The 116358-nt window shown below is 38.7% G+C and overlaps 1 protein-coding gene across 1 annotated transcript; it reads left to right on the top strand.

Annotated features, from left to right (window-relative positions):
* The first annotated feature begins 12624 nt into the window (after positions 1 to 12624).
* Positions 12625 to 116112, top strand: GABRB1 (gamma-aminobutyric acid type A receptor subunit beta1). The gene is made up of 9 exons (XM_050974110.1): positions 12625 to 12704; positions 12791 to 12882; positions 12961 to 13028; positions 70877 to 71097; positions 91544 to 91626; positions 107500 to 107637; positions 107745 to 107897; positions 109180 to 109430; positions 115703 to 116112. The coding sequence occupies exons 1-9, from the start codon at positions 12625 to 12627 to the stop codon at positions 116033 to 116035; spliced, it is 1419 nt and encodes a 472-aa protein (XP_050830067.1). The 3' UTR covers positions 116036 to 116112.
* Positions 116113 to 116358: the final 246 nt, after the last annotated feature.

Below are 116358 nucleotides of genomic sequence, written 5' to 3'. Positions count from 1 at the left end.
TTATAGTGATTGACACATGGATGTTGAAGGAGGTAAACTGTGAGCTTCATATTTAACGGGACCTCTCAGTGTTTGTGGAAGCATTCACTGCAGGAACTGCAATTTGGGGCAAAAAGTGTTGTCACCAAGAAAGCACTAGAGGATTCCTGTGCTTTCATTTCTACTTTCTCATCTGACCCCAATACTTTCCTGTCACACACACTCATATAATTTGGCACATCACTGACCCATGTCACATGTACAGCCCTTTGTCCTCATGGGCAAAGTGGGGAATCAAGGAGATCTCCTGATTTCTGTCTCTAAAATGGGCATCCCCAGAAAAACAAGATAAGAGAACCCTCTTCATGCAGGGGGAAATGCAGATGGTCCTATAAGCAATGCAAATCTGTCTCTCTTTCATTGAGGTGAAGGTCATGGCAGCCAAGGTTGTGGGGAGGGGTTTGGTAAGACACTGCCCTGTATCTTGGAGGAGCCTTTCCCTATCAGGGCTCCCACATTTAATACAAAAGGTGTCAAAAAATTTTGGTTGCCATGAGCAACAGTTGCACACTTCCTGCAGCGCTCAGAAGCAACAGGCAGGGCAGAGAGGGGCAGGGGGATGTGGCAGGGGAAGTTTGTGGGGGCTGCCATAGCTCAGATGGAGAGGAAGGCTGGATGCTCCCACTTGCAGTATCCTTTAGATTCCTGCTTTCAGGCAGAGCCTGCTGCTCTGCCTACTGGTTTTAAGACAGCTGCATCCTGCTGGTTTTAAGACAGCTGGCAACTGCTCCCAGAAGGAACAAGAGAGAAGATGTACCAACAAACTGCCTTCCTGGAAGGCTTCATTGTTCCCAGTCATTACATGTCAACTAATCCCAGAAGTATATGAGTCGTGGGCAGATACCTGGGGAATGATTTAAATATTCCATGGAAGCCACAGTGAAGCCATTGGCAACAGCTCTCGTGATTTTCTCCCAGCCTTCCTGGTTCCTGGCTTGCACCAAAGGAGGAGGAGCCTCATTTTTCTTTAAAAGGAGGGAAGGAAAGAGTTGCAAATCTCTGGATTGTATAATGCCAGGAAAAACCTGAAAACTTGACCTAGATGAAAGTTTGACTACTTGTCTACACAAGTACTGCATAAAGGACCCAAAATCCTGCAGGCAGGTAAGTAAAACTGAGACTTCTGAATCTCATGAGCCCTGTGGGGCTGACATCTGGTTCTCAAAAGTCTAGCATACTTAAGAGGCCCTGTTTATGCTGCTCTTCCCTCATGTTGCCATGATGGGGGGTTGGCGAGCTGTGCTCAACACCACCTCTTCACTGACAATAATGTTCAACTAAGAACTTTGCTTTAGTTTGATTCACTTCTCAACACTGCTCCCTTTGCTGACATCAAACACTCACAGTAACAGACTTTTCTTTCTACCTTGAAAGAGATACATCCTTCATAACATTTGGAGAAATATAGTAGCAGCAGAAGAAACAAGGAATGCAGTCATTTAAAGGTGTTCTGCATCCACCTTCTCACAAGAGATAGTTCATATAGTGATACACCAAATACAGCCAAACCTTCCTTATAATGAGAACGTTTTTGTACTAAATAATAATATCAGTGTTAGGTAGAGAATATTCCCTTTCACATATTTTAGTATAAAAGCAAACAGAATGATTGGGGGCATAATGCAAATAGAGCTGCCAAGCAGACTGGCCCAGAGATAAACAGCTGAACAAATTGGTGTAAGACCTGTAAGGTCTGCTAGTAAAAGCAAAATTTGCCACTGTGGCAATACACTAAAGCTACAAAAGACACATAACTAGTCTGCTCTTCATTACCATCTGGTGGTTGCTGCATGGAGTGGCATTACTCACATCTCAAAGTTACTGAGGAAAAATTTCATATCCTCAAAGAGGAAAGGAAAGTAGCAGCAGTGGGCTGCACAAGGGGGGTGGTCTTGTTTTATAGGCATCAATACAAAGTCACCAGGCAAAGAAAACACTGTAAAGATAAGCAGGTAGAAAAGAGAAAAAAATTAGGAAGTACTTCTCTTAAGTATTTTGAGGTGTACCTGAGTATCATTTGCAAGGAGCTGAGAGCTGCTTGGGAGGCACAGTGTGCTGCTCTGTCCTGCTGACAGCAGTGGCTGCTAAGATAATTTGACAAGATAAGATATTTGTCAGCTGCTTTCCATAACTAGTTCCCAGATCCTCACTACTCTCCCAGAGAGGTATTTTACAGTGCTAGCCTAGCAGAGGGCCCTGTCCTCAGTGGTAAGCAAGAGGAAGTTAATCCCATTCTACAGCAACATGGGGAGCTAGCTCACCTCTTGCACAGTGAATAGCCTCTGTATCTATCCACTGTATAGTCTCTACCCATCCAACACAATGATTCCCACACAAAGGGATATTGCAGTGCAATTCAGCTTGGAAGTGACTTTTAAAAGTCATTGGTACAAACTTCTCAAAGCACAACCAGCCTTGAAGTAGACCAGGTAGGTCCAGGGCCTCTGAGGAGTGCCTCACCCTTTTAAATCTTCCTGGAGTATTTCTTATCCTTGCAGGATTTCTTATGAAGGGAGGGTAGTCTGCTCCTAACAGAGTGAAAGAATTACACTAATTTACGAAGTGCAATGCCCTTTTGCTTTTACCCAAGTGCATGAATCAATAGGTAATTGAGGTGCAGTGACAAGTCCACTCTAAGTGTTTTATGATGGTACCAATACAATCTCCTGGATGCAGTCACAGAGTGTGCTACTTTGTGTACACCATGGGGTTAATCCAGTGCTGTTGCAGCATTTCATGTCTTATGTACTAGATTGAATATTTCAAGAACAGCATGAAAAAGATCATTATTGTAATTATAAAATTCAGAGGGCATAATGCACTTAAAAACAGAAATAGTATTATACCTCAGTTACTTTTTACCTTTAAAGATGCACTCTTCAGATCCTTTCTCAGCTCTGCCATTGAATTCTGTGACCTTGGATAAGACATTTAGGCCAAATCTTCTAACAAGTGTAGCTCAGTCTACATGCATCAATTTATACATAAGACTAACACAGACCTTGTGGAGGTGAATAACCAAATCTGCATTTAAAATTTTCATTCTCACACCTCCATGTCTGAATTTCCTGTTCTTCAAATTTTAGAAAAGCCTTCCATATTTGAAGCGATATTTGAAAGCATTAATTAGTTCAAATGCACGCAGAGAATTAAAAACATATAGAAATACTAAATATTATTACCAAACAGGTAATAATTTAACCAATACCCATGTCCTTAGTAGTTTAGACATTGTGTCAACTTTGTGTCTTATTTCAGATGTTTAATACATAATCAGCTTTCTAAATATTTCTCTGCTGGACACAGATATGAGAGTACATGAGATTAACACTCTCTGAGCAATACCCTGTCTTTGTGAGCAGGCCTCCACCATCATCTCCCTCACCTCTTAGCACACTCAGACATGACAAATTAAGACTTCCACTGCTGATGGTGAAAATGAGTGGGTGGAAAATCCAAGGGACAAAAAGGAAGCTGAATATTTAAGAGACAAATATACAATTCCAGGAGGCAGACTTCACAAGATTAATGGTTTTAGGAGGATGGATAAGGTGCTGTTGCTGCCTTATTAACCCAATATCTTGGGTTAATAAGATATTTTCTCACCCAAGAAGGTCTTTTCTTACCCTTATCTTTCATCGTGATCTCTTCCTTACCCAAGAAGTAAAAATCTTCCTTGACTCATGTATGGTTTAGATATTAGTGTTATTTAGGTCCTGCTCCAAAACTCACTGAAGTAAACAAAAACCCTGCCACATATGCAGATGATTCTAGATCAGAACAAGATAGCATTTTTCATTCTGAGTTCTTTATTTACTATAGTGTTGAGTTTTTCTCTACATTTAAAATACTTTGTTTTCTTATAGCCTCATTATTGCAGTTTAATCCTCTAATACAAATTTTCTAATTCCTCAGCTCCCTTTCTGACTACAGACAGGCAACACTTTGCTTTCTCAAAGGGGGGTGAAAGCAATTTGACTTGTCTGCCACTCACATGGCCTAGCACCTCTCACTGAAACACATTTTGCAGATTTTCTGAAATTAAAACCTTGATAATTTCCTGAGCTGAAGTAAAAAATAAGCCTTAATATACCAGGTGAAGGGAGAGAAACACTTTGAATCAAAGAACAAGCCACTTAAAGAGGCACTTAGCAGGACAAAGAAGACACAAAAATGAGGTTGAGAATATGAGAAGTCAACTTATGTGAAGGATTGCAAAATCAACATTTACAGTAGGAAAAGATGAGAGAGAAAGGTTTCCAAATCATTAATACATTGCTATTTGTTCTTTTGGCCTCTTCTGCACACAAAACTTAATCTTCTTTCAACCTCTATTCACTTCTGTCCCAAAATGGTACTAAAAACTGTCTGAAGCTCATACTGACATCACACAAATGCTTGATGCTGCTCAAGAGAAGCTCAAAGGAACAAGGGGATGCTCCTGCATCCCTTATCTCACCTTTTACTGCTTCCTGAGCTTAAATATGCTGCTCATTGCTCTAAAAGAGAAGTCACAATGGTTTCACCCTCTGAGCTGGGTTTGAGGGCAGCCATAAAAAGTTCAGTCTTTTCCAAAATGTATGAACAGTGAATAAAGCAACACCCCATGCTGTTGAACCATCCCCCCTGAACACCTCTTCCCAGAGCAATTATCCATGGGAGCATCCTTGTGCTCCCGTGCCTGCCATTGCAGTGGGAAGAGATATCAATAGTGGTTAAAAAACCACTAAAGCATCCCACTTCTGTGATCTGGCTGAGGAACATCTTTGCCAGTTCTCTGTCTTTGTGTTCAATTTCCTTTTTTCTTCAAATTCTTAACTTTGCACTTATTTTAGCCTTTATTTTTAAGGTTCTTTTTCAACTAGCAAATAGCAGCTAAAATGACAGGGCACAATCCATTTCTCAGTATATGGAGCACTTCCAGTGACTGCTGCCAGCCCACATGACACATATAAATCTTGGATTTTAGACCTGCACCCCCACATCACTTAAAGAGAGAAGTAAAATTACTTGTTGTCTTACACTTCCCTGATGACAAAGTGACTCTCAGCAGAAGAGATTCACACGTGCTCTTTATTTCAGCAAGCCAGAAGCATCTGTCTCACTCTTCAAATGTGTTCCTGAGGCAAGAAAGGAGTGTGCAAGCAGCTGGTGTGTAGGACTATTGCATTTGTTAAAGTCATGCCCACTTTGTTTTCCCCTAGCGTAGGTATGACTATGCATGGTGGCACCTAATGCTGTCATTTTCACGGCTGTAAGTTGACAACAGAATTCCAGGGGAATTTACCATCATCGAAGAAAACAGCTTGCAAGTTTTCAGTCTGGCAAGTTTTATTGTTATATTATGCTCTTTCCATGAAACTCACTCTTAAATGTGAGAGGTGACATATTTGTAAACATATTCTTGAAATACAATGCAAATTTGTCTTATTGTCACCTCATCTTTGGAAGCAGCAAACGATTTTGATAATGAGTGGAAATATTAAATGCCTACCTTTCATGAGGCAGGTGCAATAGCAAGATAAAAAACTGTTTCTGTTTGTCATGCCCATTCTTGACTCTGTTCAAGCTTTTCCATTGTAGGGTTTTAACATATATAGGCACAACCTACATTTTGTTTAAAAACAAGTACTATAAAATCTCAACCAAAATGTCTGTTTCCCTTCTTACTGATCTTGGCTGTTTGAGGAGTTTGTGATTTGGAGTCTGGGTCTTCAGTGCACTAAGAATACTTTTGGGTAGATTTAATTTTAAAACTGGAAATGGTGGCCAATAGAAAAGGCCTGTATTCAGCACCAGTTTTCATCATAAATCAGATTTAAGTCAAAAGCCCAAAACTCTTACTGTAAAACTAGCTTTGAGGAACAACAAGCCAGGATCTTCAACCTTCTCAGCAATATAGTACACCAAATAAGCAGAGGCTGCTGGAGATTAAAAAGGAACTGGAACTACCATTTCTATGGAAGAATTATAAACCAGAAGAAGAAGCAAAAAGCTATGTTATCACCCTTTAGATCCCCAAAATACTTGAAATTAGTAGGGGAAGCTGAGTAGCCTACCTCCTGCTCAACTGCAGAGCCAAGCGCACTTTCTTCTCTGAGATGCATTAACCTCAAAGATAGACCAGGTTGCTCAGGACTATTTTTTAATTCAAAAATTCTTGAGAGTACATAATGCAAAAAATGTATATTTCTCAAATAAAATTTCATTTTGATCCAGTTTTTACTTAGTTCTTCCTGAGAAAGGAATTCTCTGAGCTATACAATTATGGAAGATATCTCCAGAGAAATTTCATATGTGATTAAATTCAGCCATTCTATCTCCTTATTGCTAGAAGAAAACAAGCTGGGCTCTTGTTTACATGACTCACATTCACAAGTGTTTGTAGTAAGTGCATCACATCACTGAAATGGGAGAAAGAGACACATTGCATTCTAGTGGCTCTGTGTGGTAAAATACTTATGTATGAGTGTGAGAATACTAATGCTTAAGCATGAGAATAATACTCATAACCTGATAATTTTAATAGGGATTTGCAGTGAGCTGCTTCTGAAAACAATGTCAAGGGAAAGCTGGGTTAAATTAATCCATTTATCAAAAAAATAATTTTTGAGCCGTTCAACTAAAAGTGTTTAGTTTCTTATGCTAAAAAAAAAAACAACCAAAAAACAAAAAACAACAACAACAACAAACAACCAAAAACTGCACAAATCAAGACAGGACCTACAAATGTAAAAGCACCTTGCCACACTATGTATCAGACTCTTAAAGCCAAGGGAGCTGCTTGTAATCAAAAGGTATACATGTGCTCAATTTCTCCAGGATAAAACATCAGGTGTTAACTCTTGCTATTCTGCTTCTGACATATTGCCACTACTAAAAAAAATCAACTTTTAGGAGTTGTTAAAAATGAAGCATCTGAAGTACCTTTAAAGAGAAATCAAAACAATATCATCCTTCATATGTCTCTGTTCTCTAAATACCTCCTTAAAACCAGCTTCTGCAGTGCTGCCATCAACTGCCTTCCTTTTTCCAACAACACTTAAGATGACAGGCTCCTTGTAGTTAATATGTCTATAAAAACTATACAAATGCACACAGACTAACTGCTGCCTTCACATTCTTTGTGTCTGTCTGAACACTTGTGGCTTCTCTATCCTTATTTGCCCAGAATGGTTTGTTCTCTGAAACTAAAATTGTCTTTTTTTAAAATAATCTCTATAGCAACTGGGACAAACACCTTAATCTTTAGCCCCTACTACTTCTCTTGAGACAGAATCAGAGGATGAAGAAGCTTCTGATTCTTTCACAGATGGGATGAAGGACTTTGAAGCAACATTGCTTCCCAGAGATGGTGAGGAGAGAGGACAAAGAAAATGTGCTGCTCTAGGGTTTTCTGTCATTAGGGATACAGTACTGGGCATGCACATCTTGAGAAGAAGCAAATTCTGTAATGTTAAGAAAGCATGTTGAATGGTGGTCTAGACAAAAAAAGCTGGGAAATCTAAAAAGTGATTTCAAATGAGTAGTACATATGTTCAGCTGACATGATTAAAGACTCACTAAATTATCCTGGCTATAGTTATTACAGGACAAAATCCTAGAGCTCATATCGTCTCATTTTGACTATTAAAAGTGAGTAACTGATTCACAGTTTTGATATTAATTCCTTAAAAGAACTGTCCTAAGCATTTTACAGTCCTTTAAAACAACATAGAACATGCACTAGAAAGACCTTAATTGATCTTTACCGGGTGTAAAGAGAGGGATGAAAATGGAGCACAAAGAGGAAACTTTTTTTTCCTGAGATAAAAGTGAGGGCTTGCTGAGAGGCCCAAAGGAAAGGGAAATAGAGTGAGAGTGAGGTGATCTCCTCAGTGTGTAGCAGATCCCAGGATAAAACACTGTCTACAGATCTCAGGATAAAGTACAAGTTCAGCATGGCAGTCCTCAGCTCTTGACGATCGCTTGCACAGCTTTGCTGCTGCACTGAAATCTCCAAGGCACACTAAAAGTACTTCCAGCTTGCAGTTTTCTGTCATTTGAGAAGATGCTCAAAAGCTCTATTTGACTCGAGGGATTGCTGAAGGTACAAAACAACAATAGTGCTATCACTAAGCAGATGAAATAAGTGACCTCTTTCGTTACCTGCCTCTTTATGTATAAATGTGAACAAGATTTGTTTTCTACCTGCCCAGGTAGTCATTTCACAATTCCAAGGTTTCACTTCATAGTTTTCAAACCCAACCATTCATAGTTTTCAAACCCAACCATTCATCTTAATTGTTAAAAAAAAGATCTAAAATTTTGAATTTAAATTATTGATGTAATTACTGCAAAATGTCGCCTGCTTAGTGCCAAGTAAAAAAAAAAATGTGTACCCATCCTAATTCTCATTTTTCTTTCAGCTGTGTATGTAGTATGAAAAATCCACACAGCAGTTCCAATTGGACACAGATTAGGAGTATCCTGGGCCTGCAAGTCCCTATTTGCAGTTTCTCAAAACCTGTCAGTATCACAATTAGCATTTTCAGTCATCACCTCCATATACAACGTCTACAGTATGAGGGACACAGCTCCCCATTTGTTTTGAGTAGAAGCACACTGACACCTACTTTCATTCTACTTTTAAGGCACAAAATATCACTAGAGAGAGATTGCATAGTCATCATTTTTGCTTTTTTTCTCCTTTATTTCTTAAAAACTTGTGGTCTTCCTGCCCATAGAGCTTATCTAGAAGGACACAGAAAGAATCTCCAAATTTCCCTCTTTTCCAGTGATCTTGCTTTTTTTTTTTTTTTTTTAATTAGCCAACATTATCTGAGCAAGACATTATCTTTGTATGATGTGCACTTTCTGGTGCCAAATTAAAATGAGCAGTGCAAAAAAGGTATTTAGTAAAGTGGAAACATTAATTTGTGTAAGAAAAAAGATGCCATCCTGAAAATTTAAACAAAATGAAGATAAAAAAAGAACATGCATTTGGCCCAGGATAGTTTCTGCATCATGGTTTATGATTATATTATTTATCTTGCTTCTAGTAAGCATTTGACATGCCTTAGAATATGAAAAAAAAAGGTTAATATGTTAGAACTAGTGCATTTCAATTATTTTAGTTTATTAGTGCTTACATACATCTAACAAATATGAAATTATTCTTCACCCAAAAGGTCTTCCTTCTGTAACACAGACCAGAAAGACAAAATAAGATTTTTTAAATCCTATTTACAAGCTATATGTCTATCTCATAGACTCTATACATACTAAACCCAGAGTAGAAATTATTGGGAAAGAAACTTGGCACTATCATTAGCAAGGGTTTCAAGAAAACTTATTGAACAACAGTATGTGGAAATAATCATAAGAAAAATCATAAGAGCAGAAATTGAAGGCACCACAAGTGTTAGAAAACCAAACTGGGTTTGGTACAATGGGGTTACAGCTCCTATAGGCTGTGAACTGACTGCATCCCCTGCCACTGGTGTCACTAAACAGCACACATGGGTCAGGGTGGTAGCTCTGCCATGGGAGCTCATTCCACTGATGGAGTGGACAGGAAAGGCAATAGCAATAGAAATATTTAATTATTTCTGTGAAGGTAGACACTTCCATGCAGAGGACATGCACATTTTTTGGTATAGCAGCTGGTTATCTCCAGTCTTATTAAAAAACCACAGATTGATAATTGCATATCTCAGAGGTGAGAGAGAGTACTAAAAATATTGAAAACTAGTGCCAAAACTCTCCAGGTTAAGCTCCTAGAACTTTGGACACTAAGCAGCCTGATTTCCAAACCTGCAAATTAGCCATCTACTTAGTTGCCTGTATTCTGGGATGCTCAGCAAATTCCAAGATGCCCAAAAGCCATGCTGAGTACCCCCCAGGTTTCACTCAGCCTGGGCATTTGAGCAAATCCTGTTGGAGTGGATGGAAAGACACACTGCTGTGTTTTGAAATCAATTTATTGACTGCAGAAGCAGCTGTCATTCGAAGCACATGTCAAAAACAGATTACCAGATGTCTCGTCACCTGTAGAAGCTTTAGAAAACACTTCTAAACAGTAGTCATAATATTTGAGCATCAGCCCCTTCCCCATAGTCATTCATTTTGGATGTCTTAATTCTTTGCACAAGGGGTTGTTGAAGAGATCCTGAAGCAAGAACTATGTCACATGGAGTGTTTTATCAAAATTATGTTAAAATTCTTCCACACTGGTGTCCTGGAACAGCATACTATATTCTCCTAGAAACAGATGATCTGCAAAGAGAGCAGATCTTCCAAATTCTTAATTCATTGACTACTTCAACTAGCAACACGTGTGAGAGGGGAAGTCCTGCTGTAATAATTTACCTTTTTCAATCCTGAAAACAATGGAAAACACGTCTCAGATATGTTTCCATCATCCTTCCCATAGGGAAACAGAAATCCTTCTCACCCTTTCTGCTCTGGCAGTGTAATGCCATGCAGCTCCTCCTTTGTATGGTTATTAAAAAGACCATATAAATCTCTTTGTTCTCAAGCCCCCACTGCTGAGGGATCTGTTCAGTATTGTCTCTACACTGCAGAATATTTACAGTTGTTTCAAAACCCAAGTTTAGAGCCTGGATGTTCCCAGTAATCGAACTGTACAAACTGGAGTTGAATTTCAATAGTTTGGGTCTTATTTTTGGGATGTTCAGTGGAGGAAGCTCGAGGCTGGTCTCCAGAAGCCAGGACAGTTTGGTTGGGAGAGCTCTCAGAGGAACCAGCTTGCCAATAAGAACATCTTCATCCCTCCTGGAAGTATATTTGCTGGGCTGAGGCATCCCTGATTGCAGGAGACCTGCAGCACAGGCTTTGCTCGTGCCTTCTCAGACCAGATTGTAAGATCAGAAATTCACCTCCAGGGGCCAGACTACAGCTCATCTGAATTAAAACTGCCCTGAATGTGCAGCAGATTAAGTATTCTAATAGAATAAGCCCCTGCACTTATGCCTCAAGACAGATTTTGGCAAGCCTTGGAGAGCAGTGGTCTCCCTTAAATACAGGCATAACTGACTTTCACATGGCTTATGGCAAAGCTAATGTAATGCTGCATACCATCAAGAAGTAAAATATATAGCTCTATGGTAAATCCTAATTCAGTGCTTCAAAAGACCCAGGTAACTTTGTGATGGCTGTGTGGGATACAACTCTAATTAAAGATACTATTTGGCAGACAGCTATAGGTAGGATTGGTAGGATTTCTTTTTTTTTTTTTTAAAGCACTCTACTCAAGCCACACCAATTAATTATAATTGAGCAAAACTCTTTCCGAACAGCAATCCTAAAGTACTCTCAGGTTGAGCTGGGAGGTCACATTTTTCAGCAGCTAATTACTGAACTAGGAGGAAAAGAAAAAAAATATAAAACGCCTCAAAGAAAATAAAAAATATTTCTTATATACTGTTACAAAGAACTGATAAAATAATTATTTTCATAAATTTGTACAAGTGTGGTTGGAGAAAGCAGGTGTGAGATGAAGAACTCGATAGTAATCTCTCAGGAAGCATGTTGGGCTCCTTCTTCAAAAGAGATAAATTTTCAGGAAGAATGCATTGTTCAAAAATTTGTTCCAAAAGCTGCTCAAAACTATCACTGGAAGGTGTGTCACAAACTATACCAATATTCCAGGATTTTTCAAGTATCGTGGCAAATTTCAGCTACAAAAATCACCAAGTCTGCCATTTCTCAGAAACAAGTCTGCATGACGCTGTAGCAGACTCAAAAGCAGACTCGATACGTATCCCAAGGGCACCGCGCGCAGGACTGTGTAGGGCGCAGAGGAGATGGGCTGAACTTGAAAGGGATAAATGTTATTTCTGCTGCGCTACGGTGCTCTGAAAGCGAGCGGCACCGGCAAAGTCATGAACTATTCACAGGGCTCCGATCAGTCACTGTGTAATGATGCACACGACAGGTCAGGTTACATTAGAGCATCGATTCCGAGAGTCTTAAAAAAGAAGAAGTTCTAAAGGCAAGATCAATGACATTGGTTAAAACATTGGTACTAAAGATCAGTTACCCGGGGAACCGTGGGTACAGCAGCGGGAGCACCGAGCGCTCCGCGGGGCGGGCGCGTCCTGCCAAGCCTTCGCCGTTCGGCAAAAGGCTACCTGCAGCAAAACGTGCCTTTCTGTCCGAATAGCCATGCTCCTTTCACTTCATGGCTAACATAACATCGAGGGGAATTTTCACGCCGAAGCGCCCTCAACAATCATTCACTGTCTCTTGACGGGAAGCCGGCGCTCCAGCGAGGTGGGCCGCGCCCGGCGGTGGCAGCCCCTTCCCTGCGGCAGCTCAGGGGTCCCGGTCCCGCTGTGCCCCGCCAGCCGCGGGGCGCCGCCGCCCTCAGCGCTGCCGCGGTACCTGTTGCGGCCCCGCTCCCTCAGCAGCCCGCGGCGGGCGCGGCCCGGACGGGCCCGGGCGGCCGGGGTGGGCTGAGGGGCGCCCCGGGGCCGCGGCCCTCAGCTCCGCGCATGCGTCCCGCTCTCGGGAATTGGTTCTCCTCGCCGGTCCGCGCCAAGTTCCAGTCCGCGGCTGGTCCCCCGTGAAGCGGCGGCCGGGATGGGGGCGGCTGCGAGGCGGGCCGGCCCGCGGGCACTGCTGCTGCCGCTGGCGCTGGCCGTGGCGTGCGCGGCGCGCAGGTGAGCGCCGCCGGGCTGCGGACGGAGGGAGGGAGACAGGCGGGCGCGGGGCCGCCTCCCTAACCCGCTTGTGCTTCTTCTCGCAGCGCCGACGGGCCCAGCAACATGTCCTACGTGAAGGAGACTGTGGACGGGCTGCTCCAAGGCTACGATATCCGCCTCCGCCCGGACTTCGGAGGTGAGGCGCCCGCGGCCCCCCGACCCGCTCCCCGGCCCCCCCCAGGTGCGCTAACGCCGCCTCCCGCTCCCCCCGCAGGTCCGCCCGTGGATGTGGGCATGCGGATAGAGATCGCCAGCATCGACGTGGTCTCGGAAGTCAACATGGTGAGTGACCCTCGAGCCGGACCCCACGCCGCCCCGCCCGTACGGGCGCTGCCGCAGCCGCGGGACCCGCGATGCAACCGGCCGGGAACCCGGCTGCGCGGGGATGCGCGTACCGAGCCACAGCGATTGCCACAAAATAACCGAGCACGTCTCAGTTGCTAGGAAAAGTTATTTGCGTTTTTGGGGTGATGTTAACGTGCCTGCGGTGGCACTTGAGAAGAGCTTCCTGCCCTGGTCAGAATACCTACGGCAGGTTTGAGGTTCTGGGTCGCTCTTGCCCTGGTTTGCCCTTCGCGTAGTCAGCAGCTGCCGTCGGAAATGCTGGAGTTTCTTGAACTGTAGCAGCAGATGGCCAGATGTGCGTGTTTTCACGTTAAATTATTAAAAGAGTTAGACAGTTCACTTTGCATGCTAGTAGCCTTGAGTGAAAGGTGCAAAGAGAAAATAAGAAGGACTTGTAGAAAATGCTCTCTTTCTTGTAGAAGGGGAAAAAATAACGACACTGCAGAATAAGTAAATAAGGATGCTTCCAGCTATCAGTATAAGAAGTCTCATAGCTACAGGTGTGAAACATACTGCATTTGATTTCAGTTCTCCTGCAGAAAGGAATGCTAATAGACAAGCAGGTTTAAAGAGCAAAAATATGACTTTAGTGCCTGCCTCATTTGACAGCCTTTTCCCAGAAGAAGACAATGAATCAGTTGCAAGTTTGAACGTTGTACAAAATCATTTTGAATTAGTCAACATCATGGGCATTTTGCTCTCACTCTCTTTTCTTATGTTTGATCTCACTTGAAAATCTCAGTTGCTTTCTGTACATAAGGGAACACCTACTTAGTTAAAAGAAGCTTAGAAACCTTACATTTCCATTCTGATCAGCTGTTTATTTCACTGGGTGATATTTGCCCGTTTGAAGTAATTTACCCAATGGTGGGGATTTCTTCCTTGGTATATTAGTTTATAGCTGTCATTAAAACAATCTCTTCATTGATTTTTTTTGTTTTGTTTTCATTCTTGGTTTTGTTTCTATTGTTTTTTTATATGTATCATGGGTTCTGTTTGTGTGCTACTGTTTTATATGCTTATGTATATGCATGGTAGAGTGGGCAGGAAACAGAATTTGTCTTGTTGTGTATAGCATATCAAGGTCTGCAGACTGCTAATGCCACACAAAGAAAACACTTTGCAAGTTTCAGCTCCTTGTCTTCCTGTTCCTGTATTGTACTTTCAGGGAGGAACATGGTGCAGACCACACAGATAAGGCAGAGGAAACAGAACACAGACCTTATCAAAATAGTCAAAGAACAAATCTGCTCCAATGTCGGGGTCTCTAGCTGGTCAGAGTGACCCCGAGAAAAGTTCGAAAGTCTCTTTTCCCAGCCTGGTGCTTGAAGAAGGAGTCAGGGCTCTTCATTTCTCAGTCTCAAGGTTGTTTATTGTATCTTACCTATAAAATTCTTTCTCCTGTCCAGCCGAGGTCTGCTCAGCAGGACAGTCAGAGGCACTCTGCCTACCCCCAGGGCGGTGTTATCTTTATATACTAAAAACTACAGCTACAATATTTACAATTACTTTCCAATACCTATCATCTATGCTAGACAGTGAGCTTCTACTCTAACCCAATCTAAAAGTGCCAACATCACCAGTGAAGATGAAGGTAGAGAAGAACAAGAAGAAAGGCTAGACACCCCCAAAGCCCTCCATCTTGTCCCCAAAACCCCTATACCAAAAATCCTAAAACCTACATTTGCACCCTGTGATTACTTTATTCTTACACTGTTTAAACTGCTGTGGCTTTTATCTTTTCATGTAAAGGTGGCAATTTGCTCCATGGTTCGTAATCGAACCCACTGGTGTTCTGGGCTGTGTGCCAGGGTCTCTGAGCCCCCTGGCAAGGGTCCCGGCAACTCTGGACTCCCAAAGGGATGTTCTGAGTTCTGACACTCCAGCTCCAAGCAATTTCTATGACACTGTAGTGTGATTGCTGCTTTCACATCTGGAAAAAGCCAAACAGGGCAAAACACAAAAACACCTGTTCTGAAAAGTCCAAAACTTATCTCATAAAGTCTCAACACCTGAAGTATTGTTAATCTGTAGGACGGTGGATGTGGCAGTTTCCGATGGCAGTCTCACAGGGCATTAATTGTGCTCACAGCATTTCTTAGTTGCATCCTGTACCAGTCAAAGCTTTCTTCTCCATTCTAACACTTGCACAGCCTCTCGGAAAGAGAGGATATATGCTAAATGGATTCTTTGTATAATCTCTGTGTGTAGGGGGCAGCTTGACTAAAACTGGTCAAAAAGTAAGAAAAGGTTTTTATTTCATAAAATGCCACATCTCACAGTGGAAGGAAGCAACTGGTCCAAGGTGTAGCTGTAGCCATTCCTGAATGCAATATATGGAGTCTCCATTCTGAATCAGTTTAAAAGGGCTTTGATATCACAAGTACTACCTCTACATACCTGTATCTAGTGTTCTGTGTTGCAAGGTCTTTATTGTGTTGCTAGAGATTGTCTGCCTGCTTTTGGACAGTGATCAGTAATTTCATACATCATTGCAAAAACAAGGTCGTGTATATCTTGGCATAAGAAGAAAAGAAAGCATTATTTTACCTAGTAAAATAATGCTTTCTTCTAGTACTTTTTTTTATTTCTGAGAAGTCACGGCCTTGAGATTCCTAATGTTGCAGTCACATGTAAGTCATTCATTGTCTTTTCCTTTAAACTGTGTCTTATATATTTTTTAAAATTTATTTAGTAACAACTACTGTTCAGTTGCTTCAGAGACAGAAATGTTTTTCAGAAGATCTAAGTTTATAGTGTCCTCTGGCTATAGGGCAGTTTTGTTGCTGAAGGAATAGGAGTAAGGAGAGCAATACCCTCATCATGTGAGGTCCTCCTGACGAGAGACTCTGGTTGGATCCACCAGAGTTCAATCAGTCTCACCCTATTGGAGGGAATTGTCTTATTCCTTGGCTTTCCTCATGATCATGAAAACTTATCTCTAGAGTAATAGAGGCACACATTTCCAGTCATGGTGCCCACAGAGTTAAATTTTGTGTTCCAGTCTCAATGCATAAATAAAAGTAAAGATTATAAATAGAGGGAGAGGGAGGCTATGAAGGAGGTGCTCTCCTTTGGTGTGTTGGGTGAGACATGGTCATGGCTGTAGACTGTCTGCCGTGTCAGCAGGGTGATTTGTATGTCCAAGTACATCCAGTCCTGGGGTAAAAAGTTGAGATAAAGGCAACAGAATTATTTGGAATTCTGCGAGCACCAATAGTAATAACTGTCTGTTCAAGCAGCTTGGCTGGTTGAAGTGGCTTGTTCTAATCTGTGAGACTATAAAATACTTTACTCAGTTAAGGAAGCAAGACTTGCACAATCTTGAAGTCAACTGTTTTAGTTGACTTCAGATGTGTTGTCTTATGTTGATTTTTGCGGGTAATAATCTGAAGAGCTTGTCATACAATAAACAAGCAGGAGAAGTAGAATGTAAACATCCTAGTGACCATTGCCTGGTTCTAACCATGCTTCCTCCCTTACCATGAGATAAGTTTTAGTTAAGTTTTCCATCTGATTTTCACAGCCTTGCTATGGTAAGTGCAAGCATTTAACTTCCAAAGGCACGAGGTGACCTTTCTCCTTGTCTCAGTTAATAACTGTTGAGCTAATTTTCATTCATGACAGAGCTCCATAAGTATAATAGACATTTACATGAATGTAGAGTTCATTAAGAACCATGCTATGACTAGATCTATTAAGCTGCTGTGATGTCTGGTTTACTTTGATGCCTTTATGTGGTTGGCAGAAGGTGCTGCTTGTACATCAAGAATAAACATGGGCAGAATGGTGGGCAGTAATTAGTGTCATGCTTCAGGGCATAACTAATAATGTATTTCTCTATCTACTAAGAAACAGTCAAGAGAAGTAACTGGACTCGAAAAAAATTCACATGCACTACATGTTGTCATTTTCTCTAAAATGTGTTCCTTACTGAAGTAAAGGTGGTCAAACCTTTTTAATGGGCAAAAGATGTCATGTCCTAAAGTTTAAAAAAAATGCATATGATAAAGAACCTTTTATAGAATAGTGAAAAAGACACCTAAGACGAAAGAAAAAAAAAGGAAAAAATCCCTTTATTTTATGTTGGGAACACTGTTCCTGACCTACCATACTGATTATGCACTGATGATGATGTAATTTCTGTGATCACAGACTGAAGGTTTCATGTTCCAGCAAAAAGAGGTAAATAAAATCATGGAAAGAATGTATAATTCTTTAGCTTCTCTAAAATTGTACTCAAGGCTCTTACATTTATCTAATCTCCCAAATGAGCTACAAATCTTGCAGAGATTAGTTTATTTAACATCCCAACCTGTTGGTTGCCCCAGAAGGAATTTATATAGCTTAAACTGCTGACTTTTTGTATACTTTTTGTAAAGTTGATAATTAAATAAGCCAACTGCATAAACATATATGTATGTATGTATGTATGTATGTATGTATGTATGTATGTATGTATGTATGTATGTATGTATGTATGTATGTATGTTACTAGCTCCAGAAATGGTAGAAGGACTTCCTGTGCATGGATGGAGATTAAGACACTTTTTGCAGATTGAGAAAGACTTAAGCTGTGTTTACTGGAGTAGCCAGAATTTCACACATCTTATTCCTCCTTTCTGTCTTAATTAGGTATCTGAGAGTTTAGCATGGTGGCTGTTGTGAATCTCAACATAGGGAATAAATCCTAGGGAACCAAACTGGCATTATGAGCCCCATCTCATGCCTCTTTGCAACACAGCAGCCAAGTGTCATTTTTTGTAATCGTAAGCCTGGTTTGTATAGAACTAAAATGTCAAAAATTCCTTTAGCTCCAGCCGGTGTGGAAACACAAATGATAATAAATGGTCCTTGGTCTAAATATATTTATCAGAAGATGTTAAAATAAAATTAATTAGATTAAACTATTTTTTTTCCTGAAAAGTCATAAAGCCTAATAATTATTAATGAAAATTTACTTAGCTGTAGTGCAGAAGAAGAAAGGAGAAATACTTTTTTGTTATATAGCAAATGTCCTAAAGAGCATGAAGGAGATGCAGAAACACTTTAATATTAATAAGAATGTTCAGTAACTGGTTTTCTTTCAGCAAATATGGAAAAACTAATCAACTAATAATACATAAAGGCCAGCTCATTTCATCACTGTCTATTCCAAACAGGAGTAATTATATTAGAGAGTGAAATGTGGAATGAATGTAGAAATGGGCAGCTTGAGCTTAAATGACTGGGTCACTGTTAGTGGATGTTTTGTTGGATCATTTTTGATTTGACAAGAATAAGCATTTATTCAACAAAATTGATAAACAGGCAAAACTTATAAAGCAATAATGTGATTGTTGTCTCATATGATCCAGAAATCTGATATATCCTAATTTTTCAAATGTTGAACAAAATTGAGACCAGCTTCAGGGTTGATATAAGCTGTAGTCCACATTTTCTTTTCAGGCTGAGAGGCACAATTCTTTTCTGATTTCAAGGCTCAGACAAACTACCTGTGAATGCCCTTTAGAAAATATGTATTTCTTTTGTCTAATATTAAACTCACAGTTACCCATAAATGCAACTCTCCTGGCTCCCACAATCAAGAGTTAATCATATCATAATTGTGCCTATGAAATTAAAGGGATGACACCCTCCCCTTTAGTAGTGGAAGCTTTAGCACCCAGTTTGGGGTGTGTAGGATTTCATGAAATAAGGGGCGTGCCTCTAAAGAGATAGGCTTTTTAGTTTTGTGGAAGGGAAAATGAAAGGATTTCCCCAGCACTGCCTGTTTAGTGTACATGCATCAGACAACACGGTTGTGCTGTGACTGCTGGAAACATCCAGCTGGTGATCTGTTAATGTGCACAAGTCCTGCAGTGCAGTGGTACAAACTTTTGGAAACATTCAGTGCCAAGTCATTGTGTAATAATGGAACACAAATTATTAACTCAAAAAGACCCATTCTCCTAAATGAACTTATTTCTAAAAAAAGAAAAATCCATAACATTAAATTTCATGTTTCTTTTCTTGTGTGCAGGACAGGACAAATGCTTATTTAAAAGCTTTCACATCTTCCACAATTGCATTTCCCTTTTACTTCTGATTTTGGATTTTACATCTGACTTCTGAAACAGAGTATCGAAACCTTCCAAACTAAGAATTCTTCATAAGGAAATTCAAGGCATGCATTCCAAAAGCCTCCAAAACATAGTCCTTTTTTTTTTTTTTTTAATCAGCTTTACTTTGTACTCTATTGCTTGAAAAGTTCCATACCTCCTCTAGGCCATAATATCATAATTATCTACCAACTGCAGCTCAGTACAGACCTGAAGCTGAAGCTGTGCAACCAAGAGAGGGAACACTCACATCACTAGTTCACTCTGAGGTGAAAAAAGAGGGAGGAACCTCAGTGGAGGAACAGTGACAACCTGAAAAGCTGTTACCAGAAAGACCTGTTCCTGTTCACAGGATGCCAGGTATTCTGTGACAGCAGCTCAAACTGTTAAAACAAACCCAGAGATTGCCTTCATTCAGAGGTATCCCCAACTGGTGTGTTTTGTTGATCACTGTATTCCAAACAGCAGCTGCTTGGGAGAATTCTCAGTAGTTTTTTATCTCCCATCCATCTTGAGTGTGCTGGACTTTAAAGCATCAGTAAAGGCCAAAAAATAACTATAAGGTCTTCTGGCAGGTGTTGAAAAGTAGCCAAGATGGCTACTCGAAAGATTTTATACTTTAATGCTATATGAGAGTCCTTATTTTCTTCTAGAAAGAGAACCCAGAATCTCAAGGTATGCACTTTCATGCTTGTACAACTCTCTTGCATAAAAAATGCCTGTAACTCTGGCAGTGCTCCAAAAAACATATTAAAATGAAATTATTTCCACCCCAAAGGCTAAGCTGCTGCAAATATGCTCACAAGGAAATTGGTCGTAGGAGTCACTGAATAATCTAGCAGAATAACACCAGATAATGCAGTTGATTCTTTCTTTAAGCAGTAACTGTGTTAAGGTTTATGTGGGATGGAAAATGTAGATCAGATTCCTTGCCTATCAACTTTTACAATAACCTTGCAAGATTAAATGGTTGCTTTTGGCCAAAGCAGTATCACACTGAGGTTGGCTTCATCCCCTGTTGGAGCAAATCCTTAATGGTTTATGTCATGAGCTAAGGAAAGGTAATTTAAAGGAATGAAAGGCAGCTTCTAGAAAGCTGCATTATCACTCAGACATCCACCTTATAACAAGATTGACTTGTATGGTTTTAAATGCTCACGTTACAGTACATAGTTTCAAAGCATAGATTAATGATTTCAGACTGCCAAACTTAATTAAAGGTTGGAATAAATGTGCTCCATTAAAACTCATCAATCCATTTGACTGAGATGGAAGAATTTCAGTCATGTCTTTTTTAATTGCCTGTAGAAAGAACTGAAGAGTTAGCAAAGTTAAAACTGTTGAAACACATAAGCGGTGTCTAAATATTATGCAGGATCTTAATCATATTAAAAGAGGAATGAAGTTAATTTTGTAGCATAATTTTAACTTGAAGAGCCTCCTAAGTGACTGAAGTAATATAAGCAGAAGTCAATGGCATAAAGATGTGTTTGTGCTTGTGTATCTCAGAAGCTTCTGTAAGCACTAATTATTGCAGTGCATTGAGGAGTGCTGTCCCATCCAAGTGGACTAGATGCTGATAGTCCCATGTTGTCAATGAATATGCTCACTGATAAAATTTCTTACACCACTAAAATGAAGTACATAATATCTCCACCAGCTCAACATTTTACTCAGCAGCTTGCAGGAGCAGTTCAGCTCTCCAGTTTACATAATTTTTAAACCTGTGTTTCTTTATAATTTACTGTGTTGTTGCTCTTCAACAGCATGAGAGAATAACCAAGTCTGGAGTGATACCATCCCCTCCTGTGTTCTTTGTTATGATTTATCCTTTCCTTAATCAGTGGGGTTTTTTTGTAAACCGTTAACTGATCAAAATAATACCCTGGTTAAGGAGGGAAATGGATGAGGTTCAGAGGCTTCATTCACATTTCACAGGCAGTGCAGCTTTGTCGCTGGTTTCCTAGGAAGGGAAAAAAAACATGGGATTGCAGCCACCTGTAAATTCTGAAGTTAAATATTAATCTGCAGATGATTCTGACATACTACTCGGGCAAGCTTATTACCTGGGTTTATTGTGGAACCTCATGGTTTCAATGACTTTTGCACAGTTTCTGTTTGGAAATCCAGACACCAGTGGTGTTCCAGATCATAGAGAACAAGTGAGTGGAAGTGGCGTTGCTGAGGACAACCTGTTGTGCCAGGGAATAGCATCAGGGCCTGGCTCGGCAGGAGAGGACTGCTGGCTCAGCAGGGACCCTGCTGATCTCACTGCTGCTCTGCAGGGCCATCAGGTCAAGCTGCTGTCATGACAGATGGCTAATTCTTTTCAACAGATTTGAAACAGCAATACTGTGGTAGATTATTTTTTATAGTTTTAAAATTTTTCTATTTAGAACATTTTACAATGAAGGCAACATTTTTTATGAATTGCATAGTTGGGGTTTTTTTCTAAGGGTGTTTGTGGGTCTAGAAGGAACTTGAAATAAAGCAATTGTTGTGCTGTTTTTTTATCATCTAAGTGATTACAGTAATGAAGAATTCAGCACAGTGTTATGGAAAGGAATTTAAAAAGATGGAGTTTTGTACTTAAAACATTATGAATCTGTAAACTCATTAGTATGAATAATTTTGCAATTTTTAGTCCAAAAAAAAGGAAAGTCAGTATTTCATGTAGCTTGCAGAAAAAAGAAGTGATCAGTACAGCAAGTTGCAATATCCAATAACTCTGGAGGAAGAAGCTGGACAAACTTTATGCAACAGCAAGCCAAATGCAATTTTGAACCAATACACTTCAGTTTAAATATTTTATTAGCTAAGATTTATATTTATCCCTGTGCTCTTGAGTCAAGAAAAATATATTTGACATCTTGGTAGGTGAAAAGATTGCTCTCATTTATTAGCTCTTCTTCTACTTTGGAATATCAGCTCCAAATGGCTTCTCTGGAGTACATGAAGCATTGACATGCTCGGCTCACCTTGTTCATTGGTTAGTTCCTCTGAAAATCAGTGAACTTGTATCAGTAATGAGTCAAACCAACGTTATTCAAGATGATTATACTTTCCTGCAATAATGCATTTTCTTGGAAAAAATTTTGCCAGTAATGTGTAAACTCAAGACAAACTGTTCTGAACGCACACAGACATCAAGAAAAATTTTTTAAAATGCTTAATTATTATGATGATGCCTCTAAGAAGCAAAATGCAAAAAAGAATGAAAATGAGCAATTGAGAAAAAAACAAGAAGTCTGTTACCCTCATGGGAATATATTCTCTGTCATTGTGGAGTCTTGACTTGCAGACAGCTTGGTTTTCCTTGAAGCATCTTTACTATTTTCCTGCTGCTGTATTCATGCGTCCTAGCCTAGTGTTTAAATTAAGGTTTGGAGCAATCCTCAGTATCAACACAGGCTGGGGGATGAACAGATCAAGAGCAACCCTGTTGAGAAGGATTTGGGGGTGCTGTTGGGTGACAAGCTGGACATGACCCAGCCATGTGCACTCACAGCCCAAAAAGCCAAACGTGTCCTGGGCTGCATCCAGAACACCATGGGCAGGGGGACAGGCGGGGGATTCTGCCCCTCTGCTCTGCTCTGGTGCGACCCTGTCTGGGGTGCTGTGTCCAGCTCTGGGGTCCCCAGCACAGGAAGGACATGGACTTGTTGAAGCAAGTCCAGAGGAGGCCACCAAGATAGTTAGAGGAATGGAGCAGCTGTCATATGAAGAATTGGGATTGTTCAGCCTGGAGAAGACACCAGGGGTAACCTAATTGCAGCCTTCCAGTCCCTAAAGCAGCCTGCAAGAAAGATGGAGGGGGACTTATTATAAGGGCATGTAGTGACAGGACAATGCTTAATGGCTTCAAACAAAAAGAGAATAGGTTTAGATTAGATATTAGGAAGACATTCTTTACTGTGAGGGTGGTAAGGCACTGGAATAGGTTGCCCAGAGAAGTTGTGGACGCCCTATCCCTGGAAGTGTCCAAGGCCAGGTTGTATGGGGCTCTGAGCAACCTGGTCTAGTGAAGGCTGTCCCTGTCCATGGCAGGGAGGTTGGAGCTAGGTGATCTTGTCCCTTCCAGCCATAACAATTCTATGATGGTATAATTTAAATGTTGGTATAAGAAGCTATCAGGTCTTTCAAAGAGTAATCTGAGACCTCAGTCTTCTTAGTCTGTGCTGAGCCAGATCCAGTGAATACAGCATGAACATGAAAAACTACCTGTGTATCTTCTTTTATTATTCACACCCACAACCACATCATCAGAATGGCATACAAGTTTTAAAAGTCACAAGTGGAAATCTCTTCTGTTCTTTGTAGGTACCTTTGATTTTATTTTTGTATTTGACTTTAAAATAAAGAAATCAAAATAGATCCATAATAGGAGCTTTGAATTTTGTACTGAAACTGGGTAAATGTGTGGGTGTTAATGCCTTTTCCTCCTGGTAATCACAACAGTCATTGTAGCAGCAGAACATAGCTGTGAGTGGAGGTCCTTATTCCAAAGGAAAAGGCAGTGATTCAGGTGGCTTGGGTCATGCTCAGAAAATATTTTGTAGGCCAGTGTCTTAGATTTCACTCTTGTGTTCAGCAGGAGATCAGTGCCTACAGGAGTTATATGTTGTTTGCTTTATGGATGGAAAGAGTCTCAGGGGAGAGATATCAAGTGGAACCAAAGTGTAAATTTCTGTCCTTGCATGGATTTTTTTGATTGCTTTGTTAGTTTTAATTTCTCTGCCCTCAGTTGCTTCTCTGTTACAATTCCTACCTTGCAGGGATGCTATGGGATTTAAATGCATTGTTATGAACATTCATTTGGACAATGAGCAAGTTTCTGCACACTCAGGTGGAAAGTAAAAGCATGCAGCCTGCAGCTAAAGTATAAAATATCCCCTGTGACCAGTTATTTCAACACAGCATCATGGCTTATGACCCTGCTGGTCTGTTCCTACATCTCTACAACAATACTCCTGCAGCCCTGACAGGAATTTATTTCTTACTTACCTAGTGAGAAATCCCAAGAAAGCACAAGATGTTGCATAGTAATTACATTTTCCTCAGTGGTATTGCTGAATGACATATTGTGATATATCAAGAGGCAACTGTGAATTTAACTTTACTCATCACTGTACTTTGCCCAGTACAGTAGGTTTCCAGATGAACATAGTGAATGTCAGAATAAAGAGAAGTTTCTGAATACCACACAACGTCATGCATACTTTGTCAGCATTAGCTTTCAAAGCACATATGATTCTGCACTGGCTTGGGAAATCTTCATGCATTCATTATTTATTTAGCCTACATATTCACTCTAATATTTAAGAATATATTGTTTGTAGATGGTAGTCATTTGTCAGAAGAATCAGACATCAAAATATGAAGCTTTTTCTTTCTGTTTAGTGTTTGATGCCACTAAATGCCTATTTCTTGTCATTAACAGAACAGGTAAGCTACTTGCATGATTATTCTATTAGGAAGTCTATTTAATCTTACCTTATTTCAGAACATTATCTTCCCAGTTTTTGGAACATGATAACAACATTCAAATGTAGAAGGTTTTGCTAATCATTAGGGAAGTGGCAGTTTTTCAAATTTATCACTCAGTCCTCATATTGTCTTTTCCAAGATATTGCAAGGCTGGCACGTGGGGAGGAAAAAACAATAAAGACTGTCACAAATTCTGCTTTTTGTCTCACACACTTACCAGGACAGTTAGCATGAGCAGAAATTCCCCTCTGTGGAAAGGACATTTTTCTTTAGGTATTTGTGAAAGAGTTTTAGTGCACCCTAACAAACAATAACCTTCATGCAAAGTGTGTGGCTGACAACTGAAAATACTCTTCCCAGACCTGCCATTCTTATTTCTAGAGTGGACACTTACTTCACTGGGTGCTCTGTCAGTGCCAGGCCCAATGAGCTCTTAGACAACTCTGCATTGCAGTTTCAGCCCTTTGGCCTCTTGGTAAGTTGTGTCTTATGCTGGGAGTAGTGCTTTAAAGTCAGCTATCCCTGGGGTAGAAGAGTGTGGATACCTAGTTTTAGTTCCTGGGTAGAGGAGGAAGTCAAGTACTTCAGTTCTGAAACACTGCTACAGATGTGCTGGGATGAGAACTGAGTGCAGTGTGCCAAATATCTTCAGTTGTTATCAGTCTACTCACCAGAGAGGTAATGCAGGTTCCTTAAACTGACAAAGAGGAAAGTTTTCCTCCCTGCTCTAAATAATTTGTTTGAAGTATCCTTATCTCTTTCTTTATTAATCCTATTGTACAAAGTCTATGCTGTTATTTCTTTAAGGTTAGGAGGCTAAAATTAGGCAGTATGAGACCTTGACAAAGATTTTTTTTCCCTCCTTTGTAATATGTTACTCCTTAAATTCAAAGCAAGGAGCACTGTCTCACTTAGCAATTCTTAGTCTCATGATTCAAGCATTATCACATTACCAGACCAGTTGCACAAGTAATGTAAAGGCATCTGAAAACTGTATAGATATTAGTGTGGTTTGGTGCATAAAATTGTTTCTTGGACTCATTCTTTTGGCCATGTCTCTAGGAAAAAGACCAGTCAAAGGCAACACAAGGTAATATGGCTGGTGTGTGCCAACTGGAAATTTTCATGCACTTGACAAGAAGTCCCTATAACTGAGTGAACTGGTGTTATAGCTGCTTAAAGATACTGAATAAATGACAGGACCTAAGAATGACAAGATGTTTAGATCCATGTCAAAACCTGATACATTTGTTAAGAGTAAAGTGTGAAATGAGAGAAGTTATCTAACCTAGTCCATCCACTAAGTGAGGAGAATCCTACCCTTCATAGTGTATTTACTGTTCTTACTCCAAGCCAGTCTGAAAGATTCCAGGAACTAAAATCAGAACATTGTTGAGCAGTCCTTCCCTATCTCAGTCAGGGTATTCTCCTTGACTCCAAGATATCACTTCTCATCTATTCATTTTATCACTTTTGTATCACATATAAGCATCTGCCTCTTTCACAAAAGGAAAGCAGTCATTTTTTCTCCTTTGTTTTACATTCATTAGTGCTTTATTTCCCCTCAATTTTTTTCTCTGATATGGTATCTTTAAAATCAAATACTTACTTTCAAATTGATAAAACAGCACATCATATGCCACTGCAGGTACCAGCCTATGTAAGGATCTGTCTTAGGCAGTCTGGAATGCCATGCTACGTTCCCGCTTCCTAGGTGTATTTTCAGATGTTGCTGAGAAAACTTAGCAACTGATGTGTAAAGCCATTGCACATCATAGGAGTTGTCCTTTTGGGGGTGTACTTTTCATTACACATTGACATTAGATCAGAACTCTTGTTCACCGGTACTATTATAAGTTGGCAGTAACTAGTCTGTATTGAATGAGTCATATTTAGATGAAAGAAGGAGGACAAGCAGACAAAGTGTAGTTTCAAAAGCCAACTTCTGCATATGTATGAATTCCAGAACAAAGTGTCTTTCAGATGTTGGATGGAAAGTAATTACAATTCAGTGTATCATTCCCAAATCTCCTCATTTTCCTGTAATTTTGTTCCTTACAGCACAGCCCTGCTGGTTTTTTTATACTATAAATAATATTTTATTAATTCTGTTTTCATACCTGTTCTTACATCTAAGCAGTCTTACCTAAATGTACCTGCAACCTGTTTATTTTAAACATGACTTCCTGCATTCACTCAACTTTCAGGTTGTCATCCTGGAAAACGATATATATTAAATTTGTTTGTGAAAAGAACTAGGAGTAAACAGGTTCAAGATACTTTGCTGGCATAAATTATTTCTCAACAAGTTCTTAGGTACTCTGACTAAAGTAAGTTTGGAATCAACATCTTCGAGATAAGTATATAGATATAAAGCTTTGACCGCTCAGCCTGGGCATTACTGCAGACCTAAAACAATCAATCTCTCTTCCTGGAGAGAGTGTATTTTCCACAGTATGAATTCTAGAAGATAGGCAACTTCTATATTGCTTTCCACATCAGTGCCAAGAAGGAATTTTCATGCAAGGCTGAGTGAAAATGTGTTACAATAAGATAAGTAAACACATTTTTTAGTGTCAGCAATCCAGCTTATTTTCTCAGTGTTCAGTTTTCCATTGAATATGCAGCAGTAGGCTATCAGCAAATCTTTTTTTTCCCATATTCAATATCTTCTGACACATGAGATATGCACAAAGGGGCAGCAAAGCTGAAAGCTCACAGGGTGTCTGATTCATTGTCATAGATGTGAATAACAGAACACCTGCATGGCAGATGTGAAGGGGGACTTCTGGTATCTTTTAGGAAGATACCCAGCTAGAGTTTACTTATGGAGCTGCTGAAGTTAGCCTGCACTTTGAGAGTCATTTAGATGGCATTCCATGGTTTTTGTCTGGTTCCAGGAAGAACACTGACATTTTGAAATAGCAGTGGAAGCAAGAAAAGCAAATAGTGTATGAGCCTTCAGTGCAAACAGTGAGGCATACCTAAGACCCAGGTCAAGAACACCACTTAGAAAGAAACCAAAACAAAATAGTCATCTTCTCTCCAGCATGTTTCTGAGTTTGGTGAGGGTGGGCAGTATGTTTCCCTGAAGTGGATTCTAAGCATCAAGCTGGAATATGTTTCTCACCGTAGCAGGTAGTGGTATAATATCTTGATAGCAGACATGGGCAATTTCTCAGTTTCTTTGTAGTTGTGGTATGCCCAGACAGTCTTACTGACAATTTGAGTTCAGAGTCAAGTGATAAAAGTGTATCAGAGGATCATTGAAATGTATTTCAGAAAGGATCAGCAGGAAAAAAAATGTAAATAATATGATAATGATGTAACTAGAGCCAGACTGAAATAGAAATACTAGATGGTGTATTGTATATAATCTGTCATAGTACGATCAAATTTTTAAAAATAACGACATTTTTCATTAAAGATGGTGTCTGAGCAACAAAACCTCTCAGAAGAGATTAAACATTAAAAATCAAATACAAAACAATTGGTTTTTTGTCTGTCTGCTAACAGATTAAATCTCTTCTATCTAGATACCTGTAAACATAATTATAATTTAAAGATAAATACAAAATGTAATTTAACTTTAATTTTTAAAATTTAATTTTATTTTATACCATGTTTTATTGTCTGTATTTAGCTGGATGGGAAAGGATGGCCAAGAAAATTTTCTTTTGAAAGAGAACTCTCTACATTCTGCTGTCCCATGGCTCCTATCTCTTGTCCTCATCCCTTGCTGTATCTCAAATAATAAAAAGCCAGAACTGGTGTTTCAATAATAAGTTCTAGAGTTATTTGCTCAGGTAGCTGTATAACTAGGGATTTGATTGGAGGATTTTGGCAGAAGTGGGATGGGGGAAACACTGTCTTGAAAAATGCTTCCTAAATTCCTGTATTTATTTAGTGATTATCATTTACATAAAGGTCCTCAAAAGGCTAGGGACTTGGTATTAACACTGGAAAATGGAATGGAATAATCTAAATCATCACTTTACTCTTCATTGCTAAACAGACAGAGCAAGAGAAAAATTCATAGAAAACTTCACAAAGATGAGAAGTAATCCTGTAGTGCTCTACCATGACTGTGAACAGATATTATCATCTTTGGAATAGAAACAAATTCCCAACTTACTCTATAGCCTCCTTCCTCCAGAAAATGTTTTGTAAACCAGACAGTACCAACAACTGAGTGTGATATTAAACAGTGTTGTGAAATTTACTCTTAGCTTTCTTGCTACTTCTACAAAAAGATACAAATTTTTAAAAATATTATCAAAATACTGTGATTCAGTTTTTATAGAATCAAAATACTATGACTCAGTTTCTGTCTCTCTTTATGGTGTTCCATGGAAAATATCAATGGATTCCCTTGGTGAACTAAATGGTAAATGAAAACAGTGCAGAAGTCCAACTTCTATCCTGAAGATTTTATAAACCATTCTTCCTGTACCTCTGGCAGCCATTGTTTCTTTATGTTTCCCATGTTTTCAAATGGATATTACTGCTTTTCTTTTCTTGTCAGATCCTTTGGAGTCTTCATCAGTTGAGATTTGCTGCTAACAAAATTTCAGTGTACAAAAATCTGTGGCAAAAAATACTTCAAAACCCATTAATCTATCCCTTGCTTTCCACTTCCAGTATTTGCATCTGTTGGAATGCAATAGTTAACCAGCAGCAGAAGAACTGTGTGTATATTGCACTCTCCAAGTAAAAAAAACTTTAAAATAAGATACTTTAAAAAAAAAAGTAACTTCCAAAAGAGGTATGAATGCCTGGCCACAGTTATTTAAACATTTACTTAGTCAAAAGTATGAATCAGGCAAAGAAATATTATCTGGTAACAAAAAACTGCTCAGGACAATGATCAAGGACATCATATATGAAGTTGTTAGGGGTCATGTAAAAGGCAGTGGTGTTCTTTCCTGAACCAGGACTAGAAAGGAAAGCTGTTCTTAGGCTATGATTCTAGATAGCCTGATTCAGTTCCTGTAGAGTTGCAGCTGCATTTTATGTAGCAATATTATTTTCTTTTGCTGAACGTCTGAGCTTTTCAACATGACCAGTTATAGCAACATTCATCAGATTTATTACTAAAGGACTGGGTGATATTTTATGGTACTTCTGATTTCATTTTAAAAGAAGAATTACCTAAATTAATTTCACAGCATAAGAACTAGAGTCACAAAGAAGGATTTATTTCCCTGTATGATATACTTCTGCATCTGTATTTTCGTGTTTTATTAGGTGACTATGATTTGCTTCCAGCATTTTCAGATCATGGAGGAGTTTCTTTGAATGATTATAATTCAAGTTCCTAATCACTTGAGAATTAATTTTTGCTCATACAGTTGGGGAAAAAAGTGGTTAAGAGGATTATTTTATGAAAGAAGATACTTAGAAATATGCATTTTTCTTTAAAATTCTCTTATAACCTGTTGATCATAAGCCTGAGACTTAAACTAACAGTATCTACTGGACTTGCACATGTTAGCAAAAAAAAAAAACCAAACGTGGTTTTATGGAGTCTCCAAGTCTTTGACCATTTTATCTTTTCTGTAAGCTTCCGTAATCTGTAAACTGATTATAGAGCGGCAAGATAAAAAACAATTTTGTTTTCACTGAGTCTAACATGTTTGTCAAAGCAGTGATACAATTTGTTTCTGTGCTGGGCTGCAGAAAGACAACTGTTTTTTTACTGTCTTTTCCATAATTCATCTGTTCTGGAATGAAAGCAACTGGAAGCAATATCAAGCAAAAATCCTTCCTGAATTAAACCAAGGGAGTGCTGGCCAACATGGACAGATAAGGGCATATCTGTTGGTAGAGCACTTGGTCACGGTGTTCTCTTGCAGGTACTTTTAGTTCCTTTGGGTGGTTCTCCCAGTGGAGACTACTATTTGGTTCAGAATATCTGAAAATACAGAAGACATATAATATAATGATGAAGACTGGAGGGAAGGGCATGAAAGAGATTCAGAATTGCTTATCATTTTTGTAAATTTGGACATTTCAGAAATAGGGCTTCCCTATCTCTACACTGCTGTAATTTTTTTTGTTCTTTCTCCATTATGTTGTTCTTGGTCAAACCGTAGGTTCATCCACTCCTTTTGCTCAGCTTGCATAAAACTCTGCTTCCCCATTACAGTGGTAATGGAAGGTTAGTTGTGAATAAGAAACAAAAGGAACATTTAACACTTCAGTTTTTCAGGGGCATTCCTTTAGTGACTGCCAGCAAGGTGAAGTATCATACAAATAAACAGAAATAGCTCATAAAGGAAAATTAAATAAATAAATAAAATCCCATGACTGGCAGTTCCCCTTTGCTGTGCAGGATATTGCCTATCAGTAATCATTCAGAGTGCAGCCATTAAGTTCAACATTTCCTCTGTGTTCAAATCAGAGGGATTTTCTAGCTGTCTGTAAATCTACCATTGGGTAAAAAGTACCAATGGTATTATTCAATATCTGTACAGGTCTTCTCATAACCTGTGACATAGATCAAGTCTTCTAGCAAGCTTTTCTACATTAGAACCACCAACATCTTTCAATACCATTGATAACCAAAGATGTGATCATTAAAAGGTACCTTTTAAAGGTGTTGAAATAATTTATTAAAGGTGTCAGAGAACATTTGAAGTAATTTCTTAACAGATGTCAGAGAGTATTTGCATCAGAGAGTAGGTGTCTAACCAACATCTCTTTGGAACAAGTAGGAGTTGCTCTCTCCTCTCTTTTCAGTATGATTGTTCAAAAATAATTCAAAATTTAGGACAAATAGTTGAAGAATCAAAGCACTCTGTTTTCTCAACTAGTTTGAAGTCTCTAAATCTCTTCAGATTTAGCTGTCACTAATGTAGTGTTTGAACTGCAGTCCAGAGAGAGAGTAGGAATAGTGAAGACCAGTTCACAAACAGAAGGAGCTGTAATCAAGTTTCCATTCCCATTCCCAAGCCCATTCTAGTGCTAACAGCCTCAGCAAGACATAGTTCTCCAATATAAGTCAACAATAACTCCATTTATTCCAGGGGTTTATACCAACAGAGAAATCAGTATCAGGTTTAAGAACTACAGTGACAAAATACTGGGTTCTGTATATAATTTCAGAGCATTTCAAATGCTGATGCTCTTTGATGATGCTGTTTTTATCAATACAGCTATGAAACACTAAGGAGAGAAAAAGAATACACACTTGGTATGCTTCAGCTACTCTTTTCGTGGAAAGGTTTCTAAAGAAAATGAGACAAGGTCAGTACTTTAATATTCATATCCCAGTTATGATGTATGACAATATATCAATATATTTGGGTAATGAAATGTATAATCTGTCAACTGAAAAAAAAAGGTAATTTCAGGTAAATAAGGTAAATATCTTAAAGCTTGAAAATGACATCTCTTGAAAAGAGAAGGATTTTGTTAAAGAGGATTATTTAAAAGAAAATCACATTAACCAATCAACTACAAACAAAACTTCAAACAAAAACTTTATGACTCTCTGACTGAAAAAAAAATCATATTGCCTTGACAAAAAGAAAAGAGACAAAAAAGGAAGTGATTACTGGCTGAGAATTTGCATTCCAAGTTTTAGTTGGATGGTTGTATTGTAAATTCCTCAGATTCATTATGTTCACATGGCCAAGAATTACTCTAATGTAGTAGATGAGAATTGCTCTAATATATTACTGTTGGCTGGAAGTAATTATTTCAATTCAAAGAACTAATGACATTTACTAGTATTGCCATGCTGCTTTATTGCAGCTTTGAAAATAGATGGGCATACTGAATGGTGTGGCATTCTAAACAGACTAAATTTAGAGCCCTGTTCTCTGCTCTTTCCACTCCATTTCATGAGACCAAATCTGAAGAGCAGCACTGCGTGTCAGGCCTGCAGTGGTGTGATAGAGTAGGTGCAATGGCACTTTGAATTAGACCAGACTCTACAGCATGCCTGGAGAATGTGAGGTATCCAAGACAATGATTGGTCATCCTGTGATGGAATGTAAGATAATCATCAAGCTAATTCCTTTCCAGGGATTCCATGTTGTGTAGGATAACATGAAGATCCTAGTTTTAGTCTGGAAGCAGGGAAGCCAGATCTTGCAGCACTGTGCCCAAAATAAGTAGTCCAGATTCAGCAGGGATGATGAATTTTGCTTTGGCATGCAGAAATTCAGCTGTATCATTTCTCTCTCGGTACAGACAGGTGAGAAGCCATTTAGGTTGCCCGTACCAAGACTTGCAGCAAAAGAGTCACATGCATGAAATTAAAGCATGGGGTCAGCTCACTCAACCTAACCTAGCCACACAGAAGCTGTCTTCCTAACTGATTGCTCACGGTGTGGCCTTGCAAACCAGATGTTCGCCACAAAGGAGAAAAGTACAGTATTGTTGTCTTTTCACTTGGCTGCCTTTGGGCTTGAGCAGTTGTGCAAAATCACAATTTCCGTGTTCTAGAGTAACTGATTCCATGTCTCCTGTAGTGGGTTTAGTACTGGCCAAACACCAGTGCACCCGTTAGAATTATTTACTCATTTTGTGCTGTGAGATAAGGATTAGGAGCAGAGCAAAGCAGGCTCAAGATTTTAAAGAGTATAAGAAAACATTATTAACAGAATTAAAAGAAAATTAGTAATAAATCAGAATAGGCTTTCAGAATACTTCTCCTCGTCCTAACTTTTCTTTTTTTTCTCCACTGACAAAGTAAAGAGACAAATTTGGTATTTTCAGTCAGTCTTCCACTCTTAAAATAATCTTTCTTCAGTCCACTTAGGGAGAGGAGTCTCTCTTACCATGCCATGGAGACTTTTCCACAAGAAACAGATCTCTTATGATTTTAATTTTCACGAATAGAAGCCGCCCAGAAATCTGCAATTGTGAGGTCCCTCCCACAGTTTTGGTAGTTTTCCCACAACTACCACCATGGGTCATTTCAGCTTATTGGGATACAATTTTAAGGATGAGCTGTTCTGGTATAGAAACAAAAATTCTCTTCTATTATCTCTGGAAACAGAGGTCTTCTTCCATTCCTGGGGCAAGATTTTTCATTTCTCATTTCTCTCTGTTCAGGCTTCTCAATGGATCACAGCTACTTCAACATCTGCTTGCCAGTGCCTCTGTTCATGGGTTTAGTCAGAAAGCTACATCCCCCCAGTGCATTCCATAGGTTACAGGGGGAAAAAAAAGTCTCATGTATCAATTATATCTTCTCCGTAGCCTTACAAGAGAATTTCAGCCCAAGACTAAGGCATCTCCTCATTCTCCTCCCATCTGGGATTTGACTCCTTCTTCACTGACCTTGGTGTCTCCATGTTGTTTTCTTTACGTGTCTTCACCCTTTCCTTTTTTTCTCACTCGAGAGAGGATTGATGTCTGCAAGTTTAATCTGCGCACTGAAAGAGTTAGTATCTTGCCCTGGCCTACAGAAGGTTATGTGATCTCTGTGGGCAGTGGCCACTCTGGCTGCATGGCTGTTTCCTGGCCCCTGCCACGTTCAGTTCCAGTCGCAGGACTGCTTTCTGCACGGGGCTGCAGGGCCGCCTCTGTTCTTAGCCGCATGATTTCCCACGGCCCCGGCAGGATGACTCAGCGGCTCATGGCCAGATCAGGGCCCGGCTTGGTTCCGCCCAAAGCCGAGTGGCTTAGCAAACCAAACGTGGTTGGAAGTCAGTGTCAGCAGATCTCTGCCGAGCTGTGCCGCGGGCTGAGCCGGCCTGGCCGTGCAGCAGAGCGAGCCCGGCGCGGGCAGCGCTGCAGTGGAGAGGGCCCGGCCCTGCCAGGCCACGCCGCAGAGCGGGGCCCGGCCTGCTGGCCTGGGCTTGCCAGTGTCCACTCACCTGTCCGAAGGCCAGAAGCAAGAGAGCTTTTCCCGGGGTTTGTTCATTTCCAAATGTGATTTCACAGAGCCGTGTTCAGCTTTCTTAAGTGGTTTAGCAGAGCGTCAGCATTCAAAACTAGCCAGTTGATTGTCTCTGTCAGGTCTGAAGGAAGCTGCTGAGGTCCTTACAGAGAATGGCTGCCATAGCTCGTGGACTCCATTCCCAGCGAAAAACCAAACTACGTTAAACCACGACATCTCCTTAAGGAACGGTTTGAATAAAGTTATGCTAAGCTGCTCCTGTAGAAGTAATTGCATGGTTTTGAGTAATAAAACATGAGGTGTAACATATCTGAGGTCCTGCCCTACTTCCATAAATGCCTAATATTAAAACCACACTAATACCAAATTATAATGTTTGCATATGCAGTTCTGGTGGGAATTCTCTTCTCCCAGGAGTTGAGCAGAAATCCAGCAAACTTACAAAGTAGGAATGTATGAAAACTCACAGTTAAAATCTTCTTCCATTGCCTTGGCAAGGAGTAAGGACTGGATATATTCCCCTATAAGGAGGGCTTCTTTGCCTGTCTAGAAATCTGTGTAGGTCTGTGCAAGAACCTATATTACAAATTCTTAGTACACAACATTTACGTGACCACATTTTCAGCAGAGGTAAGAATAACAAAAAAGCTAAATCATAAAGATAATTTTTATTAAGAGAAACAATATATTTCTCTGGATTTTCTACAGTGAAGTTGTAAAACCTCCCTAGAAAGATAAAAGAAGCCTTCTTAGAAGATTTTTGGATGGTTGAAGTCCCTCTGTGCCTACAGGCTTTATTTTTCAGCTGACAAATTTCTTAATATGAAGTCCCTTCTTAAAGGTGCTAAAATCTAGCAGCAGTACAGCAGTAGCATAAGGATTATAAACAGGAATCTGTCAAGTCATAAATAATTTATTAGCTTTCTCTAATCTTGTAGCAAATTCATCATCAGAATACATGGTGTGTGTAATTCTAACTGAAATACACACCCGACAGCTCTGCTTAAGTGTTTGTACTGGGAATTACAAACTGGAGCACATGCAGCATCCTGCTCCTTTGTGACTGCATGTGCTAAAAAAGGGGGTGAGGCAGGAGGTCAGTACCTCCCACTGCATAACCACATGATTCCCAACTGCTGGTGCAATGTATGGGAGCATAACTGTTATTCCTTATTGGCTTGTCTTTCCCAGACAGGTTAAAACAGAGCTCTGAAAGCTGTGATTGGTGATGGCAAAGGCTCAAGCAAAATAAGCAGTTACCTAAACTAAGCAAGTGTGGGACATAGAAAATTTGTAGGGGTAAACATAGGAGGGAAATCCTGTACTTCTCCCAGCAGTGACCCCAACTCTACTTCAGGTTCAAGCCTCTCCCCATAACAACTCATTCAAGTGCCCTCTACCCATGCATCCCTGAAGGCAATTTCCTCTTGCAATGCACCCCTGGTTCTGCTGTGCTTGCTGGCGCTGACACTGCAAGGCTGTGTGGTTAAAGCTGCTTTGGTGGGAGGGAGAGGCAGCTGGCAACCTTCTCCTTACATTCCTCCAGACAGCAGGGCATGGTGTGAGCTCGGTAGTGGCAGGGAAAGCAGCTGCTTTAGATGTAACTGAATACACAAACAGACACAAGTGTCAGGAAATGGAGCTCATTCAGCCTTTGCTTCCAACAGGTAGCTCGTGCCTGACAGAGCCACATTTTTGTGGCTGTGAAACTGAATTTTTGTCAAAATTAGTATTTTGTCTTATCCTCAAGACAGTAAATGTATTTGCACTGATACGAAACCTGCAGCCCACTGAGTATATGGGTGGATACGAACCAGCTCATGCTGCATCTTCCATGTACTTTTTACAACAGAAGGGTACAGATCCTGACACAGCATGCTTTGCCACAAGGTGGGTCTGTTTGCTATCATTGCACGTGTCCTGCACAGTTTGCAAGATGGGATTTCACTGTGCTGAATCCTTAAGGACAAAGGAGCACTTACATATGAAATAGGCTTAAGTTTTCTACGCTTGTATTTCCATACTGCCTACCCTCTAACTCCAGAGGTCTTCTCATACTGTTTTTGGCTAGTGTAAGGGTTAACTCTGAAGAAACAAGAATACTCTCAAATTCATCCTAGAAGAGTTACTTCTGTTTCCAAAAGAGAAATTTGCAAAAGAACCTAGAGCCTGAACTGATGCTTCTATCTGCAGTCTCAGGAAAGCAACATCTGTCTAGGTGGTTAGCCTTGGATTCATATAGAGAATTCGCTGCAGCTATTAATGATGAAAAATAGTTTTCTTTTTTGCATTAGCTCTCTCATTTTTTCTTCTATATGACAAAACCTTTTCAGATTATTGAAGGGCAATTATGAAGGCCTAAAATGTATAAACCAAACTCCTCACCTACTGTGAGCCTTGTTTGTGTTCTACCAAGGTAGAAATTTTCAGGTCAAAGCACAGCCCCATAGGTGTTAGGCTTCTGGTCCAAATAATAATCTAAGCTCATTTTTACTGTTGTAGAGGAAGAAATGTCTGCCCAGCAAGTTATCAGTCAATTTATTACCATTTTAAGATTCATTAAATGTCTGTAGAAGGTATGATAAGAAATTCTTCTACTCTTAAGTGAAATAACACTTCATATAAAGAGAAAAAAATATTTATTAAATGAGGGGCACAATTTACGTGAGATAGTGAGCAAGGTAAAAAATCAAGAATCAGCAATAAAACACGTCAATAAGCCAGGGTAATTGAATCAGTCACAAATGTTGTTAGATTTTTTTTCTCCACTCCCAATCTGAAGCAGAGTGAGTGGCTGTAGCAAAGCTCTGTTTGGAGATACTCTCCAGTTCCATATTTGCCATCTGGAAATGGCGTGACAGAAACACACTGATGTGCATTTAAACACACACCCACATTCTCAGAGGCCCCAGTTACATAAGAGTGTGAAGCAATTAAAGCCTCCTCGTTTAGAAACAGTGCTATTTATTGCAGCTGATTTCATGCCTCCTTCTTACATGCAGTGCTTCTTAAAATCACAGCCTTGGTGTGCCCCATCCCTGTGCTGGGAGGAGGCATTTCATGCCGTGGCTTCAAGTCCCTTTGGTCCCAATGCTGCAGCTAGGGAATGAACCAGAGCACAGTAATGCTTCTCCTGCCTATGCAATTGATTTCTCAAGCACAGAAATGGAGTCAGGAAGATAGAAAAAATTTCAGAAGTTGTCAGGCCTAATTTGAAGACTTAATTTGTATAATTAAGTCATAGAAGCACTAGGTCTTAGGGGCATCTGATGCCATCAGACTTGCACTGCTGAGTTAAAAAAAAAAGATACCGGTTTTCTATGTGCATTTAAAATTAAAATTACTTCCAGCCGAAGAAAACTTCATCATTCAAGGCTTATGGGGCTGAAATTTGAAAGCATCGTGGTTAAGAAACTCACAGTAACAAATTATAAAAAGGCAGAAACTATGTAGCTTTTTTAAAAAATAAAGATATGTCAAATAAACATAAAAATATAAAAAGGACTATACTAATCAAGTTACATTTGTTAGGAAAAAATGCTGCACCTTGCTGCCATCTGTACCAATTTGTGTTAATGTTGCAATCAGCAGCACTTAGGTTTTTTTGTTGATAAACTTTCAAAACAGGGAGATGTGTTCATTTTTGTTTGAAAAAGTCAGGTTCCCTCACTTCAGTTCCTAGCTGGACCAAATAGACTGCGTGCAGATGTGTTACCACAAGAAGTTTCTTAGAAATAGTTTGATAATGAATTAATCATTTGCTAGAAAAGAACAATAAGAGAAATGTTAGAAACATACAATTTTTTTTCTAAATTTGCCTTCTTTTATGTTTCCAAGTACTTCATAGTGGATTTTCCTAGGAGTAAGAGTATCCCAAAAATCTTAAGTCCATACTTTTGACAGATTTTGTTCCTTTTCCTGTTGAGGTCCTCTGGTTGCTCAATGACTCGTGTCTCTGAAAGACTTCTAAAAATTTTTACCATCTTCCAGTATAGTTCACAGGGCCAAAAGTAGCATTTCCAATTAATTAATCTGTGAATGAGACCTGCTTCTCTGAGGTGGTCTTATTTGTGCTCTAACCCTTAGCTTGTGCTCAGTTCACTTTGCTCAGCAATTAACTGGTTGTAACATTTTTATCTTTTACTGCATTATATATCAGCTCAACATCAAAACAGAGGCTACAGCCTCTGTTTTGATGTTGAGCTGATATATAATGCAGTAAAAAAAAAAAATACGATGGTAAATGATGAGTATGAGTAATCAACTTGAAACAAGTAGGGTAAATACCTATGCTTCACCTGATAAGCAGTGTCTGCAGCCCCCTCCCCCAGGTCCTAAAGCACTTCCTTTCTCTTCCATCATTGCTACTACCCTTCTACCTTTTTTTTTCTGTAATGCCCTCTTTTTTTCTTCCTGAGATGCCCAGTCCTCACACAGGGCTTGGCAGCTTTCTTGATTTGCACTCTGTCTCGCTGGCCAATATGCTGACCAGCACAGTGGGCATCTTCACAGCTGTCCACTTTCATATGCCACATATTGTGCACAGCATATCATAATAGATAAGATTTATTAAGTGTTTAACTGGAAATCAGGCACTAATCAAATAATCAAGCTCTGCTGTTTAGAGCCATTTCCAGAATTAGTGCTCTACTCACCTGTCCTGCCAAGGATTTGACCTGAAATCGTTCCAGTTATTAAGCTGATCCACTGCCTTAGGCACTCTGAGCCAGTGAAGGGCAAGAGAGCAAGTAGCAAAGAGAGACACAGACATCTTTACATAGAGGGAAAACCCATGTGCAAGTTGTTAATCAAACAGTAGGTGGTAGCTCTGACTCAAAAGACTTCATCATCTGAGTTGCAAGTCTTAATACTTTGATAAAGGAAACAACTGAGCCAAAACAAAAGCATGTAGGAATCCAGCAGGTGTAAAACCAATTTTTTTTTCTTCTCCAGTGTCCATTGTCCTGAGTTCATGAGTTAGAAAGGGTGGTCCTGATTACAATTTGCCACCTGTCACCATCAGATTGAAAGACTATGTGTCATGGTAAAGGGAAAGGGGCTTGAAAAAGTTGTCCACTACAGCTAGGAGAGGTAATAGAAGAGAATAAAGGTTTTGGGGATGTAGGGAACCTCAAAAGCAAGACTTCAGCTGAGGATGACCTGCAGCTCTGGTAACAGGATAATTTGTATCATAGAGATCACTCTCTGTGTATTTAGGACACTTTCTTTAGATGCTATTAACATTTGCTACTGGAACATGAGGAATTGGCATGAATAGGTATTTGTGTAATTGTAAAATAAATTGATGTACCTCAAAACTCTGTTACCTTTTGTCCTGACTCTTACCACATACCAATAATGAAATATTGCACTTAGACATATTGGCAATTCCAGAGCAGCCTGAGAAAGTCCCACAGTCCATTTCTTTGAATGTTGCAAGGTTTAGTGGTGCTATAGTACCTGCACAACACCTGTGGATAATAGGGACTTAGAAACTGACGGTGACTGATCCCTTGTAACAACGTGAAGTAACTGATGTAAAACTCATGTAAAATGTATCCTCGGAATTAGAAAGTTTTCTCTTTGCCAACTGTGATCTACTTTGTTGCATTCTAAGCCCATCCTGTCTTGACTTCGCAGGTCAAAAAGTCAGCAGCAAGTCGAGTCAGCAGTAGTCTTTCAGGTATTTGAAGACTGATATATCTTATCTCCTCTATGTCTTCTCTGTACAGTGTTAAATACAAGCTGTTGCATATTCTCCTTCTCTTTACACATCCCACTAAAGCATATGCCACTTTTCCTTCTGCAACAGCTTGGCAGTAGTCCACATTCATTTTGTAAGCTACATTTTGCTCAGAGCTGCTTCTTATTCTCTTCCTGTATATATACACATTCAGTGTATATATATATATATATATATATTATGTGTGTGTGTATATATATATATATATATATAAAAGGATAGGGATACTGTACACAGTGTTACTGTTGAGTATAGAACTTGAATATGTTATTAACTGGATCACATCACATTTTTTTCAGGCTGTTTTCTGAATTTATCAAGATCTTGACACAAATACGAGATATGTAAAGGAAAAGACATAGCAGAATCTTTTCTGTCATTAAAATCATTGCTTTTTCTATTACAGGCAGAAATTTAAACAAATCCTGTACCAAACTACACCCCCCCCAAAAAAAAATCAAAAAAATCAAAAAGCATACAAGCAAAAATGAAACAAAACAACAATTCTGTCACTAAATGTGTTTAAGGTTGAATTCACCACTACTGTGACAGGCTTCTATCTTAAAATTTCTTTACAACATTCTTATAGATGGTGACAATTTCTAGTGACATTTTCTCACTTAGCAGGAATGCTGAAAACCCACAAAATAAAGCCAGAATGGGAACTCAGTCCTCTCAGGATCTCTGATAGTGTACAAGTTAATATCAAGTCACTTAAAGTAACAATGAGGAAGTCACAGACCACAATATTTTACTACTGCATTTGGTCAGTTCAAAACATGGCATTGTTTTTTAATATCATCTTTTTTTTTCTTTCTTTTTTTTTTTATTATTTGAGATGTGATGCTTGTCAGCTTCTAGGAGCTGTAGAGAAAACTCAGCTTGTTGAACTTCTTGTACTGTAATATAATCCAAGAAAAATAGTCCAGTTCATAACACATCAAATTAGAGATAACTATTGAAGCAAGGGATGCTGCACTCCCTCTGCTTATAACAAAGGATGGAAAGTAATTTAAAAGGGTAATGCAGGAATCAGCATGGTATTTTTTCTGTGTAATATTTAGGATAATGTGTCCAACTCCCTATTTACGGTATTACAGTGTACACATCAAAATAGTGCAAGGAGTAAAACATTAAACAAAGAGGAATTTCTAAACTCCAACTCCAAATACCATTGGAAACAGTGGTGTACTTGCATTATCTCAAAATAAATGTGATTGGCAGGCAAAGATTAGAAAGAAAAGTTAAGGCCTTAAATCAGTCTTGCTGAATATCTGTAGTCCTGTGACATCCAAAATCAAATAACCTGTCTGAGAAATCTATAGAGGTATAGTAAAGCAGCACTTGTCAAAATTGAGACTATCTCCACTTATTCATTTTGTATTTTAATACTGAGTCAGAGTAAGGGTTCTTCACCTCAGAAAGAAAAAATAACAGATCATAGTCACCTTCTACTGGAAAAGATGGAGAGCAGCTTACAGGCATGGAAATCACCTCAAATAATTCTCCATTCTTTCTCAATCTATACAAGAAATAAGAAATGTTGAGAAACAACAGCTCCCACAAATGCTGCTCCATCTCTGAACTTAAGCAGCTTATGGTAACTTATGCAAAAAAACAAATCCACAGCCCTCACCTTGCTGTGGGAACAGGTAGGGCAAGAAAAACTAGACTGCCATGATTTAATACCTGCCAAGAATGCTACTGCTCAGAAGATATATTTTATAGTACTAAGTAGTGCAAAATCTGTGAAGACCAACTGTGGTGTATACATGACATCCATGACAGGATGGATTTATAAAAGACAGCTCTGAGAAGTTGCTAGGTAACAGTGTCTTGTCCTCACAACTGCTGGGTGCTGATCATCTGTTCTCATGATGCTCTGCTGCATCCTCTTGTCCTTGCTCAAAACTAGTGTAGATACAGATTTTTAAATAAAAGTAGATCTGAGATGATCTCTCTAATTTACAAATGTTTCCTTTGCCAGCCTTTTGAAAGTCTGCCTAATTCATCACACTTACACCAAACACAGCTCTTCATATTTCTGGGAAATTAGTGCCTGGTCCTCAATGTTCACTCTTTCTGACAGAACAATAAGGAAATTTTACAGCAGAAAGCTCACCACTCTGCCTGATTTTATTAAGAGAATACATGACCTACACTATTGGATTCAGTATGGTGTCAACTCAAAAAAAAAAAAGCACTCCAACAACACATACAGGAAAGTAACTTTAAAGATATCTGAGAAAAAACTAGCTCTGCACCAGGACTCTCAGAGGACCTGAAATGGCCTAGGGGAACAAAGATGGTAGCACCAAAACAAATCCAACTATAAGGCAAGTTCCCCACAACCCATCGTAAATAATAAAACACATCTGCTGCAGACATAACATCACTGGGATTTGTATGATTGAATGTGACAGCCAAGGAACTCTGACACTAACAGTGGCTTTGCTTGAGCTCTTTTTTTTTCCAAGCATGTTAACACAGCTTAGCCATTCCCTTGCTTCATTTCACTGTGGCATTTTGTCCTTCCTGTTGTTTTTAAAAGCAGAGTGAGCAATACATTATAGATCATTGTCCTCCAGAGTTAGCCATTCAAAGCGAAGAAGTCACTCTCTGAGGAGCAGAGCAGCTCCCTGGGGCTTCAGGTCTGAGGTGAGTACAAGACCTCTAAAGGAACAGCTTAGCTGCCCCATCCATTCACTGTGATGCTTTACTCCCCAGCAGTGCAGGCAAAAGCCATGAAAGACTGGCTGCAAGAACCCAGGGAAAAGAAACAAATTCACTTTATTATGCAGAAAGCTCTCAAAGGCCATGTATCTTTGGTCAGATCAGTTATAACAGGAGCTGTAACTTCAACTGATACTTCAAGTGATCCCCAACTGCCCAACAGTGGTGTCCTGCTTCTGGCAGTTTTGATCAGTTCCAGTCAGGAGAAGAGTTATTAGCTTAATAAATTCTGTTCAGCCAGAAGCCAAATATTCTCAAAAACAGATTTTTGAAGTAATCATCATTTTCTTCTGCTGGGCTTCTTATTTTTCAGTGTATTGCCCTAAGCATTCTTTGTACTATCTAGAATTAATGGCTTCATGTTAGAGACTCTCTAAAGGCAAACAAGAGTTTTTAAGGTTGCCTCACACCCTTTCCAACAAGTGCCACAATTCAAGTGCCTTTGAAACCCCTCTCACTCATGTTATAGACACTGTTCCCAAGTAGGCCAGAGGCTTGCTTTTTGCACACTCATTTGGTGCCATGACTTCAAGCTAGGCTGTATAGTATGCCCCTGACAGAAGCCCTCCTCCACCCAGGACACACAGTGTGCCTCTGAAGGCAGAGCTTCACCACTCTGCCAGGATTATCCTGCTTGAATAATTCATCACATCCTACTGCCAATGGTGTTTGCTGTTTGGGGACCTAGTTCATTAAAACTTCTTCATAACAAAGGCACTCAGCATATAAAATAAAAGGCAATGGCACATCTGACCACTACTAAACCATAAAATTTTCCATGAAACTTTTGTTAAGTTCAACTTTTTTTAGGCACAAAATGGACTTTGGTGCTTACTTCAGCCCCTTACCCCCTCCAAATTCCCTTTTCAACTAATTTCAGCATCTTTACCAGCACATAATACTTTCAGAAATAGTCTCTTTTCACTGGTATCTTTCCAGTTCTTCAGAGTACACCTAAGTTTACAACTTACTAAATGTTGCTTCCTTGTTACTTTTATAGTCAGTCACAGTCTTTCAGGACATACTAGGGTATGCCTTCACCACATTATTGTGCCTCTACAACACATTCCCCCATTCCAGTGTGCAACACCTTGGTCAACTGCCTTCAGGCACAGCAACCACATATTTTTCTCTTCAAGGAAACACAGTATTTTCTAGAAGCTGTTCTACAATTTAGAAATCTCCTGCACCCTGTATATGTTTGAATCTGTTCCTTCTTCCTCTTACAAAAGCTTCTGTTGCAACTCAAAAAATATTAGACAGATTTCTTTTTTTTTTAATCTGAAGCTTTGGTAGTAATGATACTGGACACAAAAGGAAGAGTTCAAAGAAAACTGAGATTTTTCATACATGTGTCACAGCTTAGATTTCCTCTGATTCTCTCTGCTGCCATAGTGCTCTTTTTTCATTGTTGTATTATGTGGGCTGCCATCAGCTGCCAGTCTTGGGTTAGGTTCAGCTGTGACCTGTTTGGAACACTAGTCTTGAAATAATTTTTAACCAGAGATTTCACTTATCACAGCTGCAGGCTGTATTATTCAACTCCCCATTTCTCTTTTGTAAATAATTTTGCAGACATTTTAAATCCCAAATCTCTAATTTGCTACTGGTGGCTAAATGTTATGCATTAAAGTCTTCTTCAGTGACTCTTGGCTTCTCAAACCTTCCCTCTTCATAACACAACAAATGACTAAGAACATTTTGATATTTGTTGTCTAATTAGCACTAGATTTATTCTTCCTTGTAGTCATCTCAATGCCAAACTAGTCCGTACAGTTCTTCATTGCCACAGATCTTTACCCACTAACCTTGCTTGAAAACACACTTCACAATATAAACCAGGTGCTGTGTGTATGAATGTGTTCCATATGAAAACAAAAATACAGTCATTTCATTATTTTTAACTGGTTTGAAATAAATATGATGTCTACAATTTTACAGTAAATATGATAATATAATTAAGCTCCTTTTCAGAATGAGGGGTGAGTTTAGTTCATATCACACTTCTGTTGGAGCTGCTTGTCTCTATATCAGATCCACTTCAGAATGGATCATCCAAAGCCTTCCTAGACAAGTACATGTATGCTTGTTTTTAGTGCCTGTGTTGTATAGCACAACAACATCATTTTCAACAGACATCAACATCAGAAACAAAATGACAGTGCAGATTACCATCATTCTACATGAGCCACAGAAATTATATATCGAGGTCAAAGCTAAACATCTGGGACTCAAGGAAGTGTTTTAGCTAGTTAAGCTTACCACATGCCCATTGTGCCCCTTTGGTAAACGTCTCTGCCATGGAACTTTTGAACAAAAGTGTTCATAAAGTACAGTAGTGGGAAGTGGGAGACAAGTCAGGTACCCAGAAATTTCACTGAGAAGTTAAACAAACAAAACACAAGAAAAAGTTTGTAAGATTTTCCTTTGTTTTCTAATGAATGGATGCCTGAAAATTTCCCTTGCTTATAATAGATACCTGTTAATACCATATGTCAGCTCAAAGTCCCCAGAGTGCATCACATACTTGTTCATTTGCCTGCATTTCTCACTTCCTAGCTTGCTGTGACTATAAGGGAAAAGGTATATTACTGTTCATGAGATGTTTCTACTTTATCCTCTCTCTTTAAAACTGGTTGTTAGTTCGCCCATTAACACTAACTGCAGGAGCAGAGCTATCAGATGTGGAAAGCCAATTCTCTCACTAAACATTTAGAACTTTATAGAGTAATAAGGCAGAAAGCAGCTAATGCAGCATGCAATGTGCTAGCAAAATGCGTGAAGCACTACAGCTTAAATAAACCCATTTGAGTCTAATTCACCTTTTGCATGATCTCAGTAAGCATTTCAATCTTCTGAATAAACGTGTATTGGTGAAGGGTGATTGCCTAAGTCAGAAACCAAATTCTCCTCAGTTGACATTGCAGCTGCATAAACATCCAGGATTTAAACCACCTAAAGCCTGCAAACTTTTAAAATAAACTCTACATTGGTAAAAATCTGAATTGTTGAGGTTGGGAGGCACCCCTAGAGGTAATTTGGTCTAATCCCTCTGCTCCAGCAGGGCCACTGTAAGTGTGTTGTACAGCTCCATTCCCAGACAGCTTTTGAATACCTCCAAGAATTGAGACTCCATGACCTCTCTTGGTAACAAGTACCAGTGCTCAGTCACCCCTCACAGTGAAAAGCATGTTTGTGAAATTCAGAAGAAACTTCCTGTGTTTCAGTTTGTGCCTGCTCACTATTGTCCTGTCACTGGGCACCACTGGATATAGCCAGGCTCTGTGCTCTTTCCACAATCTCCAGGCATTTACAGACATGAATGAGATTGCCCCTCAGCTTTCTCTTCTCCAGGCTAAACAGCCTAGGCTGTCACAGCCTTTCCTCATAGGAGAGGTGCTCCTGTCCCTTAAACACCTTTTTGGCCCTTTAACTAAACTCTCTCCAGTAGTTCCATGTGTGTTTTGTTCTGAGGAGCCCAGAACTAGACACAATATGCAGCTTTGGTCCTGCCAGGGCTGGGTAGAGAAATGCCAACCTGCTGGCAACATGTTGCTTGACAAAGACAGCCCAAGGTACCATTAACCTTTTCTGCAACAAGGGCACATTTCTGGCTCATTTCAGGCTACTTTCCAGGTGAGTATCCATCAGTATATACCAGTGAAGGGTGGTGTTCCTACCCAGAGGCAGGAATTTACATTTCCTCAAATATGTGTATATATATGTGTGCATGAATGTATAGATATATATATTTTTCTCTGTGATTTGCATCAAGGAATTGCAAGTTTCTTAACCAAGTGTTAATTTTCTCCTGTGGTGTAGCTGCAGGGAGTGTTTTAAGCAATAAATACTAATTGAATTGAGAGTAGCTGCTATATCCAAACTACTTGAAAGGATGAAAGGCAATTTCCCTCCTAAGGAATCCAAAAATCACTTGGGATTGCAAGTCTACAAAATTTCAAGTAGAAATGTACTAAAGCCTTCAGAGGAGCCACATGCTTGCAGTTCCCCAGGCAATGACAAATACACTTTGCCTTGGTTCTGAATCAAAGAAAAAGGTCTCAAAAAATATATTCAGTACAAAGACACTATTTCTAGTGCCAGAGCTATAGCTTTCCAAAGGATTCAGCTGCTATTTTTTGTAGTAGGTAGTAGGTTAAATGGATGCCTTGGGTAGTTGAATTCCAGACCCTCTTTCTAGGCTGAAGACACTATGCTGTCTTTTGTTTTGTCTCAAAGTCTACACATTCTCAACCTGAACAAGTCTTGGAAAATTAGCAGCAAAGGAAACATTATACTGATTTATTTTTCATTTCTCTACCTTTCTGATTTTCAAATAAAAATTTTTAAGAGCCTTCAAGAAACATATCTCTTCCCATGTGTATCTATTTTGACATTTCTTACCAATTAAAGTATGACATTTTCTATAATACAATATAATAACTACAATCCTTTAATGAGTGTAATTAATTAAGTCTCAGAACATCCTATGAAATAGCCAAGATTTATTATTTTAGAGGTGAGTAAGCTGAGGCACAGAGAAGTTAGGACCAAGAAAAAACAAGAAAAATGCTCAGTGCAAACTGATCACAATAATTCTTACACAAATGCTGATAAGTTTACAGTTCTTGATACTAAAAGATTATTACTTTGCAAGACATTCAGAATTGTTTCTTAATTTTGAATTGGAACTGGTTTTGAATAGTCTGTTAGGCTCTCCCCCTACTCCCTAACCTTATTTTGCTCCTTCCTTCAGAGTTCAGCATATAGCTTGAAAGTCTATATTTCAGCATCTGAAGATGCCACACATAGATGACTTATGAAGGTCATTAAAGAAATTAAAATAATAAATTTCTGAAACTGGTTATGGTAGAGGTCCATAGTGGATAAATCAGCCTTACCTGTCCAGAACCAGGACCAGAACCTCTAGGTAGTGCTCATTTGCTGAATCTCATAGAGATGCAGTAGTATTATTCTCAAACAGACATAGCAGAGCTTCTTTTTACTTATTTGTCTGTTTACATGGATGCTTCATCTCAGGTGGCTACATACCGCTCTTCTAATTCACGCCTTCTTCCTCCACCGACACAGGATTTTAATCAGACTATTTGTGGTCTACTTACAGTGGACAAACAAGTGAACAAAAATTCACCCACCCAATTTCCATGTTGGGTTGCCAAAGATACAGGAGACAGGAAAACATAAAAACACAGAACTCTCCTGCCATGAAGTTGGAGATACAATTTGTCCTACTGGCATCAGAGGCTGATGATAATTAAATGCAGACTAGAACAGAAAAGCAAGCTGGTAGGTACTGAACACAAAAGAACAGTTCACCATGGCAAGTGTAATTATACTCTTAGGCTTTAACATAAAAAAAATTGTAAATAACAGCTACTTCTGTACTGATTAGTGTCAACACAAGATGGTTTTAATGTTCTGAACTTCTAGGAGTAGGGTATATTCCTGTCCCTGAGTTTCAGAAAGCATTTTTAACCCAGCACCACCCTAGCATTTGTTAGGATCAAAGTGAAGGAGAAATTCCCATATGGTTTCTGTGACTCAAATAGCTGACCAAGAAATCCCTGAAGAATCACACCAAGAAATAGCTTGATATAAATTCAGAAAGGTGGGAAAAAAAATATGATGTAGAAATAGATGTCTTGGGCATATTTTTATTAATTGAATCCAGCTGGAAATGACAGAAGAGGAAGAATAAATGTGGGAAATGCCAAAGCAGGAAAAACAGAAGAGAAAACAAAAGGCCAACATTTGCTACTTTATTTTAAACATTACTATTTAAGACAAAGTTCAGTCATAAGTCAGAAGAAAATGTTATTCACCAAGTAATTTGTGTGTTGCCGAAGAAAAGTTAGAACCCTTACAAAAGCTGTGAAATATTTTAAAACAAAGATGTCATTGGGACTCCTCAAATGCCATATGAGGACCTAAAAATGTGAAAACAGTGATTCACTTCCTCTAGGAAAACCACAAAACTGTTCAGCTCAATGTGCTTCCATTATTTATGGTATTCATCAAATATAAATATGTTTTCCTATCTTCTGCCGATCAAATCATGAAAATATTCAAGTCTACTCACAAAAATGAACTCCAAGCCCGAATCTGCTACCCCCACCATGAGGTGAGGTGATCTAGAAGGCTACAAAAACAGGCTGGGACCATGCCCCGTAGCAAGGACTTATCACAAAGTAACTCTACAGCAGCCTTCCAGCAGATCACAGGTGTCCTGGTGTATCTGCTGTCAACTGCAGAGCTTCACAGACCTGCCTGAGGGTCATGCCCACCCTGTTGCTCACCCTGCTTTCCCCACCACAGGTGGACTTCACCACCAGCTCATGCTGCAAAGAGGTCATCTTTAATCCATTATTTCCACAGTTCACCTTGTCTTCCTCCCAAAGAAAACTTTTGGATTTGGGTAAATTAAAGCCACTGGCTGTTTGAATAGGTCTTCTGGCTGGGATGTCTGATATACCAGGTCTAAAGAGGGTACAGCAGAGAATATCTGCTCAACACAGCTTGAGCCAGTGACAATAGGACACAAGAAGGCAAAACTTCAGGCTCCTGCCCATTAGAGCTGTGGAGATTAGTACTTGCTCATTCAGTGTCGCCTGGAACTCAACTGTGGGCCAGGTTGTGGACTCCATTATATGTAGACATAGTAATGTTTCCCATTAAGATGATGCTGGAATTAGGAAGACATAAGAATCAGGAAGGAGCATCTGAGCATGCATCACAAAAACTTGACTTATGGCAAAATTAACAGAAATTTTTTCTACTTTCATATTCAGGAGAAATTACGTGAAATATCCACTAAATAAATTAAATATCTCCTACAGCTAACAATTACTGCTGAAATATGTTGAATACAGTTAAGAAAAGTGTGTTAGGAACACATTACAGGAATTTCATTCTCTTGAATTCCATGTCCTGGTGTAGATTCTTGCACAAGTGGAAAACAACTGCAACAAGGTACCCTTTTCATGCAGCATCTTCCATCTCCTGTGAAAAGTACAAGACTCATATAAGAAAGCTGTGCTTTTAAACATCTAACAGATTGTAGGCTGTGGAGTTGCCTTAGAGAGGAAAAAAAAGAAACAAAGCAGATATGCTAGCTAGAATGAGCTGAAAAGTATATCATAATGTTAGAAAACTAGTAAAAAACATGGTGAAGTAACTCTCATGCTTTAAAGGTCCAGCCTTGTGTCACTGATGAGGAGAAAAAAATCCCGTGGTGAGTTGATCTGTAAATTTTCCTGATCAGTGATGCTTTCAACAGGAAAGGGTTAACTGAGTAGCAAACAACTTGCCTTTCTTCTCTATGGAAAGAGATCATGTTTCTAATGGATTCATTTCAAAATTAGTTAAGCTTGACCCATCATTACTCTCTTAGGGTTGCTTCTTCCTTCATTTTCTAAAACACCTTATATCAAGTCTGTTATAAAACAAATTGAATATATAAATGAACTTGACACAGACTTTCATACTAGTCATTTCTGTCGTCAGTAGACAGTTATTCCTATGATAAATTAATATATTTATATACACATCGTAAAAGGCTAAAATGGAAAATAGACTATCCTATAAGAGAGGAATTTGAAAGCAAGAGTGAAAGAAAAGGATTTCAGACAAAATGAAATTCTTGGGTTTTGAAAAATTTTTGAAAAATCTTTATCCTGATATTTTGTTATTCTGATAGTCATCATTGCATTGAGCATCTCTGCCAAGTGTGTCTCTAAAGGACTAAGAAGATGTTAAGAATTTTTTTTTTTCTTCATGTGTGATGTACTCATAAAAAGGCATATTTTTGCTATTTGGGGCATGTTTTAGATTAAAATCCTAAACCATGGTAGAACTGATATGATTGGCTGTTGCAGGGGGTGAAACATCATTTTACTCCAAAACAAAGCCTCTCCAAATACTGTCTTTGTAAACACATTCCCATGATTGAAAGTAATGTGAAACTTTCCTCTGTGAGATAATGGGCATATTCCTCCAGTGTGCTCAAAACTAGTCAGCTCACAAGTGAACTTGGTTACATAAAAGGCATCAGTTTTACAAAGAAAGGAAAACCAATTATGTGGTACACAATAAGCAAATAACAAAAAGGGAAACAATTGCAGAAATTCAAGCCAATTGCTTCAAAATGCAGGTTGTCAGAATAGTCAAAGTGGTATGCACAGACTTTTTAATTTACCTGAAATACAGCAAAACAGACATCAAAAGCATATCTCCTAATTTAATATGATTCTCCTATTTCCTTTAAAGGTCCTTGTCAGACATGAGTCTGTGCTCGTTAACATGTAAGTTCTTGTGAACAAAACATTCTGAAAATTCTGCTGCTTTCACTTTGTAATATTATAAATTTTCTTGATGGGATCATTATTCAGTAATACTTGATGGCTAGTGAACCTCACACTAATGAGGGTATTTGAACCTTAGGGTTGGCTAATTAACCCTGCTTCAGTTGGTAAGTAGAAGGTTGAAAGTTTCAGAACAGAAATAGCAATTAAATGCTAACTTTACTCAACTTGCTAGAGAAATAGAAGCACATGAAGAAAACCCAGAAGAATGGTCAATTGGCTAGCATGTATAATCACAGAATTTAGTACTGAATTTTCTCTTAATGTCCCCAAAATAGTCTACCTATTTTGTATCTCTTAACAAGCATTTCCAAAATTACCTCATCACTGTAGGGAAAAAAAAAAAATTATATGTGGCCAGTCAAAGTGGAAGGCAGCAGCTAAGGGAAGGATTTCAGATTTCTTTCATGAAAGCATTGATCCAGACTAGCATCAAAAGCAGTTTTAGATTTCACCATCTGTGAAATGTAGGACTTGTCTTTATGAGATCAGGGAGATTGCCTACAGCTGATACTACAAGCCATTACAAATTAATGCATTTGTCAGAAAAGAGCATTGATTTCCAAAGGCAGTCAACACCTGCCTGTACCAGTTTTTCTGTGGAAAGGTGGTATGCTGCTTTTCATTGCTTTAGGAGCTCTCTGAGTCCCATGTTACTTTCTTAGAATTTCCTGGGTTTGCTGCTGGCTATACTACTTATGACTTTCCACTTTAGAATATTGGTAATAAACCTTCATAGGGTGTGTTAGAGCTCTAGTCCCATTGTGCTAGGCATGGCTAAGATCTTTATGATATTACTTTTATGCATCCCACTGTATCTAAATTCAATTAAGGAAACAAAGGAATGGCATGTTCAGTAATAACATAGGATTGAATGGCAGCAGACAAAAGTTTTGTTCTAAATCAAGCTGAATATTTTTCCTGAGAGGACACTGCAATCAAAAAGTTACAGAAAGTATCTGAGCAAGCTAGTTCAAGTCAAAGTTTAGATGATCAAATTGTGTGTTCATACATATCTGAAGTATATAAAAGAGCTTGTGAAGTTCTAACAGAGAAATTCAGTATTTTAAACTAATCAAGTATAAAAATCAAGAGGCTCAGAAACAATTCTTTTATGACACTAACACCTTGACAAATTTACAATAAAGCTTCTGAATTTCTCCTGTAATTTCTTCTTCCAGGCTTTCCCAGGACTGAAATAAGATCTTTCTTTTTTTACTGCATACTGTCTTCCTCTTTCCCAGCATCTCCACTGGTAATTTTACTTTCTCTTTGCCCTCATACAAATGTTGTATTGCCTTAGCCACCACGCCCTCCTGTAGCCTTTCTTTGCAGTCTGATTGAAGAAGCTCTGTAAGCCTGGGGGAAAGCCAGGCTGCCTGTTGATCTAACCAAAGCAATGTGTTTGCATAAAAATTCAAGAGGTAGGATGCACTGTGTTCAGAATTTGTACAGGGTCCAGTTTTATTTTGATTCCTCAGTGGCTTTATAGCATATGCTTGGGAGATAAAGAGAGGTAGGAGCACCATGGCTTGAATAGGAAGTATCTTATTTGTCATAGCCATGCAAAACAGCCACATCAAAGTAAAAATTGGTATTAAAAATATTTGCAAACAGATGAGAAATTATTGCAAACACTGTCTGTGTCCCTATAGCTTCTATTATGCTCTTTTGTCATAATATCAGTGTCTTCTGTTAGGGAAATCTTTCTTTTTTTATTAAAGAAATGCGATATACCTTAGAGAAAAGAAAGGGAAATGAACTGGTATTCTAAAATCAAATGTCAGATCTTCCTCTGTCTAAGCTTTCAGATGATTACAAAAGGCTTAGCTGGAAGCCAGTTCTCATGCCAAGATGCCAAGATACACACTGAAGCATTCCAATAGACTTACTATTTGAGCTGCACTATTATTCCTTTATACACTGTACATTGGCCAGAAAAAAATATTATTTGCAAACACCAGCTAAAGGAAATGCTCGATATAATTGTAAATCACCTGTGTATCTCTATAAGTATGTAAATACAATATTTGATTCCCAACATTTCTTTGGTAGAAGTATATAACAAAGGTTGCTTTTCTTTCCTTTCCTCCTCATCCCTTAGTTTTCTTCACACTTGGGAATTCGACAAGAATCTAAAACAAAGTAAAACATATCGGACTTTTAATAGCTGTTACTCAAAGTGACTCAAAGCTCTCACTAATATTTTCTTCTTTATTAATAAGAATTCAATCAAAGTAAAATGTTATAGATTAATTTTTCATGAGCTCCATTTCTGTCATTTTTCTGCTGAGACATGACAGCATTTCATGGCTAAAAAAAATTATTTCTCAGTATTTTTCCCAAACACCTTAAGTTAAAAAGAAAAACAGCTTAGACACACACAGGTGCTATTACTAGAATATTACAGGGTAAAATAATGCAGGCGATTACCTCAGAAAATATCATATGTGAATGAAAGTCATTTCCTACTCTGGAATGGGACACAGATTTTCCCCACCAGGTCAAGGTTTAAAATCACCAACTCAACACATGCCTGTGGTAACTTTTCCTTCGTCTGTAAGTGAAGATTTAGCAAATTAGAGAAGCCCTTTGATCTACTTGATTTTCTTCTGTTGATGTTTAAAGCTAAGCATTTCAGCTAAAAATTTCAAATATAAACTCAATGGGAAAAAAAATCATTTTACAGATAATGACAGGACAGTTAAAACTTTTAAACACCTGTTATGTTGTCAGACATAATTCTACTTTAACATGCTTTTAAACAATGAGACATTTCCTGTTCAAAAATAAATGTTAAAACATCATGCAGGAATATATAAGAAGAATTTGCAAGTCAGTATCGTCATGTAATATCATTCATAATCATAATCATCTCTAATGAAATTTTTAGCTCAGTACATGAGGTTTTTTTTTATTTATCTTACACACATAGGCATTGGATAAGAGACAAGGGGCAAAAGTTGGGATGTGAGAAATTCTGACTGAGCATAAGAAGGAAGATTTCCCCTGTTAGAACTATGACACACCAGAACAGGTTGTCCAGGGAGGTTGTGGATTTTCCATCCTTGGAGATATTCAAAACGCAGATGCATGAGGCCCCAAGAAGACTGATCTCACTGGATATGCTGTGAGCTGGAAGAGGTTTTCTGGAGCTTCCCTCCAACTTGTATGGTTCTGTAATTCATATAAAAACTGGTGGGTGTACCTTACAAAGAGGCTGAACACCCACACACCTTGAATCATATAAGTGGAACTTTGGGGAGGGCTTTCACAACAGAAATAATTTTTAAAAATAAATATTCATTAATTCTTCTCACAATTTATGAATTTTGACCTCCCCAGTGTTAAAAAAATGCTGTGTCAACAGCCTGATATATTAATTTATAAGATTGTATTTTTATAGTATATTCAACTCTACTTAATTATTTAACAAAGTAGTTTAAAAAAAGCAAAACAAAACAAATATGAGGTGTCATTTGATTAAAATTATTTTCAAGGAACTTTCATTAAGTATTTACTTTTGGGTGATCCAAAATTCTTTTCATTTTCCATTTGTCTGCTGACTTAAAGGAAAAAAAAAAAAGCCAAACCTCCCTCCCCCAAACAACAAACCCCAAATACCTCATGCTTCCTTCTGATACTGCTATTTCTTGATGCTCAAGTGACATATCAGATAGATAAGTATTCAGCTCTTTCATCTTTTTTGTTCATCCCATTCCCTAGCAAGGTCTCATCTTATAAAATATTTCCTTACAATTCGTCTCCTAGTCTATGGCTTCTCAGTATTGAATATGATCCCACTTTTACTACCCCAGCACTCAAGATGATCATTGTGATATTCTGATACTCTCTGATGGTAACAGTGGCTCCTTACTTTAATATCAGCTGCAAATTTTATTGTTACATTTTGATTTTTCTAGTGGCAGAAAAAATAGAAGAGAAAATAAAAATTAGTCCCAGATCTCATTTTTTGAGTATTTCTGCCTGTAATCTTACTTTGGTGTGTGACTTTCTGTGTTCTCCATACAGTACTGGCACAACCCCTCTAAACCAGGATCTTAACCATTCTACTGTTTTTTCTGAGTTTGGCTGGAGTGCTGTTAATTCTCTTCACAGCTGCCCAGTGTGGGGCTGTGGTTTGGGTTTGTGCAGTGCTGATCATGACAGGGATGTTCTGGTTATTGCTGAGCAGTGCTTCCAGAGAGGCAAGGCCACCAGTGAGGAGGCTGGGGATCTACAATGCGTTGGGAGGGGGCCCAGCCAAGACAGCTGACCCCAGCTGACCCAGGAGATATTCCATTCCATATGTGCCATACTCAGCACTGAACCAGGGCAGAAGTGGCCAGGGTGCCACGGCTGAGGCCCTGGCTGAGCAATGGTCAACTAGTGCTGAGCAATTGCTTTCATTTTCATCACTTGTCTTCCTTGGGTTTTATCTCTCCCTCTCTCTTTGTGATTTAGATTTTCACTCCAATTTATTACTAATGTTGTTTTATTTCTGCTATTATACTGTTCTTATCTCCACCCATGAGTTTTCTCACTTTTGTCCTTTCATCTCTCTTGCACCCATCCTGCTGGGAGAGGTAGGGGGAATAACCAAGTGGCTGTATGATGTGTAGTTGCCAGCTGGGCTTGAACGATGGTACTTCTTTTGTTTTAATTCCATTTTCATCCATTTACATCATGTAATCAAAGATGTTTCACTGAACATTAGATAGCTGAGTTCCACCACATTTCTTTTATCTAGGGAATCAGTCACAGAATAAACAAGAAGTTACATTGATCAACAATTACTAAGCATATGTTGCATTTTATTTCATCACCGGCTGTTTCTAATTTTGTCACTTATGGTATTAAAACAGCAACCAAACAAAAAAAAAAAAACCTAACAAACAAACAAACAAAAAAGACTCACCACACGATTTATATAATTCTTGAGATTCTTCTAAGCAAAACAAAACCAATTCCTGGGTTAAAGGAGTTATCAATTAATCTCAGATCTCATATACAATGAAACTTAATCTGAAACAATGCATCCTTTTAAACACCCTCAATCTAAAAATCAAGTGAGAGCAGCAGCAGCTGCCACATCCTAATTTATTTACCAAAACAAACAGACAAACAAATCCCATGGTAAATATGTACTAGCTGGTTGTGATACAGTTGACTTAGATGTAAAGTTCAAAGACTTGCCAGAGAATATTCTATATCGAATATTATATTTAATATATTCAGGACAAAAATAAACCACAATTACAAGTCACTAAATAGAAAAGTTACTTGCAGTTAAACATTATATAAGATTTCAATTTCCTCAAAGACCGGTATCATAAAGTTGAAAAAGTCATATATCAAATGAAAAAATACAGTGTGCTATATCCAACTGAATGGGCTTTGCTTAAAGATTTGATTAAAAATTCTGATTAGTTTTGCACTTCATTATGAAAAAGTATCTAGAGAATAATTCATAAGACCATAGAATGGCTTGGGTTGGAAGGGACCTCAAAGACCATTCTATTTCTCATCCTGAATTGGGTGAGAGCACCTCTCACTAGGGGAGGCTCCTAAAAGCCCCATCCACCCCTACCTTCAACACTGCCAGGGATGAGGCATCCACAGCTTCTCTGGGCAACCTTTTCCAGTACCTCACCAGCCTCACAGTAAAGAATTTTTTTACTTACTTCCAGTTTGAACCCATTCTCCTTTGCTCTGTCACTCCATGTTTTTGTAAAAAGCCTCTCGCTGTTTTCCTTGTAGGCTCCCTCCAGATACTGAAGGCTGAAATTGCATCATCCCAAAGTCTTCTTTTCTCCAGAATGAACAAATATACTGTAAGATGTTATGAAAATTGGTAGGACAATGAGGCCTTTGAGATTAGCAATTAGTGCCATTCTGAGAATTCAATAACAAAACACACATTGTCATGATTTGTGAGGTAGAATCTCTTGCCCTATACTAGTTAGCAGTCAGGTTAGAAATTCAGTTCTCTCATAACTCTACACCTTTTTTCCCCATCGATTAAGCATAATGCACAATCCTGTACCCTATCCTGAACTACAGAATGGTCCAGATTAGACATTCTCTATCTAAATTCATTCTAATGCCTGAGCCATAGTCAGAAGAGACATTTGCCAGCTTAAAAGCATTATTTATCCATATTTTTCCCATTAGACTTGTCTCTGAAAAGAGCCACTAGTCCTGCACTAGCAGTGCTCAGGCACTGATATCATCTCAAGAAATCTCCCTGGGCGATTCTGGTCTTGGGTTGTTAATTTGGTTTATGGATGGATACCTATCTATTAGAGAGAACTGTGGTAGATCAGAGATTTTCTGCCATCTGTGAACAAATGGATTGAAATTAGTTACTAATTGGGGTGAGGGACCTCAACACATGAAATATCAGCCACCTGGGCCATAAAGTCACCTGCTCTCGTAATGCCTAAAAATGGCACAGGGATGTCTTTGTAATATTTGCAGCTGGGAAGGATCCAAGTTTCAATCTTTCTTTTGGCTGACAGTGTTGACACAGGCTTCAAACCAGGCAGTGATTAAATCTTAGATTTCTGAGTTTGAAAACCCAATATTTCTTTGAGCTGCATTCTAAACTAGAATTTTAAACTATTCTTTCTTATGTAAGCAATCCACTTATAATAGCAGACCACTGTCTTGCAAGCAAAGCATTGCAATGGAATTATCTCAAACTGTCAATGTCTGTTTTAACACTTGCAAGCATGATCCCAAATGTCTGGGGTGTCTCAAATATATATGTATTGCTACAAGCTTTAAGACTTAAATCTTGGATTTGTTGCTAGAACTGGATGCCGTAACCATAGTGATTACCTTTCAGTTGCTAGACTTTGACTCTCCATGAAATGAAGAAGGAAAAGGCTTGGGGAGAGATTTAAACAGTTCACCCAATATTGAACTGACACTTACTGCTGAATCTACATTGATATTGTAGAAAACAGGTATCTTTATGACAAGCAATCTTTGCAGACAGAATTTGAAGACAGAATACGGTTAAAAACTGACTTAAATCAGGATTAAAGAACAGGAATTTTTCCTGTAAATACAAAAAGGGAGAAATAGAAACACTGTTCTTACACAGAACACTAATCTTTAACATAACAGATATCCCCATCACAGAACAGCTTTCCCCAAACATCAGGTTGGTGATATAGGAGAGGATATATGATAAAAACCAAGTGCTGGGCAGGGACTAAGAGCTAGTTGCTCCCCTGGAGCTGAGACATTATCCATGTCATAAAACTGTGGCAGCTACCATTGCAGCAGATCACAAATGATACCTATTAAGCCTACTGAACCTCATTTTGCTGTAGCTAAAACCAAGCTACTCTCCCATCCTGTCCTCTACACATTCTGTGTAGGATTACATTACCTATATATACATTTCTTGCAGAAGCCACAAAGGTCTTACTCATCTGCAGCTATTTTACTGCTCAATATGCCAACATTTTTTTGTCTGTTTTATCTCATCTGTAATCTAACCCAAGAGTTAACATTTGTCTGGCTGTCTTAGAACAAGAGTGCTGTCATGCTAAGGCTTGGTGTCCATTTAAAGTCTTGTCTCCACTGTAGCCAGCATCCAATACTATAGAAAGAGTTACAAGAATCCTCTGACATAGAGAAGTGGAACAATCTCCCCACCCCCGACATTATTTTCATTCTGACCCACAAAAGGGAAGTTATTTTGCCCTGAACCATGCTAATTTATATTCCTCCCAAGATTTATTTACAACACACTTTCATAAGCCTGTTTTAACAAGTGCAAATTAGGTGTCACTTCTATCACTAAAAATAGCAAACTGAAAGCATATCAGAAGAGTAATTTATATCACTCAAATTATGAGAAATTATAGGAGATCTCCCTGCAACAACACTGGTGAATGCTGGAGATCTATTTCTGGTATTGTGTTCTAGGGTTCAGAGTGGTTGGAAAAGGAGGCTGGACTATCTGCTTCTGATGATCTGCTAACACCAATTGTTAGAGCAAGGTGTTGATGTCCCAGAGCCACTATCTGATTTTCTATCCTTTTCCAAAGAAAATGGACTACTGCATCTGGAAAGTTTGCTGTAGGGTATGTTAGGAAGAAATGTACTAAAGGAAAGGAATGTACTAAAGTGAGGGCAAAGAAAGGCAGATCTGTCCCTTGTAATTTCCTAAACTCCATTCTCCACTCCACTCATTAGCTCTATAATTATTGTCTGAAATGGGTCAATCTTCAGGGAACAGATGCTCATACTATCTTGAGATACCTTAAGATGTTCTAATTAGCTGAAAGCAAGCAGGAGGATAAATTATTTTTGTAGTTCAGTTAATTTGTTACTATTCCCTAACAGATCTAAAAGCCATTCCTGCTATAAATAAGTGGAAAAACTACAAAACCATTCAGATAAAACATATCCATCTGGAGAGTTCTATGACTAGCCAGCACATTTATCTCTTAGCATTCAGTGTCTACTGATGCAAACCCACTGGTTCTGTAACAATTTAATCAAGGTTTGTGCAATTAAGTAAGGCAAATAACAGGAAAAATATGGAAATCATTTATTTTACTAAACCCATGCTTGACTTCACCTACACCATATCATCAGGAACCTTAACTGAAGGCATTTACCTTATCGCTTCCAAGATTTTCTTGCTGCATGGCATGGTGCTGCATCCTATTTTGTGCTGTAGCTTCACTTGTCTCATTACCTGGGAGGGCCTTAATTCTGAATAGGAGCCACCAGCCAGAGCTATTTTATCATACTGAAGATAAGCAAGATTCACTGTCATTACCACAAAGAAGAAATCCTTCCCATCATCTGCATTGTTACTCATACCAGGAACAATGGCATCACTTGTTGACATCCACCTCTGCCATGCACCAAAACTTCCAAACAACAGTTCTCCTGTCCCAGGAGTTCCCCTGGTCACTTTCTCACTATCACCTCCCTCTTGCCACAGACTCTTTGTAGGTGGCAAGAGGAAAAGGGTTACATCTGTCCCATAGTTTACTCCTCTACAGGAGTGCTGCTTCGCTGACACTTGTTTCCATTTGTGTCCACAAATACCTCATTTATGAACACTGTCTTCAGAATAGCCAAGCCTTCTGGACCTCTACACTTCCTGCTGCTCTGATAACAGCACCTCTGATTAGCTCTGCAAGAAGTTAAACCAGTCCTACAAAAAGCTGGTGAGAAAATACCACACTTCAGCTTTGAACAATAGTGTCACAGACCTAAGCTTCACAGTTTGGCCAGCTGTATGTAGAACATCTTTGGCTAAATACAAGTCTGGATTAGTGGAAAATTAGTCCTACTACACAGTAGAGGCATTAAGAAAAAGAAAAGCAGTCATATTTGTAGAAGGAAGAATAAATGTATAGGAACAATGCCTGTTTCACTATGAAAACACAGTAAATTTCCATTCCTCTCTTGGACTGAAATTGTCTAATTTGTGAAACAGTGAAAACTTATCAGTAACAAACAGCAGTTAGGACTTTAGTTGACACAGTTGAGGCTTTACAATGACTCCAGAAATTAAAGCTTCAGAAGAAAATATTGCTTGGCCAACAACCCATGAGGACTTTAGTTGACACAGTTGAGGCTTTACAATGACTCCAGAAATTAAAGCTTCAGAAGAAAATATTGCTTGGCCAACAACCCATGGATTTAAGATCCCTCAGCCCTCAATAGTCCCTCTTGCATATATCATATCAGTTGCAATAAATTCAGGACACACCAGACTTATGGCATCTGCATCAGTGACCATCAAGCATGGGTCACATAGATGTTTTAACTTTATCCTTCATAGTGTGACACAGCTGTCTCTAGAAAGCACCAAGGGAAGTGAAGCTGTGTGCAAAACAACTGCTATGTGTACTTCTCCTGACCTTTCAAGATGGACCAAAAAAATGAATATTTCAGAAGCATGGGGACACGTAAAAAAAACACCAGACAACAACTCAACAAACTAACTCCATGCTTCTGCCAGCAAGGTTCCATCTGTCCCTCTCAGAGGTCACCATGCAGGACAAACTTCACAACAGCATCTTAATATTCTGTATAATCTCTATTTTTTTCTTTTTTTTCCCCCAAATTAATAAATTAGCAAACAGAGCCAAGGTAATACTGAAATAGTTGACTGGCTGCTGAGCTCCTGAAGTATTTTAATACTGTGAAAACACTAATACACTTACCTAGCAAATATAATAGAGTAGTTAGGTTATTAGATGCCAACCCATGAGGTGCTTGGGTGTCACAGTCATTTGAGAAGGGTTGGTGCAACCCTGGCTTTAGAACTAAGCTGCTTCTGACTTGACACTGTAAAAGAGTTGTACACAGCTACCAAACCTGGTCTCACTGTAGCCCCATGCCTGGCAGCACAGTGCTAACTCATTCTGGTTCACCCTCGCCTCCTCTGACTAGAAAACAGGAAAATTGCCTTGACTGAAGACAGTGGTGCATGAGTCCTGTGATCTTTCACAAGGTGCTTTAGTTTTTCCTGCCTTGTTCTTGGAACTGTAAATCCCACTCCAGAACTGTAGTTTCACAGCTGCTCTGAGCTGCTCTGAAAGATGCTTTGGCTTTGTCCTTCACTCTTAGTTGTCCTTTTCTGCCTCAGAACCAATGCTTGGATAGCCATTGGTGGTGGAGACAGAATCAAGGAACTTACCTAAACAGAAAAACTCCGTGCAAAAATAGTAATGACAAAGTTCATCTCTAACGTGGATTCCTTCCACTTCCTAACTAGTTATTCAAATATGTGCAGTCACACAGGAAAGGATGGAAGTAGCAGTTGTCTTGGGCTTCACTGAGGTAGAAGCCTTCTGAAACTTCAGTCTCAGAGAGAGATTTTACAGTCCTAAGCATTAAATAAAACTGATTTTGAGGTTTGCTTTATTTATAAAGTCATTTACATGAAGACACTCTCCCAGATTTTCAGTATATTGGCACCAATCCAATTTTTTGTACTAAGCTACTCAATTCCTCAGATAATTACTAATCCCACGTTTTCCTTAGTTACATATTTTGCAAAAAAGAGAGCCTGCACCTCCGTATCCTAATCAGTACTCAGGAGTATTAATCAGATGCTTTCCAACTGACTGATGAGTTATTTGCTCTTTCTTGGGTTTTTTTTTCATGTCCTAAAATGTCTGCAAATACTATACAGTATTTTGAAATGTTGGCTCCCATGAGACTGGCAACAGCTCTGCATATATAGGGTTTTAATCAGATTAATCATATTAAATTGGCCAGTGCCATTAGGTACCCAACTGATTATGCTGTTAAAATAAAGTCCTTTACTATCAACACTCTGCATTCTGCTCTGCATTCTCCTCTGAGGATTTAGTGTCAACAATACATGCATTTAAAGGCAATCTGATTCCCTGCAAAAGCCAAAAGCAAATTTTCCACAGAGAGTCTACATCAGTGTTGTATACTCACCAGCTGTGATGTTAGATTACCATGTAAGCAGCTTAATAATATTTAAATTATGCAGCTCATGAGAAATCACATGAAGGGTTTTTTCTCAAGCTGCCTTTTGTTGAAGAATCCCAGATGAAAAGCTAGTATTTACAGCACATTTGGTTTGCAGTGATCCCAAGATGACAGAATTCAGGATCTGGAGGATAGCTGAGACAGTGAGCAGTGGAGTTAGGACTCAGGACATCAAGACAGTAGAATTTGGCTTATTTGGGTAATTGGTAAGTAAAATTGCCCAGCAAGCAGTCATCAAGCAGAAAGAGATGAGGCTGAATTTTTAAGAAAACAAGGAACAATCCACTGTGTCATGCAAGAAGGCCAGACTTCTACCAGCAGAACTGCCAGGCTAAGACAGAAGCCTCACCATGAACTAAAACACAGCAGGGAGCATACAGGGAGAGAAACATGGCAACAGAACTGGCAAGGAAACCAGCAAGAAGAATTACTGGTCAACTGGCTGGAAATGAGAGGAAATGGAGCTGCCCTCTATGTAAAAAAACAGCTGGAATACTTGGAGCTCTGCTTTGGGATGGATCAGAAGCCAAACAATATTTTATGGATCAAGATTAGCAGCCAAAGCAATATTGTTTGGCCTTGTATTGTGGATATCTACTAATGACATCCTGGCCAGGAAGAAAATGCAGATGAGACTTTCTTCCAGCAACAGGAAGATGTCTCATGTTCACAGGTCCTGTTCCTCATGGGACACTAACCACTGCTGTATCTGCCAGAAGGATGGTATAGGAGGGCTCTGGAAATCTAGAAGGCTTCTTGAATGCACTGATAACAACTTCCTGGTAACTGAGAAGCTAACAAGAAAACTTGATCTGCTAGACCTTGTAGTTACAAGACTAAAAAATTTGTCTGAAATAAGAAAGTCAGAGGCAGCCTTAGTTGCAATGACTATGAAATGGTAAAATTCAGGAATCCAAGAGGAGAGAAAAACAACAAAAAGCAGGATCACAGCCCTGAATTTCAGGAGAGCAGCTAAGGCTGCCCCTGAGTTTCATGTTTCAAATTCTCTTTCAATCTCAATGAGACCCTCCCAACCTTAATGAGTCTTTGATTCTGTGAAGCATAAAAATATTGCTTCGAATCCCAGTTGGATGTGAAAGTAAAAAGAGACAGGGCAACAGGAAAGGTTTCTCTAGTTACATTAATTTTAAAATGAAGATACATACAACATGGGTTAAAAGATAATTAGGAGTTCACTGATAAGAATTTCAAAACTGCTGCCAGCCCTGGTGAAAAATTTGTGTCGTTGAGAAGGTCTCTGGTGATATGAAAACCAGCAAACATTATACCTATCTCTAGGTTCAGCCAGGAAACTCAGAATTCAGCAGGTGGAAAACTCATGGATTAGGCAGCAGCTGAATACAAGCCACAAAGTGCACTTTCATTGTATAGACTGTATACTAAGTGACATTGGCAGGGATATGGGCAGCACAGAGGGAAATTATTACCCTCCCATATTTTGTAATGGTACTGCTGCACTTTCAACAGTGTCTCCCATTTCTTTCCTGATACTGAGAAACTGAAAAGGATCTAGTGAAGAGCTATCAACGTGGCCAGGGCCTTGAGCACATAACCTATCATGGGAACTTGCCTTACTTCAGTTGGCAAGGAGAAAAGCCACAAGAAAATCTCATATCAGCCTTCAATGTCCTGAAGGGAAGATTGCAGTAAAACCACTCTCAGTAGTGGCAGATGAAATAGTGAAGGGCAGCAACTACTAACTGCACACAGGGTGGGTCAGAGTAGATGTCAGGAAAGATTTCTTACCAAAAAGGTAATTCTTTCCTCTGCACTAGAAGAGTCTGCCCACAGATGTTGTGGAATTCCCATTCTTGAGGATCTTCAAGATTTTCTAGCCAAGCAATATCTCAGCCTGAGACAGGGTTGGTGACAGTCCTGCTTCTGACAGGAGATTGGACTAGAAATTCCCAGAGGATTTTGCAACCAGCAGTATGACAGTGTCCCTAATACCCTTAGTGTTATCCACTCTAAGTACAAAATATCTCCACTTTGACTGTCATTATAAAGGGGAAATGTCATGATATTCCTCTCTCCCTGATTTCTAAAGACAGCACAAAATGTGAATATCAGCCTGACCCATGATTTATGGGTTAGAATCCTGTAAAGTAGTCAGGGTGACAAAGATATACAGGAAAAATATCTCTGGCCACATAAGTCATCATAATCATGACCATTTCAGAGAACACTTCAATCATAAGCCTAATGAACAATGAAACTAAGTTGTCCTGAGCATTTAGAAAAAAAAAAAACTGTAGTAGTTACATACAAAGCTACAAAGCAACCTACCAATTAAAAAAAAAACCAACACCACCAAAAATACCCCCACACACACAAGAAAAAAAAAAAAAAAAACACCCAGTAAGGTATACACAAGTTTAGAGATCTGGCAGCAGCTATGTAATTACTGTTTCTATTCCAGGTAGAGACACTGCCTCATCACATGTCACTTTGACCTCCATCTGCTTTGCTCTAAACTAAAGAGACTTGATATAGTAGAATGACAGCTGAGAACCAGGCAGGAGGAATCAAATAGATTTCAATCACCAGACCCATAGAAGTAGAAATAACTCCTGCTCCAAAATGGGTAAAAAAATAAATTTTATAAATATATAAAGGCATTAAAAAAAATCAGTTGCTGTTTTTATAAAGTTAGCCCAACCTTATACTAAGATATATGTATCTTCCCTCCTACATTGTTAAGCATCTTCTGGATCCAAAGAGTCTAGCTATGGTTGGCTGTCTCTATTTCTGATTTCTTAGTTTAAAGTTTGGCTTAAGACCCTGCTCAACGCAGAATTAAGGTTTGTGGGGATTTTCTTTAACTTCACATGATGAGCTAGTTAATCCTGCCACTCCAATTCATTTTACATTGCTGATACTCACTTTCTTATGTTTTCTAACTTTCGGTCTAGTTCCTGTAAGATTTCTGGTACTGTTAGTCCTTATACAATAGGGTTCAAGACAAAAGTCAACAAACCTCTCCCATCTGCTCCGAAGATTGCAATCAGTTCAGCTTCACCTGCAGCACTATGCACTGACACCACAAGGAATTTTACTGAGCTCTTAGCAGTGTGTCATCCTCCTTAGACATACAGCAAATTCTGTAATGGTCTCATAGTTCACCCCTGCTGAGCTAGATGGAAATTGCAAAGGAAAAAATAATCAAGTACTTCAGTAACAACCATTGATGGAAAACAGGCTGCTTTCCAATTATGTTGCTTATTGGTAGCAAGGGAAGTAGGGTTTAATTAATTCTTCACTCTTCTACAATGTTTTTCTTTAATGGGGACTTGAAAATACTGCACTCTCCCAACTATCTTTGGCTCACTTTGCTTTAGTCCTCACATCACATTCCATGTGATAGACCCTCAGAGCTCATCTATGCCCAAGTCATGAGTCAGTCCTCCAGTCAGTAGAGAGCCATCTCCATATAGTCCACACAAGAAGATGGAAGTACAGTTTTCACCCAAATGCCCAGTCCTACTCCTTTGTAATGATGTTTCATCTCCAGGCTGGATGAAAAACTTTCAAATGTCAGTTAAAGCTTAAAATTTCTATTCCTGGGAGTGCTTTCTCCACCTGTTTGCAGAGAGGATGAGGACAGCACTTCCTGAGCACAAGGTCACAGTCCTCGAATGTCATTCCACCATTTCCTTTCATGCTTGCACATGAACAGACAAGTTTTTGTAAAACTCAGAGAAGGGTGCTAAGATATTCTGGACTTCAGCACAAAGCAGCATGTAAAACTAGAATAACTTTCCTCTGTAGTTGACAATAGCTGGTCTTGAATGTTAACTGGAGGCCTCAGACACAGACAGAAAGGTATGAGTCACCAGGACAAGTGGGGATTTAGCAAAATCTTGGTTTTAGCTGTGTCACAGAGAGAAATATCTGATACTGCTGTCTACATTTGCTCTTAAAAGATGTATGTAAGCTTTTATTAACGTATGTTGGTCTGTGGGCTACTTGGAAATAAGAAAATTTTCTGTTCCTTTGTTTTCTCTTTAGTTGTTCTTTCTGAAACACCAAGTGCTCGCACTAAAGCCAAAATATCAAGGACAAAGTATCAAGGGCACTGTTATTTGCTGCCTGTAAAAAGTACATGAACACACTGAATATAGTTACTGTATATGCCACTACATTTTTACTTCTTTACTCCAGCATTCATTACCATGACATCTTACTTAAGTGTGTATATCTCCTGTGCCATATTTCTCCTGTTCTCCACCCCTCCCCTCATGCCACTTCATGACAGTATTACCCTCTATACAAAAAAAAAAAAAAAAAAAAAGACTAGCAGCTTCAAAAGCAAAATCAAATATCATGGGAATACATATCATTGCTTGTTTCCTACTAAAAGCAGTTGATTGATCTTTGCATGGACATGTTCTGATTCTTTTGTTAGCAACATAGCCACTTAACACAGACATGGTATTGAACTGTGAAAAATGTTTTACTGGTGTGTCTCACTGCTATCCCAGACAGTAGGTTATCCAGCTGGAAGTTTGAGAAGAAGGGTATAATAGTTTTACACTTTTCTTAAAGGAGTTTCCAGCTTCCAATTTCTGGTTTGATACAAAGAAATAAGAAATTAGCACAATTACTAAGAAAGAGAAAAAGATCTCATACTAGTAAATCAAAATTTGTCATGGAGAAAATGGAAACTACATCAGATACATAAACTGCAGTAGTAAATCTACTGAAATATCATGATTTTTCAGCAGAAGTACAGGGTTTTTTAATTATGAAATGTACAGTTCAGAAAAAAAACTGTTCAGTGTGTTTCTATAAAACATGAATTGTTTTCAAAAACAAATCATTTGAAAGAAGTTAGCTGCAGAAACAGATTCTCTTTTTTAATTTTACATTGGGCCCTGCTTCTTAAACTCATGAATAGAATTTTTAAAATATGAAAGTTAAATACAGTGTGATTTATTTTCATATCTAGACTTATGCTTGAGATCTTTCATAAGAAGCTAAAAAAATTCTGCAGCCAATTACCACTACAGATGTGACAGATTCAGAAATTATTCATATAGTCTAGAGCTTGAAAGCACAAAATCCCCAGCAAATTTTACAGGGTAAAAGACAAGTAGTCATTAAATCCCCACTTCACTCACACCACTGTGCAATATAAAAAATATTACAAGAACCTCCAAGATGTGGCTAGCCATATGGCTTACTAGCATTTAATACTTCACCAATGAGAGATAAGAAGGGTAAGGCTGTATTCCATTAAAAAACAATTAGAAATTTTATAATTACAAAATTTGGGTTATTATAGTGCAGCTGTAATTTGCTTTTCATTAAAACAGTCTTTGACTATGCTTTTTAAAATATGAACTTCCTGCAACATGGATTCTCACAATCGTGACATCAGACTATTTTTCTTATTTAAATACTGAATGAGTAATACCCCCACGTACTGAGGAATGGAAAAAAAAATTGATAATTTTCTCAGTTAGGAAACACTGAGATTGCTTTAGGATGAAGCTCAGATTTCTTTTCCTCCTTAACACTTGCTGGCTTGCCACAGATTTCTCCATAGTACAGCACAATTGCAGACTAGAGGATCACTCTCTCTACTGTGGTGTTGCCAACAGCAGCATTTTGTGTAAAGCACAAATGCTGGATGAAACAGACTTTTTTAACAGACCATGATGCTAAAAATAGCAGCTCAACTTCTTCTAGTAGTCATAGCCAGGAACAGAATTTCTTTATCTTTCACTTGATCACATCCCTTAAGATCTCTTGAGCTTACTGTGGCTATTCTTGTCTTGATTGAGCTTTGAGAACCGTTGCATAGACACCATTCTCAATTGTTTGGTTTTCTATAGAACAGCATAACAATTCCACAAAAGCAGCCTTAAGGCCTAGTGAAAATATAAAGAAAGGCAAGAAGGAGAAAAGATAATTATGTATAATCAGAATTTCTGTTCCATCTGTGCTGCAGGCTACATAGACTCTGCTGGATCAGGCAGAGGATGTGGAGGACAGCAGGTGCAGCACTGAGGGTTTGAATTTTATCAGTCATCTATGAAAGCTTTTCTGCCTAAAGAGATTTGAAATAGGGCAGGTTAGGAAATAGATAAAATGTATGATAACTGCACCAGAATAGAGCTGGGTTTTTTTGGTTTTGTTTTTTTTTTTTGTTCTTTGACGTTTGGCTGATTTTTGTTTTTTTTTTTAATTTTTGTTTTCTCTCATCCAATTCCCAACTGGTTTTTGTATATGTGTAAGAGGAGCTAAGGGTAAACTTTTCTTTAAGTGGTGCTTCTAACCCACCTCTATTCAAATTTTACATTCAAAAACTTGCCTCCTTAGAATTCCTGTTCCTCTGTACTCCTTGTTTAAATTAAATCACCTACTCAGCAAAATGCAGCATATATCTCATTGCATTACTTTGTAGTTCCAGGCTTGACCAGTATGGTCTGAAAAGGAAAGATGTTCTGACCTCCTCCTAGTGACCCAGACCAGCAAAAAAAACTGAACAAACCTTCAACATACAGCCTCTTGTGTCTATTGTGGGTAGCAACCAGTTTGCAGGCCTGAAAAGGGCATTTCTATGAAATCCTTGCAAATCTGGGGTCTGTGCTCACAGTGGATGTAATTATCCTATTGTATATAACCACTGATCATCAGTCATGATATTTCATCCATAAAGAAAAAACCCAAAGAAAACTACTGGCCCAGGACAAGGAAGAACAGTATTTTTATTAACAACTTTCACTGGCAAGTCTGTATTATAGCTCTGTTGGTTGGGAATTTTCAGGCAGAAAGTCTTTTTGAAAAGTAACTGTGCTTTGATTTCATGGCAATGATACAGCCTTAAGAAGCCACTATAGATGAAGAGTGCAAATTGTATCAGACAGCTTTTATGCTGTTTCTTCAAAAATTAGAGTCCAGGCTAGGATTTGTGACAGTGACAGAGGTAAGATTTTCTATCACATAAAAGAAAATCTTACTCCTGACCAGACCAATTTTTTCAGTAATAGCTATGATTTTGATGCACTTCTACCATAAAAACGTGTGACAAAGTGACCTGTCACTTGAAAACAGGGCTGGGGGAGGAGATGAGGAAGAGAAAACTAATAGTCCACATACTGCTGTTCTGTTCCTCTTTTAAGAACCCCATGAGCTACAATGTACATGGGTTTTTCCAGTTGAAAAAATTGACTACCTTTAAAGTCATCAATTTCCCAGAAAGACATATACAAGAGAGTAAATCAGATTACAAGCCTTTAGAACAATTTCTTTTCAGACAGAATGAAAGCTGAAAGGCTGCATAAATGGTGTTTCACTGCACTTATAACATGATAGCCAAGCTGTTGATTTTCTGTACAGTAAAATCCAAGTGGCAAGGACAGAAAGCACTGCATTTCCCAGGCTGAGACGAGATATGCCTGGCTATCTGGAGTCATTACATATGGCAACTCCAGCAGAGGCAGGACGGGAAGTTATCCATTATGTTGGATAATGGATAACTTATTTGCTCTTTTTGAGGAGGGCTAGGCCTTTCTGGATTGTGGGGTTAATCTTTCAGGGTGAAGGGAGGGAATACCAGAAGGAGGGAATATCAGAAAAATATCCTAAGAGCTATGCAATGCTGTTTGGCTGAGCTCAGCTAAACACTGCTCTTTTCACATTTAAAAAAAGAAAAATTAGAAACCAAGTTTGATCCACAGACTGGAGACCCAAATGTGCCATCTATTCCCTCTGGATCAGGAGATTATGAAAGCCTGGTGTAGTCACTGCCACTGGTAAGTGTCAGGTTTCACACACTAATATGAACAAGCCAAGATTCATGATCATGCCTAATGGCAACAATGCACTGATGATCCTTAAATTTCCTATTGCTACTGATATTCTGTTACTGCGATTTATCCAAAAATAAACTTCTGGTCAGTCAATCAGTATGAAAATACAAAAAGCCCTTCTTGTTTCTTCCCTAGGACTACACCTTGACCATGTACTTTCAGCAGTCCTGGAGGGATAAAAGGCTCTCTTATGCTGGAATACCTTTGAACTTAACTCTGGACAACAGAGTGGCTGACCAGCTCTGGGTGCCGGACACGTATTTCCAAAATGACAAGAAATCATTTGTCCATGGAGTGACAGTGAAAAACCGAATGATCCGACTCCATCCAGATGGGACAGTCCTTTATGGCCTACGGTATGTTGGGCATTTTAATCTGTCTGTGCTGGCAGAAGTGCAGGTAGAATCAGTGCCACTTTCCTGTGCTTTTTTCCTGGTTTCTCATGTATGAGTCAGCACATTCTCCATTTAGTTGACCACAACACACCCAAGGATTTTCCACAGAGCAACACCAGAACCTTTAACAGCTACAGCTGTAGCTAATGAAGCCTAATGCCTCTTTCTTCCAGCTCTTCTGAGTGTGTTAAAACTATTAAAAAGTTCTTAATTGTGGTTCTCACCCGATAATCCATGACAGCTCACACAAACACTTCCTTCCCTCTAAAATTTCTCTAGCAGCTCTTTAGGACAAGGGGAATTTAAAATTTGAAGTAATTTGAAGAAATGTGATATTTGGTAGAGAATACAAAGGAGATGTTTGTAGATTTGCATAAATTATTTAAATATTGTCTATATGCCTGAGTATAGGCTCTCAGGGTGCAGCCAGGCCAAGTATTGCCAGATGGGCCCATATACACTGACAGCATTGCCATCACCAGCTGCATGCAGGAAGAGATGCTGAGCTGTCAGGTCTTTTTCACAGCTCAAGCTGATGCACCATGTTTTCCCCAAGAAAAGGCAGCTGTTTAGACACATCTGGTGAACAGACTTTGGCTTGTAGTTGCGAGTAAAAACACATGTAGTGTCCCCATCCCACAAGAAAGCTCTGACCAAAGACAAAAATAACAAATGAGCAGAAGAAAAAATGAAGTTAAGATACATTAATTTTTTTTCCTGCAACAGATGGCAGTTATTGCACTAAACCTGCATCTGTTACAAGTGGTCACTTTCCTCATGGTAATAAATATGCTTCTGTCAGCCTATAGGTTACGTTTAATTCATGTAAACATCAATTTTTTCATATTCCAGGTGACATATATGCCTTGTAAAAAACAAAACATGAGAAAACACTGCAGAAAATACTTCTAGGTAAAATTCAGCATTCAGAAATATGAGCACAGTTCCAGTCTAGTCTCACATGCAGAAAATAAGCTCTGCAGCATATTACCTTGCTTTAGCATCTGTGCAGTAGAGAGCATGAAGACAGTATCACCAAAGATCTCACATGGGTTGTGACCTGTGTTTCATTTTCTTTGCTTTAGACAGCATTGGCCTTGCATGTCTTGAACAAAAAAAGCAACACCAATTATGTTGCAACTGGGGTCTGAGTTCTTCACAAATTAATTAGGGTCTTTAACCATATCTCAAGGAGGACTTAAATGCTTCCTTTCCCTCATGCCTCCTGTTCCCCAAACAGCTTTTCTGTTTTCAGTCCAGAGTTAATATTTCCATTCAGGCTCAGTTATGAAATCTTACTGGCTTCTTTAAACAGAAATTGGAAAAAATTATAACAGCTCTAAATAACCTGCTTGCTTGCACCCATGTACACAGCAGTTTTTCATTGATGCAATGTTTAGCCTCAACAGAGCTGAGGTGAAATAAACCAAGGTTAACAGTTTGGCTTTACAGATGAATAAACAAGGGAAACATGCACGTAATACACTGGAGTGGTTTTAGATCATGTAACAAAGCATTATCACTTTACTATGTCTCCATTATTGGATTGTTTCTATGATAAACTCAACAATCCCTTTAGCTATTTTTGTCTAGTAACTTTCAGCTGCTATGTCCCCACAGTTTAAAAAACAATGTGTGCTATAAACTTGTGCAGACAGAGAATATTCCTAAGCCTTCTGACCTCCAAAATGGGCATTGTTGTTATGTCCTCTGCTTCAAAAGGGAGTTCTGTTAATTGCAGTAGAAAAAATGTGTAATATTGCAAACCAAATAACTCTTTCATCCATTCACCCAAGAACTACACACACAAACACATTTAACTCCATGATAATATTTCCACTGAATTTCATTCCAAATATCCCAGGGAAGTTGAGTATCACTGTTAATTATTAACTACCTGAAGATCATGTTTCTTCAGTTTCAGTCAAGTACTCCTGCCAGCAACTATTATAGTTTTCTGTAGTACAGTCACCTGCTTCCTAAGAGAAAGGAAAAAATCCCTTTGGGTCAATGTGCAAGCCTGCAGCACTGTGAGGCTGGTGTATGGGACAGTGCCAGACTGGTGCCAGTACAGCTGGTGAAATACTGGATTATTCTCTTTTTTTTCCCCTTACCCATTTTTAACAAGTGATTGGATGTCATTAGCTCTAACAGTTCTGGCACTAGTAGTGTCTCTCATTACTTTTATTCCCTGTTCAGGCAAGATTCTCTGGAAATCTCTCCCAAAGCTCCAGATCTTAAACCAATATATTTTGTTGCTTCTTTTGCTTCTACTTTCTCTGGCTTTCCCAAGTAAGATGCCAGTCATGTAATGTGTCTTTGAGATATTTAAGGAACCATTAATAATTTATTGTACTGAATTCCGTATTCAGATTCTTATGTCATGATGTCAGGAATGGAAGCTCTGATTTAAATCATCCTTTCCTAGGATTATGCCACCTCTTAATTCTTCTCAGATTTTCACTAGCAGAAAAATGACACCATGTTGCTTTGGAAATATCTGTTCTTGTATCATGACATTGCCTCACAATAAACAACAGCGGAGCTCCATGTGTGTTGGAGGGAGCAGCCCTTCAACCTTCAGCAGAGTTAGTTGTTAGGAAGTGTAACATACCTCCAGCAGTACCTTTGCACAGACTTCTCTCTCTTCTGATGTTCAGACGCAAACTCACCTTTGATTAGAGCAATTCGTTATTTCAAGGCAGGGGGACTGATTATACCATGACAAGGTGTGAAGAGCTGGTTTGGAGCATCTAAAACTTTTGGTTTCAGTGAGACCACACATTTTTATACTGCTACAGCAGAGGATGCCACTTTGCTAGGCACTGCTTCAATTGCAAGAGGACAAGGGGAAGAATAATCTTGGTCTTCAACATAAGGATTTATTTCACCACTTCTTATACAGAGAAGGTTTTCTGTGATGCAAACACTGGCGGACAAGCTCACTTACCTCCAACCAATTCACAAAGGAGAACTGATCCATTTAACATTTGATTTACTAACCATTTATTCATGCAATATCCATGGAAGCAAGTCCTATAGGTAGAATGCAAGAAAAGCTGTATTTCCATGCAGAATGTTGAGTTTTTAGTATGATCTTGAAAGTTAATTTAAGTGCAGACTTTTACTTTTAACTTCCTCAATTTTGGCAAAATAGCTGAGAGTGTTATTAAAGAAATTTGCTGTACTGTTGTTTACATCTTTTATTGCAGTGAAATTTATAGTTTTTGGATTGCTTTTGCATTGCTATGTTTTGGGATTATGGAGTTTTGGCTTTCCTCTAAACACCTTCATGGATTTCCTTAAAGAGTCAGTTATTGAGTTCTTCTGAGGACAGCCCATCATGTCAACAAGTAGCTAATTTACACTGGTACTCAATAGATTGCCCTACTTGTGTTATTGAACAGGTCCAGCCAAAAAAACAGACTGCAGTTGTTCTAAATGAGAAAAATCTTTGTCATCTATATAGTGAAATAAAAAGCTACACTTTATTTCACTACAGAAAAAATACAGGGCAAATTATAAAGTGGTATTTTATTAGGTGATAATTTTGAAAATCTTACAAAAAATATTTCTTCCATGCATCAATGGCAAAAGATTTAGCAGTGAGCATTTTAAGACTCACGAGAACAAATCTGGGACTCCCTTTATATTTTAGACACTAAAAATATTCAAGAACTCTGCAAAAATAAATCAAGCAATTATTCAGCATTTCTTCCATTTAATCCATAGGGATGAGGAGGTCAGGTTAACTTCAGGTCAACTTCAGGTTGAACAGATCTCTGTAGAGAGTTTATAAAACAAAATAGCAGAAACACATAAGTACTGAACATGGATTCAGCTTTAAATATATGAGCAGTGGTTCCTGTAATCAGTAGCTGAAGTACATAAACTCCACATGATGGAGTCACAACTGGCTTCACAGGCCTGAATTTCAACACAAACTTTAGATGCTGTAATTGGTTGCAGCTATCAAGTACAGCGCTTTGAAGAACTAAATCAGCATTTTGTAGTGCAAAGCCCACTATGCTTTTTTCAAAGACAACTTAATTGAAGCAGGGTCTACATCAAATTCAGATTACTGAAATGATATGTCAACTACTTAAGTATGTTAATATTTTAATGACTATTTAATCTCATTAATAGTATCAAAAGAACAAATAAAAATTATTAGACAATATTTAACAAATGTTTCATTTTAAAGCTGAAAGGCATTACAGTGTATATGTTACGTATTTTCTAGGCAGCAAACCATCTCTTACCATCTTGGTATAAATAGATTTTGGATGATTTTCTCATCCTCTATTTTACGGGCTCTGTTCTGCTACTAAATCTGAGTCCTTTTTTTCTCCCATATCAGAAGTGCAAATATCTTCCAATACTTTGAAATTATTAGTCTTTCACTGTCAACCTCATCTGCATCAAAATTGCACTTCTAGATAAAATGGTCTGCAATGTTTTTTACTATGTCTTACTTTTAAAAGAACCCCAGTCTCACCAAATCTTCTCACTAGTGTGTATAAGTAACACTACTGTAGTTGGCTCAAATATATTAGGAGACAAAAATCAAGTGAAAAAAGAATTTAGGGACAGAGAGTAGCACTGAAGTGCTTCCAATCAAGAGGTATTTCAAATAAATTTATATACACACTCTAAGAATCACTTCATCCAATAATAATATAGGCAAGTTTTTACGAGTATTTCCTTTTTTAGTTGCTTTTAGGGGGTAGGCATTAAATGAGAAAGGAATTTTTGTATATTTACTAGCTCAGTTTTCTCCTCTCCATACTGTAAAAGCTCAGATGCAAAAATATCCTACAACTGAGTAACCAAAAAGAAAACCCTCACAAGATTTCACAATTGAGCCATGTAACTCCTGTTGTTTCAGTGTAGTCAGTTAGATACACTCCACTGAAGCAGCACCTACTTAACCTGCATGCTCTGGAAGTTAGTGCTTAAGTTTGCATAATGTCATCATATTTGCTTTTTCCCTGAAATTCTAGATTTTTAACTCATTTCTTGCCACTTATACTTTGCAAGGAACACCAAATGGACATATACAATTACAACACTTACTTGTTGTATTTTTGAAAGAAAAAGGCAAAAATATTTTAAAAACCACTGTAATTTAGGTTATATAGCTGGAATATATTTTAGCTGTACAGATTATTTAATATATATTTTTATATAAGGCTATATACAGGTACATAAAATAGATCTATTTTAAATTTAATAGATCTAAAATAGATCTGAGTCCTAATATGTTAACATATTTTAGTATATTTCATATCACTCTAAATTTGGTACATACCAGGTTATGTATGTTTTTCAGATCCTGAACTTCATTAAAATGCCATTTATTAAAAAGAAATTCCCTCTAATGATAAAAATTTAAAAGGAACAGTAATTAAATCTGTACTTTGCTGCAGATGTCCAACTTACATACTATTAATTTTGAGCATGCTGACAGCAGTTAATACTGAAGGACAAAATACAAGTTTTAGCTGCTTAAAACTAACCTTACTCTCATTTCATTTATATTGATGTTGATTTATGACATCAGTGAAACAGTTATTCAACCAAAAATCAGAGGGGCATAGGATGAGGAAATCTGTCCCATTTCTGTGCAATAAATGTATCAGGCAGGTAAATTAAGGTCCTAGGGGAGACAGCAAATATTTTACCATACCTACTCCAAACTGATAAATGCACTTAGATACAAAAGAGGGAAGAGTCTTACTTTAGGTGTTCTCTCAAAGAGACAAGTGCTTTCCTAATAAACACTACCTGGAAACCTGCTGAAACCCTGAACAAGTGCTGATACAGCCTGTTTGTTAGGGACATAAAAGTTAAAAAGGAAAACTAGTAAGTGACGCCAGGTTGTGGGGGCTGCTGTTCTCAGAGACATGCCCTTGCTCAAAAGCCCAGAGCAGTCAGGCCATGTCTGCTCTGAGCTGCAGCATGCAGGCTGTCTGGTGCTGTATGAAGTGCTTAAGGGTATTAGTGTGAAAAGCAACCCTGCACTGACTTAATTTACTACAGCTATCAAATGCAGTGTTTGTAAGTAATTTTATGAGAAATTAAAATCCATTTTTTGAGGACAGTGCAAAGATGCAACTAATAATGCATTAAAAATATTTTTAGGCAATATGTTTTCTCTTTAACCCTCACTCTTCCGTAAATATCTCCACCTAAAAAGAGGATTAGCCTTTCTTCTCAAATATCATTGGTCTGGCTTAAAAGTAGCTGCAAGAGAATTCACAATCTAGATAATAGCCAAGCCCTTGAGTATAATAAAATGTAAATTGCAAAATTAGTTACTCCATAAAATACAGCTGTATAGTCCTGTATTTGTATCAACATACATGGTGTTATAACTGCCAGGACAAAATGGCCTCATTTTAAGAGGCAAAATATGTGACATATAAAATGCTTTAATTTATAAAACCATTAATAAGGAAATCAAGCTGAGCAGACAGAAGGTAGGTACTTCAAATATAATTCATGTAGTTTTGGAGTACAAATCTAATTAGATATGATTATCCAGGGAAGAATCTAGAAATATCAGAGTCCTGGACTTCTGGAGAAATCCAGAAGTCCTGAAGTTACTCAGGACTAAAGCAGGAGTCAAAGTATGGACAAAGCAACTTGAAAATCATTCAGCACTTAAAACCTATAGTAGCTAAATGTATATGGGAGGGACCTACAGAGGAGTCTGAGCTGACAGTGAACTGTTCCTCAGTCTCTGGGTAAATCATCAGGCAGCAACATCAGCTCAGCTCCCCCAGCCTGGGTGCAGCTCTGTCTGCAGCCAGAGTGGCTGGTTTCACCTCAGCTGAGGTACCTGCCCCCAGGCCAGGGTTATTCAGCAGTCAGTCTCCAGCTTCAATACCAGCAACATGTCCCACTGACAGAAACACTGGCTCCAATTTTTGAAATTCCATTAGAAAAGCAAACAGCAAACTTCCAGTTACAGCAACAACAGAAAACACCAACACAAAATAAAACTCAAATTACTAAATAAAACACAAGCACACAAATGGAAGAAACACACACAGGTCCTTTCTAGAGGTCAGTTAGAATATACACTCATTACACCTAGCTTCTCTTTGAAAAAAATAGTTGAAACCAAACCAAAACACACACAAATTACTCATGCTCACTCATTGCAAAACTAAATGCTTTACATATGCAAAGTGTCCGGTTCTTCATATTCACAAGAAAATGCCAGAGACAAGTTTTTCCAAGCCACATGCATAACAAAAGGCTTGGTTCAACCAGACACCAGTCATCCAAGAAGAAACATACATGCCCTCTTATACCACCATCAGTCCTGTACCTCAGACAGAGGAGTTTATAGTCTGAAATCAGTTCTGTACAAAGGGTAATCTGACATCTCCCACGGATCATGGCACAAGCAGAAGAAACCTGGGAAGTTTAAACACTTGGAACTTCTCAGGCCTGGGAAGTTTAACTGTCTGATGCTCTGGTGCATGCTGCTGATGTGTCTTTTAGCAGAGCCTCTCTAGCAACCTCGGAGAGTATAATCACAAGAGAGTGCAAATGCAGCATTTTTCATAGTCATTAGAAGATGGTTTTGTAAACTATGTGAGACAGTGTGATCAAATGGCTATATTGGAAGCATAAATCTACTTCCAGTCCTGTTCCTATTGTATTTGTGTAAATTAAGAACTTGGAAAATAAATGTGGTGTGGAAAACTTAATATTTTGAGGTTTATTAGTAGATAGAGGTGTTTCAAACTTGTTCTCGGGTTTGTTGATAAGCCTTTTTACAAACAAAAGACCAAATACCGTAAGGCTAGCTATTTTTTAGTAAAATGAGAGCTAAAATTGAGCAGCTTTTTAAAGGCCTAACAGTTATACAGTTAAATTACCCATATATCTTCAATGCTGCATTTATCAGTTTTAATATCTCCTGGCCAAGGGACAGAAAGAAAAATTGCACAGATTTTATTGTTATGGATTTAGTTCAAATAATGTCTAACCCATTTCCTGTTATTTTCTTCTGTCAGAAACCATCTGTGGAATACACCTTTGGAGTGCAATTAAAAAAAAACCTCAATTTCTATTTTATTAGTCCTGAACTATTCTGCAAGAAATATTTCCATACCTGAATAAGAGTTTCTGAAGAAATGCTTTCCAGAAATCTCTAGTCAGTTTTCATGTTGAAAGAGGGGAGAGAATAAAAGATTGTCAGGCTATTTCCTAGGAAATATTCCTTTGATCCCAGCTGGCATAATTTCAAATACATTTGGCTACTGGCTTACTTGTCTTGTTATGATGTCTCCTGCTGTTGAGTCTTTCACTGAAAGAAGTGAATGGAAAAGCTATAAAATTAGGACTTTTAAATTTTTGACAGGATTCTAGAAAGGTATAGCAATATTTCTTCATCTCAGACTGATAATTCTGCTCTTTATATAATTTGGTAACAGAGGGTATACATTTAACCCATCTACAGAGAATTACTAAAGTGCATAAGGACTCCAAGATGTCTCTCAGGGATATCAGAGTTAAGCCTAAACTGGCACAAGACCAGTATCAGCCAGATTTTTAAAACCCCTAAGGCAACAATTTCAGCTTTTCACCATCTATCTACCTTTAGATGCACGGAAAAGCAATTCCCACTGAAACACTTCAAGGTGAGCAAAAAGAGTTCAGCAAGTAAAACCTGCTTTAAGTAAAAGGCTTAAAAAGAAAAAAAAAAAAAAAGACTACTCTAAGGAGTAATTTAACTCAAATTCTTGAAAGTTTTAAAGTACATGCTGTCATCCAAGTGTGGGCACCAAGTGTGTATTAAGACTGCTACAGATTTTTGTGTTACCTGGGAGCCCCCTGCTGGGACTCTGTCGAGAGAAAACGAGAAAAGAGAAGGTTTTGTTTTGAAGGTGTGTTACAGATGTTTCAGTAATATTTAATTATGCTATATATGGTATGTTAGTGCAACCTGATTTAATTTCTCATAAGCAAATCACTAAAAACGAAAACTCTGCACAGCAGAGGCATATGCTTAGGACTAGTTAAATGCTTAAAATACTTTAAAATATCCCTTCTTCTCATCATTCATGATGATGATTCAAATGGGCAGCCTATCTGCTGAATATAAGGAATTCAAATTGATGGGTGATCTGTGTGGCTTCATTAAAGAACATACAAACAGAATTAGCTTTATTCCATTTGATTAACACATACACTTAAAAAAAAAAAAAAAAAAAAAGCCCAAACCCACAGACATTACAGGACTGCAAGAAGAGTAAAATACCAAAAAATAATTTTGTCTAACCAAACCAACAAATTTCAGGCTAAGTACATATTAGAACAATTGCTGTAACTCACAGATCATCAGTATTTTCTTTCCTGAAAAACTCATCTAAAATATTTCAGCCCATACTGTACTCACTACCTCCTCCATTCTGCAGGTACAGCCATTCAGAGCTCTGTGTAATTAAACTGCCTGGGTTATAAACAGCAGCCTCTTCCACAAGTGTTTTGTACCCATATAATTTCAATCTTGTGGTTGTGAATGATAGACATAAAGCTTCATTTCCAGATTAATCTTTGAGGATATTTTGTAGGTCTCCCTATAAGCTGAAAAAGTTTTCTCAATGGCAATGGGAGTTTCTATCTTTTGTGAGCATTGAGGTGATGGCTGTTTGATATATATGTATGAGCTTTCACTCACTAGTGATCTTTTATTCCATTTTTAATTCCTTTTTTCTCTTATTTCCAAGTGGCAAAATGTCAGGCTTATGTTTAAGATGCCAGTGAAAATATCAAAGCTTTTTCTTAAGAAAAAATCAAAGGCCTGCATGCTCACAAGATTATAAGAAAATCTGCCTGAATACTGCACAGTGCTCTTCAGGACTTTTTGCTTTCATGGGGAATAACTCAATCTTCTGCTACACTCAGTCACCTGTAGGAAATTTTATCAGTATAAGCAAATTATTTGCTAAATTGAAGAGCTATTAACATACTCAAAGAGAAAGTCATGGCCATAGCAAGAGGAGTTTAAAGATCAAAGGAAAAAACTTATCACAGTTCTCCTCAGTATGCCAGGTATGCACTTTGTGTAAAGGTAACAATAAGTAAAATGGATATGTAAATATTTTCCCTTCCTAAACATCTTTTAATTAGATGCAGAAAGTAGTAGAAGATGCAATATAAGAACTTTAAAATGTAACATTTCCAAACCCATTTTTAAACCCTTCTCCTATAAAGGTTTCAAACTCCATCCTTGGATACAAAAATAAGGCATTCATTGAAGAAAAATAAATCATTCTCTGAAACCACTGGACACTAAACCTTAGCAGTAGTATGTTATTTAGATACTAGACTGGAGAATAATAGCAAAAAATTATACAGGGTGGAAAGTATAGGGATGAGAGTTTCAAAACACTACAGGTTGACACAATGACTTTTCTACATTTTTATTAGTTTATCCTAATGAAAGAATGCCCATGTAATTTATTGTGACTTACATCATCAAAAACAGTTCAGGGAAGAACTTCTGACCTATGAAATTCAACAGAAAATATGACACAGTAGTCAAGGAGCAATACCATACTGTATTATCCTCTTGTCCTATGAGAAGGATTAAGAAAAAAAAAAAAAGAGAAAAAAATTTTATCTAAAAATTCTCCTTAACTACTCATATAACATAAGCAGAAAAGTTGGTCTGTTTTATAAGTTTCAGTCTTAATGCAGTATTTTAACATTACGGTAAAGAGCATCTCTGTCAACGAAGAAAATTTTTACTTTGTCTGTCCTTATAAACATTGCATAAATAAAGGCACAGTAGCATTAGAAAGAGTCTATTGTACTGTGCTCTTAAAGCTAAAGATAGAAGAAACAGGAACAACAGATACTGACTGTGAGGAATCACACGTCAACTACTTGTAGAAATCAAATGCAGATGTGTTGCTAGGAGAGAACAAGAGCCTGCAGAGTCTGAGCCTGCAGAATAATAAAGATCACAGAATCACATAATATTCTGTGTTGGAAGGGACCCACAATGATCATCAAAGTCCAACTCCTGGCCCTGCACAGTTCAGCCCCAAAAATCACACCCTGTGCCTGAGAGCACTGTCCAAATGCTCCTTGAACTCTGTCAGGCTTGGTGCTCTGAGATTACTCAAGGCAGGAGGAAAAAAGTATCTGTTCTCCCCAGCCCCCCAAAAATCCCAAACAAAAGAAAAAAACCAAGCAAACCAAAACCAAACAAATTTAAAAACAAATATGAAACAAAACAAACAAACAAAAAAAAAACCTAAACCAGCAGCTATTTTGCCCAAGCACATCCTGAAGCCTTCCAAACCAGGCTGCATATGGAAGATATTGCCTTGTTTCTGCTCCTGCCAAAGAGGTGTGTCTCAGTATGCTGGGGTCTATTTTTTTTTTAATTTTGAAATAAACAACAAAACAAACAAACCAAAAGGTCACCATACCAGATAATACAACATTACTGCTGCTATGTAGCAGACTTGTATTCTCTCCTGAGCAGGGTGTTTTGGTCAGTGGATATTATCTGCACCTTTCTAGCATTTAGTCATTTTTAGAAGGATTGCATACAGGCATTGAAAAAGTTACAGATTTATCAACCTTTTTTTTTTTAATTAAAACCAGATTGAAAACCAGTTATCTGACTTTATTTCTCTCTTGAACCTTCGTTTATGCTAAGCACTTCCCATCTGGCTTGCTCTTTTTCTTGCAACATACTTGCACTGTCAAACTAAATTACTATTTGCAGTAAATTTCAGCTCCAAATCTAAGGCACTTTTTATTGAAGTATCTTGGTTGCCCTGGTATGGTTATAGGCCTCTTGGGATTTATATTGTAAAATTTATTTTCATTCGTTTATTGCTGTGCCGTAAAAATTCTCATTGCACTAAAATTTGGCTAAGAAACATCAAATACACAGCTTTTTATTTTTTAAATATTTAAAAGGTTTTACACTGAAAATTGTGGTGATTTTTTTATTATTATTCTTGATATTTACAAACATCTTCATTCTTCCACCATTCATCTTCACTCTACTCTGAGCTATTTCTGATGCACTACGTTGAACAGAATAATGGTCTCACATTATCTTTTAAATGAATGTATCTGGCTTAAGGTTTTGATTTTAGAAGGTTCTAATTCAATCAGAGCAACATGTTTGCTCACAGACCTTTTGTCTTGCCACCTCTCTCCTCATCTCCCCCATGTATGAGCTCTCCCTTTCCCATTGCCTCCTATTGCCACTGCTCTGCTGGAGCTTCAGGTTCTTCACTTGGAAAAATTCAGCAAGTCAGCTTGTCTGAATTTCAGGAAATTAGCCACCCCATCCCTATTCATGATAGTCCTAAGCAGCTATTTAACTGTCTAACTATGTAGCTGAAGCAGAATTCTGGGAAGTGAAAGACTGTTCGTTAAGGGTTTAAGCAAAACGTGATGACTTTACTGACAATTACTTGGAGCGTCAAGGTAAATCTCCCAAGACTACTGAAACGTGATGTCTCCTTCTGCAAAATATTTTCATGCCCACAGCAGTCTAATTGAAAATTATGTAACCTTTGATACACTCCTACTTTGCACTGACTGTAGAAGTCAGTGTTTTCTGTAGAAAAAAATACAGGGGAAAAAAAGTGACCTACAGCTCTGGCAGCAAATCTTAGGACATGAAATACAAAAGCACAGTGTTCCTATAAGCATTCAATAGCACGTGCCTCACACATCTGATCACATCTATTTGCATTCAGAAGTGAGGTTAGAGGTGGGAATGATACCACCAGCTTCCATTTTACAATAGAAATCGGAGTAAGGAACAGAGAATCCTGCTTGAAGACATCAGTGCCACAGGCAGTTCTTAGGCAGTATTGTCCCATACATCACAACACCATTACCACAGGGTGCTGCATCTGAAAGCCTTCAACACAAAACACATGTGCCCCGAGTTCTGCAAGAGATTTCTGAACCTGGAATACTTTAAGGAAGATCAGCAGTGACCTTTTCCAGTAAACAACCCTTCATCATTCAAACAAACAAACCAACAATAAAAAAAAAATCAAAGGAAGCAGATACAAGGAAGAATAAACAGCAAATCTATAACAGGTTTCAGATTCACAGTCAGTTCAGTCTAGCAGAAGATCATTTGACCATTGCATAGCTTTGTAGGCACAAAACAGGTGTGATAAACTAGTGCCTGGGTCATGTTAAAGAATCCTAATTGAAGCAAAGTGAAATGACCACAACAGCAAGACCAGGCATGTACTTACTCCAACCATCACATCCTGCATTAGACTCAGTAACTGTTTGGGCATATAAAGACACAGTCACAAACCATTCTTTCTCTCCTCAGTGAGTGTCACACTGTGCTCCATGGCTTGCCCCTGCCTGAGACTGAGTGGATACCTCAGGATTAGGCTCTACTGCTGAGACAGATGGGGAGCATTCTTTAAGTTTTGACTCTCCCAGGACTTCTGTCTCAGACAATGCTCAGGCAGCTTACCAGCAATGAGCTGACCATGGCAATTCACTGGTGGTGAATATTCCCACTGACATGGGAATAACGACAAAATTCATTGTGTGGGAGCACTGCCTTCATCTGTTCTTCATCATTAATACTCTCTTCTGATATGGTGCATGGGGCCCAACTGATGAAAGGATTCAAGATCAATAGTCAGTTCAGGCAAATTCTGCCTCATTTGTCTTGGCTGCTGTTGAGTTGATATAACTGGGGAAAATAAGAATGAGATAAGGAGTGTCTCAGAGGACCTACAGGACAACATGGCAGCCCAGGCAGACAACTCAGTAGCTTTTGGGGAGAGCATGTGAGAATGGAAAGAACAGTAAGAGCAGTCATGTTTTCATTAAGTTGTTATTTTTTTAGCATTCTTATTTTAAGCCAATGCAATTGATTGATTTGACACCCTGCAGATTACCTTTTCATGCCTGTCTTTTGCTTGAAAACAGACATTTGTATTTACACCTCAGAGAAAACCCAATATTCCTCTTCTACATTTGACAAGTCTATTCACTCTCAGGAATGTTACTAGCTACACAGGGAAAGACAAACCCAGAATGATTCTTCCAGGTCTCATCACAAATCCATGACCATTACTATGCCACAGCACTAGTCAGTGCTACTATTAGTCATTTCTTCTAGTTTTTCCAATAGTTTGTTGTGGTTTTATTGGGGGGTGTTGTCATTGACCACTGCAGCTCATTTTATCTTAAAAGCAATGTTTCAGCCTTTGAAAGGCATTGCAAAATTTTATCATGTGTCCCTTTCTGGCTGCAGCTGTAGTAGCTCAAGTCCTTGATACCTGAGGCAAATGACGTTATCGCTGAGCTGCTCACATTTTGTTCAAGGTTCAATGTGGGCAACTAAAGGGACAAAGATGAAGGAGAGGCAAATCAAGCAAACACTCCTAAGTTCGGGTATTGATAAAATACAGTAGAAAGCCCATAGTCTGACCCATTTTTCCCTGCCTAACCTTTGTGCAACTTAAGTATAACAGGTCACTTTACCCAATATTATAAAGGTCTTTGAGCTGTGTATTTCTCTTTACACATCTTCCTCAAGGTGCTTTTTATTTTGGTATGATTATTCAACTGTACTATTTATTTTGTCATGATTACTCAACTGTACTATTTCTGTGAGCAAGACCAAAAGGAAATGTGTGTTGTACTTTTTAAGCTAAATCATATAAAAGCTTTCTTTATAAACTTGAGTGTTATCTCAAAGTATGCAGTCTACAGCAGTGACCTAGCAGTTGACAGCTTGTCACCTTAGAGTCACGGATATATGTCCTACTGGGAAAATTAGCTAAAATATAATAGTTTCCTAATTTAAAAAAAAAATGAAAAGTTTTCACATTTTAATGTACTCATATCCAAAACTAAGGATCCGATATTGCAAATTTTTTCTCAGCTTCTAATGAGATCTGTGAAAGCCTTATTATTTAATCACCTTTTTAATCGCCAATTTTACTAATACTCATAATTCCTTTTTTTAATAGAATTTAATAGACTTTAATGGAATGTGACAAGACAAATGACACACAGGCTGTTGAGCACAGATTTCCCAAGTGCACAAAGCATTATATCAAATACCCAATACCAAACCAATAATGCTGATGCTCAATGTACATCCTACAAGTAGCCTGCTCCAGGCAGTAGAATTTGGGCACGTTTCCAGGTGCAGAGAGGACATTTCTCCCAGGGTCAAGCACTCAGGCTGTGCTTGGAAATGTATGGTGTCAGCAGGTATGATAGCTATAAACCTTGTACATGGTTTGGGCAGAGAAAAAATTGGCAGATTACATATATTTTTATTTCTGCCTTCCTCTATTCCTTCAATAACTCTCCTTACAAGACATCCCCACACAAACATCAAAATTCTTCCAGTTTCAGAAAAATTAAACCAGTTACACCAAGGATACAGATCTGGGTTCTGATGTTCCTAGGGGACTAAGTTCCCTGATACCAGTAAAGTTAAATTAACACTGATTTAATAAAAGCAATTTTTTACCTGGAATATGAAAGTCTACTTTCAGCATGTACTAGAGCCCTAGCACCTACAGTGGTTAAGAGAAGCATGTTTCTTCTTTATTTGATTTGAAGATTTCATTTAGCTTTTAAGGAAAAAAAATTACTCCATCACAGTTCATATTCTCATGTACATTTATAATTTATGCTCTGTTGACTGACAGAAAAAGAACAAACATATTAAAATTTGATACCTGACCTGCAAATGAAGGAAACATTTCACAACAGAATTTGCATTGTTTAGCTCTCATCATCTTCACATTTAATTATTATTGCTGTCTTATGCATCTATTTCTTGTCCAAGAATTGAGGAAATTGTCTAAGTACTGAACCATAAATCTACTTCCTCTATTCATTCTGAACTTACTTTAACTGCTCATTGATGATTTTACTCTTTAAAATACTAGTGTAGTAATAAAATACTACACTTTAACATTTGTTCCTATAAAACCTGGTGCTCTGCAGGGAAATCTCTGACAGTATTATTTAAGGAAGTCAGTTTTGAAAATACTGGACATCAGTGGCTTTTTTTTTTTTGTCATTTTATCTTATATTTAGCAAAAAATAACTTGAATAATCTTGAATGTTCTTACTATAGTAAGAATAAGATATTCAGAGAATAAGGCATCAAAGTAAAAGCTAAGCAGCAGATTTAATAACTTGAACCCCAAGCCACAATTTCAAAAAATTGAATCAGTTGATTTTGCTTTTATGCAAATACTATTTATCTTGCCTGTTGGCAGTTCAGACTTCATTCCATCTCAGAATGTCTGAGTACTGACAAGAGTGAAATTAAGTAGCATAATGAAATATCTCCACCTAACTGCTTGTCTTCTTTGCATAATCCCATTTTTGGAATTTGTAGCCAAATTATTCTAAAGAATGTAAGGACAGTAGAATAAAAGACACTGTACAAACAAAATAAATTTCCCAAACACCTCAACTTAAAATGTATTTTAAGAATGGAAAGCCTGGAAGAAACACATCCTACTTTGAGATATAAATAGTTCTGCTTCAACTGTAGGATTAATCCTCCACTTAAACATTTACAAAGCCTCATGATATTCTGCCGTTGCCACAAACTTGTGCCGAGGGCCTTTCAGGTCTAATCCTCTTGAACACGGGTTTGTTGGAGCTTTGCCCTATCTTCAGAATACTGCAATCTCCTTCCTGCCATTACACCCCTGTTTTCTGCATTTGAATGAGTTTATTTTTAAGCTTCTGGTGCATGTGCAAGCCATCAGTTACTTTCTCCACCCAGAGAGAGTGCAACCACTAACAGGTCTGGGATTTATTTATTCTGTTTATAATAAGAGTCTTGATTTTATTTTCATCAAGACAACAATTACCATGATTTCATCTGGGTTTAATTTATCTGCTTAAATAAGTTTTGTGGTTATCCAGAGCATAGTGCCATTAACAATTTTACACAGCTGAGCTCTATCAAGAGTGAGAAACATGCTTGAAAGGCAGATTTATGAACTACAGGTAATGAAGGTTACTGCATCCTGAAACACGCCTGCAATTACATGCAGCGGTTTTCATTGAAACTTAAGATTCCCAATAAAGTTTAAGGCACCTCCAGCTTTAGGAGGGACCATATTGTGTTAGCAGGCTGATGGATAAGACAGTACAGAATTACAATGTCAGGGGAAAAGATTATGTAGAATATTTAAATTTAAGATACAAACAATTGCATTAATTACTATTTCACTATCAATTTGCATTGATGATGTAAAGAATAGCTAATTGCTGTTGCTTCTGTAACTTATATAAAATATGCAAAACTGCAGAAGTAGTACAGATACCCTGCTGTTAGGAATAACTGATCATTCAAACTCTGGTTATCACAAATGAGTGGTTAGGATGACTCAAAAATCATTGTCAAATATATTAGCAAAAGAAGGTTTAATATAAATTTGTACAACTTTACAAATTGGAAAGGGGACTCTTTTCCTTGGTACACAGATGAAGCATATAAATGAAAATCAGATTAGAATCAGTTTAGAAAAGTGTAAGGGTGCAGAAGAGGGTGCCTGACTCATTACAGATCCAAGATGGCAACATTCTTGCTATTCTTGCTATAGTGTGTTTCAATCACTTCACACAGACAAACATCTACAGACACAATGTCTGTGTCTAAATAAATTTACAAATTTAAAATTACCCTCATATCCAATTAAATACTCGTATTAAATACCTTGTCATTTCTCTGTGTGTGAGACTTGAGCCTTGAGAGGTGGGGGTGTCAGTGTGGATCCCACCGTGAGTTTTCAGTGACGGTCCAGCAAGTATAGCAAAGCTCTGAGAGGTGTCCCTCTAAGAGAGAGGTGCATCCACTGCAGTCCAGAAGAGCTCAAAGGGCAGCTCCTAGAACAGCTGCTTAGAGGGTCACAAAATGCTAAGCTTTAGTCATTAGTGAGTTTCTATCCTGGCTGCAATCCAAGCTGGTAATTACTGGAGTTTCTTAAAAACGATGGTACGCCTCCACTCAGGCTGCAATTCAGGTAAATAATGTTCCAAGGCTGTCAGAGGATGACTGATTATCTCCTGTTCCCCTCCTTGGGGAGGCAGCAGAAGTCCCTGGTACAGAGAGTGCCACCCCCACCTTAGCCATGCAAGAATTTGTGGCACGGTCAAGGTACACTTCACCCCTCAACTCATTGCCCCTCAACTCATTGCCCAAGGCCTGGTGGGAGTCCCTGAGGTCACAGAGCAGCCTGAGGAGGTAGCAGGGGGACTGCAACCTCACTACAGTGGTTCAGAAAAAACTCTGGTTGATACAGGTGAACTAAATTACCATAAAGGCCAATTTATTAATTGGGAACAAAACATTTTCCTATGAAACCTTCATTAAAAAGCATTTAACTGTGACTAATGTTAGTATATTGTTATGTGTGATCTTAAGCATTATTAAGCAGGTGTCTGACAAACAAGTGTCTTCTCAGTGCCTCTCAGTGAAGTATAATTGATACATGGCTAATCTAAATGACATCCTACTGCAGCTGAAGACCTTTTTTATGGCAAATGCATGTTAAGACACATGCATTTCTATTTAATGTGACAAAATCAGCCTGAAAAAAAGTTTAAATGTACCATTTTCATGGTACTTTACATAGTATTCCAGAGTAGTTTCATGGGCTGGTTCTTATTACAGTCCTTGCTAGATGTTCCTCACACCAGATATGACAGATGGATTTTGTAGACTTAGGAAATGTTGAAGCATGTCACAGTAATAAAGCGTGTGGCATTTTTTTCCTTTTTAATTTCTGACAATTCAATGACAGCAAGGATTATCACCCCAATACAGCATGTAAATGCACTTGACTTTCAGCACATCAAAAGTAAAATCTCAAGACGTGCTCCTCTGGTATTCATTAACATGGAACTGGAACAATCAGGATCAATCCAGATCAAGAAAAGAGGTTATCTGCCTTTATCTATATAATATAGAAATCTTTGGAGAGAGAAGGAGAGAGACCAATAAAATTAGAAGCCAAGTTTGTCCATTCACAACTTCAAAAGTTTTATAAGCATTTAAGAACCCATCTGTAACCAAAAAAAAAAAAAAAAAAAAAAAAAGCAAATGAAGGTTTTAACTCACTTGTCTTTCTCAAAGGGAGCTTTAAAATTTGATCCCCATCCTCATGAAGTCATTTAACCTTCCTCCCTTGCAGTCACAGACTTATCAGCAAATATTTTTTAGATGTTCTGGTGATTTATGGTCTAACAAGCGAGAGGAACTGCCTTGCAAAAAGTCTTAGGCTGTGGAGAATACCTTTAGAGACCAAATACCAGCTCATGTGCCCTCTAGAAGAAGTAAGGATCTGAAGCATCCAGCCTGCAATCACAGTTACTCTCAATGTTCATGAAGTAACCACTGTACAATGTTATATTTCACTAGTGTTTGATTGCCTCATGCCTTTCAGAGGTGATCCACTTACATAGTAATGCTACTGATATGAGCTAACAATAAGAACGAAGTAGTATCAGCATGGATGAGAATACACCTACTACCAGACAAAATAAAACAGCAGTAAGTGACACAAATGGAAACAGAAAGATCCACCATATGAGATAGCAATCACACATTGCTGACCAGATTTGAAGATGTCTCATTGATACCATTGCAACGATGTCAGGTAGAAATCTCACTGAATGTTCTTCAAAACACTGTACACTTTTACACAGAAACTTTTGAGTCAACATCCTCTCTACAATACTCAGCATATAGTTGTATGCTTTATGCTGTAACCAGTATACTGTACTGAATAAATTAATCATGCTTTACAAGCTCTATAAAGACTGTCTGTATTGTAATTGCCAAGACCCCCATGGCAGGAAGGAATGATGAATCTGACTCCATGTTCTCAGAAGGCTAATTTATTATTTTATGATACTATATTATATTAAAGAATACTAAACTAAACTATACTAAAGAATACAGAAAGGATACTTACAGAAGGCTAAAAAAATAATAATGAAAACTTATGAGTCTCTCCAGAGTCCCAACACAGCTTGACCCTGAATAGTCATTGAGTCAAAACACAGACCAGAAATCCAATGAAACAATCACTTGTGATAAACAATCTCCAAACACATTCTACACGAGCAAAGCAGAGGAGAAGCAAATCAGATAGTTATTGTTCTCATTTTTCTGCGGCTTCTCAGCTTCCCAGCAGAAAAATCCTGGGTGAAGGGATTTTTCAGAAAATGTGAATGTGACATGCATGCCAGGAATCCAAGTGCATACCATTCTGTATTTCAACAAACAGAAAACCCATTATAGAAAATCTTGTCATCTCAAACAAGGAAAATGTGGTTTCAAGTCTCATTGGTTTTTCTCACCCTCCTCTTACAGGATCACAACAACAGCTGCTTGCATGATGGATCTACGCAGATATCCTCTGGATGAACAAAACTGCACACTAGAAATTGAAAGTTGTAAGTTACTGGAGGGAAAGGGTTGGCCAAATGACAGCTGAGAATTGAACCACGTTCACAGGTTAGGCAAAACAGGAGCAATTTGTTCAAATACTATGGGTTCAGTGAGCTTGCACACTGAACATACTAAATGTATTTCTGTAATACACAAGCCAAAATGTGTTTCACTCACAATACTGGTTGATCCAAGCTTGTAAGATGTCTTTCAAAATCTCTTGACAAGGAAGGAAGGAGGGTATTTTTTGAAGATTAGCTCAGAAGACAGCAGTCAAGCCCTGTCCATCTTCAGTGCCTAAGCACTGCTGAACCTGGATTAATTACTTCACCTTAGCACATTCATCTCTAACATCAGGATTGACATCTGTTCCACGTGGTTGTGGCAGGATTGATCAATTGCTGTTACCAAATCATTTGGAGGTTATAAAAAGAAATAACTTGATCCTTCAACACAAAGGTTAATGAGAGCTTTGTCAGTGTCTTCCATGAGCACGGGAACACAGCATGTATTTACAAATTTTTGTTAGTGTCGCTTTATTTTATGATGGTAGCTGTTAGAGAAGTGCCTGTGAAGGCTTTTGAAAAGAATCTTTATTATACTGGCCATGTAGCTTCCCTTTCCAGTGTTTCCCATCACACTACTGATCCCCCCAGTCACTTTCTGCTTGTTCAAAACTCAGTCTGAGTGTCACAATCCACCACTTTACAGGACCTAAGAAGTTGCTTGTTACAATGCATGGTTGTCTTCCCATAGTTGGGCTTTGCAGTCCCCTGCCTATTTTTGGCACAAAACAATTTTCTTGCTTGCTGCTCTTTGGCTCATCTTTTGGCTTAAACTTATTAAGGTATGTAATGGATGCTTTTGGAGAATGAGTCAAATCTTGATTTTCAAAATATAGTGCAAAACACTACTCCTCAGTCACTTTTCCAGCTGATTAGCAGAGGAAACAGATATCTATACAATACCACAGCAACCAAAATGGATGACAATAGTGAAGTTGCCTTCATATTGAACACTTACCTAGTTTATTTGTTGGGAGGTAGTTGATTTGAAGTCACCCATCTCAGTCATGACTGAAGATGATGAAAGTAGGTAAGCATTTATCACCTAGCATATATCAGCCCAAGTGATGAAATTAGACTGATACTTTACTGGTTTGTACCTCTCTTTTCACAAGCTTTCACATAAATTAAGCTTTGTAAGGATAAATGTTTGATGAGAATGGATTTAGTACTACCACTGAGACCTCATCAAGAATCAAGATTAGCATCAGATGGAATAAGCAATTAAAATGCTAACACAACCAGGGCTGAGAGAATACCATGTAATTCATGTGGCCAGTCACACATGCCCAAAAGAAAATTGCTTTTCAGACCTTTTGAACACTTGTATAAATAATTCATGTCTCCAGAGATACATATGTTGGTATGTTAAGACTTGTGCTGATCACAATTTGCAACAGTTCAAAACTGGAGAGTCGGTTTCTTCTCATGAGTGTTTAGGTCAGTTCTACTAACAATGGAGTGATTTTCCAAAAGCACAGATGTGCTTACCTGCTACTGGAAGCCCGCAAGTAGTAGATGTGCCAGGGGCACTGGTGTCTTTGACAACTATCCACCTAAAACATACCTTCTAATGCACCACAGTTCATCTCATCTGCACGTCTAAAATTCTTGAAAATTATTGATCATATGTCCTGGGATGCCCTAAACCAGGACATCATATTTGGATGACTAGAGTTCTGAATGGCAAGCTGCCAGCTCCTTTCTTAGGCATTTGAGTGCAAGTAAGCCATTTGTCCAGAGTACTCTGCACTCAGTAGTACTAACTAGTCCCCTTGAGAGTAATGAGGGGACAGAATGAAATAGGGTGAATAAAAAGCTGATAACCATGACCACGGCTTCTCTGCTCATGTCATGTGTGTTTGGCATGTGCCATTTGCTTCCATGACAGAACCAGTTTAAAAGACTCCCACCCTCAAGCCCTCCTTCCAGCTCCTGCATCACCCTTCAGCTACTGAGCTTCTGTTCTCTTTCTACTGTGCCAGTATAGAATGTTCACAGAGCTAGGTTGAAAATGAAACAGTTCATATTTTTTTTAGTTAAAAAAATATCTCTTTGATAGAAAGCCTTATCCACTGCAATTTTGGGACAGACAGGAATTCAGTAGACCCCAGGACAGAACTACTCCTTAAGTAAAAGGGCCAGGGAAGGTGGTGCTGTAGTCACTAAGCAAGTCTCTAAATCACTAAGCAAGTCTGCAACAACGAGCACCATTTCTCACCACTAGACAGATACTGTGCAGAATGTGCACTGCCAAACCCTTTTCAAAGCACTGGAAAGTGAGCTTGTTCATCTTTATACTGTGCACAGTTTTGTGGCTTAACCCATGTTGCACCAGCTTCCAGAGCAGTACTTTGTACTGTGAGAGCTACAGGACTTCCTTCATTCCCAAAGGCTGAGAGGAAATCAGCTTCTCAGAGAGTCCCAGAGTGCTTCCCCATTTCTAGAACAAGCAAGCTGGAGACACATTTTCCCCTCCAAAACCTGAATGCTCCCCAATGCATCCACAACAGCTGTGCAGCTGTGCAGCACTGCCACAGAGCACCAATGCTGAAGCACACACAACCTGACTCTCTTTTGGGTGAGCAGAAAGGCACTGAGTCATTTCACCTCATAGGGATGCTGTGGTAATTAGCCAAAGACAGACCCTGAAAACCTAAAGTGATAAGAATTGTTCCTTAATACTTAACAGTGAGTAATTTCAGGCAATGCAAATAGCAGCAAAAAAGCTGTGTTGCACAGGAATGGAAAAGAGCACAAGGAACCAAATGCTGCACTATTATCAAACCTCTCCAGCAGCACAGCAAAGGCATGGATAATGCATGCCTATATTGAGCCAGCAGATTATTTTCATATTTCCAGCTTTCCTAAAGCTATCTTACAGGACTGCAGAAGCTATGTATGCATGGCTGACAACGAAAGAAATGTATACATTTAGGAGGGGAGCATTTTGACTGCACATGTTTCTTCACACACATTTTTCACAGCTTTACCCAACCAGTTCACCTTACTCCAAATTCTGCAGTGGAAGATGGGGAGACCATATCAGACATTTTATACCTGTTCCAGTGTCTAATACCATGATGGCCACTGGAAACTTCTGTGTACAGAATCAAGGGATTTTATAACTGGAACTGCTTCATCAGTGGAGCTGGGATCTTTAACAATCCATTTCTCACAGATTAGCATATACTGGGAAAGAGGAGACTTAATACTTGGCTGGAGGTTACACACTTGGCACTCTCACATGAGCTCTGATGGCTGTCAGCTTGGCAATTTAAGATGTTAAATCCCCCAGCTGTTAGTTCTGCTGTATCAGGTAGCCTTTGGCAAAGGCTACAAATGCTGTGGCAGTTCAGAGCCCAGTGCCTTGGCACAAGTCCACTGTTCCTGGCAGCAGCCACGACAGGCTCTGGACTAGCGTGGGTGCAGACACACAGCTGATAAAGGAGCAAGCAGAAGGAGGAGGCAAACAACCAGGGATGGTAGTATCAAAATGCTACAATTATATTGTCTGTCAGAGACTTCTGACTGTGTACATCTGCCCCACTCTAGCATCCTTCTTTACAAGTACAAGTGCTAACCTCACTGCACTACCTAGAGGGTAAGACAGAATACTGTTATTGTTTTAATATTCTTTGTCCCTCTGAGGTTGCCAGTATCACAGTAACAGCAGGATCTTGTGGAGTGAGCTTGCACCTGGCTTTCAGTCATCAGAAAAAAATGTGTGCCGACAGCATCACTCTTACAATAAATTAAATCCCCATTTGGGGTTTTACTTACAGCATCTCACAAACTTCAGTGAAATGTGTTTCACTGTCACAGGAGAGGGAGGGACCAGCTGTGCTCCAGTTTGGCAAAGTTATTTACTTATTGGCAAGCTACTATGTGTTTTACAATAGGTCAGAGCTGACTATCAAAACTGTCCCTTTGGACTCAAAAATCTGTGTCTCTATGACAACAGTTAATGCTGCAGCAGGATTCAGGGATCAACACTGCAACACTAAACTGTGCATTAGCCTTGTCAGCAGCACCTTTAGAAACCACTTGAATGGGTGAACTGAACAAGCCCACAGAAACCTGAACAGAGATACTTGGGGAAAAGAGGAAGATTTGTTCAGTTGGCTACAGTATAAGAAATGGCAATTCTGTTTTAATTCCTTTGTTTTATGGCTGTCCCTTCTTCATATAGAAATAGATCTAATACTAAATATATGTAATGTTTCTATGAAAGCACAACCAACTTAGAGTGATATTGAAGTTAATCAATAAAATGCTGCACTTGAACCTCTACATAGTCTGTTACCAGGAAAAAAACAACTGAGTTCATACCTAAACATTCATTATCACCTTTGTTGGCACAGAGCCATCTGAGGGAATGAGATTTGAACATATTTATCACAGATCTCTGCTTGAGACAAGATTGCATTGATCCAGGGTATGACTGCATTTAAGCTACCAAGGATGTAAGAACTTACACCTCAAACAAATAGGGATTTTTTTTTTTAGAGATGAAAAACCTGTCTTAAATCCAAGCTTTCCCATACAGCTTTTCCTTTGCCTGTCTGCAGGCACCAGATATCTAGTAATTTATTCATGGCTAGCAATAAAAATTCACTAATGAATATTGCTGTTCTTGTACCTGAGGCAGCAAGAGCTTTGAGCTGGATCCACTTATATATTGTCCCTAAAGTATCCAAAACCACTAAAAGGGCATCTGATCTCATCCTGCTTCTCACCAAGCATAACAAATTGGTTCCACAGAAAGCATAATTTCTCCTTTCTCAAAGGAGCTTCCTGCTCAGAGTATTCTAAAAGCCAGTTGCAAGACCCCTTCCCAATTAAAAAAAAAAAGGAAGGATGATGAACCCAATGCCTTTTTTAAGAGCTTCTATTTCTGACATTCCTAAAGAGGGCAGCCCCTCAGTACCACTTGCTTAGGTTTTACACATCTGTAAATGAAGAGCTTCTCTCACTCACTCTCCTGCCAGGCTGCCCCAGCTCTCCCATGAGACCTGTCAGCCATAAACCTGTTCTCTGGAATGAGTTGCTTCCCATGGCTCCTGTAAACCCTGGGGAAAAAAAAAAAAAAAAACTCATTTTCTCCACTTTGATTTGCCTCTGGTTTTTACAGCATAACACTGGGAATAAAAACCTTCTTCTGCTTCAGGCCAATTCCTTTAAGTGTTCTAAAAACATACTCAGCTTTAAATTTATTCCAGACCTGGTGAACTAAGAGGAGCAAGATAGAGGTTCCAAAGCTCAGATCATTCAAACAGTGCATCTTTCTGAGATGCGATGCAATGCAAACTGTCGGAATGAAAAAGTCAGAAGGGTTCCTGCCTGCCCATCTTCCCTTCATGTGCCAGCTGTAAGTGATAGGATGTTCTTAGCATGTCATCCTATTGACAGCTTTCCCAACTCACCAGTGTGCAGGTGAGTCTCCATCCATGCCTGCTGTACTCCCATTGCTGCCTCTGCTGTGACATGTACAAATCACCTTATTTCACAAATACTCTGCCCCTGGATCAAACACCACGTTCAAGCTCCCTCAAAGCCTAACAAAAGAATAGGCAACAGCAGGACACAGAAAAGCACATTTTATCACAGCATACTCATAAAACAAGTAAGACAGTACCATACAAAACACCCCAGCAAGAGCAGGAATGGAGATCAGCTGCCAAGTTATCCCATATACTGCCCACTGAGATAGCAGAGTGACTACTCTGGGCAACACATTTTGCAATTTGAAACTCACTTTATAATTTATTAAGGCATTCAGATAATAGAGCCTAGGTTACTCCATATACCCTATGCAGAATATACATACTGAGCTGGTATCATTGCAGATGCACTCTCAGAAGGATTGCCTGTGGAGACTCTGCATGCACACAACAATCTCTGGATCCACATTAACTTCTGACATGCCATCCTTCTGAGCTGCAGAGGACATGCTGGCAGCAAAACAAGAGAGATTTTAAAGTTACAGCATGAGCATCCACAGCAGTTGATTTAAACATCACAGGAACAGAAAGACTAGCACAGAGCTGTGAAGCTGAGCAAGTTGTTTTTTAGATACTTTGAGAGGCAGATTCACAAATAGCTTGTTGATATTGAAACTGAGAAATTAGCCAAGTAGGACTGCATGCTTCCTTTTTTTTTTTTTTTTTCACATCAAAAGTTAAAATGTATTTTTGGCTCAGTTTGTGTCATTCCTTACCACTCATCTTTTAAGTCAGCCACTGAGCTAAAATAATTCATTCTTCACAGCACACTAGTGTTAAGCCACAGTGACTGCTCTGTTTCCACACTTTGGAAACATTTCTTTCCCCAGAGGACTATAAATCAGTTATGTTACTTTCAGAATGTATTTTTACACTGCACGCAAATTTACAAGTTACTCAGATGCAGATAGTTTAGTCTATATGACTTTCACATTTTATTTTCAAAAAGATGGATAGCTTGTCTTTATATGGATGCATAGATTTTAATAGCAAATATTTGACATTCAACAATTCCAGAACATGAGCATATGAAATTAGCAAAGCTTGGACTGTCTTAAACACTTTTTTTTATTACACACAGAAGAATGCAGAGTTATTTTCACCGACTGCTCTTCTTGTTTAGTGTCATCTCAGTAATCTCAGAGGTCCCAATATGTGACCCAGGGTGTCCCCTGGCAACCACAGAGTACAGGAAAGCTGGAGCTGAGTCACTTCCCAGCCTCATCAAGTCAAAGTCTTCAGCCTCTGACACACATCAGGCCAGGGGAACAGCAAAAGGAAAAGCTTAGCTTGCTTTAAAAAAAATGTAAGGATTCATTTGGAGGAGGGGCTGACTTCTCCAGAAGCAGCTGTGCTCTTAGATGAGTCTGTATTTTAGAACACTTAAAGGAATGCACCTGGTAATATAACAGTCTTGGAAGAGCTGGTGTACTGTGCTTTGAGACAATACAGCTGTTCTTGAATGGCACAGCCATAAGTATTGTTTATATATTTCAAGACAATGTGTCTTCTGCCAGGGTGTGAATTGCTGTATAAAAGAAAAAAGCCCAGAACAAACTGGAAAATTCTGGTACTCATGGATTTCTTTCAGTTTGTGAAAATGAAGCCTTTCCCCCAATGCATCTTTATTTACAGGTATTATAAATCTTGAGAAATTATCTGCTCAGTGCCTATCCCTTCTCTGTCTTGATCTATATGTATGACTTCTTGACACTGCAGTAATACAAACAACAAAACACAATGCCTCAAATCTCAGTGGAAAGATGACTTATCTTAAACTTATCTTACAACTTATCTTAAAACGCCCAAGTACAGTGGACTTGCACTTGGTTCCATGTTGGACAAAACATTTTTTTTTACTTAGAGATGGAGCAACTGAGAGGTGTTTTAAAATCTTTTGTTTCACTCCTAGTCTCATGAGAAGGGTAAGACAATTTCTTTCTACAAATCCATTTCCCACATTTCCACATTTACCTCTCTGAAAAATTTTATGCTCCTGCACTGAATAATTAAAATTTTAAAATAGTTTTCGCTGTCTCAGGTGGGAACACAATGCTGTGCAGAAATATGTGTACTTGTATAAGACATGCTGGCAGAGGTAAGAAACATACAATGTCCTGATTGATCTCCAGTGTGAGTCCTGTGGAAAGCAGAGACCCTACTGCCTTAAAGAAGAGCAGGTTTTGGCCTGACCCACTAGAGCATCAACCAGATGGACCTGGATTTCAAATGCCTTTTTCACCAAGTACAACAGCTGTATCTAAAGTTGGGCCAGTTTGCCTGGCAACAAAATGAGAGCACTTAGAAGTAGATCTTAATTAGTCAAATGAAGTAAGTGCTCAAGGGCAAGATGTGTTTACAATATGAGCAGACAAAACTGTGTACCATGCAATATTGACTGAACTAAATTAATTGAATGCTAAGCAGCTGAACCTCTGTTGCTAATGTTTACATAATGTGCTTATAAATAGTGTTGTTCCCTTTTTAACTTTGTAAAGCAACTCAAGTCAGAAAAAAACTTCTAGGATTATGGCTCAGACTGTGAGAGTTATCTATTGTACAGCAGCTCAAATGAGAAAAAAAAAAGGAAGAAACTGGTGGGGTTGAAAAAGGATTTTCATTGGACTTACAAATTCTACATAAAGTGTGCTCCTGACAGCACTGCAAGCAAGTTACCTTTGTCAGGTTCATGTGAAGGTGTGGAAGTCCTTTGAGTTAGCAAAAAAGGTGAAGGATTGCTTCAGGAGAGGGCAGGTCTCTCTCAACATGCCAAGACTTCATCCTGAGTCTAGCACTCCCAGACTGTGCTGCCAGGACTAGAGTAGAAACAATGTGTAGTCTGCATTTTGCTACTCCTGAAAATGGATATTTACTTCCTCCTCATCAAACCAGAGAGGAATAAAGGTTAGAAGAAAAAAAAAGAAAGAGGGGGAATAAAAGCGAGCAAACCTCTGCAGAAGAGGTCAGGATCTTTGGCTCACCTTTCTGCCAGTTGAGATACAGCTAGTAACCAGTAGAGTCTCCATTCAAAAGAAGAATAAGAAAGTGAGAAGCAGAAAGATCAAAACAGATTCAGGAAAAAGGCATCTCTGAATGAAAGGAAGAGAAGATGGCTGGGATTTCTGACACTTGCTACTGGAAAGAAACAAATCCTCTCTTTCCAGCTCCAAGCTCTCAAGAATAGTCTGGTACCACCTGCAAGTGAATGGCATGAAAGGCAAAGAGACTCTTTGGGTTAACCTTCTCATGCATAGCTGCTGCATTAATCACTTTTGACTAGTCTTTAGACAAGAACATGACAGTGTGACTTCAGAACTTTGGTGGTTTCAACCCCACAAGAGAAGAGGATCCAGGCAAACAAGTGAGAAATGTGGAAGCAATTAAACAATATGTTCCTCAGCATATGTAATTACCAAAGTAACTAAAGTGCCATCATAAAACTTCATGCTTCAGAGCCAAACAAACGAATTTATAAGATGAGAAACTTGCTAAAAGTCGGTAGAAACTGATGCATGATGTGTGTGTCAGAGCTGACCTGTCCTTGTACGTAAAACATGTACAATTACACAAGTGTCTGGGCTGCACAAGAGGACACCATGAACACACACTGCTCGCCTGCTTTCTGAAAAAAAAATAAAAACAATATATTACTGGTGGAATTTTTTTGATACAACAGGTCATCAAAATTATTCAAGTCCAAATTTGAATCACTGGCACTGCTCATTAAACATTTGCATATAAGGAACTTCAGAATTTTCAATGACATCTTAGCCTCTAAGCTACTATGGGCAAGCTGCTTATTACTACACAAAATGTGTGGACATGAACAAGACTTTTTAATCACAGTTTGATTTATAGGAATTACACAGAGATGTGTAGAGCAGAGGCTTTTAACATCAGGCTAAAAGTCATCACTCCAGTGATGAAAGGAAAGTGTTGTAAAGGTGAAAGAAATGAGGTGGGTAAATCAGGCTGCATTGGAACAAGTCAGACCCCTAACTGTTGTACTGTCGTAGATCAAGTGTCTGTCTTAACCATTATCTTGTCTCTGAGAGTGGCCAGCAGAACATATCAATGAAGGTACAACAGAGCCTAGGACACTCATGCTGTTATTTCCTCAGTAAGCACCTCCAGTAAGTGTTCTGCACTTTGCTACATCCAGTCAGAAATAGTATCATACTTAACAACCTGGATAGATTTTCATTTTGTGATTCTGCGACAGCTTTTGAACAAGCAGAAACTAAGGACATTCATGGCAATGAGTGATTTCTGCAGTTTATCTGTAGGGTGAATTCCCTTTTATTTCTTTCAAACTAGCCACTAGACATGATTTGTTGCTTTCTTTGTCTGGAAGTCTGATGGTCTGTAAATAATCATGTGCTCTTCAAGCTCACCATGCTAACTTAGGATCTTACAGACTTTTTATCAGCCACCTTGCCTCCAGGCTAAAGAATCTTGACTCAGACAGGTCCTTTCTTCACTGGAATCAAGTGTGTCCTTCATTCTAGTCAATTTAGGATTGCTGTTTTGGGCAAAGAAAGGAAACTCCATGAAATAGCACAATGTGAATTGGAATGTATATGGAAATGCAAACAAAGAATTTTGCATTTACTTCCCTTTCCTAATAGTTCCTTAGTTTGTTAGTTTTTGGTTGGTTTTTTTTGTTTGTTTGTTTGGTTGGTTTTTTGTTGTTTTTTTTCTCATAGCTAATGAGAATTAAATTCTAGCATGCCTTACAGGAGGTACTCTTGCACATGGAAGCCATACTAGCTAAAATATACTGATGTGTGTTTCTGATTGTTCATTGCATTACATTTATTTTAGCCTTTAAGTTCCTTTGCCATCACTGGCATAGTCCAGTAGAAGGAGCCAAACTAACTGGAAGGCATTTTCAATATAAGTTTGACTACTTATCCAGAATCTCTCATTTCCCTCTGTTGAGACACACTGATACAGACAAGTCCTGCTGTGCTAGCCATTGAACAGATATTAAGCAAAACCAAATAATGTCTCTCCCACAGGACTTTCAGGTTTGTGTCAGGTCTCACTGGCAAAAAATGATAACAAGTAAACTGAACCAACATTAAAGGTACTTGCAAATTAAGGCAAGGTTATAATTCACTCTTTGAACTAGATTAGGATCTTGCAAGAGTGACTTTATGCTGTAATAATGTTTATTTTCCTCTCCTAATGGATAGGAAGTTATGTCTCCAACTGGGATGGAATAGATTGCTGCATACATAAAATTTATTTTTATTTGAGAAAACTTCTTAAATAACTGACAATGTTTAGTACTCCAGCAAGTAAAAGTAACCAAGTTTTCATTTGAGCCAGTGTTGCTAAGGCTAACTCATAGCCCCAGGGAAAACAAAAAATATTTCTCAGTAGAAAAAAAAAAGTACACTATACATGCAAATATGCACTCAAACACAAGTGGCAGGAAATCTTTTCTCTCACCTTAATGTTAACTAGTTACACTGATTTCCAAAACACATCCTCAGATGTGTGGTGCCCCATTCACAAGTCAGATTTAAGATTAAATGGTACAATACACTTACCACTGTATGGACCGCCTTGGTGGTGTGTGGAAGGAATGAGTTGTCTTCCTGTTTGAATGTAATCATAGGAATAATAACAAAAATATGTAAAAGACATTTAGCAACAAAGACTTATATTGTTAATGTAAGACACAATCCAGGAGGAATGGAAGAGGGTTGGGGTACAGCCTCAGTCTCAGCCTGAGGACCCTGTCCTTACCCAGGGCCAACAAATTTGTGCACACAGAATTGCTGTAGCCTTTTGAAAAGCCCTGTTCTGAAGGAAGAGACCCGGCTGCTGGGTGCTGCTGCCCCCCTGCCCTGGAGAATCAGAAGGGAAAAGGGATCTGTTTGGACATCTCCATTGAATTGCTAATGATAGTGGAACCATGATTTGTATTTGTGAATGTAACACACATCCTCACTTATCCCAGAGATATTTGAGAAGTGCTGCCGTGTAAAATAGAACAGCCTGGTGACATCCCATACACTGTTAAACTTGGCTAAATCACAATGTCAGCAACATTTTTAAAAAATTCACTTTTTTTCTGTGAATAGAGAGATTTATACATAACCTATTTCTTGCCGTGTGTATATACTTACTTTTAAATCTGTGGTACTTCTGACCAAGCATTCTCATTTAAACTCTCAGATGCTGAGGGTTAAAAAAAACCAAACCAAACCAAACCAAAAAGTTGGCGATTAAGAGCTGTATTTTAATTTCCAGACAATATTTTCTAGGAAGCAGAAGTTTTATATCTCCAGTTGGGAAATTAAATGTGCTTTTTAGTGGTTTGAATATGGAAAAGAATCAAGCAAGCAAAAAAAAAAAAAAAGGCGTAAGTAGAACAAATATTTTTTTTCAGGGACCATTTTAAATTATACAACAAATAAATTTTTAGCGGTCACTTATTATTTAGGTCAACAAATCCATATGGAGAATTCCTGGGAAAATTATTAAGCGAGCTAGACTGCTAGGGATGCCAGCACAGCAATGAGGCCATGCTCACTGCAGAAGCTGGGAGCAAACCAGCTCCCTAAATAATCGGGATCGAGTTTCGGCTCCCTGCGCATCCCCCGCGCATCTCCCGCGCGATCCCCGCGCATCTCCCGCGCAATCCCCGCGCAATCCCCGCGCGGTGCCAAGGCGGAGCACGGGCGCCCCCTCGCGGCCCCACGGCGCGTTGCCGGCGCTCCCCGCGCCCGCCCGGGGCCCGCGGCCGCTTTCCCGTTCGGCCCGCGGCCTCTCTCGTCAGCGTCGCTGAATGAAACACTGCGGGCCCGCGGCGACTCTGACTTGTATGAAATTCGTGTTCGGACATCACGGTCCAGCTGCGAGTGCTGCTCTCTCTGTCACAAAAGCAGAGCTATGCGTTTGAATTGGTGGCATGGATACGTACGCAGGGGAAAAAGGATTTCATGGCAGAAGAGCTGCCGAGGGAATACCTGGGCAGTACTGATCAGTTCGGCGAACAAACCAACATTAACACTGGCCACTGCAAGGGCAAGACTCGCTTTTTTTTATCACAGAAACAGCTTTTCTTCCTTTCTAAACGCTAAGGCATTTGCTGCTGGAAATAAGGGGTTTCCATTGCCTGCTAGCTAGCAGTCAGTATACTGCTCCACACTTAGGGGTTTCTTAATTTACATCACTACAGCTCCTCGCTTAAAGCCGCTGTCCACTTGAAAAAGGAGAAGGAGCAATCTGTCTCCTGTTCAGAGCTGAGATCAATTCCTGTCTTTAACCTGCAACAAACCATCTTCCTCCCGAGTTTGCTAGAAAAAAGCCCTGTCGACACCTATGAAACGTGAGCACCTGTGAAATTCCTGCACCTCTGAGCCACTGTCAGCCATAAAAAGCAATGCCTCTCACACACCTGGAACAATGTGCAAAACACATGAGGAAAGGGCGTCACACAGCAACAATCCTATCAGGGAATGGACTGTCCTGGGAGAATTTACACCTTGTTAGTGTCTAGCAGAGATATTACAATGACTGCCAGGGAAATAATGAATGTACTGAAGTTAACTGTACCTTAAACCACAGGAAGATGTTTTTGCTCAACAACTTTTCTAAAAATGTGAATGCTCCTGGGTGAAAAACATCACTATCCCTTTCTCATAATTTCCATCAACTTTAGGGAAACTTTAATTCAAGAAAAAAAAATATTTATTCAGAAAAAGTAGTAGCTCACATTCGACTCACTTTTTGTTGTATTTGGAAGTTTGCAGATTAAAAACATGGCCTGTCAGGAGTGACAGCTTGTCACCAGCTGATGTCTTACATGCAAGGTTCTTGCTTATGGTTAGTTGACTTTATAACCTATTAGTTCTACTTTTCATTTAGAAGCCAAAGTCATAGCAAAACTAGGAGAAAGCACATTGTCTACATTACAAAACTCACATAACTTCCTTTTGCAAAAATCCGACCCGACCATACAGTGTATCAATAGCATGATGCAATCTTTCTGTTTTCTTTTGAAATCTGCTTCCTGATTTCCCAGGTGTTTATTTGGCACCTGTGTGGGTTTTAACAATTAAATCACTAATAATTCACCTTCAGAGAAGGGAATTTCAGCCACAATAAGGTGCCAAACTATTATTTCTTTTCTCAAAACTGCAGAGAGGCTGGCTGTGGCTGCCTTAGGAAGCTGCAAGCGAAGTCTGGAGCCCCTGGGGACTGGAGGCTGCTCCTTTCACTGCCCTGGGTCCCAGCCTGCCCTGCCCAAGGAAACAGCACAATCAGAGCAAAATTGGAGGGCAGGATGTGACAACTGCAACAAGTGATGACAGCACAGAAGAATAATTTCTATGGTTTTCTTCCAAAGCCTGAGGCAGAGTTCAGGATTCTCACATCTAAACCTTCACCTGTGACTTTGCAGCAAGTAGCTGCTCAACATCTAGGTAGTGATGTCCCTTTTGTTTTTTATTCTGTCCCCTAAAGACAAAGAATGGGTATAACCTCATGTAGAGGATATCTGTGTATGCAGTCTACACATAATCAATGGCCTTGGAGTGTGAGATGGCAGTTCCAATGCCATCTGTTTTGCACCACCTTTTCTGAGAAGAGAAATCCTTCAAGAGAACATTTTTATAAAACAGATTTGCAAGAAAATGAAGTTAACACTTCCCTGCTAATCTCAGTCTTGGTCTTTTAAACAGTCTTAGCAGTCTTCATTCACTTTCAGCCATTCTGTATCACACCCTACATGTAGCTCATGTGAGCTCTGGGGTTTGTGTGCAAAGCCTTTAAAGCAGTTGCTGAAGTCTCCATACCAAGCAGCTACCTCGACCTTTTGCAGCAGAAAGGAATGAAAACCAGGCATGCAGAGCTCTGTGTCCCAGCCCTGGGATGGGTCATCTGAAACCAAAATAAAATAGCATAAGAAATGGGAAATCCAGCTCTAAGCTTGCAGCAGCAATCCATATTAATCCATAGGTTAGTGTGGTTTTCAAAGCAATTCAGATAGTTAGAACACCATGGCAATGAGCAGTTCAGAAATAAAATTTGTCACCATTTAACCTTGTTCAGCCCATCATTGTGTGCTTGCATCAAAAGATAGCTGTCCAACAACTGCAGACTTTCCAAGCAATCTCTGGAGCCTGGCAGCAGGTCCTAAGAGCTACTCTGTCACCAGGGAAACCATGGATCTGTTCTGCATGTGGTCAGTCTTCCAGGGATGAGGCAATTACCAGGCACCATCACAGGAAAAGACATCTCAAGACCAATTTCTTTAGCTTGATATTGCATTACTTGTGCATATGAAAGGATAGGTTCCTAACTCTGTGGAGGCTTCAAGGCTACAGTTGGTTCAACTGGCAAAAGTACTGTCAAGTTTTCTAAAGGTCTGAGTTCAAACACATGGGGTTTTTTGATCTGTGTTATATGATTTAAACCTGATTAAATCTAACACCTGAAGGAAAAATTTAAAAATAGATGAGATGTTCTCTCCTCTGGTAGATATCTGGGGAAAGTAGAAAAATGCAATAAAGTGGAACTAGTTTAAATATTAGTTCAAAAATGTTGTCAATTGTGAGTCAATTGAACTCAGTCACTTCTGAGTTCAATCAGAATATTTCTGAAAATGGTAACAATAAATGTTAACATTTCCAGTGATATAATAGCAAATTAATTTTTAATTACATTATAAATAATCAACATCAGTGTTAAAAGGAAACAGAAGAAAGGTGCTAGTTTTGGAGTAAAAAAGAAATAGTTCTGTGATAACAGAAGATCAAAGATGGCATGGTCTAATTAAAATATAAAATGCTTCATGAATATCAAAGGGTTACCTACAGCTCTGACAGACATTGTCAGGTGATACTACAGCACCTTAATTCTTCTGGAATCATCTTTGTCTCCACTGGCTCCCCACTGTGTATTCTGTCACATCCTGCATAGGAAATCAAATTAAAATCTGGGAACTGAACCTGGTTTTACCGTCAGAGCTCCTCCAAAGAGAGTTTAAAATTTTTGCTGATGATGTGTCTGTTGGCAAACCGAGCAGCTCAAGCCTGACTGAAAAGTAGTAGTATTAGAGCTAGCTAAAAAACAAACTTAAATAATGAATTCTGTCCTTGTTTTTTGTCTTCTCCTCTTCTACATCTAGAATCTTCTGCAGGGTATGGAGAAGGCTTCTGGGTAACAGGAATGTCTCACAACAGAAGGCTGAATTCCTGTTTAACAGCAGCTCCTTCCACTTGAGCTGCAACTATTTAAGCAAAAAGTAACAAAACAAAAAGTTGATAATCAAATTGTGCCTCTGTTTCAGATGGATACACTACTGATGATATTGAATTTTACTGGAATGGAGGAGAGTCAGCAGTGACAGGAGTTAATAACATCGAGCTCCCACAATTTTCTATTGTGGATTACAAGATGGTATCAAAGAGAGTGGAATTTACAACAGGTAAGCACTGACAAGTTAAAAAGAGTTGTCCCCTCTTCCTCCAACCCAGAAATATCAGTGCCTACCTTTTGTGAGGCATTAGTCATTATATGACTTCTTTCTTTCAGGAGCATATCCTCGACTATCCCTTAGCTTCCGGCTTAAAAGAAATATCGGATACTTCATTTTGCAAACCTATATGCCTTCCACGCTGATCACAATTCTGTCATGGGTGTCTTTTTGGATCAATTATGATGCCTCTGCAGCCAGAGTTGCTCTAGGTAACTTCTCAAAAAGACTGAATGATGTGGGCACTTGCTGCCTTTGAAAACAGTGGCACCAAATCCATTCTGCTGGTTGTAGCATCATTCATTGTGATCTTACACGAGCAGCACAGGGCCTTGTTTGTCAGGAAGGCAGGCAGGTGTGACCTTGCCTACATCTGAAGCTCTTGCTCCACACTTAGGTTGGGATTCTGACTGACTTCCTGATGCCATAATGGTCTTTGGATCAGGCCAAAAGCATCTTGCTTCCAAACTGGACCGTAGAAGTCCAGTTCAGGTGTCAAAGAGTATCCACACTGTGCTGCATGAGCAGCCCCTGTTGATGTTAAAAACTGTTCTCTCAGACTAGATCTGTGACTGGAAGGAATACACAAGATCCTACTGACATCATTGGAAATATACCAGCTTACACCAAATAAATCTGGTTAACCTATAGTTGGTTCTTTCCCATACCGCCTTCCTTCCTACAACTTTCCATAAGAAAGGAAAGTGCTTTAAGGCATATATGTTTTTCAGCTCTATTGCCAAAAAGCCATTTTGTACCATCTCCCTGCAAATTAAACTTGTTATACCTTTGCCTAGAGCTATTATCTACATGCACTAATGACCTGTGATTAAAGCAGACTAAAAAGTAATTTCAGCCAGCTAAAAGAAAAAACACATATGAGAAAAAAAAAAATCAGTGGTGGATAACACAATAAGATGGAAATGCTTTACTTGTAAGCACCTATTTAACAGGAAAAGTTGTTTTGGTACGAGCATATATATAAACCTTCTCTTCATCAAAGACCATGACTTTATCAAAAGGCTTCCCTTTCTCCTTTCAATCTTCCATTTTAAATCAAAAGCTAGATACTTACTGCAGATCCCCTCAGCAATGCAAGACACCTATAGGGTCAAACAGAGCTACTGCTGTAAATAGAGAAGCATTTTCTCACATAGAAAGAACAGCAATCAACTTTTGCTATCCAGGTCAGCTAACACCACATTCCCTAGCAGAGTTATTGCAAAAATTAATGCAAGAAGTTCCAACATAGCCTGGGTTGTTAAAGGTTATTTCATTCATCCTCTGCTGCATGAAAAGCCAAGGAAGGTGCTATCAGCAGACTTGCAAGGTTATGTTCCTTTCCAGTTCTGCAAAACACATTCCTTTGGCTGCTTAGAACCTGATCACGCAATTAACCCATGTGCATGAGAAGTGCAATGCTGCCATTATGTCTTTTGTGCTCAAATCTCCTTCCTTGTCTTATTACTCAATGTCTGTTTCTTCCCTTCGCAGGAATCACGACTGTGCTGACCATGACCACCATCAGCACCCACCTCAGGGAGACCTTGCCAAAGATTCCCTATGTCAAGGCAATAGATATTTACCTGATGGGATGCTTTGTGTTTGTGTTCCTGGCCTTGCTGGAATATGCCTTTGTAAACTACATTTTCTTTGGGAAAGGACCTCAACGTCAAAAAAAGACAGCAGGCAGAGCAGGACATGGTACAGGAGAGAAGAGCAGACTGGAATCAAATAAAGTCCAGGTAAAATGTTCACGCTATCTTGAACATTACTTTTACTGTAAAAATGTTCATTTATATGATGATAGAGACAAGTACAGGTGGAACATGTGCAAAAACAATGCAAAAGCACCTAAGATTGCCTAGAGAAATATTGTATTTTAAGGAGATCACAGCAGCATATGGTCTGTTCCATCTTCAACTGGAAACAGAGTAAGAAAAGACAGAAAATGCAAATGAACACTTAGGACACGTTTTTCTTTCTTTGTATTTCTTGCAGAAGAAATACAAGGGGTACAAGGAAGTTAAATATTTATCACTTCAGCTGTATCTTTTTTTGCTTTAGAAGGTGGTATAGAAGAAATGTTTATAGTAAAGTTCCTCTTTGTATTCAGAAACTTCACCAAAAAAATAAAAAGCACAGACAAGCTCGGTTGCCTCAGTGAGCCCTGAATGAAGCCTTTAGCACTGACCTTTGAGGAACACAAGGATGCTGCTGCTAGGTTATAGCAGCTTTCATAGATGTCAGGACTTTTCCCTCAGCTAAATTCAGGCACACCACAATTATCCCCTGTTTAAAAAACAAGTCAGAAAACTTACAGAAAGTAATACCATGGACATAATGAGGATGAGTTTAATTTTGCAATACGTCACAGAGCACTTGCAAACATCTATAAACCTATTTCACTTTTCCCCAGTTTTTCAGATACAAACCCTTTGAAGCCTCAGGTGTATTTGGCCAGTCTGACACAGAGGAAAATACATACCCTGACAAACCAAAAATTTTCTTCTTTCCTGTGCTTTACTTACAGTATATTACTTCCAAGTATTAATGAGATCTTGTGCAGGCTGTCCTATAAACTTCTTTACTGCTGTGGCCTGAGGTGAAAACATTTGGACAAAACTGTATTCAAACCCTCTGCTTAGTTTGAAAAATGAGACCAACACATAAAACTCTAAGTAAGACTTCATCTTGATAGATGGCTACAGTGTCATGTACACATCTGGAAGTGCATTTCAGAAACTCTGTGATATTAATTCTAGAGCTGTGTGTTTGGTGTCCCACCACTACAGCTATGCATCAATAAAAAAGCCATCATGTCCTCAGTCTCAGTGAACTCATGAGCCCATTAAAAGTTCTTTGCCTTCTGTCCCACTGTGTAGGAGATGCTTTATTACAGTGAGGGCACAAATTCAGTTCAGGCAATCAGCAGTCTCCAAGACCCCACAGAGAACTGTCTTCCACAGAGCACAGGAGATAAACCACCCCAGTGGATTGTTGTGCACAGACTCTGTGTATCCATTTCTATGGAAAATAAGGAAGGGAAAAAAACAACATGACCCACAAATTCTGGCCAGCTACCTCAACAGCTCCTGAGATAACCCAGCCTAGGTGAGAAGCAGCACAGCAAGGATTCCTGATGAAGAGGAAATCAAGACTCCTTCAGAGGTCAGCCTTGGCTACATGTGCCCCAGTGCACTGAACTGAGTAAAGGATAAGAGTGCAGGTAAGTTCTTCTCCTACATATTTGGAGAGTTCATTTAACTAACAAAATGCCATAACTTATAACTAAAAGCTTTTGTCTAAATGTTATGCAGCAAAAATTACACTGAGATTGGTACTCAGAATGGGATGGGAAGTTTCTTAAAGCACCACATTGCATACAACATCATTTCTGATAGAAAAAGGAAGTCATATATGCTTTGTACCAGGTTTTCTAAGTGCTCACACTTCAGACAGCAACCCCATTCTGAGACTGAGAGTGCTTTAAGTGACCAGACTGTTTTGTGCCTGTACAGTGCAGGTTTGTGATCATAAGTACAAATATATGCACACATATACATAAACACACACATGTGAATGGATATCAGTGAATTTTGTGTTCCACACACTGATGAGAGACATTGTGAACATTAATTTTACTCAGGACAGAAATGCTGATTTCCAACAGTTGTATTTCTGTCTTTGGCAGGAAGAGTGCACATGACCAGAGCAGTGGGACACAGCAAGGTTATGTGACCTCCAGTGAAACAGCTCCCAGCCCCTCCATCACTCTTTGAGATTTTTCACTGGTATTATGATGCCTGCACCAGAGCAGGGGAAAGCTGTTTTTTGAGCATAAAAGAAGTACAGTTGTAAGTATGTATACCTATAGGACATTTTTTCCCTTTTACTCTTGACCCACACCACATACCCATACAGGCACCTGTAACTATTAGAAGATATGTAACAGTGCTTCATCTCTTTGTGCCAGGTGAAGAAATTGATCATTCTCATCTGACATACAACTCCAAAGACTAAAAGAGTTCAAATTCCTCCACCAGATAACACAAGCTTTAGATGCTTGAACAACACTCAGCAAACCGATCACAATATGAACAGTATAGAGAAGACCAGATGAAAAATGAAACAGAACTGCTGTTTCATATGTGGGTGTTCCATACTCTACAGACTGAAGAAGATGGAAATAAAGTCTCTCCAGCTTTACACTTTATGCCATTTTTATTTTTAATATACAAAACCTATTAATTTGTAGTAAACAATCTTTGTTTCTCTGAATAAAGTATAAAGACTGTTTATATCTCCTTCTTCATTTGTCAAACCTAGATGTCACTGGCATCACCATAATTATGGATAAATAGAAAAAAACACCCAGCAAGAAAATATTTTGATAGTCCATGCATGCAACTGCTTCTCTTTCTCTAGACAATTACAGTGTGAATAGTAATTACATAGAAGATATCTCTTAAGTTTGAAAAAAAGGTAGGATGCAATCATAAGGTAACTGGGAAAAGGGCTACACCATCAAAAGGTTTATAAAGGCTTATCAGCTGAAGGCAAGTGATAGATTGTCTCCCCAGTTCTGCACAGCATCACACTTTGCTTCTAAATATCCTGTGAAACACTAAACACTTGGGATAGAAAGCCAGAGACCAGCCACAGGCTCTGAAGAAAACTTACCATTTTCCAATACAGTGGCTTCTGGAAAAGGAAAAAGAAGGGAAGCACATAAGCACACAAAAATCTTAACCTTCAAGTAAACCTCTTTGTGAATTAGTATAGCCCTGCTGAGCATAATCTGGTTTTTTGCAGATCAGATTGTGGTAACACTACAGCATTTGTTCCAATAAGACAACCTGCACAAGTAGCATGGCCCTGAGTCTTTCATCTTAAGAGGAAGAAACAATGGGTTTGTATTGACAGAAAACAGATGTTCTTACCTTTTATCTCCCAATAGTTAAGGCAAAAAAAAATTTTAAAAAATCATTCTAGACAGCATAAAGGATTTGAGACCCATTCTCTGTCAAGGATTGCTAACATGCACTTCCTCTAGAGCTGTCTGGCTACTTTTTATGCAGTCAATACAGGCCTGTTGCTTTGGGTTGTTGTCTTTTTATTACTTTAGCTATTTTACACTTATAATATCATTTGATGATCCTAAGCAGGAAACATAATTTCTAAGTGTCACATGAAAAGAGGAGGTTTCATCCCCCTTTGTGTGGGGACATTCATTCAACCCTTAGTGCTTGTCAGTGAGTGGCCCAGTCTGTCAGCATCCTGTTAGGGGGACCCTTCACTGAACTGCCCTGCTGGATCACAGGCAGATTTACTGAGTCAATAAAATATGGAGCACATGCCAGTGAGGGGTGGTCATACCTTGGATGGAGGTGTGAATTAGTATTACAGTTAGATTAAAATGAACCAAGTTCATCTGAGGAGAAGGATTTCAGCACAGTTGTTGGCTCAGCAGCAGGAGATCAGCTGCACAAGTATTAATACTTTGCAGTGAACTTCAAAATATACTGAAAGGATTTTTAATGATGTGGGAAATTGCACAGAGCATTTGACCAGGTACATAAGAACATCTTTTATACTCCCATGAGCTAATTTAGTCAAGATCAGTGTAAGGCTCTTGGCTCTGAATTGCAAAGATTGCAATTCAAAGACCAACTTGCTTTATGACATACAAATCATCTTGCCTAAAACGGCTTAAATTAAATTAATTTTAAAAATAACAGGTTCATTCAGAATGCTTAGAGCAGGAATTCAGACACTGCTTGGCTCATAACAAATTGTCAGGATATATTAGTTTAAGAAAGATCCCTGTGAATCACTTCAGAGTGTAGGCAGCTACAAGTTTTCTTCTCAAAAGAAAAGTCATAATAACTGCTTAATAATGCTTGCTTTATGGTTACTATTATTATAACACTGAAGTCAACTAACATACACATTAGATTATGTAATCAAAGACAGCTCACAGAGCTATTTTGTAAAACTGGGAAAAAAAGACTGACCTATAAAAACTTCCGAGAATTAAAAAAAAAAAAAAAAATTCTTTTTACACAGAGACAACTCTGAGATCACTGGGTTTTTTCCCACAGAAAACATGTCAGATCTTCAAAGTAAATGAATAGTCCCATAGTTATGGCAGTCCTCTGGAGAGTAGGAGATCCTAGCTTAAATTTTCCTCCTTCTTAAATTTGAAAAACTGACCTAAAAAGTATGAACTGGGTAGTCCATATCTCAAGCAAATATTTGAAACACCATGCTGATTTGTAACAAGCTGATCTTTCTAACCCAGAGTTTTTCCCACCAAAACAGTGGTTGGAACTGGGGTGTTACCACTGAATGCTCATTTCAGCACATACAGAATCAATTTCTATGCAGAATAATGCATTTTCTACCTGTGATGACTTATTACTTCACTTAGAAGGTTTTTTTACCCCACATTTCTCTTGTGTGACTTTTGTGCAAATACTCCCTTCACTGCTTTTCTTTCAGTTAGTAAGTGCTTAGTCTGGCACAGTGCAAATATGCTGAGAGTAATGATGTAAAGATTTCTCCTTGTGATGGGAAAGAATATCTTCCCCATTGCCAGGTGGAACTGAAACTTTCTTTGGTCCCATCCTTCCTTAGCAGCAACCCAAAAAAACTAGGTTTCCCTGTGTGCTTTGTTTGGAATTTCTTCTTGCACATACTTCAAATCTGCTGTAATTGTTATATAATTTCCTAGGTCTGCTATGTCTTACTAAAAACTTAAAACTCAGAGAGTAAACAAAGCACTGCATATCAATGGTGCTTCACAAGACTAGATATTGTCTATAATTAATACCTTATTTGCTGATATAAACGCATCCACAGACATGATCAAGTTTGTTATAAATTTGGGATAGGTCCAACACCACAGTTTACCGAAAACCACAGTAATATTCAAGCCTCAAGGTGAAGACCTTGAAGTTTCATTTAAGAGGCCACTGTTCTGATGTATATTTCTCTCATATGAGCTATGGTGGATGTTTAAATATCTGTGAATTTGAAACATCTATTAAGTCTTTGTGGGGAAATCAGAAGTTAACCTGGAAATACCACAAAAACTTTTCAAAAGAGGTTTTACTACAAATGTGTAGAAAACTTAAGATTTGTGAAAAGGAGAACATTTCCCAGCAATGCAGCAGTTTATGGTCAATTACACTCACACATGAGAAGACAATGATACAAAAATATTTAATATTTACATATATATAATTGTTTGTGCCAGACATGGACATACTGGTTGCAGTTTCCAGTTCTTTGCTTAGGTATTTAAAACAGTGCTCTAAGAGCACAAATAAAGGGACAAACATATTTGAAACAGCTGTTTCTGATGCTAACACAAAAAAATGCAACTGAATGTAAGTTTTCATTGAATAAAATTGATTATTCTATCTGCACATGAACAAGTTAATGTGCTATGATTTCACCCCTGCAATATAGTAATTGCCCAAAATCAATTCTCATCATGAGTATTTCACAATAACTGATAAAATATGTGTTTATCTACATGCTCTTCATATGATGAACCCATTGTTACAAAACTTTTAGAAACTAACCTGCAGGACTCAAACAGTCAAAAACTGTTTAAAATGGGCAGAGACAGCAACATCATCTTTTCATCTGGAGTATGTGAAAGCTTCAGATGCCAGTCACCAATTTTAAAAATCAGTATTTCATAAAGGCCGTGGTCCAAGTAAAAGATAAAATTACAAAAGTCTTACTTCACAGAGGATGAGAAAATCAACTGAATTACAAGACCAAGGAGCCAAGTCAGGATGGAAGATGCCTAGATGTTGAATAACTAATTTCACACCAGTCAGGAAAGCGTATTCAGTGTCTTTTCACCTTTGTGAATGCTGTACCAGACAGGACTGTCAATGCAGCCCAGGAGCACCCTGACACTAGAGCCACAAGGTCCATCTGGGAAACACCTTGGGCTGGCTGAGGAGCTTGTCTAATCCCCATTCCTTCCTTGACACAGGTGGATGCCCATGGAAACATGCTTCTGGAACCACTTGAACTACGACATAACATTTGCACGATCTTCCAGGAGCCCCGAGCCACCACGTACACGTACGACAGTGCCAACCTGCAGTACAGAAGAGCCACTTCCAGCAGAGACCTCTACAGCAGGAGTGCTCTGGACAGGCACAGGCTCCATAGAAAAGGACACTTACGCAGGAGGGCATCCCAGATCAAAGTCAAAATCCCTGATTTGACTGATGTTAACCTGATAGACAAGTGGTCCAGAATGGTCTTTCCCATCATGTTTATTCTTTTTAATGTTGTTTACTGGCTGTATTATGTCCACTAAGTTATGCAGTAATGTTACCACAGACTAACATAATTAGACTTTTTTCTTTTCCTTCTCAATTTCATTAATTCTGAAGAACTGCAGTAGCTATAATGTCCCATGTTCAACATAAGATACTCCACCATGGAAAACTTCTAGATTTAAGCTTTTTAAAAAAAACAGCAACCCAACACAAATCCAGGGTTGCAACATTTAGATCAGAACAGTACAGATCATCTCTTAAGGAGCATCTTGAGAAAAACTGCTCTGCCTTGATTTTTAAAAAGTTTATGCATCACCCATGACCTTTCTGTGCCAAATTTAATTATTTTTAAGTGGAAATT

The sequence above is a fragment of the Serinus canaria genome, chromosome 4, assembly GCF_022539315.1.
Source record: "Serinus canaria isolate serCan28SL12 chromosome 4, serCan2020, whole genome shotgun sequence".
NCBI classification, from domain to species: Eukaryota; Metazoa; Chordata; class Aves; order Passeriformes; family Fringillidae; genus Serinus; species Serinus canaria.
This window is presented reverse-complemented; position numbering and strand designations above follow the sequence as displayed.

What these genes read in the sequence shown, in the direction of transcription:
- GABRB1 (XM_050974110.1), top strand. Translation starts at nt 12,625, where the DNA reads ATGGGGGCGGCTGCGAGGCGGGCCGGCCCGCGGGCACTGCTGCTGCCG. An exon ending in GAGAGTGGAATTTACAACAG is followed by an intron (nt 107,638 to 107,744) that starts GTAAGCACTGAC and finishes TCTTTCTTTCAG; the next exon opens with GAGCATATCCTCGACTATCC. An exon ending in TGGAATCAAATAAAGTCCAG is followed by an intron (nt 109,431 to 115,702) that starts GTAAAATGTTCA and finishes TCCTTGACACAG; the next exon opens with GTGGATGCCCATGGAAACAT.